Raw genomic sequence first — 144,179 nt, 5'->3', positions numbered from 1 at the left:
CAGCCCAGCAATGCCTACAAGTTTCATGCCTTAGTAACTTTCTGAGTCCTTGATACCCCCCCCTCCCCTACCTGCAGCTGTATACTTCTTGCAGTCTGAGAGCAAAGCTCTGCTTCAGTTTGAGATAATGCTTTGAGGCTTTTTTAAACAGTTCTCTTCAGTGCCTAATTCAGGAATATGTACCTGGACCAAAAAAAAGGGTTCTTAGCTGATGCTAATGTGCTGATGCTGCTGATGCTATTCTCTTATATGCCTGATCTTGTGCTTGCAGAGGGCTCAGGAATCTTTGTTTAGGTTTTCTGTATACCTGTATGCATAGCTGATCAATTTTCACACACTGCTGCTTTCAGTTCAGGTGTAGATGCAGAAATTCCTATTTTCTGACTTTTACCTGCAGATAACTTATGATCCACTCTTAATCTTGGCTGCTAACCAAGGTAGTAATTTTGGGCTCAGCAGTTACTATCCTTCCCTTACATTTCTGACCTGCAGGCTTGATTGTTTTTATTATGCTAGATGTAATTCTTTTGCTCACATTCTCTCTTAGAGCAGCTGTATCAGTTGTACAACTGTGTACCTGTTATTAATACTGGCTCTGAAGTGCCTGTAGATGTAAATCAGTGTCCCCTCCAGGGATTTCATATTATATTAAATGAACTGGATCACATTCCTCCTCCTTTATCCCTACTTTCTCTTTATCCTTTCTTCTCGTTCCTTCCTCCCTAGGCCAGGTGCCAAAAATGCTGGAGAGGCAGCATCTGAGCTATCAGCCTAAATTGTCAAACTGGCATCCACCTCTTTCATTTCAGGGAGCAATGTGATTGAAATTCCTTTTATTTAAGGCAATGGTAGTATTTTAAACTCACAACTAAGTAAAGAATTGGCTATAATGCTGCACTGCTTTGCTGTGAAGGGGTGGTTACAGACCAAGTGAGGAAATGTTTGCATAAATACTATGTAGGCAGATTCCCACCTAGAAAAAGCCGCTGTTTCTGCCAAAATATTCAGAATCTCTCTGGCATCCACCACAAGACAATTGTCAGACTTTATTGGTCTGATCAGTAAAGGCTTTTGCTTTCATTTGGTGCCAGCATTTTTCCCTGACAGCGATGTGAGAGGTGACCAGATGTGTTTGTTGACCTTGGAGATGCCTACGCAGGGAATCTCCTTCCTTCTTCTTCGGCAGAGGTGAGTGGAAGTCTGCAGTTGCTCCCAAGGAGGATGGGTTGATGCTTGGTTTTTATGATCTTTCCAGGCTGTATGGGCTGGCATGAATGCTTAATCATTGCAGGTGACAATGGATGAGTCTGGGCTTTGCTCTGGAGCCAGAGCTCTGAGATGAAAACCCCGTGTCCCAGCTGGGAAGGCTCAGCTTGAACTATACTTTGTGCCGCATTTCTCTCTTTTTATCAACAAGGCTAAAATTCAGGGATTTCAGGGACACAGGAGTCCCAAATTCCTTTTTAGCATTTCATTAACTAGGAGACAGGTAAACTCTGAATCTTCATTTATTAAACCAGAGAAACTTTATTTACTTGCTGCACACTTCTGTTTTGTCAGGCATTAGGGGATAATAGCAGGGGAGGGGAGATAATATAGATTCTAACATTTCTATTGGACCTGGCTGTGCTTGTTCATGGCTAACTTCCAGATGTGAATGTTCAAACTGTAGTTCTGCAGTGGGGGGATGTGCTTGGTTTTGTTCTAAAGATGGAGTGTTATAGAGAAAGTAGGACATGTGTGACACATGCTTCAGTCCTTAGAATGTTTTCCTTTTTCAATTGTTAGCAACTAATCAAGAATATTCAGAAGCCTAGGGATGAGGCTAAAAGCGGAATGCTGACTGGACACAAAGATGGGACTGGTTTGCCTCAGATGACCTAAGCAATGATTTGCAGCCTGAGTTGTTGGCAAGGAGAGCAATGAGGCACAGTGTTACCTGGGAGGGCTAAGGGGAGTGGTTTCTGAGGGCTGACTGTGGTGTTGCTGACCTTAACAAAGTTTTCTTATACTGTACTAAATGTGTTGGAGTTTATCAGACGACAAAAAGTGAAAGGTCATCTCTTTTGATTTGTTAGTAGGGAATTGCTGCATAGCATGTCTCATAAGCCGTATATCAAGTGACACAAAGCACTCTGAATGAGAGGGAAAGTAGAATTATCCTTTGGCAGATGGAGCTATTGGGCAACTGAGCAATTCTCATGTAGGAAATCCTTTGTACAAAGTCAACATTGATTGGTTTGTTTGGTTTCAGTGTGAAAAGTTTTTCTAAACATTCACATTTTTTGCAGAAGTGATACTTTTTCAACCAACTCATTAACTGCTGTGTTCTCTGCCTGAAAATATCTTTTTAAACTCTTTGTTGCACCCTCCCAGCAACCTGTTCTGATGCATAGCTCCCTCCCAGGTGATACCAGAGATGTGTTTGCCTTTTTCAGATTCTGGATTGAATTACAGAGTTCTTTTTGCCATTTCATCACTAATTCAGCTGCCAAGGCCAGCATCTTCATTACCCCACTTCTGCATGCATGAATGCTAAATCCATTATTTATAGGCAAATTTCTGATGATGACTATTTGTATGTCATTGGTGGAAATTCGCCTGTGTGCTCCCTCAGAAACAGATTGGCATTATATAACTTCACCTAAGCAGCTGTAATACTATCAGATCATGTGTGCAGTGCAACTCAAAAAGAAACAAAAACATTTTAATGGAACATTTATTTTCAGGTAGCAACACATGTTATCATTGTGAGTCTGAAAGTATTAACAGCTGACTTACGAGGTGATATGTTTTTATCACTTATGTTTGGGATCCAGTCTTAATTGTCTGTTAATGTCAAGAAGACAAGCCAGAAATGATGTGCCAGTAAAATAACACAAAGAAGTAATAACTGATTCCTTTAGGTGGTCATACATTAAAAAAACTAGAACAGCTTCTTCCAAAACAGAAAACTGTGTATGGAATGTGTAGACCTAGCCTTAGAAAACATACTCACAGGTCCTGATGTCTCATCTGCAAAGGATTTCTGTGGGATTGCCGCAGGGTTTGCGGCCCCGATTTGTTGTTAAAAGTCTCTGTTTCAGCCCGCGCATTCAAAGGATCAGTCAAAGCTCTTCAGTTTTTTGGTCTCAAGGTTGTTTATTGTATCTTATCTATAAAATTTTCCTCCTGCCCAGCCGAGGTCCACTCAGCAGGACAGCCAGAGGCACTCTGCCTGCCCCCAGGGCGGTGTTATCTTTATATACTAAATACTATGTATAACATGTTTACAGTTATTTTCCAATACCTATCACCTATGTTAGACAGTGAGCTTCTACTCTAAACCAATCTAAAAGTGCCAACATCACCAGTGAAGATGGAGGCAGAGAAGAAGAAGAAGAAGAAGAAAGGCTAGACACGCCCAAAACCCTCCATCTTGTCCCCAAAAACCCCTACAGGAAAAATCCTAAAACCTACATTTGCACCCTGTGAGTACTTTATTCTTGCACCATTTAAACTGCCGTGGCTTTTATCTCTTCATGTAAAGGTGGCAATTTGCTGCATGGTTTGTAATCGAACCCACTGGTGTTCTGGGCTGTGTGCCAGGGTCTCTGAGCCCCCTGGCAAGGGTACCGGCAACTCCCGACTCCCAGAGGGATGTCCTGAGTTCTGACAGATTTCTCACCTGGGGGAGCAGTGGCCCTGTCACTGAGGGCTGCTCATGAGGAAAGGGCTGAGTGATATCCAGTTGTCTATCTAAAACCCAATCAAGCAAATAAACAAGTTATTTGCATAGAAGACTGTTCTTAAAAAAACCAACTAAACAAACAAAAAAACCCATACACATATAAACATTATGAATTCTTTTAACCCTGTTGAACCCAAAAAGGTCAACCAAAAAAAAAAAAAAAACAACCAAAAAGCTTCTGATGTCTCTGAAAAAGGCTTTTGCAGACACTGACAGATTTTTCATTTCACTTGTCTACCTGGGTGAAACAGTCACTCAAAAATGGGATCAATGACTTTAATCAATACCTCACCCAATATTGTGAGAGGTCATCCATCATTGTCTCCCAGCACTAAGGTAATTTGCAAACAGACATTCCTTGTGCTGGAATCATGCCCAGAGGGGCTTTAGCAGGAAGGGAATACCTCTCTGTTGGTCAAGCACAAAATAAAAAAGTCCACACTTACTGCTGGTATAGGAAGGAGCTGTGACAGGAGTAAAACACAGGCACCAAGGGCTTGAGAGGGAAGGGGTGAGTGAACATAATGGCAGAAAAATGGCAGAGTAAGGCAGAGTCTCTGAGCTGCTGTTCCCTGGGGCTGAGAAATGGCTGTAAGGGGGGCGGCTCATTAGAAGGCCAAAGCTGTTTCCAGCACCTAAAGCAATTGGTAGATTTTTCAGAAGAGCTGGTGCCGGAATGTTTCTGAAAATCTCCTCATAACATGACTGTGGAAGCTGACTGCTACTGAAAACATGGCTTTTGCATAGCTGTTGACATGGAAGCTAAAGCCACCCTAAAGACTCTGTTTGGGTATGGCTCTTTGCAGTGTTTGTCAGCGCGTGTTCCTCCTCCGTGTCCAGTACCAGACCCTGTTGTGTCCTAAACATGGGAATTATTGATGTCATCAAAGGTTAATAGTTAAAGAAATAATTTCATCATTAAGTAAGTGCCCCCAGCTGAAAAGCTGTTAAATCATATCCCAGGAGAGCTTGCCAGTTTGCATTTTTGAGGATGCAAGGAAATGTTATTGCCTAGTTTTTGTTTTATGTCACCGTGTAATGAGAATGGGATGGGTGTCTTACTATTTATTATAGTGTTCAGATATGAAATATAGCCTTGCCTCTCTTGAAGTGTTACTCTGGTTTGATAAAAAGTTTTAAAAAATGGCATAAATTTTTTATAGTCCATATATACAGGAAATTCTGATCTTTGATCAGGTTATTAAATTGACTCATGTGCCAAGGGAACACAAAGTGTTTGCAAATGAAGATAAAAAATGAAATTAAATTGAGATTCACAGGATGGGATGGATTTCAAGGGTGGGAAATCAGAACTTAAAATTAAACATTACATCCTGAATATTATATTAATAATTATAATTGCTTTAAGTATAGCATAACATCTGGCATAGTGGTATTGTTGTTTTGCTTTAGGAATACATTTAATTTTTTAATTGTCTCTTGACCAAAATTTTCAGTGAAGTCAACATGAGAACATCATCAAAAAGGAATCTAAAATAGTACAACCCCCTTCATCCAATGCCATGAAATGTTTATTATCTATACTATGTGCAAGTACATCTGCAGACAGCACAGATCTGACTGTCACCAGGATGCAGATACACCACAGGATAGAAAATAAAATTGTTTGAGTTACCTTGTCTCCAAATTCCTCATCAAACATTTCTTCTTTTATGGAGAAATCTTCTGTAAAACTGCAGAAATCTTCTGTGATGCATCCTACGTGATGGTGTCATGATCCAAGTCCAGAATATATGGCAATGAATTATTGACCTTTCTGGATCATCCTGATTATTGAAATACAGCTCATAGGGCTTACATGTGCTCAAATTTCTTCAACCACTGTGAGATACTGCCAAAGCAGCACTAACTCCTCTGCACAGATTGCAAGAATTTTATCTTTCTTTACATTCATTGAGGGTAAATAAAGCTGTGATACATTACAAATAAAGAATTATTGTGGCAAATCCATCAGCTGAATCCTTGGCTCACAGGCATAACTATATTCCAACAATCATATAAGCTGAGCTGGACTTATTTCTATTGAAAAGTTACAAATGAAAAATATATGCAAAAGAAAGCAGATAAGAGAAAGATACTTTACACGTACTCTTTTAGGTCAGTGTAAATGTGAATATGTGATAGAGAACAGACAATGAATGTTTATCTCTTGGATTTTTAAATATATTACATTCATAAGTTATGCCTGTGAGTTATTGCTGAGCTAGTAAATTACAGATGCATCTTTTGTTAAATTGTTTAAATTAGTCTATCAGTTAAGTGCTGTTAAGTTTAGGTGCTGTTAAAACCTCCAAGCCTAAACTGTTGGTCAAGTCCTGGGCTAAGTTTGGCAAGGGAGTCCACTCCAAACCTTATGATACAACAGGGGAGTCTCCCTTATTCCTTTTTATCCTTACTCTTTCCCATTCTTACCCCTTTTTCTATCCTCAGACTCCACATATATAATTTTGAGTTGTTTTTTTGTTTAGATTGATTGGTTTTAGTCTGATTTTTCTCTATGTGCTTTAACCATGTATAAGTAATAGAGTGAACTTTGCCAATGAACTTTGTCATACTTTCCCTTTAATATTAATCCTGCTTTTGCTGATACCTTTGCTGGGGATTCTTTAAGCAACTTAAAATACTCATTCACAACAGTCTTAAAATCCCATATGGTTTTTCAAACTAGAAGCTCTTTACAATGCAGCTATTAAAGCCTTTTCAAGGTTAATGAATAGGAGACTGAATCTACATCCCAGTCCTGGTCCAAATGCCAACACAAGTTAACATTGTTAATCTCCTGTCAGTATGCATCTACTAAAACATGAGGGTCAGTTTTAAAAGTAAGAATCCAGTTGTCTCCAAAACCGAGTAAATAACCCCAAATTGATGTTTCAATAATTCAGCAACTTTAAAAAGAAACTTATTAAATACTTCCAGATATAGAAAATCCTTATGTACCATGAATTTAAATTGCCTAAGAAAATTTGCAACAGATATCATAAAACTCTTAAGAGAGTTCTTCACCATTGCACCAACATGTTGTTCAAGAGGATTTTGTTTGAGGAAGTTGGAGCTAAGAACTTTTTATTTAATCATGAAAAATTTATTGCAATGTTAACTACAAAGAGCCCACTCCTACTCCATAACCATTAAAATGCAGGAAGTCACCTATTCAATAATGCAGAATTGTTGTGTATTAAAAATTTAAATCTATAAATATTAATAGAACACAGGTCAGTCTCTTAACGAACAGAGGTAGCTGTACACACAGCTATTGTTGTAAGCCTTAAGGGGTGTACATTAGTTATTACATAGAGAAAAACAGACATGTTAAAAAGCAGTTGTCCAAAAAAAGGAAGTTTTGTTCCTTTTTTCAGATGAAAGACAAGGAGAGTAAATCCTATACTGATCCCAGTGTCTGTGCTTGTCCTTTGGGAAGGCAAAGTTCCCATTTCAATCTAACAAGTCAACGTGTTGGAGTCAGCTTTACAAGGGCATGGCATAAAGGTGTTTATAACTAACAGCAGCCAAAGTCACCTTCTGCAGCCTTGCTCCTTTACACCACTTTGGCTGTATCAAGAGGTCAGAAACACGATACTGCTTTTCCAGGGACTGAAAAGACCCGGACAATGTATGCTGAATGTATCCAACATCAACAGAGAAGTGACTACCATAAAGAAAACTCTCAGGTTATCACAGTCTGGATATTTTTAACCCCCAGGAAAGGGGAAGCTGAGTGGGTTTTGAGAGAGCTTTCAGTAACAGCATAAAGCAAACTTGAAGTACTGGAAAGCTACCACTGGCTCGTCAGCGGTGAATCCTGTTAGAAGTAGTCAGCTCTTCTAAGAGATATTTGTGGCCCTTCCCAGCCTAAAACAAGCTGACATCCCTCAAGCACTCTCTAGCTCAGCCAGGATAGCTAGTTAGCAACACAGGTGGAGTGGTGGACTGCATGAAAAGCAAGGATGTGACCTGACAGCAGAGCAGAGCTTGGACAGCATGCACAGCGCCGGTCTGTCCAGGCTGTGTCTGGAGAAACGTGTTTGCTTCTTTACTTGCAGCCCTCAGCCACTCTAGGAAACCACTGGAACATGGCCACGTTGTTTCACAGCCTTATCTGTGTTTGCCATACTGGTGACACTGTGTAATGCTGCAAATGCAGGAAGACAGATGTCTGCTGCCTGCAGCTGAAGGGTGAGCTGTGGGTGGCTGAGTGTCCTCCCCAGCTCCTAGGGACACGTCTGCTGTTTGAGAAATAGAGAAACAGGAGTAGACAGACCACTGGTCTGTCCAAGGAGGGCATCTTTCATGTTCCTATTTCCATCCCCTGCCTGATCCAAGATATCCCTCCCCAGCTTTGTGAGAATACAAATGCAAAAATGGAAGCATTTTTCTTTTTTCTTACAGGCTGTCTGTTCTTCCTCCGGTCTCCCTTAGGTAGAGCAGTAAGAAACTGCAGGCTAGAGCATAGGAATCATTCTCCAACACGCTACAGGGAAAACTGATCATCTCACATGCATTGTCATTTGGCACCACATCAGGAAAGCACATCTGTTTTCACCATTTCTCACAGTGGCAGTGTTGGACACTTCACACTGCTCTGCAGGATGCTCCTTCAGCCCTGCTCTCTGAGGGAGCACCTGAGGCCAGAGGACCCATGGCCTCTCTGCTTCAAAGCATGATTTAATATTAGGCTTAATTCAATTTTAGACTAATGACAGTCATAAATAGTGTCACAAGACCAGTGGAATGAGGAAAATACAAACTTGGCGACAACACTTCAGTTAATGAAATGTTTTGAATTAGAAATAGTGGCTTGAAATAGAATGTTTGTTAAGCAATCTGGGCCTGTTTAGAAATACTGTATTTAGTTGAGTCTGAAAGTGAAAAGCAATTTCCTAGCTGTGTGTTTGTCCTAAACTTCTTCATCTGCATTTCTAAGGGCTCTTGATATACTACTTTGTTGAATGCTCCCTGCTTTTAATGATGCGACAGCTCTGCAAAAGATTGATGGTTGCTATTAATATATAGGAGAACATACAGGTCCCATCTGTATATCTGAGTGTTTCAGAATAGGAATGGAATAGATTTGGCCACATAGAAACAGAATAGGCACTGCTGCAGCAAGTACCAGATCTCCATTCTCCTGAAATTTTGTCCCTCTTAGGATGACTATTTCTATCCCATTGTGACATTTATCCCATTTCTGATTCCAGTTTTTTGAACTCTGTAACGCCAATGCTAAACATGGCACATGAGCTGTTCTAACTTGGACCTTGGCAGGAGAAAGAATTCAGGATGTAGCAGTAGTTAATAATGTTGAAGTACAAGGTTAAGTAGTCTGAGGTTAGAGAGGAAGAGATCAGCAAAGCACTTCTTATTGATTTAATATGAACAAGCCAACTGTATTCATTTGTAACCAGCATCTGTGCAATAGAAGATATAAAAACAATATAAAAACCTGTTCTTTTGTATGTTTTACCCTGGATTGCTCCCCGGACTTCTCAGATTGTTCCACTTCACAATTCATTTTCACACACTCAGGTTCATACCATCTCATGTAACTGTGCTTGATTAACACCACTGCCATTCTTTATTTCATAATCTCTAATTTACTAGGCTTTTTGTTCTTTCATCAAGTAATTGGATCCTGTCTTTTTTTCTTGATTTACAGTATTATCTTCTAGAAACACTGAATTTGGTTGTTCCTTATGCCTAGTTTCTTGGCCTCGTTTTTTTTTTTATTTTTTTTCTTCCTTCTCCTCCTCTTCATGACAAATTGTGGGTTTTGGATATTAATATTTGTTATACGTCTATTGTTGGACAATTATAATTAATAAATCCAGCTTTATCATTCATCACACAGAGTGTGGGCATGTAAGCAAGGAGGATATGACTTTCCATTTATGGATAGTGCTTTATGGACAGAAATGCCCCTTTTTCTGAAAAGCAGACAGATATGTTTAGTGTTGGCTCCCTAGAGAGACTGAGAGTATTATCTGAAGAACCAAATTCCCTACTAGAAAAAACAGTGGGATTGCTCCAGGAAAAAATGCAACCTAGTGTCTGTGTGGTATTTCAAAAGTTCACATTTTTGCATTCTCAGCATTTGTCCTTTCAGAAGAGTACAGGGCATCTAATAAACACCAGTCTGTTGGGGCTAGTTGACGGCTTTGGTGGTGAAATTACAAAACTTGTGATGAATCTGAGGAGTTTAATTCTTTTGTCTCTTATGGGGGCTTTTGCCTAACTGAACTATATTGTCCTTTAGCTAAAGGCAATTTTCTTAGTGTATGCCCACATCCAAACACCACCTAACACAAAGGAGAGCACTGAGTAAAGAGTAGGCTCAGCCTCCAAATCTACATAGACTTGTTAGTGATGGCCACTCATTGTATTGAAAGTTTTGTGTGGCTTTTGCTTCTGACCCAGCATGGCATCTCCTCAGTATCTGCCCTGTCTTTGCAGGGTAACAGGGCATAGCTAAACAGTGCCTTGGCTTTAACATGCTCCAAGTTGTGCATTTTACTAGAAATCTTCATTAAAAAAAAATCTGGATTTACAATGACAAAAAGAAGCAAAACCAACAAATTATTACATATGGTTATAAATATCAGGACATTTCATTTGGAAGACAAGAGAAGCTGTGCTTACCTATGTGTCCTAGATACAGAGGCATAAATGCTGAAACTTTTGCATTTGAGCATGTATCAGAGCAACAAAGTGGAAATTCTGTGTGAGGAATATCAGTAGGTTTACTGTATAATAGTTTTTATTTAAAATATATCTGCAGTCCTCCATAGCACTCTCTGTGATTTACAGGATTCTATTTAAATGCTTTTTCACAAATTATACTATTTGTTGTAAGCATTGAAAGTTGACTGGAAACTATTAACACCTATCAGAGTATTACTCTGATAAACTATTATCAGAGTATTTTTTGCAGAAGTCAGATGGTAGCTAATGCTAATGCTTTTGGAAGAGATTTGTATCTATATACATAGTCATTCCTCAAGCAATATTCAGAGATGATTCAAAAGAAAAGAGAAAGAAGTGATTTCTTCTCTTTGTCATTTACCACGAACAAAAAAGTCAATTGCATAATATGCAGCTACCAAGGCTTATTTGACCAGCACTGGTGATAATAAATGAGAAGGGAAACAAAAAACTCAGGTTGCCCTCCATCTGCAAAGGCATTTTTTAAATGGTTAAATATAAAGCCATTTAAACAATTTTGGCATTAAAAAAAAAGTCCCAGGGAGACAAAAAAAAAAAAAAAAAAAAAAAAAAAAAAAAGCAAAAAAGCAATGTAAATGATAAAACCAGATTGTTCCTTCCCTTCAATATCTGAAAATAACATTCCAGCCGTAGATCTATACTGTCAGAGAGAGGCAAAACTTTAAAAAAAAAACTCATGCATATTCTCAAGTACATTCAAGTACATTCATTTTTTAATGCTTTTGACAGAGATAAAGTGGTATTAGATTTCAGTAAGACAAACATTAACTTTTTGTCATGTCATATATACGATATAGTATTTGAGTTTTTCTAAATAATACTATCAATTTACAATTAGAGAAACTTCTACAATTGACTTAGCCTATGAATATATACTCTTGCAACAATGGTGATGATCTTCAACTCAATAATTGGATAAATATTAGGTCAGCAAATAGGGATCCATGTCCATGGAACATGCTTTGTGTATGTGTGTGTGTGTGCCATGCATGCACATTTTATATAATTTAGTTTCTTCAAACTGAAAATTAGTTGCTGTTCTCAGAGGCATTATATCAGACTGCCTGATTAAGGATCCAAGAGGTTTTCCATTACAGAAATTATCTATATTCCTGCTTTCTCAGAGAGGAATCCAGACTGTGGTACATAATGGTACAAGCAACTACATTTTGTGCTGGCCTCTAGAACAGGCCGGGCCATACCTTTATTAAGCAGGCACTGCTTGTTCCAGAGTATAGCTGGAATATAGTCTGGTGTTTAGCTATGTGGGACTAACATCAAATTGTGCTTCCTGGGCTTACTGAAAACATACTTGACAGAAAGGTTAGTTCAGCCTGATGTGATACTGTTCTCATTGCCCTGCTCTTCTCTCAGCTCTACTACTCATATCACAGTATGACAACTGTTAGTGTTGTCTGACAGAATCTGTGCACTAATGTAAATGCTTTGTTTCTCTGTGTATTGCAAAATTGTGCATTGAGAAATTTAATGGATAATTGCATATTAGATTTTATGCCTGTTGATCATATATTTTTTTTAGCTTAGCTCAGCTACAAGTACAGTTAAGATTTTCTGCATTTTAACCATAGATTAAAATGTCACTGTGAACAATTCCACCATTGTCTTAATTAGGTGAACATATTCCTGTTATTCAGTTAAATAACTCTCTTATTGTGTAAATAACAATTGACATACATTAATTCAAATTTTAGGGAGGTATTACTATGAATAAAACCCCTTGGGAACACATCTCCCTGCTGTTGTGTTCACAATTCTTTAATTTCAATGACTTCTTATCTCAAAATTCAGGACAAAAGAACTTGACTGAAGACATTTTAAGCTTCTAGAAAATCTAACCAATTTCAAAATGCTTAGAACTGGCCTTGCTAGTCACCTCTAATATTGTCACAGATTCATAGAAAATCAGAGCAGGAAAGTCCTTCATGGGATCGTTTAGTCATTTAAAGAGAAGCAGGAGCTGTCACTGAGCTCAGTGACAGCAAATCACACATTAGGAAATATAGTTTCTGGTGCTGAAAAATTACTCATTATAAATAAGTTTTTAGAGGGGTTGTGTTTTTTTTCCACAGAAAGAGATAGTTCTCATTTTTCATTTTTTACACGTTCTGTACTACACAGTGGGTGCAGTGTTTTTCCAGATGCCAGGTGCTTCCAGTCAAAACTACTTTTCCCGTCTAGCCAGCTGTAATCTTTCAGGGTACCCCAGGGTCACAGCAGAGCTCTGCTTCTCAGAGCATTCTGTTAACCCACCCCAAGCATAGTCCAGTCTGTAAACATCCCATTTTGCTCATGTTTATGCCCGAGTGATGAGCCCATCCACTTAACAGATGTGCTAATGAGGGAAAAGAAAATGAAACAATATTGACCAGTTGTCATGGTTTGACACTGGCCAAATGCCAGGCACCCACAAAAGCCATTCACTCACCCTCCCCTGTTACAGCTGGGCAGAAAATTTAATGACAGGTTCATGAGTTGAGATGAGGACTGGGAGAAAACACTCCAAGGGGAAAACAGGCTCATCTTAGAGGTACAAAGTGAGTTTATTACTACAGAGTCAGAGGAGGAGAATGAGAATTAAAATAAGCCCTTAAAAACACCTTTTTTCCCCTCAATCCCTCCCTCCTTACTGCGATAGCGCAGGGAGACAGGGCATGGGGGTTTGGTCAAGGTTTTTTTCCACTGCTCTGGGAGAGGAGTCCCTCCCCTGTGAGTCCGTGGGGTCCCTCCTATGGGAGGCAGCTTTCCGGGAGCTTCTCTGGAGTGGGTCCAACCTCACAAGCAGGAGTCCTCCCAAAATGGGCTGCAGGTGGATCTCTGCATCCCCCATGGATCCCCAAGGGCTGCGGGGGAGCAGTTGCCTCACCACGGTCTCACCCTGGCCTGCAGAGGAATCTGGACTCTGGCAACTGGAGCACCTCCTCCCGTCCTTCTCCACTGACCTTGGTGTTGCCATGTCATTTCCCTCACAAGTTCTCACCTCCTCTTCTTCTCTGACTGGAATTAAAACTGTGCCATTACTTTTGTTTGGATTTCTGCTTAACTAGGTCATCACAGAGGCGTTACCAGCATCTCTAATTGGCCCAGCCTTGGCCAGCAGTATGTCCATCTTCTAAGCCATTAGGGATTGGCTCTGCTGGACTTGGTGGAAGCTCCTAGCAGCTTCTCACAGAAGCCACCTCTGTGCACCCCCCCCTCCAAAAATCAGGCTGTGCAAAACCAAGACACCAGTAAAAAAAATAATGGCAGCTTTGAGTGCTTAGTGATTCCTCTTGGGCTTTTTTCTGTGTAATTTCTTCAGAGAACAAAAATTTTGTTCTGTGCTGAATAATCTACCTTGGAGTTTAAACTTACCATAAAGCAGATTTGCTTTCAAGTGTATACTGTCACTCATTAAGGTCCCTCTTGCCATTCCACTAACATGTTCAACTGCCTCTGAAGTATCCTTGCAAACTCTCTTGAAGATTTTTGTCAAGCCTGTACTCTGCTTATTGCATTGTTATTCCTTGCTCTAGGGTGCACCTGGTGCTTGTTGCTTTGAACTTCTTTGGCTTTGTAAAATTCTACCTATCCTTTCAGGCTGGGATAGAATCAAGCACTGAGACCCTTCCATGGTGTGCTAGGACACCTTGTTCAGGCATGCAGAAGTCTGTGAAAATCCATATTAATACATAATTTAGAAACTTCTGGTTGCTGATCCTAAATCAAGGTGGTAAAGGGTTCCTTAATAGAACAGAAACCAGAAACGCCTCCATGGAAAAAGCTCAACTCAGAGCACAAAAGACATGATGTATGGCAGTGCTGCTCTCCTCTTATGAGTTTTTTTTTACCCAGCATAAGTGGCAGTTCCTCTGCTTGTTCTGGATTTATTGCTAGCTGTGACTCCATCAGAGCAGCTGTGCTGGTAGCTGCTAATTGTACACTGGCTTCATGTTGTCGGGGTTTGATGGACATTGTACACCAAAGCCTCTTACACCTCATTTTCCAGTCTGACTGAAGTCTCACAGCCAAGCCCAGATGGAATGGATTTTGTGTCCTCTGCATTAAATTTTAGAGTTTATCTGTAGAAACGTTGGATGATGTGTGATTAACTGCAGGGCTTTCATTTTTTTGCAAAGTTCACCTTGTATGTAAGAGCCCCTGCATTGCCAAGAGGGATGCTGACTACCATTTAGTTGCTATTTCTTCTAGCATCATTAGTTACACTTTCAGCTTACTCTTGTCATCAATCCCAACTAATTCAGGAGTTTATCAGTACATGACATCTGCCTTTAGGAAATGTACAGGAAACATTACTCTGTCTTTTTTATTATTATTATCACTATCTAAATGCTAAATATGTATTGTTTGTTGATACCTCAGAAAAGCCATATACAAATTTTGGCTACAGTAATGGTCAGAGGGCTGGAGCACCTCTCCTATGCCTGGAGGAGGGAGAGCTCTAGGGAGACCTCCCTGCAACCCTCCAGTACCTAAAGGGGAACTACAAAAAAAACTGGGAAGGGACTTTTCACAAGGGCATGGAGGTATAGAATGAGGAGGAATGGCTTTGAACTGAAAAGGGGCAAACTTAGATTAGCTATTAGAAAGAAATTTTTCTGTGAGGATGGTGAGGCAGTGGCACAGGTTGCCACTGAGAGAAATTGTAGTGGGTGCCCCCTCCCTGGATCTGTTCAAGGCAAGGTTGGATGGGGCTTTGAGAAACATGGTCTAGTGGAAGGCATCCCCTGCACATGGCAGGGAGTTTGGAAACGAGATGATTTCTAAGGTTCCTTCCACCCCAAACCATTTTATGATTCTATGATTCTAATTTACTGTTTCAGGCTTGTATAGCACTGAGGACAAAAATGTATCTTTGGCTTGTGATAAATCTTTTGGCATAGTCATCCAGAGCTCATAGATTTTTGACTCATGCTACATTTGTTGACATTGTTCCTGGCTTCTAAATAATTTACTTTAGTTCCCAAATAAAGCCTCATTTGAAGTATATAGTTGAATGAAGGTATAACTATGTGCAGTTAGAGCCTGTTAACTGATCACATTCCTTCGGAAAAGGATAACTAGCATTTTATCACTACAATTTTTAAGGAAATACCTGAGTAAGCATTTAGCAGTAGAAAAATACCACTTTCATTAGTGCATGGAATGAAAGGATTTGGGAGGTTTGGGTTATTTATAGAGAGGGGCAAGCCAGGTGCTGCTGCATATAATGGTTGCCTGGTAACACATCTAGGATTACAAGATAGCAGGGTCATTGATGTAGGCTTATTTCATCAGTAAAAGAGAAAAGAAAGGAAAAAACCCCAAACCCACACCAGCAAACTATTCCTTGGCAAGTAGTGTTTTTCAGGGCTTTGTGAGCAATTCAGTACTGCCAAGCCTTCAGAAATATATGCTCTAGAAATGAAAGACCAGAATAGAGGCTTGTTAGTCATTGCTTTTGTTGTATCAATAAGAAACCCAGTTTTGCCTTTGGGCTTGGATTAGGTTTATTTTCATTTTCCTTGCATGTCAGTTTACAAATACTCAAGAAGCTTTACATGATTCTCTGCATGCCGTTCTACTTTAATAAACATTTGCTGATATTTTGATTGTAATATCTTTGGAGCTGATCCTAAGAGGATAACTGGTACTGAAAGCAAAAATTATTTAATAAGATCACTTATGTATTCAGCTATTACCTCTCATCATTAAAAGTGGCAGATTAGGTTCTGCATAGCTGTAGACAGGTGAGCTTTTGTACACATGTGTATTTAAAGCTATATTTAGGTACTCAGTTGCTGAAAAAATACCCTAGCTTGCATAGTCATTGAGCACTTCCAAAGAACATTGTTTGTCATGGGCACTTTTGAGCCTCATAATGCCTTGGTTTGGGCAGCATTCAACAATTTTGGCATCAAAATATGCTTGAAATTGTTGATTAGCAAATATAGTTGTCAATGCCATATTTATTTTTCCACTTTTTTTTTTCTCTGTCCTACCTTTCTGCCAAAAACACTTCTCCAGCCAAGCTGGGAACAGCTACAGAAGTTGCTTTGCAAGTGGCTTCTCAGAGGCACAAACTCTTCCTTTGAAGTCTTTCAGCTTTCCCAAAATCTTTTATTCCAGTCAGGGCTGGGAACTCATCCTACATCATAATTTGTTTGTTGTTTCTTTAAAGCTTTGGTGTAAACAGAAATCAATAATGACTGATGATGAAACTCACTGGCTCTTGATTTTCTTGTGCAGTAATATTAATATTCCTGGGGTTTAGATATATGGACCCAGCCTGTGACCTGTGCTGAAGCACAGCACATGAATCATAAAAGGACTTTGTCATAGATTTGGCAGGGGGAGGGAGGGATTCTCTTTTGCTGCCTTCTGGATTCTTTTCATAAGGAGTTGAGGGACAGTCAAACTGGGCAGTATTATCCTCTAGAGCAACTTACTCAAATAGCAAGACAGCTCAGCCTGAAAAATAAGGATATTTTGTCCCAGGCACAGGCCCTGGAATTCTTCCAATTTCAGGAGGGTGTAGTAGTGTGTGTGAAGAGTCATATTTGTTTCCTGATCTATTCTCTTGTTCAATAAATGCTTGTGTATTCATAGAATCATTTAGGTTGGTAAAGACCTCCAAGAACACCATCATGTCAACGAAACCATAGCACCAAGTGTCATGTCCAGTCACTTCCTGAACACCTTCATGAATGGTGACTCCACCACTTCCCTGGGTAATCCATTCCATTGCTTGGCCACTGTTTCAGGCAAGAAATTCTTCCTGATGTCCAACCTGAACCTCCCCTGGCACAGCTTGAGGCCGTTTCCTCTTGTCCTGTCACTGGCTGCCTAGAGAAGAGACCAACCCCTACCTGGCTACAACCACCTTTCAGGTAGCTGGAGAGAGTGATAAGGTCTCTCCTGAGCCTCTTTTCTTCCAGGCTAAACAACCTCAGTTCCCTCAGCAGCTCCTCAAAGGATTTCTGTTCCAGACCTTCCACCAGCTCTATTGCCCTTCTCTGGACATGCTTCAGCATGTCAATGTCTTTCTTGAAGTGAGAGGCCCAAGTACAATCACTGCCCTGGTTCTGCTGGCCACCCTATTTTTTATACAATCCAGGATGCCATTGGCCTTCTTGGCCACACACACTGGCTCAAGTTCAGCCTCTGTCAACCAGCACCCAGGTCCTTTTCTGTCACAGTAGAGACAGCCACAATACACAGAGTAACACCATACAATTTCAGAAGGCCTCAAGCACATACCATACAGGGCACCACAATACCACATAGAGGGCTTCAAGGTTCTGCACATTATTGCTCTCCAGTGCACCCTTTCATACCCTTCATGGTCATGCATTACACCTGTGTGCCCTCTGTACCCTCTGGCTGTACGCCTCAGCACTGCATGTCTCATTGCCTTCAGTACTGTTCACCTGTCCTGCACAGTTGTAGCTCATTAGGGATGAGGCTCAATCACAGCCCCACTCCCAGTTACCACAGACCGTGTGCTTACCCTTTCCACCAGGCAGCTTTCAGGCACTGCCCTCTCTGTGGTGCTGCTGGGGATTGTTGTGACCCAAATGCAGGAACTGAAGGACTTCATCTTATACTACATCTCATACTGTTGGCCTCAGCCCATGGATCCGGCCTTTCCAGATCCCTCTGCAGAGCCTTCCTGCCCTCCAACAGATCAACACTCTCACCCAACTTGGTGTCATCTTCAAACTGACGGAGGGTGCAGTCAATCCCATCATCCAGGTCATTGATAAAGACATTAAACATGAATGGCCCCAATACTGAGCCTTTGGGAACCCCAATAGTGGCCAACCACCCACTGGATGAAGCTCCTTTCACCACCACTCTCTGGGCCCAGCCATCCAGGTAGCTTTTAGCCCATCAAAGAGTGCACCTGACCAAGCTGTGGGTTGCCAGGAGAATACTGAGGGACCCAGTATCAAAGGCTTTACTGAAGTCCAGGTAAACAACATCCACAGTCTTTCCCTCATCCACTAGGCAGGTCACCAGATGATAAAAGGATATCAGGTAGGTCAAATAGCACCTTCCTTTCCAGGGTTCCTTGAATCTACTGGAAGATTTTTATGTCAGTACTTTGCCATGTTTGCTAGGAACAATTTCAACATTGTATATAGAATCTGTAAATACAGATTCTTGTGAAAAGGAATAAAATAGTAGAATCACTGATTTTGATTTGAGCTATTTTCTAACATGCCATTCTTATTTCTCTTCTCTTTAAGTGGTGACCTGCATTCTCCCTGAGAAGCAGAACTGACTCTTACTCACCCATTCTTCACAAGACAAAACTTCATCCCTTCACACCACTCATGTTTGTGCCATGTTTTGATCAATATGAAATTGCAGGTTTTGACTGACAGTATTTTACCAGTATGAATAGGTAAATATGGAAATTCTACCTTCATTATAAAAATTGAGCAATTAAACCATTTCTTCATCCTGGTATTGTCATTCCATCAGTCCAGGTTTTCTCTATTGGAAACTTTGTAGTTTTGGTTTCTAAAAAAAGTCTTTACTTTTTAAATTTGCTTTGTTGCATTTTTTCTAACCAGCATTCTTTAAGGTCTTCTTCCAAATACATTTTCATAATTAAAATAAATAGGAGTATCTCTTCCCTGCTTTCCATCTCCACAGAAAATAAAAATAAAAAGAAAGATTTTCTCTTGAGTATTCCAATTCTTTTAATTACTGTCTCAAATTTGATGTAGGGGTTTTTTTTGTTGTTGTTTTTTTCGTTGTTCAAAGTAATTCTGCTTGCCGGCAATTAGAGATAGGTGTTGTGCAATAAACACAGGGAGAAACCTCAGCAAAATTGTTTCCATGGTGTTTAGTCACATCTGCAAAACTGTTGCTTAAGTGAGGAAAATAAGACAAGAGTACTCAAAAGCAGAAAAACAGGGGTCACTTGAAGTTCTGGGTTTCAAACTGGCCACACCTTCCATCCAGGCTGCTGGGGTGGTGTGCCACAGCATGGATGGGGTATTTTACCAAAGTGAATTTGTTCAAAATTCTCAGTCTGAATGACAGATTATTATATTATTCTGTTTCCTTTTTACTTTGTTATTTATGAAGAATAAAATATGCTGAAAGCATGATTTATGAAGAAGTAGATCTAAAGAACTCCCTCCTTCAAAGCACACCTTTCTTCTCTCAGCTCACTGTGGCATGCAGCAAAATTTCACGCCTGAAAAAGCATCCCTGAGCCTCTTTGGTACTGATCCAAAGCTGCAGAGTCACCCAGAAGCTGGAGGCTGAGTACTGCTTGTCCTGGAGCTGCAGCTCAGGGAGTCACAGTTGAAACTAGTGAAATGTGTTGCAATTCCTTAAAGCTAGAAATATTATTTCTTGCTTGTCCTACTCAAGGGAAGAAGGTAAGAGGGAAGTCTCTCTGCAGAGTAATCTGTATTATAAAACTATACAAGAATTAAAATTTTGGGGCTTTTTGGATGAATCTGCAACCTGGACATCAAGCTGTAGTTCTGTAAGGTAGTCTTGTATTTAGGAGTTCCCACAAAACCAAGTGGAACATCCTTCATAAGTTAAGCCAGAACTTTCCCTCTCAAAAAAAACCCAAACAAAAACAAAACAAACAAAAACCCCAAAAACAAACAAACCTCACAAAGATAAGAGAAAGTAAAATATGACAGATCAGAGGCTTTTTCCACATTTGTGTGGGGCCACACATCACTGATTCCATCTGGGAGCTTTCGAAGTTCATGGGTCACCCTTGTCAACATTTGCCTTGCAGCTCTTGCTCACAAAGAGACAAACGCCTGCACCACACCTATGGGGCAGTTGAATCAAAGGACAGGGGATGGATAGCTCCTTTCTCTCCTGTCCCATGCTCCAGTGGGAATAAGAGTCTGGTTTTGTGCCTTGCAGCAAAGGGCTGTTTATGGGCACGCTTGTCTCTGCCTGTTATTCACCGTGGCTAAGCAGAGCACCTCCAGCAGCACTGCCCAAAGTGTTACACAGTCCTGGACCTCCCCAGGCTTTTCCCCATGTAGCTGTGGTTTTATCCATTGCATTACACTTCACATTATCAGACCCTGTTAACTCCATCTTCTGTATATACAGTCTTTTGCTGTCAAGCTAGTAAAATCCATCTTTTATGTGTTAAGCCAACTTTTGTCCACAAAGCACTCCATTAAACCCATCAAATCTATTTTGGTCTTATTTCTGCCATCAGTTCTGCCACATTTTGTGCCAGCTCAGACCAATAACTAAATTATTAAAGCTTGGAGCCCTACTCAGATAATATGGGCACTTTCTGAGCAGCATAGGACAAAGGTTAACAGCAGAATGAGCAGTGGAAAATGAAGCACAGAAGGGATGCAGTACAAAGATGTTTTGTAGCCAGTCCTAGCATTATTGTACTTACTATATTTTCCATGTCATTTATACCCAGTTAATTTTGTAATCTAAATCTGAGGATTTAGGCTGGGGAGAAGAATCGCTCTTCTGGAAAAAGGGGAGGCTATTTTAAATATTTGAGAATTGAAGTAGAAAGAGGGAACATGCAGAGAGGGAAGGCTTGAAAATTAGGTCTGGGGAAAGGAATGTTTTTAATTTTTCTTTTCTTGCACTATTAAATGAGCATAAAATGAACAAGATTAAGCAGTATTAGTTTAGAATTATCCCAAAGTTCTACCAAAAATGCAGCTGAGTTTGGTTTTGGGAGAAGTTTTCTTTTCCATTCAAGAATTACATGATGCCAGAAAATAGGAACTAAAGCCTGGATTTGCTCCTCCTAAATTACAGAGTTAAGTGTAAAGATACCATACTAGAGCAAGAAGAGCTACTGGTGTGCCTTTCTAGCTCATGGCATCCAGAGTAGGGATCCTAACCCCCCATGCCTTCCCCAAGATCTCTTGTACTTGATTTATTCCCCCGGTGTGAGGAGTGTGACCATCTGTACAGAAAGAATTCACCTCGTCCTGACCTTTGTGCTAACTGGGGAAAGAACAAACAAGAATAAGTCGAGTGAAATGAACATTGAGGGGTTTCTTTAATGGACAAGTGTGAGGTTTTTTTAATGGGCAAGTGTGAGGGTAAAATGAAGTGGCTTGGAAGACATAAGCAGGTTTTAGAGAAAGATGTTAAAAAGGAAGTCAGGCCTGTGAGTTTCTTGGAGAGTTTGTCAGCTAGTCACTCTGTATGGAATGCTGGCAGAGACACAACCCAAGGGCAGGAAATAGTGTGTATGCCAGTATTGGAAAGCTCATGGAGGATGCATGAAATAGCTCAAATATAAAAGATCAGGTCTGTGTAAAAAAGTGGCAGAGTGCAGCCTTTCATAATTATCTGTCAGTTCTCTGCCATCATTGGTCTGCATGGTCCAAGCTTGGTTCCTTCACCCTCTTCACCTTCAGAGAATCTCCCAAATAGGCAGCTATTTCATAAGAAAATCCTAATGGGTACTTGATGTATTTCATACTTAATGCTGCTCTGCATGGTGCTTACTACTTTAGGGACAATGATTAAGTGTATACCAGAAGGCAAAATGCATTTTCTTTATCAAAAAATTCTGGTTTCCTTATGAGATTGTATTTAATATTTATAGATCGTCACATTGTTTTATTTGTTTACAAAACATTTTTCTCCTCCACAATCTGTCTGAGAAGCATGAAAAAGAGAAGCACACCTATTTGTAAGATTAATACAATTTATTCTCCTTCCTTCCTTCCTTCCTTCCTTCCTTCCTTCCTTCCTTCCTTCCTTCCTTCCTTCCTTCCTTCCTTCCTTCCTTCAAGACAATGTAGGTTAGAAAGTCTCTGTAAAACATAGACTTCCAGTTCTCAACTTTCTTAGTGCAGAATTCTGAGTCTCTAATCTTTCTTATTACTCCCATCTGTACCCTTAGAATAACTATATTTTGAGATAGGCTAACCTGGGGACAGTATTCCTAGCCCAGCAGACATAGCTTGATTTATAATGGGCTTGCAATCTGTTTTTTCTTCATACCAACCTTTTGTAGACTAATATTTACTTTCTGATTCTCATCTCTGTTATGCAGTGATCCTTAGAGAGCTGTGATTAGTAATTTACGACTGCATCCAGAGTTATTGTTGCATTGAATTTCCTATTGCCACCTCACTACACTGCCTATTTCCCCATATTAGTCCTAGCTGGGCCTGGGTTTTCTTGACCTATATAATTTTGCTATCTGGCTGTTTATCACCCTCCCCAGAACTGCTACACATAGACAACCATACAAACCTCATGAATATATTTGTTGTACCTCAGCAATCACCTTTTTTAGACAGTTTTCAGTCCATATCAACAAATTGCCTCTCACCTTGATCCTTCTGAATTTCATTATCAAGGTGAGGAATATTATGAAAGGCAGTTTCAAAATCTAAATAAATAACATAAATTAATTTTCCTTCCCTTATAAATATTTTCCTGGCTTTTTGAAAGACTGGTAAATACGTAAGAGGACATGATCTCCCTTCTAGCATATCTGCCCTTACTGAGCCATGTGGTCATGAAGCTTCAAAGGACATATGTTATCTCCAAAAGCAATTCACAAAGTACAAATTCATAGAATCATAGAAAGACTTCAGTTGGAAGGAACCTTAAAAATCTTGTAGTTCCAACCCCCCCACCATGGGCAGAGATGTCACCCACTAGATCAGGTGGAATTATTCTAATAGAAATATGCATTTATGAGGCACTAACATTGTATTTGAATAGGAATAAATGCTTTTGAAAATTTAATGCTTTTGATTTATTTCTCATTAGAAAGCAGCATAAAATATAGGCATTGTGGAAGCTTACTGCATTCAGAGGATAAGTTTCCCCTCTGCGAGTCATTTGTGCAGTCATTAAAAGGGATGCCACATGGTGTTGTGATGATCTTTTAGAACAAGACAGTCATAAGGGAGAACTCAGTACTACTAATTCTTTCAGTTACAGCAACCTTGTAAGAAAAACACTTTTAACATTTAGCAAAGATTTTCTTTGAGACCCCTCAGTTGTTACATGGGCCTTTTATTTTTCATCACTTACTGAAGAACATGTTAAAGCACAATGGCAAGTATAAAACGCCTGACTCTCTCTGCTTTAGTGTTGATTTAGAAAAAGTTTCATTAATGACTATAAACCATCAGTTTGAACAGTCTTAAAGACTGGCAGAATGGTATGTCAGACTAAACAAAAATCAAATTGCCAAGTAGGAAACTAAAACATTAGATCACACTTTGCCTAGAGTTTGCCTCTACAATACTAGGCCACTTTTGTAAGGGGAAACAAATGCCTGTATTCTTTGTTTAACTGGTCAAAACATGTCACCCCAGTATGCTGATTTCTACAGATCCCTGCTGCAGTCTTGTCCAATTAAAAATTTTCCACATTTTGAATTGCCAGAACATGTTATTACAAAGAACTCTATCTCATTCTAAGCAATGAATAATTTTTCTGCACATTGTTTGCTTTCAAATGGGACAGGCTTTCCTAAGCTTTGAAAAAGTCTTGGAGGACCCAGAGTGAAGCACAGTCTTTGCGAGGATGATTCAACCCATCTTGAGATAAGCATGAAGACAGATAGTGTGCATTGCCTTTGGGAAGCACCTCTCTCCTCACTGACTGTGGAGAGTAAAAACATCTACACTGTGCAGTGCTGCACAGATACCTGAGCTTGGTCTGAAAACCAGAAGCATAATGGCCATTCATTCCACCCTCATGGGACAGTCATTCTGAAAATGCACCAATGTGTCTGACCCCAGGATCTCAGTTTGCACCTTGCAAACACATTGCTATTCAGAACAGCCTGGAGAACTTTCTGTGGCAACACACTGCAAAGGCTCAGGGATGTGTCAGGTGCAGATGGCAAATCCAGGCTCAGAAGCAGGCAGGAATGTGACTGTATTTTGTCTTTGACACTACCCCAGAAACATGAGAGTGTCACATAAAGGCTGAGGTGATAAGGTAATGCTAGAAAGCCTAAAGAAAACCTTCTGACTTTATTAAAATGGAATCAAAGAGAGAATGAAATTTCTCTAGCAATTAAAGGATTTTGAGGTTTTAACTGATTATAATTACATTTTTTTAAATGTGTGGCTTTATTTCCCTCTTTTATTATTGAAATCCTTTCCATTACAATGTGTAGATTTTCTTTGTGTGTATAGAAAGACAATTTAAATCAACTTTCATTTTTCATTCTAACCGAGAAAACCAGATTTGCATGGTGGAATGACATAGAAGAAAAATCTAGTAAAGAATATGACTTTTACTGAGCTAAAACTGCTACTTAATTATTAATTCCATTGTCATAATTGATTTCTTGACAGAATTAGGTGCAACAAAAGTGGAAGCTTTTCTAATGTATCTCCATGTGCCATTTTACTCAATCACAACTCAATCCTTGCCTGGAGCACAGGTTAGCTGTTTGCTCAAGCTGATCATAGATACTGCATTTATTCTAAACATGACTAATTCTTTTAACCAGATGGCTGTACAGATAGCTCTTTTTCAATTTTTTTTTCAGTATTTGTTTCCTGGGTCTCTTGTTTATATTTATTATGGGATTTTATCACCATATGTCCATTTTTTATACCTTTTAATTACTTAGACTTGGTACACAACATTTTCTTTTTGAATGACTCCACAAAACAGTGAAATAACCAAATTGTTACAATTCATGGCCTTTTTCATACTCTAATGTCTTTTTTAAAATCTATTTAAAAGTAATTCTGGTACCTTATTCAACTAATGCTGCATCCTCTGAGAAATTCCAGAGATATTCTCAGAAAACACAAAAGGTTTGTCCATTCCTTAAGCAAAATATTAATTAGACTGAGTTCTCCATCTATCAAATTCCTGATTTTAGATAAGCAATTCTCATAATCAGTTAGCAAAAGTAAATGATCTTGTTGCAATACAGAAAATTCCATAATTCTCCTTTATAATGGAAATCTGTGTGAATGAACCCTAGATTTTGCAAATAATTTTGGTGACTGCATAATTATGTTCCCAGTTTGGGACTCTATTTTCAACTTGGATATTTAAATTTACTTATAATGTCACAGAAACTTTATTTTTTTTTTATTTAAACATACTGCATGTAGGATGTCTATACACAATTGTACTGGCTCTAGTCTGTGCTCTGAACAAGAGTTACAAATAATTGCTGAGTTAGTCTAGAATAGAAAGAAAATATTTTTGACATATGTAACCAGTTTCTTCAGGAAAAAAAAATGCAGCTTTTATTGTAATTGACTATTTGTAGCTAAGTAGCGTGAACTGAACCTAGATGTTATTGATCCAAGATATCTTCCTGGATGTTGCAAGTCTTCACTGCAGGAACACCTCTCTGTCTCTGAGTCTTTAGTTGAGTGTCTCCTTCCATTAACAGAATATTGCCACTCATCAGCCTCTCATCCCCTCCAAGCTGCCAATATGAACATCAGATACATCCACATTATTTTTCTTGGTTCAGGCAATTTTCTTCATGCTGTTTTGAAAAAAGCTGAAACTGCTTCCCCTTTGGAGTTTAAAGCTCTTAAACCTTTCCCTTAATTTTCAGCTATAAAAGTAGTACCCACCAAAAAGTCAAAATGTATTGCACTTATGTAAAAGCTGGTAAATATTAAACACAGCTTAAATAAAGTCTTCAGAATTCTAAAAGACTTTATCTGAAGGACTTCTTAGAGGAAAAAACACTTGTATGCACTGAAAACTAATTAATATTGGCAGTGGAGTCGCAAAGAGGAAACAAAATTTCTCTCTTATAGTCAAAAAAATGATACTTTTCTACTCATTAAATCAGAAAGCTGTCATCTTGCCAAGAAGTATAATTTTGTGGTCCAAATACCAGATTCTAAAACTAAATACAGATTGTGGGACACGCTCTGGACAGCTTGTTCTCAGGGAGCCTGTAATGTGATGTGCCTTTCAACTGAGTGGTAGACTCAGGCTGTCCCTCCTGAGGCTTGGGAGATTGTCACTGGCCCCAGGGCAAGAAATAGTGTCTCTGGGTGACAGAGACATGGCAAAAAGGGAGGAACTGTAGTCACAGAGATAGGACTGGGATAAGTAGAGAGACCTGCGTCACCCATAGCCCAAGCCCTGCTGTGGCAGACAGAAACTCTTTAAGGATGAGAATGAGTTGACTCAAACCATACTGGGATTGCAGCAGCCAAGCAGAGAAGCAAGAATTTGCCTGTGAGTATATGATAGATGGAACAGATTTGCTTATCCACAATTTTACTTCTGTTCTGTCTTATTAAGTTATTCTTAGTATTCTCTCTTTAAAAGGGTTCTTAATTTAGTTTCTATTTTAAAAAAATCTGGCTTTCAGTTGAAAGAGCTTTTTGGTCTTCTCGTCACCACCATAAGGCAAGGATCTCAGAGACATGCATCTCAGAGATTCGCCTGTCTCTCCTCTCACTCCATTGCACACACATCCTTTGCTTAACAGTGTGCAGCATTTGAATTTATCATAATTGACTGCAAATTGGTACTTAGATCCTGTGAAAATGCCAGGGTTTCAAAATTTGTGCTGTTAGGCAGAAGAAACATGGACACTTTTTTTACACAGCTTCCCATTCTTTTTGTATTGTCATTCTAAGGTAAACAACACTTCTTGACAGTTCATTTTAATGTACTGGGTTCACTGTGAGTTTAAGTGAAGCCTTTAGTTTCATCTTCCTCTAATTTACTCTGGATTTTGAGCTGCTGCACTGACTCCTGAAGAGCTGGTCTTTGTGCCTCCACTCTACTTTAACTCAACTGTAATATAAAGTTTTTTAAGTAGAACTTAACTGTCTTGGTCTTGTGTAAAGCAGCCTCATGGTAATTATTTAATCACCCAGTAATTATTTAATCAGTCAGTAAGCTGAAATATTTCAACATCTGCTTTTGGGTTTGAGTTTGTCATTTCATTGGGTTTTAGTTTTGAAAAACTCCTAATAAAGTCTATAAGTCATTATTGAATTTGTAAAGTATTTTGTTACAAACATGGGAATGTTTTTAGGTAACTTATGAAGTCCATGCATTTCAAAATCGGCAGTTTTAGTTTCAGTAGCCTTCTCAAACCAGAGATCTACTTCAATTTCTGGAAAAACTGTGCTGGTTTTGGACTCTGAGCCCCTGTTTCTCTGTTGGAGTTCTCCCACCTTATCTCCTCCTTCACAGCATTTCCTCTCTTCCCCTCTCGCTTTGTGTGGCTCTTTCTACTTACTCCACAAGTACCACAAACAGGAATTCTTGAGAAGTGGGCAGGGTCATCCAGAAAGTCTCCTTGATACTGTGGGAAAGGCACAAATAATTGTGGGTCATCACATTTTGTTACTTATTTATTTATTTGTAGGTTGAGCTCCTGATTATGTAGTTTGAATTGATTCAAAGTGAGCTAAAGGTCAAACTTATTTTGGCCAGGCAGCTGAGATGATTTGTAACTCATGTTTCTCCAGTTTTAGGCAGGGTCAAATACTTAGGGGAGATATGGCTGGGGTGTTAACAGGTTCTTAACCTAAGTTACATGGGAATATTTTTACTATCCCTTCCCTTCCCTTCCCTTCCCTTCCCTTCCCTTCCCTTCCCTTCCCTTCCCTTCCCTTCCCTTCCCTTCCCTTCCCTTCCCTTCCCTTCCCTTCCCTTCCCTTCCCTTCCCTTCCCTTCCCTTCCCTTCCCTTCCCTTCCCTTCCCTTCCCTTCCCTTCCCTTCCCTTCCCTTCCCTTCCCTTCCCTTCCCTTCCCTTCCCTTCCCTTCCCTTCCCTTCCCTTCCCTTCCCTTCCCTTCCCTTCCCTTCCCTTCCCTTCCCTTCCCTTCCCTTCCCTTCCCTTCCCTTCCCTTCCCTTCCCTTCCCTTCCCTTCCCTTCCCTTCCCTTCCCTTCCCTTCCCTTCCCTTCCCTTCCCTTCCCTTCCCTTCCCTTCCCTTCCCTTCCCTTCCCTTCCCTTCCCTTCCCTTCCCTTCCCTTCCCTTCCCTTCCCTTCCCTTCCCTTCCCTTCCCTTCCCAAAACCTTCCCTTCCCAAAACCTTCCCTTCCCGAAACCTTCCCAAAACCTTCCCTTCCCTTCCCGAAACCTTCCCTTCTCGAAACCTTCCCGAAACCTTCCCTTCCCGAAACCTTCCCGAAACCTTCCCTTCCCGAAACCTTCCCTTCCCTTCCCTTATTTTTTTAAAATGAAGAACATACAGTAAAGGTAAATGAGAACATCCTATTTCCTCATTCACACACAGAGAATCATAACTGTGTTATAACTTTGTGTGTGTACACAGACAGACATATCTATATTTACCCATCCTAAGCCTATTATGTATTATTAGCAGAGGATTTAAAAACTGTTCCATGAGTACAATTCTGAATATTCTGAAAACTATCAAATAATGCATTTTTACACTGATATTATGTCAAGCAGTCATAGTATTTGTAGCATTTTTTGTTTAAAGTGTCTATAAGCTATAATCACTATATAATGAAATTATTTGTGTATAAAATTTTGTGCATACTATGTTGCCTGCGATAACTGTGCTTAAATCTGAGGAAAGGCAAACAAATAATTTTTAAATATTTGTCTATAATGCTTCGTTTCAATTCATTGACACTTTGACTTCAGATTTTTGATGTTATCTTTTGTTTTCACAATACCAAGTCATGATCGACTCCAATTTATTGACTATAAAACTATTTTCTTGGAACCTCTGTTACCAAGGTCTCAGACTGAAAAAATTTCAATATTTCTATTGAGAAGAAATAATATTTTTCAGAGTGTGCCGGTCTGGAAACTATTCTAATACATAAAGTGCCTTTAAGTGGACAGGCACTTTAATTTAAATAATATCTATCTGCAATGTGACAGGCTTGAAAGAACTGGATTTCTTGTCTAGTAGTCTAATTTGAAACCCCAGAGGTAATCACTGAAATCCACAGGAAACAAAGCTTAATTTGACTATGTGACCTTGTGCGTTGATCTAGATTAGTTGTTTGATGGTTTCCAAAACCCTTATCAGTTTAACAGCCACCCTGTAATAAGCTCCCAGTAAACAAACTTTCCTCCTCCATCTACCTATTTTTTATTTTGAAGAAGGCAAAAATTGGTGACATACAGAATGAAAACTAAGAAACAGTGAAGCAAATACACAACTAGATAGAAAATAGCAAACTGTCACACTACCCAGACCCCTTATTCTGTTTTGATTGCAACTCCTAACTGCCAGATACATCTAATTTAAATGCAGAATAAAACTGCAGGGCTATACTATGTATTGCTACTTTACAACTGTTTTCATAGTTTTACATGAAGATTTTCTTCATATTTCTTATTTGAAAGAAACAGATCTGTTCTCTTGAAAACAAGTTTGGTTTCGTTGTTTTTATGTTCTTTGCCTGATCTAATGGTAAGAATTTTAATGTATTAACCTTCACTTGATTTATTCATCTGCTTGATTGATCAAACAGTGATCACACATGTAGATCTTCCTAGCATTGCTTTTTCTCCTTTTTTTATGAACTTGGTGTCCTGAACTTATCAGTAGTCATCCTGGTTAGGTCTGTAATCAATTACAGGACTTTGTGTTTCACTTCCCTGTTTGAGTTAGGTGATTCTATCCAGAAGGTTATTTAACTTGTCCATTATCATGCAAAATAGTGTTTCCAAGTAACTTTCTTCATTTCTTATCTATAATTTGCTTTCTCATGGCCCTTTCTGACTACTTCAAAATTTTCTTATTCCAATTCCCATGGTCTGACTCTTCCTTCAGCATAAAAACAGGACAACCTGGACAATATAACTAAGTATTTTGAAGTTCCTAGAATTGTAGATCCTGGTTTTCTTCCCCCCAAGTTTGACTTTCCTATACTCCCCCTGTGTCATTACTTCAGCAAATTTTCCTTTGGACATTTTTCAGAGCCAGCAGCCTGTGGGTAATGTGGGGTTTTTTGGTTCTTTAATGCCATTTCTCTTATCCTGTTTCTTATCCTATTTCTCCACCCTGGAAGACTTCCAGTACAGCTCTGCCTCTAGCAATGCAGTTGTCAAGGTGTTTAAAGAGTAGAGAAGTTACTTTTTAGCTCTTTACACTTTTAAATGAGGCTGTCTTTCTTGTACTTTTTTGTAGAATTTTCGAAATACAAGGAAACTTTTCCAGCACCTGGAAATCATTAAGCAAAGGGGTAAATGCTACAGCAGCCTCTGCACAATGCATAGGTTGTCTGTATGCCAGTGAAAGGTCTGGGGACACAAAAATGCTAACTGCTGGACATAAATCTCTGTGCTTCAGGAGCTATAATATTAGAAGTTCTTGAACTCCCAGAACTTCTGATAGCAGCAAATAAAGATTTTGGCACTCCTTCTAATATCCAACTGTGAGAAGGGGCAATTCTCAGGAGTACAAAGGAAAATATATGCATATGGGTGGGACCACTATGTTTCGTGGTGTAGAACCATCTTGTCTACTGAGCACCTGGGTATGCCTTACAGAACTGCAGTTGGACAAAATCCCCAGGGAGGACAGGACAGTGGTGTCTGGCCATCTCATCTGACAGCCTCAGCAACTGCAACCTAACCTTTTCATGGTAGAAGTCACCCTGAAATGGGCATGAGAGAGCAGAGCCTGAAATGCAGCCTTTTTTGCAATATGCAGGTAGGCACTAGGATTTGCGTGGAAGGGCAAGGAGGGGACTTCACAGAGAGACATTGTATTTGGGAAGTGAGCGTTAGGAACCTCTGGCACAAACCACCACAAATGGTCCAGAGAACATCTGCTGTTCTACCCAGAGAGGGAGCTCTTGGGGTTACTGCTGGCTGGTAATAGGGCTAGCACTGTAAATTTTCTTGCTCCATAAGATTTTTGCATTCTTTCAGAGGAAAAAAAGCATCTTTAGGCACCACTGTAAATATACACTTGATTCAACCAGATTTGCCTCTGAACAGAGAAAAGAAGACAGCAAAGACACCTAATAAGGTGTGGCATACTGAGTAACTATACAAACCAAAAGGGAAAGCACTATCTTTTATATGTTAGACCTTCTACATAGTTATTTCACATCTGCAACACATGGGACTGGTGCAGAACAGGATTTGCTTTCAGACCTCATGGCCATGATTATCTGCTGTCTTTCATTTCTTGTAACCTCCTGCATTCTTGGAAATACACCTAAAATGCTGCTGATCAGTCTGGATCTTTTTAAATCAACTGATTCTTTCCTGTACAACAACCAGAAGCATAATGAAAATGCGGTCATTAATGGGTAATAGGTTTGTACTCTCTAGGAAAGATGAACTTAAAGTGTGGGACTGAGAACCATTGTAGTAATGACCAAAAGTGAAATAAAGATTATATGGATGAAAACAGGAGGGATTTTGGTCAGTTGTATTGTGGAAAGCTTGCAAAAGAGATTTCACTGAGGCAATCTCTGAAATATTGCACAGGCAGGCGAACAGACATCTCTATATTTCCAGTAAATTCTTATCACCGTGATTACAATTTTTCCAGTTGTATGCTGGAGGACATGTATAAATATAAATGTTATTACAACATGGCCACATGTACAGGAATAAAAGACAATGCAATGCCAGCCATAGATGGGATAGAGGTTTTTGCACCCTGATGAGTTGAGTTGATGACTGAGTAAACAGAAATGGGACAACATTCAGTGGCATAAATCACAAGGCCAAAAATTAAGGAGTAGTGTCTACAGTTTCTGCATCAAATCAAGTCACCTTTCAGAACAATACCAAAAAAAAAAAAAAAAACCCAAAAACCAACCAAACAAACAAAAAACCAAAACAAAACAACAACAAAAACAAAACTAAACAAAAAAAAAGATATCTAGTAGAGATCCCATGATAGCCTGATGTGATGCAGCCAAATGAAAACATTTTCTTGTGAATAGAAATGTAATAAACAGTAATCTACCAAGAGTTTACCTGGAGTATAATGTACATTTACAGCTGCTCACACAAGAGAATTAAGCATGTTGAAAAGCAGAGAAAGGCATCTAAGATGCTTAGAGGGAAGAAAGTTTTCACATGATCAGAGGCTTGGAGTACCTTTCCTGTGAAGGCTGAGAAAGCTGGGGTTGTTCAGCCTGCAAAAAAGAAAGCTCTGGGAAAAGATTATTCCAGCCTTTCAGTACATAGAGGGGTGGATTATAAGAAAGAAGAGAGAGACTTTTAACCTGAGTGAATAGCAGTAGGACAAGAGAGAATGGGATTAATCTAGAAGAGAGATTTAGTTTAGATGTTAGGGAAGATGATCTTTACTGTGAGGGTGCAGAGGCACTGGCACAGGTTGCCCAGAGAAATTGTGGATGTGCCATCCATGGAAATGTTCAAGGCCAAGTTGGATGTGGCTCAAATCAATTTGATGTTGTGAAAGATGTCTCTGCCCATGACAAGGGGGTTGAACTAGATGACCTTTAAAGCTCCTTTTCAATACAAACTATTTTGTTGTTCCGTCTTCGAAAAGGAACTTGGCTTTCACAGCCTAACAAAATGTTGCATGTCCATAATATTGCATGTTAATACACCAGAGAAAAGCCATTTGAACTAATAGCCACTGCTGGCACACGAGCAAATGTGTATAAACTGGCTATTTATAAATTTGTCCTGAAAAGAAGGTTTCTAAGCATCAGAGAAACAACATTTTGGAACAGCTTTTCTAGTTGCAGCACAAAATTTATTTTCGTTAAACAGCACAGTCACAACCTGGATTAAATTATATGATTGACCAACTAAGCAGAACTCCTGTGCTTTCCTATGGCCTTTATTATTAGAGGGAAACATAATACAAGGTTTTGGGCAATAGAGGTATAGCTGCTCTATCCTAGATAAGGTTCTGAGTTCAGTGTGCACTGAAAAATGCATTTGGTGCTGCTGATTTTTTGTGCTTTACCTAATGCTTAGTTTAGTTTCTGTGTCTGTTGTTCATTGACAACACTTGTGATCTTGATAATGCTTTGGTTTTATTACCTGTTTAGGTACTTAATTACATTTCCATCATTAAATATGCACTAGATCTTTTAATTGAAACTTTTTTAAAAATATTTTTTCAGTAGATTATATCTCTCCAATATATTGTGAATCTGTTGTTATAGTATTACATTTCAGCTTGGCATGCTGATGTGTACTGTCCATTCCCCTCTTCTGTGAGGGTTTTATTGGTTGCTATAGTTACCGACCATTGCTCTGTTCATATCATTTATGTAGGCTAAATTCTTAGTGACCCTAAATCTGTTATCATGCACACCTTGTTGTTCCTATATTGTGAGATGTCAAGGCACCCAACATGTTATGAGGAAGACTTCCAAAGAAATTAGTAGAGCTTGTCTGCATGACAGTCTGGATTCGCCGGGCTGACTCCCTCCAAGCATTGCCATATTTTTCCATTCACCTTAAGAGTAAATCAGCCAGGTCTTGTACATGCTGTAACACAGTCTATCTTGATATTTATTATTTAATCTATTAAAACATTTGGCTGTCTCCACACACAGTTGGGGGACCAATTAAAAGTCCAGAAAAACTACACAAAGTTTCTCATGTAATTAGACGTTTCAGGGCATGCTATTAAGGGCCATCTGTTCTCCTGGATGACTGAGTATGACTGAGAAATGAGATGTTTCCTTCTGTGCTTGAGGTTCCGTCTGTCTTGATGCTATATTTGATTAACTCTGTATGCGGGTGGGGACTGAATTTTTTTTTAATGGTCTTAATCTGTATAGCAGGTTAAGTATGATTAGGGTAGGATATTGAACTGTTTAGCATTTGAGATACCCTTTATTGTTTCAGAGCAAATAACTTGAACATTTGAACATTTTTCTAGGAGAATCCCCACTGCTTTTCTGCTGTTTACATTTCCCTACCGCCTGTTTTTTCCCTTTGTTAACCGTGATCCAATTTTGCCATAGAATAAATGGTTACTACTAGAGAAAAATCACTGCCATTTTATGCATTTTGAATTTGGCTAGTAAAGCCAAGCAGATCTGAGCAGTGCAGCAAAACATATGCTGTAAACTTATGAGAACTGGCTTGCTTTCCCCTTGGTAACATCTGTGCAGGCTCACCAAAGGTAACGTAGGACATGCCAGACTGCTGCAAAACATGGAGATACCCAAATTAACTTTTAATTTAGGTATTTCTGCTGTTCTGCCAGCTGTGATGTGCCAATACCCTTAAGAGCAGATTTCAGTCGCTTTTTATCAGTGCAGCTGGCTGCCTCCACTTTTCCCTCTAAGTGCCTCTAAATCCTAACAGAGCAATGACATGCAGCAATACTTTTGTTTAACGTTTCTAACAACAACTGATGACTTTAGCTAGAGATTTGCATTATTGCACACACATTTAAAACTTAAATCTGGCTCTAAATAATTCTTCAGCTTCTTTGAATAAATTTTTGCAAATAAGATCAAAGGTCTCTTATGCTCTGCATATAGCAAAATATTTACAAATCTGTGCCAAGCCAAGACATCTGGTCATTGTGTTTTGGTTATAGTAATGTGGATTTTTCTATCTACTGTGTTTTCTTGGACATTTCACCCACTTTATGTACAGCAGCAAGTACAGTTATATCGATATTCAAACAACACATTCACTTATTCACTTAAATGCAATACTGTTCAAAAAATTAAACAGGAAATAAGAGTTTATGACACCCTCTTGCACACTTAGCACTGCTAATGTCACTGCCCTAGCATTACCTTTAGGCATGTGAACCTGGCACTCTCCCAGGCTTCCAGCTGATTTTAGGAATGGTTATCATAAACAGTTTAAAACTAGTATTTGATGATAATTGTAGGAACTTAGAATAGAAACATCTCACCAAAATTTAGATGCAGTTAGCTATCAAGGAGTTAGATAGCTGCCTTTCACTCCCTTTAGTGTCAGCAAATAATACCAAGGAATTTCCAATTTGAAGTAATTTTTCCTGACTTAGAGAAGATGTGCAATTGGGTACCTCACTTGGAGTGAGGTATATCACCTAGGAGTCAACATTCCTCACCCCTATGAAGAGCTCAATCTTAACTTCTCTTTTAATTCCTTGAAGTTACCTTCACCACTCTCATATGTTTCCTTGGCCTGCAATGTGATGAACTCAGTATTTTTCAGCAATTAGTATCTGACTCTAGAGATTACTTCCTTTTCTCTCTTGAGGAGAAGGTGCATGGATCTTTCTACAAAGAAAATATAAGTGCAGCTATCGTGACCGTGCAGCTACAGCTGTTAATGATGCACACAACAGTGAACATGATTCATACAGTCATCTGGAATTTATTATCTACTGTGAAGGAGATGTGGACTTTTTTGTGTAATCAGAAAGAGAATATAAATTCCATTTTAAAGAATTTTTCCTGAAATGAAAAGCCTAATTTCTCTTATTGTTATTCAAAGTGAGTAAAGTTGTTTAAAGAACACCACAAAAGCTATTAAAACTTTGACAGATGTTCTGGTGAAATGTGAAACTGGTTTGGTTTTTTTTTCTTCAGGAATAACATTATTTCATTATTGTGATAATTCTATGATCAGAAAACTGGAAAAATTTACTTTGATGGATTTTCTTTTTTCCTGGATGTTTCTTTCATAAGAGAACAGCACAAGAAATCTGGAAGCATCAAGATTTGGCAAGTAATTAAATCATTCAGAAAGTGGAATTTTAATCCTTATAGGAGCTCTACTTAAAGTGTCATCTCACAAATGTGTTTTCATCTTGGGAATGGTCATGTTGGCTGTCTGCTCCCTTGACAACAATAATGTACATCTGTTCTCACAGTTTTCATAAAATGGAGGATAGTAAAAATCACTGCAGATTATATAATTACTGCAGAGTAAAAACACAGGGTTTATAGATGTTTTTACATAATTTTCTATGTATTTTAATATGTGTATTGCTCATGTGCTACAATAGTGGCTTTGTTTTCTCAAAATTCAATAATAATCAGAAATCCTTAACACGTTCCTTATAATTTTTCTCCATTTTCATCATAAGAATGTATGTTATGTTACAGAGAACTAAAAAACAGGTGTGCACATGAAAGTCAAGGTTTGAAAAGTGTGTATATATATATATATATATATATATATATATATATATATATATATATATATATACATATATTTAATTTTTTTGCTACACTACGAGCAGGATGGAAAAAGGTGAGTTTTCTGGCCCTCTTAGCTTTTCTGGGCCCTGGTAAAAGGTATCTAGGGTTTTTTAGGCTCCTCCCCTGTCTCAGCTAGAAACATGGGACATGTTTTCTTATAATTGAGACAGTAAAACCTCTGCTATTCAGTGGTGTCATTTTCCATTACAATACTTCACCTATAGACACAGTAGATCCTTTTTCTCTCAGGATCTAAATTAATTACAGGTTTTTATCCTATGTAAAAATTCCTTTGTGATAATCTGTAGTTTTGCATGCTAGAGAGGAGGTCACAGGAGATCACTACAGCCCAATCTGGCTGCAAGAACCTGAGCAAAGTTCAGAGCTGTTACAGTGACAATCCTGTTCACGGGGGAATGGCCGGTGAAGTCATTTGTCCCCCAATGACCCTTGAAGCTTGTGTCCCATCTGCCTCAGCCTGTGGAGCCCCGAAGAGCTGGGGTGACTTGTGCCTGGTGCATTTCTCCACGAGGATGAAGCCCCAGTGGCACAAAAGGGCTGCTCCCGCTTTAATGAACAGTCGTCCAAAAGGTATTTGGGGAGCTTCTGTGTCAGTGGGGTTAGTAGCTTTTTTGGGGTTTAAAGCTTGTTTTTGTTGAGGAAAGAAATGAGAATGGATATGTGAAAGCTCTCCTGTTAGGCAGAATAATGTAGACTCTGTGTTCAAGCTGTATTTTATTTAAGGGTATCAAAAATAGAGTGTCATACAGACTGAATGCTAGGGATGATTTAACAGGCAAAAAGAATGATGAGTGAGAGCTTAGCAAACTAATATAAGGTTGGAAAACAAGATTTGATGACCTTTTTTTAATCACTGACTTTCTCTGTATGTAGAGGAAGATCATTTATTTTCCCAATGCTTCAGTTTTCTTCTGTACAGTGGGGACAATAAAACTGCTTGAAATAAGCCTTTTAGGGAGAAATGTTAAATATTGGCAATTGATTACAGCTCTGATCAAAGAATCACACTGGCTATTTACTTTGGGCAAGTAAATGCTGTGTGTTGATACAGAATTTCAAAGTATGATAGGTCATGAAACCATGGTATGGTAAGGCATTCCTCTCAGACTTGTGAACTAAAAAAGCCAACTGGACATGAAAGGGCCTTTGACAATCTTCAGAGGAAAGAACAAGTTAGCACCTTTAAATCTGAAATTATAGATAAATGTATTTTCCTTCCTTAAACCCCCTGTAGTTCCAATTAGGGATTCTACTTCTCACTTCCCTTCCAAAGTGTGGCACAATGCCGCTATGCATTATTGAACATGCTGCTGTGCCTTACTTGACCCCAGAGGTGAGTGCTTCTTAGCACTGGATGAAACGAGTCACACAGATTCCTTGAGTACTTCACTGAGAGATTGTGACTAGCTTAATTAGAGAATGCTCAAGAAGTGCTGTGAGATACTTGGATTACATCCATTATGTAAGGCCAAATTAATTATGAGCATTAATACAATCTTGATCTAAAGAGTAATTTGAAGAAGGGATGAAATAATAACAAGATCGTTTTGAGTCCCATACAGCACACTTTGTTTTCCCACATAAAATACCTCCCATATCATTTAAAATGTTTTTGTGGAGCAAAGCAAGGCAGTGCCACTCAGAAGTGCCAGGAAAATGCACTGCCAGATGTGAGTCATTGCTGAATTCCAGCATTCATTTTTTTTGTTCACTTTCAAGCACAAGACAACCTGTTCCCTACCGCAGAGTTGCCTGCAGATGCCTTGATGGAACATGCAGTGAGGAGCCTGCCAGACAAGGGGGGGGGATTGTTTGATTTTCTTCTGAAGTTTGGGGAATTATCTTCATTTCCTGTGAACACCTGAGGTGATGTGGCACAACCATCTTTGTCCTTGGGTTAAATCCTGGCATTTCTGAAGTCAAAGAAATCAAAGAAATCTTCCCTTTTATCTTTCAGTGGAACCAGGATTTCCACCACATACATGTTTCAGTGCCATGCTCTTTCAGGTAAGGAAACAGTGAACTGCTGGAAATGACATGAGTGGTCAATTTCCCTACAAAAGTAGAAGAATCAGACTGAGTGTTACTGACTGGTCACCAAATCTGTCTTGGAAGTTGGATGGCCAGAATGGGCTTCCACTGCGGCTTTTTGCACGGTAAGCTTTAAATATTTTGTGGATGCCTAGAAAGTTTGGTATCGGGTTTACTTTAATGAAATCTGAACACAAGGAGATCAGATTTCTAAATCTAAAGTTTGTATATTTCTAGGCTAGATTCTTTTGATTAAATACACATATCCACAGTGTATTTGAGACATCTATTCTTGGATGAATTTAGTAACTCCCTAGATCTGCATTGACTCTTAGGAGTAACTGGCTACAATTGGTCACATGAATTTCATATTTTTATACTTATTTTTTGTAAGTACTCAAGAGTTTTAATGAAATGGGGCTGGAATTCAAAATTATTTAGTGTTACTGAGCTAGTTACCACAGAAACATGAGCAGAGAATTGTATTTTAACTTTAAAAACAGGGTATCTCTGCAAAATTTTCCCCTTGATTACTACCAAATGAAATATTTCAGTTGAATAACCATTTTCTTTTCAGGTATTGAGCAAATATCTCTAACAAATACTTTTCACACAAGCTCCACTATAAGACCAGAATTCCACATGCAAATTTCCTTTGAATGTAAAACCTGGGGTGACTGTCTAAAGCCAAGCATACAAATGGCATTCTGAACATTTAGTTCTAGTCCATTTATTTTTGTTTACTTCTGTGCTTCATTATAATGAGATACACGTTTTTGTGTATCGAGGACTATAATTACTCGTGTCCATAGAGCAGCTCAGCAGAGCATATAATTATTGCTCACATGTCAGCTCAAGGCAAGAATTAGACTCAAAAGTCTGACTCGGTCATTACTCCTACATTTTAATTTGTTCACCTCCTGGTAGCACCTAACAGATCACCTATGCCTCTCCTAATTTTTCAATACAAAGAGATTAAACTCCTGCCTCTGTATCCTTTTTTTGTGAGGGAGATAGTCATACCTGAGAATGCAGCTGGTTCTTCATTCATGTCAGAAGGACACAGAGCTGGTTCTGGGACAGGACCACAGGGCAGCACAGGGCAGCCCAGGGCAGCTGGCCACGTGTGCACACAGCCAACATCACAGACAGGTCTGAGGCTGCAGAGACGTGACAGATGGTCCTGGGTGCTCAGGGGTGGAGGGTGTTCTATTTCTTTGGAAAAATCAAGCAAAGTCTTGGGGCAAGCTAGGCATTTGCCACAGCTGGAGAGATTTTTCAGTCTGGAAGTAACATAGCCATTGCCCATGAGCTACATGTAGATCAAAAACTGATTTGATGTGGCTGCCAAAGACCCATTCAAGACAGGGGCTGCAGCAGGGATGACCAGAGAGCCTGCATTGTATGCTCTCTGTAGATGCCCCTCATGCCCATCAAGCTCCAAGTACAACTTGCTCCAGAATTCAAAAGCACTTTTGAATTTGAAGACACTGGGCTGTTCCTTACTCAGCTGAAGAATGGGAGCAGACGAGAGCTGCTGCCCAGCACAGGTACCCATCCACTGCTGTTACACTGGTCTGTGCACTGCTGACACTTCTGGTTTCTTCTGTTTTCTGTCTGGGGCACCATTAAATTTCCTGAGAACTCTCACAGTTCAGTACAACAAAAAACCTTCAGGCTTTAACACAGTGTATTGGATTTGTGGTTTGTGCTATTAGGTTGGGCAAAACCAAACAAGTTATAAAGCCACAAAAAACTTCAAACATTCCTCCTTTGCCTATTAACAGTGAATCCTGGGTCTCTAAATAATTTAAAAATATCTGGTAGTAAGGCTTTTTTGGCTGGCTTTCTCTGAGTTTGTGTGAAGACTTTCCTCCACAACAGGAAGCCCTGACCATCTCAGTGCTATATTGCAGGGGATGTCTGCATACTTCCCATTATTTTGGGAATTACAGACAGAGATACAATGCTACAGTTGGCCAAGATTTCTCCTTAAGGCCCTGGTAAAGTACATGAGCCTACACAGAGATGACTACCCTGCTCTCCATCCTATGACTGAGTGAATAAAGAAACCGCTTTTTCCTCTATATTCATACAAATAATTTCAAAAGAGTATTTTTTCAGAAAATTGTGTCCATTACAGCAACGTTGGAAGTGGTAGAGTGAGAGTGAGTCAGTTGCAAAAATTAAAAATTCTATTTTAATATCTTTTAGTAATAAATGTTCAAAAAGAAGCACAAATTAAGTTTGTTCTCTATATTTTAAATTAATTTTTACTCTTCAGTTTATAAGACTCATGTCTCACTATATTATTTTAAGTGGTTTCACAAAATTGCTTCAAAAGAAATGATTCTGTAGAGTTTGCATATACTTGATATATATCTTTAGAATTATTTGTTCTTGTGCATGTTTTTAGTTACAGAATAAAGACTGCCTAAAGTTTTATTGAGAAAATTCAATTCCCTTATAACTAAATGAAAAGCACATCATTAAAAGAAGATTTAAAGGCAAGAAAAAATCCTTTTATGAGAACACAACTCTTGAATAATTACTTCAGCTCTGGCAGTGAATACTTTGTTATTTAATGAAATCTTAGTATGCAGTACTTTATCCCAAATGTGTCACGAATTTTCAGTGAGAGAAAATGAACTTTGGTCCTAATGTGTACTCTGGGAGTGAGAGGCACACGGCAAATATTATAGCAGTTCACTTTGAATGCTATTTGCTCAGGTATCTTTGCTCCGGTGGTATCTGGGGTGTCAATAACAGCAATTTCAGGTTCTCTGTCAGTCCGTGCAGGAAAAAAATGTGTCATAGTCTGTGGGGGGATAGAATGTAAGAAAATAAAGATAGTGCAGAAGGTTATCTCACCCCTGAGGAGTTGCAGCTGTATTAATTACCAAAGATTAGGAACAGGCCTGCCCTTAACAGGCCACAGCTGTGTCCAACAAGGATGAATGCTATAAAAGAGTGGGTTAGCTAGTTGAGAAGGGTGCTGGAGTTTGTTGGCTGTGCTGTGAAGAAGGAGTTGGTGCTGCAAGGAGCTGCCCATGAGAACAAGATGACAACAATAGTCTGCTTCCTCACCCACTGGCTATGAATCTCTCATACTGATACACAATCTGTGTCCCCAGGTCTCCCCCCAACACCAGCTGTGACTCAGTTGCAGCTCTTCCCCCACTGGTGGTGCTCACCTGAGCCCTTCTGTGCCCGTTCCGTGCGATGCTCGGAGGCACCCCCACACTGCTGGCCGTGCCTGAACCCCCGAGGGCAGCACAGTGTCTGCACTGGGGCTGCAGTGCCTCTCACCTAACCTCCGCTCTCCAAAGGTTAGAAATACAGATATTACTCTAGTCCCTTTCCAGCTAATAGAAGGAGACAGGAACAGCTGGCCAAGATTTCTCTGGGTGGACCTCACCGCTCTCCAAAGGTGTCAGTCCTGCACCCACAGGGACATCAGCTGGCTAATGCTAACTGAATGTGGCATTGCCAGGTCTCAAGAGTTTGCAGAGACAGAGCTTGACCTTAATATGCACCAAAATTATTTTAGCATTAACAGAACCATTTTTGGCAAGCACGTTGCTCTACATAAGGGAAGATCTGCACATGGTCCTCCCAGTGCTTGGGCCTGATATTTCAAATGCTGCTGATTATAAGATGCAAGAGCAATACAAACAAAAAGTTTTCTCAGTGATGAAGAAACATCATTAGAGGCTAGTGAAATACTTTTCTAAACCATTTAAAATCATTTTGCCAATAGGTCAGGCGCAAGCTAAGTTAACTCAAAAGGACTACAAATATTTATTTTTGAAAATTAATAAAATAAATAAAACAATACTAACATTACCTGAGCAAAATTAAAGTTGGAACCAAGAAAAGTAGAGGCAAATTATGTGTATTTCTCAAAGATAATTGCTGGAAGTATATTTATGTCTCTAAGTACAAAGAGGAAATTAAAAATAACATTATTTATATCTCAGCACTTTTAAAGTAATATTACATATATGATTCCAACTAGTATAAATTCAATTAAAAAGCCATACAGCATAGAAGAATGGTGCACTCATTATGTGAGGTGCTTCCTAATAAGTAAGTGAACCACTGAGCAAATTCTTCTTATTCATAACCTGCACAGAAGAAGACAGGGGTAATTAGTGGAACAAAAAAATCTGTCAGTGTCCAATATGGAGTTCTTGTTTAGTGCCAAATAAAACTCAGCTTTTGTCTGTCACTATTATTTGATTCTTTATGTTAAAGATATATTTTAACAGAAATCCATTTGTAAATACGAAATAATCTAAAATTTGAATAAATACATTTATCAGGATGTGATTTCAAAGACCTTGCAGTTTGTTAAATAGATTTTAAGCTCTTTTTGGAGAAAAAAAACTTGCTTTTTTTCTAGCACTACCAGTTACTTTTTTACAAATACACTTTCTGTACCTTATTTTTTCATGATGGAGATGTTTTGACTGATGTCACAGTTTTAAAAGTCAGTGAAAAATCTGTTTCACTGAAGTGGAAGCCCTGATCAGGCATTGCTTTTTCTTCTTAAACCTGAAACAAGTATAAAAGCATGTCTCTTAGAACATTTAGATCAACTTTTTTTCCTGCTCATGAGCAAAGAATTCAGGAGTGAAATAAAAAGACAAAGGATTTCTCTGTGACAAGCGACAAAGGCAGGAGAAAAAAAAAACAAGACAAAACAATAAAAAATCCCCACCATTTCTCTTTAAAATCCTTAGGAGACCAACTCTCCCCCTCACTTTGTGTTTTGTGGAGGGAGAGGTTTGAGCTGATGGATGACAGAGTTGGGTTAGCATAAGGACCATTTACTGAAGTGAGGAAAAGTAGCTCTTCAGTCAAATACTTCCATATCTTTTGCTTTTTCCAGTGGCTCCTCTGTACTGTTTTCTGAAACAACATGACTATGTTGATTACTGCTGCAAGAAGATTATTACTGCAAAAATGTTCAACTGACAAAGATTTCAGAGTGTGTATTATCAATTTGTATGAGTCAGACCTTTGTTGGCAAAATCTCAATGGAATTGCAAAATACAGTTTTCCAGCTCGGCAGACTTGTACCAGACATGTACAACTCTATGCAGAATGCCAGTTCCATGCATCAGAGGAAAGGTTTTCAGCATGTTGAAAAACAAACAAACAAACAAACAACAAAAACAAACCCAAAAAGTGTGTTCATCTCAGAAGATGCAAAACAACTGTGTGAATGTGAATGTGCTCTAACACATACAAGCAAAATCAGTCAGGCTTCTAATATCTACACCCAAAATTGCAAAGAGGAACTGTTTGGCATAAGACCATACTGACAAATGTCAATACTGAGCTGAAAGGAGGGGATATATTTTTTAAACTGTTCCTCATACTGTCACCACTGATATAACTAACAGAGCTATCCTATCTCTCATCAATTAATTTTTTAATTGCTGTAGGTGAAAGCTAGATTTAAACAAAAGCCTTGGAGGCATGAAATTTTATATAATATTTCAGTAAACAGCCAGTTTTATCAGTTTAGATTTCATTCACTTGTGGGGAAAGTATAAAAGAATCTGGACATTTTATTTGAGCTGTTTACAAGAATTTACAGAACAATGGTAAAAATCAAATTATAATAGTATTGCTGATTGATACAAAAAAAATTAGAATTAGTGACAAAATTTAAATTAAAATGTCCAAAATTTGCAAAATTTTTAGAAGACTGGATTTCTTCTAAAAGCCCTTTTTCTCAATTTAGTAGTGCTCAATAAAACTGAAAAACTATTAAGCTAAGTGAATTAACTATCAGAAGCTATTTACTTTTTGATGAGTCAACATACCCAGTTGTAACAACAGCCCTGGTGTCAGATTAGGAAAACTTACCTGTCTAGGTAGGATTTTATGGGAGAAATTTCAATGTCAAAATAACAAATAGTTTCCATGTAGCTTTAAATTTTTAGTTTGCTTCCTTAAACTATATAAAGAAATGAAATTTTATTCTCTCATATACCAAGGAGGGAGCTAGGCAAGTTTAGCAATATTCTGTATAGATGGTTACACATGATACACTGATTACTGCAATAGGATGTGACATGCTGCACATTGCAAATGACATAAATCATTACATGTTTTAATGTTGAAGGCCTTAAAGTAATTTATGCAATTTACTTGTTGGTCCACAACTCAGTGTTTCAAGATTAATCTTATACTGCTGTGGGTTGTTGAACAATGTAAGTGGTCAGTTCCCTTCTTTTCCCTCTGCCTTATTTTGTGGTTGTCATTAGCAATATTGCTTAATGCTTTATTGAAACCTCCATATGCCTGTTTTCTCACTATGAAGATATGTTTCTGCTCCCTGTAGCCAAGTACCCACAGAATGATATGAATACTATTATCTTTAGTGTCATTATGAATACTTGTTTAAGCACACAAAAATTGTTTGGGTTCAGAGGCCAGTAAATAAGGAGTCAAGCCAATCTCTGGTGCTATTGTCAAAGTCTTCTTATTTTTCTACTTAGATTTGTACATATACAGAATCATATGACTGCGTTGTTCAAAAGAACACTGGGATCACATTCATAATTTCTGTTGGTTTTGTAATAGTATACACTCCACTTTATCATCTTAGAAAATTAAGAAAAGAAAATTGTGGGTTTTGTTCATCACTTGTTCAGCATACAAAGTGTTACTCCACCCTATCTGAAGTTCTATCTGAAAATTTTAGCACTGTTTATTGAAATACAATCAGAACAGAAAGGAGAATCCTATAAACTCAATTAAAATGGAAACACAAATATCAAGCACAAAAAATCCCACAAATTGTCAATTATTCCTTAACATCATCCTGTTTTATAAGGTACCTGTGAAAGTAAATTACCTCCTTGTTGGAGGAAATATCAAGCCAAATGCTATTACTGTACCCTCTGATTTTAAAAGAAGATGCACAAAGTCAAAATGTTTTATTCCCAAAATGTACCTGACCTTTTATTTTTCATCATGCCAGTTTGTATGTGTTACAAGATTTATTTTGATGAAATGAATGAAAAAAAGAGGACAGTAGAAATAAAAATTGAAATCAAGGCAAAAATAAACTATCTATATTTTATTAGTTATTATGGTATATCAGCATCTCTCTGTAAAAATACCAAATATCCCTGGCACTGCGATAATTAGCTGCTTTTTGTGACAAAGGATATACAGGAGGCACTCCTTCACCACAAACTGTATGGGCTTTCATTGGTGGTATCCAGTCTTCTCAGGTCCACGTAGCCCAAAGTCCACCTGGAGAGAAGCTCCAGTTCCAGCCGCAGATCCACATCTCTGTGTCCCCTGACCTGGTCACTCTTGTCACATGAAACCTTCAAGGTCAGAAGTAACTTCTGCTTTTCCAGAGAGGTAGGACAGGAACAGTAAGTCCTGCCTGGAGCTTGTGCAACCAGTGGTTGTCTCATTTTTATATAATGATTTCCTTTTGTCACCTGCTGATGCAAAGAATGTAATTGGTCTAATACTAAATACAAAAGCACTTCATATCACATCCATAAGCAGTGTTATTGTAATGTAAATTCCTGACAGTGAATGGAGGATGGATAAACAGAGATATTTTTCTGTCAGAACCCAGGACATCCCTCTGGCTGTCCTGGACTGCCAAGACCCCTGCCAGGGGTCTCTGAGACCCTGGCACAGAGCCCAAGATGCCTGTGGTTTTGATTATGACCCATGGAGTAAATTACCAACCTGATATGAAGATCTGCAAGCCATGACAGTTTAAGTAGAATGACACTGAATTTATCACTGGGTGAAAAATAGATTTTTGAGGTTTTTAGAATGGGGGGTTCAGGAGGCAAGATGGAGGAATCTGGGCATGTCCAGCCTTTCTCCTTCTTCTTCTTCTTGGCCTCCATCTTCTGCTGAGATGTTGGCACTTTTAGATTGGTTTAGAGTAGAAACTCACTGTCTAACATAGGTGATAGGTATGGGAAAGTTATGGTAAATACTGTACACATAGTTTTTAGTATAAAAAGATAACACCACCCCGGGGCAGGCAGAGTGCCTCTGTCTGTCATGCTGAGTGGACCTCAGCTGGACAGAAGAAAAAATTTATAGATAAGAAACAGTAAACAACCTTGAGACTGAGAACTGAAGAGTTCTGACTCCTTCGAGTGCTGGGCTGGGAAAAGAGAATTTCTAACTTATCCCGGGGTCACTCTGGCCAGCAGAACTCCCAAGATTTTTCTTCTGTGCCTTTGTCTTATTAATATCAATAAGCAACATCAGTTGTCTTCTTAGGCAGGTTGGGGAACACAACTGTGGCTGTTCATTATCTCATTTACCCAAGTAGTCTTTGCTAAATATGCACATATTCTTGTATCCTCACTGCACAGACAAGACAAGATAAAAAAAAAACCAAAGATAAACTCCGAGGGACCACAGGTATTTTTTTAATGACAGGACCATTTACCTGATTTTCATAAGGTATTTGCTCACTTGAATTGAAACCATTCATAATAAAGAATGAGAAATTCACTGAAATTTGAGAATTAGACATCAAAACAAGTCTGTTTTATCTGCTGAAGTAAACTGAAAAGAAAATTTCACAGTGTCTGGCACAGTCAAAGGTAGAAATCCTTCCTCTTTGTTACCCTACCCCAAATGCTTACACTTTGTCTCCAGGAATACATCACATGAGAGACTTGTCAATTATCAAAACTTTTAACTCTAAGACTGTGATTAGACAGAAAATAGAAATATGTTTCAAAATTAATGCAGTAAAGAACTATGGCAGTAATAAAAGAAGCCTTATGCTTCATTTCAATATTTCCTCATTTTAGTTATTGGTTTGCAATACCAGCATCCCATTAGAGTCTAAGCTACAAAGACTTCAGGATAATAGATCTTCCTTTAGGCATCAGTGTTTGAAGGGAAAAGGACAATTTAATATTCTAAAATCAGTGGAACTGTGTGGGCAGTAAGGAAGAGGGGCTTATATGTAGATTTACTGTGAAACAATTACGCTCCTGCAAGCTCTAAATCCCTCTCCTACTCACAATTAAAGGCATAGATAACTTTCTAATGTACAGCAGCTGACAGATCAGATGATGGAAAGCCAATATCTATCACTCTCTGTTTACTTCTTACTTTGTATTGAGAAAATCAGCCATATGCAGAATTCATTTGGGATAAAAAGAGCTTGGGTAGCAGTGCATAGTAGGAAACAGTTTCATCCATCAACTCTCCCCAGAAAGACAGGACTGGATGTTTCATTTGTAGGGCAGAGGAGGAGATACCAAAGGAGGAAGCAATCAGTTCAATAACAAAGGGAAAACTCTCAAGCAGAATTTCAAGCTCCTAAATGACTTCCTGAAAGGCCCTTGCACAGCTCCTTATTGGTTCTTTTGTTTGTCCTCAGAAAGGCAATTGACAGAAATTTGATTTCAATTTGGAAGCTTTCATTTATAAAGAATGCAGTACCAAAGGAACAAGTGTGGCATATTAACTGATACAGTGAATCAAATCTTGAAGATTTTCTTCAGAGTTTGTGTTTTACAGCCTATAAAAAGCTCTCAACCAGACCTGTTAGAATCTTTAGCACATCAGGAACCCCAGAATTTGGCCTGCTGGGTTTACCTGTGAAGCTCTTACCTCCAAACTTTTAAACAGTTTGTACATCTAAATTCAGTTTAAGTCACTAGTAAAATTAATCCAATCCACCAACAAAGCTTGCATTTAATGCACATTACTGTTCTCTTTTGTCAGAGAAAGCTATGAAAGTGATCCTGCTGAATCCAAAGCATCCTATGACTTTCCTAAAGCTCTTTGGAGGCAGAGAGACTTGCCCACTGCAGGAGAAGGGATTTACTGCCTGCGAACTCAACATCTGTGATACTTAGATTGTCAGCTTAAATACTTTAAAACTTTCTTCTGTGTCCTTATTTTTCCCATTAATCTCTTATCTTATGCACTATAAAAAGAAGACTGACAAAATAAATTGTGCAAGTAGGAATCCAAATGAGTAGTTTGGCTTGCCTCCAAAATATCAGTAAAAAGATCCCCATTTTCACATTACTTTTCAAATTTCTGTATTCTTCCTTCTCCCCTTCTCTTAATTTCACAGGAGATTCCTAGCTGATCCTTACTTGTCATAAAGATTTTGCAAGGAATTTTTGAAGGGGGATTTAATTAAGATGGCCAGTAATAGCTCACTTTTGTTAACTCAAGCACAGCATCACTGGCTGGGCAAGGGAGGGGATTGTCCTGCTCTGCTCTGCTCTGGGACAGCCTCACCTCGAGTGCTGGGGGCAGTTCTGGGCACCACAGTGTAAGAAAGACATTAAACTGTTAGAGAGTGTCCAAAGGAGGGCAACAAAGATGGTGAAGGGCCTTGAGGGGAAGCTGTGTGAGGAGTGGCTGAGGGCACTGGGTCTGTTCAGCCTGGAGGAGACAGAGGGGAGACCTCACTGCAGTTACAGCTTCCTTGTGAGGGGAAGAGGAGTGGAAGAGGAGGGACAGGCACTGATCTCTTCTCGCTGGTGACCAGTGACAGGACCAAGGGAATGGCCTGAAGCTGTGTCAGGGGACATTTAGGTTGGATATCAGGAAAAAGTTTTTAACCCAGAGGGCGGCTAGGCACTGGAACAGGCTCCAAAGGAAGTGATCACAGCACCAGCCCTGATGGAGTTCAAGAAGTGTTTGGACAGTGCTCTCAGGCATAGGGTGTGACTCTTGGTAATGGTGCTGTGATTCTGTGACTGAGGAGACCTACACCTTCCTCCATCTGCCAACACTTCTGGGTCCAAACCCCAATGCCTGCTGTTTGAGATTTCATGTATCTGCAAAACTGCATGAAACAACTTGCACATGGAGTCTGCTTGCCGGGCCCAGCAACTACACAGAAGCCTGACAAATTCCAGCTAAGAGCTGGAAAGCAGCAGGTCCTCTGTTGACCTCAGAAGGAAACATAGCAGTTTCCTGGGTGCTAAGCCAAAGGCCCAGTGCTCTAAGGAATTTGTGAAAGGAGCTGGATCAAACCAATGAGAAATCTTTCTTGGAAGAAAGGTCTATTCTGCTCATCTTTTGATAACACATGCAACACCTTAACCTCCAAAACAATTCCTAAGGGGACAAATTATCTCAGTCTTCAGAAAATCTGGGCACCTTTTACAGTGTTATATCTCAATGACTGAAATGAAGTCAAAACTACTGTGTCAATTGAACTCATTGAGAATTACATTTCAGTTGCAGTGAGACTGGTGCAAACAAGTAATGACCATGGCAGATACTGGTCAGCAAGTAAGTTACTTCCTTTTTATTCACTGACCCATAGCTGAAGTAACTGGAAATCACCCTCCCAGAAAATGGTAACAAAAAAGAAGGTTCAGCTCTTTTTCATCCAACTGGCTGTTTATGTTTGTCTTTGCAGCAGAGTTTTTATTTTTTGAAAGAAAGGATGCTTGCTTTGATCTTACAAATGTGTATCATTATTTTTAAATCAGTTCAATTGTACGTGAGTAGCATGTTTTTGTGCTTAAACATATTGTGCATAGACTTGCATAAAGGAAAACAATAAAAGGAATTGTAATAATTATTGTTTCCAGTTTCTATAGAAGAAGTTTCTACAGTTACTTCTATCCAGTTTCAGAGTCTTGGTGTTCAGTTGTTATTATTAGTGGCTATTTAAACAAGAAAACACTTTTTTATGAGGCTTTGGGGGTTTATTTTAATGTTAGACATCAGAAGACAATGACCTGTTCCAACAGATTAAAAAACATACTTTAAAATGAGATGCTACTGTATTGGATGTGTCTGAGACAGGCTAGTTTTCCCCACTGCAGCCCTCATAGTGTTATGCATTGTAGGGGATCTAGGATCTAAAAAGGGGTTGATAACGCAGCATCAGTGCTGTCCCTCCAAGATTCCCCTTCTGCACCCTGTAGATTGGGAGGGACAAGGTCTTGGGAGGGGACATATCCAGGACAGCTGACCCAAAGTAACCAAAGGAATATCCGTACCACAGGACATCAGCTCAGCAGATGTCCTCAGCAGAATAGTACAGCATTTGTTTTCCAAAGCAACTGCTATTTGTACTAATGCCCTACCTGTGAAGTGGCTGGATATCACCTGCTGATGCGAAGTACAGAGGAAATCTTTTGGTCTTCCTTTGCCTCCATGTACAACCTTTGCTTTTGCTTAATTAAAGTGCCTTTACCTTGAATAATGAGTTTTCCTGTTTCTTATTTTCTCCACCTGCATCCTGCTAAGGAGGGAAGAAAATAGGGTGTCTTGGAAGGCACCTGGCACCCAGCCCAGGTTAATCATCACAACTATCAAATATTTTTAGCATCTTTTAGAATCAAAGATGCATTTACCCTTATGATTATTGTCACATGTTTTTTGGCAGTATTTACAACTAGGACATTAAAGAACTCAATACCAAGCATGACTGCTTACTTTTTTCTCTCTCTTTGAAATATTCAGCAGATTGTCCTATGTGCTAATCATCATGCAAGAAACTTTAGCTTCTAGGTGATCCCAGATATCAAGACTCAAACTAGGAGAAAATAATGAACAGGATGTGAAAATTTCCAATGCACAGAGCGACCCTGCAGGCTTTGTGGAGGCTCAAAATTATTTTATAATCTTATTGTTTCTTTATTTTAAATTGAAAATACAAATCCATGTTTACAATTTTTTCATTTTAGTTTGAACTGTTTTAGTCACCTAGCAATCAATCCAATGTTCATGATTTTCTGATATTAATAACTCAATATTTCCTTTAAATTCTTTCCTTTGAAATATCACTGTCTAAGCTCTTATAAAAGTCCAAATTGAGTGGCATTTATGATTTTATAGTGAAGGACCTGTCAGTTTTTTAATTATAAATTTTTCTTTTCAAGGAAATTTACATAATCTTTTAATTTGTTCAGAGAAAATTGAATGATTTTTTAAGAGTTTCCCATATTTGACAAGATTTTGCAAGGTTTCTGTGAGCTACTTAGATATGTCACAGGGGCTTTCTTAGCCTTGTGGTGCAAACTAACTGCATTAAAGTCATGCAAGTGTAATTTAAGCATAGAAAATCTGTATGGGATGACATCTGACACAGTACTCAATAGCAACTCTTTCAGTTACAAATGGTATAGTATCTTGTGAGTTCTGTCAGAAAAATATAAATCTCCTGGAAACATGCAAAGAATTTAGGTTGGAGGAATAGTGGTTTGGACACATGAAAAAAACCTACTCTATTTAATTTATAACCAATTTATCTAAGCACCCAGTTTTTCAAAACTGAATTAACATCTCTGATGCATAAATATATATATTTTTGGAAAATATAAACAGTGATGTTGTATATGGCTGCAGCCTGAGTTACAGCTGTCATTTCACCAAAAAAGGAGAAAAAAATTGCATAATTTCAACCCATCAAAATAAGTACTCTAGCAAAAAAAGTGAAGTAAGGCTCTGAAATATTTAGTTGATGAGCTTTGAGGGTAATATAAATGGAAAGCAGCCACTTTTGAGAAAGGCAAATTAACAGAAACTAACTGCTCTTTGATATCTCCAAATTCTTTGTTTCTTCAAGTTCTCTGTCAGCCTTATTGATCTCCCTTTTGCTTTACTGAAGACAGTTTCATCTTACTATCTTTCTTACTCTTACAATCTAAACTTAAAAGGGTTTGGTATTTTCTAGTAATAGTGTCCAATGGCTATCAGGTGACTTATCTCCTGTGGATAATTACCTGAAATCATCTGACTATGATCAATAACACTTGGAATAAGATATGGTTAAAAAACATTACTTATATCAGTAAAGACTATGTGTGTAAATTGCATTTTTTCTTTGAACATAACAGACAAGAAAACCTAGTGGATGATCTTGGAAACAAATATTACCACACTGAAGGAGGCTAAATAAATGAACATCTGTGAAAGCAACTAGGTTAAAAAAAGTTGGCAAAACTTAAGTCCAAGTTAGTTGCTAATCAGTATTTTTCTTAATCACATGGGTCAAATAGGGTCACTGACCTCATTAGATAGGGTGCTAGTAGAGAAGCTGGAGAAAAAAGTTTAGTTTCCTCACTCTGTGGCTGATCTGTCTCACTCTGTCCAATAAAATTGAAGCAATGGCACATTCTTACCAAAAAGATACAAGCAAAACAGAAGGATCATAGAATCATCAGATTATATAGTTAAGGTTGGAAAGAAACCTTAAAGATCATCCAGTTCCACCCCCCTGTCATGTGCTGGGACACACCTCACTAGACCAGGTTGCTCAGAGCTCCATCAACTTGACTTTGATGGGGCATCTTTAACTTCACCGGGCAACCTGTACCAGTGCCTCACCACCCTCACAGTAAAGAGCTTCCGCCTGATATCTAATCTAAACCTACTCTCTTGTAGTTTGAATCCATTCCCCCTTGTCCAATTAACACCAGCCCTTATAAAAAATCCCTTTCTGTCTTTCTTGTAGGCGGCCTTTGGGTACTGAAAGGCTGCAATTAGGTCACCTCAAAGTGTTCTCTTTTCCAGGCTGAATAAACTCAGTTCTTTCAGCCTTTCCTCATTGGAGAAGTGCTACATCCCTCTAATCATCTTTAGAGGTGGCCTCCTCTGGGCTTACTTCAATGGGTCCATGTATTTCTTATGCTGAGGACCCCAGAGCTGGGTCAGTACAGGAAAAAAATACTGACCAGGAATGAAGGACGATCATTTACAGCAGTAATGAAGAGCTCAACAGTGTCTACAAGCTGAAACAGCACACAATGGAGAAAATACATGCCAGCAAATAAACTCTAAAAAAACATTCTAACAGCCTTTCCCACTGCACTAGAGACAAAACTGGGCTAGGTAGACCCTTGGTCTCACTTACTGAGGTGTGCATTATGTTTCCAATCTGTGCTTCTCTCCTTGGTGTTACTTGCTACTTGACTTACTAGTTAGAGACCCAGGTGAAATTTATTGATTGACAGTCTACGGAATGATCTGTGGGACACTGGGACCATCTCTTTGGCTCAGTATTGACTTTAAACTGAACGAACTCCCAGAGCATTCAGGCAGTCTATCTGATCCATTTTCCACAAAAAAAATGTAAGCAGCAAGGACAAGCTCATCTTCATGAATATTGGCAGAACAACTTTTAGCCCTGAAAACAAGTGTAGAAGTAATTCCTTATGAGGAAGAGAGGGTTTCTTAGCATATGAAGAAATGCCAGCGGCAGCACAGGTTTCTTAACATTTTGACAGTACTTCAAAAATTCTGGACAGTCTGAAGAATTTAAGAGCTGAAGCATTCTAAATGTCTGAAGACATTTAATAGCGAGGAATAGTGTTCTGAGGGCTACATAGATGAATATTTCAAATGAGGAAACCAAGAGGAAAACATTTTTTTTTAAGAGAACCTCACTTGCAATGGCCACAGTTCTGGTTGAAAAGGTATTTAATTTCTATTATGACATACAGAGGTTTAAGAACATGATCTGTTGTGCTAATATTGTCCATGTTTGTTCATTACCCAACCATAAATTATTATCAAAGTATAGTAAAAATCTAGTCTGGCTAGTTCTGAGGTATAGAATACAAGCAAACAGATTTCTGAATACTTTGAAAAATGTTTAGGTTGCCCTTTTACACTCCAACTCATGTAGCTTTTATCCTGACATATGTCTGCCTTTGGTATGTTTGAAGAAATCTGGTTTTGAAATAATCAAGTCATGCATCTTAGAACTGCCTGCCCTGGTCACACGTGTGCCACATTGCATATTTATTGACAGACACATTTTCTCTTGAGAGAATTATATTTATATGTGCATGGCTCTCAATGTATTCCTGCAGATTATCTGTGTGTCAGATATGGGAATTAAGCATAAATAATATATTAGAGTTGAAGAAGAAATAAAAATTATGAAAGCAATTGGAAAACAACTTCTCTCCAAATGCAAGGTGAATGGGAATACAAGAGGATCATCATCTCCATAAATACATTTCTTCATCCAATTTCACCTTAGGTTCTCACAGATCAGTGCAGAGCAAAACTTCTGATTAAACTTCAATTTAATTTTCTTACAGACCTTAAGGAAATTATATATAAAGCACATATATCAAGTATCACACGCACTCCACAGAACTCGTATTTCTTTATTCTCAGATATGAATTATCCAAGTAACCTACATAAGAATTTCACTCTGCTGAGTTGCTGCTTTCATTGTTTCCCAAATCCTTGAGACAAGAAGTTATAGAGTCAATCAAGCTTGGAGAGCAAATGAATGTCACAGCTGAAATGAAGAACTGTGCATTTATTTTACATAACTGAAAGATCAAACAGTGAATTATTTCAACAAAAGTCTAGAATTTAGTTAGAATGAAACTCAATAGAACTTAGCTAGAAGTGAATTTAGTTGATTTTATGAACTACACTTATACAGTACTTTCTACGGATTTAAATGAAGTGTCCCTCCCTTTAATTGGGGTTTTATGTTGCTGTAAGTCATGACAGCTATGTCTAGTCCCAAAATTACACATGTAATAAAATTTACGTTCACTTTTATTGCAGCCAATTCCTTTTAATCACTTGTTTTCTTCATAATTACAGGGTTTAGCAATCAATCCTGGTTTTGGTTTCATTTTGTGCAGTTTTTTGGGGGGAGGGGGTTGTTGTTTTGGGGTTTTTTAATTTTTTTTTTTTTTTAATGTTTTCTACTCATTCAGAAGAAACATGATTAAAGACAACACAGATATTTCAGCAGATGGGTTAAAACCTCCTATGGAGTGGGTATTTGTAGCAACTTACGGGCACATGCAATTTTCTCCCCTTAAAAATATGCACAGCCCAATCTTTCTAGTTCTAATGTGCAACCTGAGTCCCACATATGGACTTTCAGATTTCTGGACAGCTGTATGAGGACATAACTTGTACAGACTGATTTGAATTTTAAATTGCATCATGCAACTTTTAAATGGCATCTTCATTTGTATCTACTGGTGCTCACATTTGTATGTCACCACCATTTTATACCGGGCGTGGGAACCACGGTAATGTGACCCTCTCATGATGCAAGCAGATGCTCTTCTTCTCTGAAGCAAAAGCCCAGCTGCTGGGAGAAAGGATTTATGTCAGTCCATGAACCTTCCCTGATGAGTGTCTGGAGCCACAGGAAGAACAGGTTAAGAGTTCCGAAGCAGATACAATATTAATTACAGCTACCTCAATCTGTTAAAATTTTCTACAGCCCTTCAGCTGTAAAGCTGAGCAACCACTGACCCAGGATATGAGATGGGATTTTTCTGAGGGAAGGAAAGTTTCATGCAAAGGAAATGTTAGGAAGCTTGTTGTTATAGTTGAAACATATTCATCAGATAAATAAAAATACTTTTTTTGCCTCTTTACCACAACCTGGTTATCTTGTCACTTCTGTACCTTTCTGTCCATCCATCTAAAAGCATATATATTTTTATATATTTGTATATGGATACCTCTATAAAAGACCTATTCTTTTTATACAGCATTTTCATTAGAAATTCCTTTTACTAGTCTAATATATTTAAGTTCTGAGGAGTGTTTTTTTTTTTTCTTCCCCAATCTTCTTTATACAGTTTCCAGATACAAGGAATTCTGGGCTTCAAGAATCAACATTTTTAATGTTAACCTGAAGCCTACATTTTGCGCTAGGAAAAATTAATGAATTAATGGTTTAAGCTTGTTAAATTCAGTTGGACATATTTACAATTAGAGCAAATTGACAAAACTCATTTTTAAGTGAATGAAATGGTGACAATTTGCATGGCTGAGCAGATGGCACTCCCTCTTCTCGCCTACAAGAGCAGTACAGCATGGTCGTTTTGAGGAAAGACATTAGCATAACTTTGAATACTAAACTGGACTGCAGAATCTATAAGAATAGATTTATTATGCCCTACTTATGTGTGCACTGTTGTGTTGCGCTAAGTTGTCCTGTTCCCCTTCAGTTTGTATGCGGATGGTTCTGTTTCCCCCTTTAGGTTGTATGGTTCAGGCTTGACTCACTCCGCCCCCCTCCTCCCTGCCCGTCACCCCCGCTGCTCCCATCTTACAATGTATCCTTTCTTTGACTCCTCCCTGGTGCCCTGCCTGTCACTCGGCGCTCCTTCCCTTCCCTCTAGAAGGTTCTAGCTGGAGCGTTGGGTGATTGGCTCAGGGACCAGGGCCCTGCCCCTTATGTATTCCTATTGATTTTCCCCCAATGTCACTCCCTCGAATACCGCTCCCCTCTTTCTCCCCATTGGTCCTAATATTGTCTCCACCCCTGTTCTCAGTGTCCTTTATAACCTGGTGCAAGCGCGGGGTTCTTGGATTCAGCTGTGGGATTTCGCCGGCCTTAAAGGCTGCTACAACCTTCAGCTGAAGTCCCTCTTTTATTCTCCTGGATTGCTGCCATGAGCCCCGTCTGCTACAGGGAGCTGTGCCCACTATAACGTGGGGTATTTCTCCCTAGGCGCCCTCCAGAGTAACCAAGCCCCAGAAAGTGCCCCTTGGCTGCAAGCAGTGCTGAAGGCTTGCCAGGCGACGGGAAGGTACGAGCCTTCCCATGGGACTTCTCGCTGCTTCAGTGCATGCACCTAGCCTGACATGCCAGCCCATGACCATGAGAGTGCCACAATATAGCATAGGTCCTTAAAACAGCTTCCATGCTTCTATGCAGTGCAAAGATTGTGGATTTTTTAGTAGGGGACTTCTCAGCACTACTGCCAAGGAACCTGGGAGGGGTGAAACCGGCAAATGCAGGTGCCATGGGGGAGATTCTTGCATTAATTAAAAGTCTTAGCTGTGTGTAAGACAGCCAGACCACATGCTATTTCCTCCAGTGTAGATCAGATATTTGTCCATATATAGCTAACAACCTCCAAAAACTCTCCTCTGATTTTACATCTGGCAGATGTAAATACAGATAATAACTATGCTATCCAATTTCTGTCCAATAACTCAGTAGTCAGAGAACTACTGACAGCGCTGGCACACATAAACTCCTTTCACTTCTGTGTCTGTGTTAAAGCCCACCTCTTTCACCTTGCAACCCAGCTGACCAGGTTACAGTGAATCTTCAGGTGGGTCAGGTAGAATGTCAGAGCAGAATACTGAGTTTGGTTTGGTTTAGTTTGGTTTGGCTCAGTTTGGTTTGGAAGAACTTCTAGAAGTTCTTACTTATAGAACTTCTTACTAGTCAAGTAAGACTGTCGCTAAGACAACACTGCTATTACAGCTCTTCCATCAAAGGAAGAGTCTTTGGATGAGACAGCACAGGATCACAGAATCATTTGGAATCATTGGAAAAGACTCTAACATCACTGAGTCCAACCATTCACCCAACACTGTCAAGTCCAACACTAAACCATTTCTTGAAGAATCACATTTGCATGTCATGTGACATCATACATAACCACTCACAGGAAGGTAATTTGATTTCTTATCTGAAAATAGAGCAAATTTCAGTTGTCTCTAATGAAAAATACACGCTATCTGGACCAGGGAATAGAAATCAGAGCCCTCACCTTCCTGCCTGTTAATTTCTCTTTCACCACATTAAAGCTCCCTGTAGCCTAAAGACTATTTAACTTCACCCAAAGCAGGGCATTTTTGGTAAAAGCTATTGAGACAAAACTCTTCCAGAACATCACTATGATTATTGGGTGCAATGCTCCTTTGGAAACAGGGTGCAAACTACCTGAAGAAAAAAAATTGCCCTGAATCCTTTAAGCTCTAAGCTGGTTAGACAGGTGAGGTGCTAGAAGCAATAGCACAACCACTGTGTCTCAAGTGGGCACCTGGCCTTTCCAGTGTGTGAAGTGTGATTAAGTCAGTATGTTTCAAGAAATGAAACTCACTTCATTGAAACTTATGCCTGATCCAGCTGGGTCAACAGAAAAAAATGGACAGTGTAACCCATGATTCAGATGACACCTCATGCTTGCACAGAGGAATGCTAATCAAAATGTCTCAAGAGTCAATCACAATCATGTGGATATTTTAATGCATTCAATTTTCTATATTATGAGACAGTTAACAAGGACTGCTCATATGTTGTTTGGCTAAAGTTCTGTGTATAGAAGTGTAACCTGTACTTTTTATATCCTAGACAGCTACATAATAGAAATTACCTGTTTACCTCTTTGCCTTTTTAAGAACTTCATAAAGAAAACCTTGTGGAACTACAATGAAAAGTACTAAATTAAATGATAACTCTTTATATGTTCTTTAATACTTCTTTCTTCTCAGACGTCTATTGCTGTATACAAGGAAAGTCTCGCAACACTGTTTTGTAACCCTTAGATAAATGATGAAATTTAAATGCAGAAAATTACCTGCTATAATGTCACATTAATTTTTAAGTATCATTCTGACTACTTGCTAACATGCTTTTATCATTTTTCTTACCTAGTGGAGTGAGACTCTTTCAGTACTGATTTCCAGACAGTGAAATTCTTTGAGGGAAATGTTTTATCTTTCCTTAGGACATACTGTGTAGAAAGGAATGGAATCTGTTCCCATTAATTTTATGTAAGTGATGACAAAGTACTAGGAAGTATCTATTCATAATTGATGGTATGATGCCTATAAACAGTAGCAAGTTTTTTAGTTTCCTTGTTCTCCTCATATCATGTCTAACTTTTTATATTGTTTTTATAGAACAAGGTTTTCGTTGCATCAGACCCTGAAATGTGATCCTTTTTTTCCTGATGATAATGCTTTGTATCTCAAGATAAAAAAAGATGTCATTGCATAACTCAGTGAACATCCTGGATCAGATTTGTTTAGAATTGCAGATCATACTCAAAGGGACTGCTTAAGCCATATTGGTTCTATCAGAATTACACAGAAAATAGAGCCATCAAAACCACATTATAATCTGTTTTGAAAACAGCATGATGCTGAATAATGAAGAATCATGATGCCATTTTTTTTATTTTTAATTAAATACAGCAATGAAACACATGAAAAAAGGGTCAAATGAGATTTTGATGCTCCTGCTCACGATTTTCACATGCTTTTAAAAACAATGTGTCTCTTGCCCCACCTCAGCTGAACAAAATTACAGCTATGATAGTTGAGACAGCGCATTTCATATGTGTTTTCAGACACTTCCCGTTCTCAGGCAAAAAGACATGCATTAAAATATAAAGATGTCATATAAATTCTAACAGCCTGTAGTTCTCCAAATGAAAATATATTCTTCCATGATCAAATTGTTGCTGATTCTGTAACCATCCACTAAGAGCAGGGCAGGCCTGTTTGACAGTAATGTAATCCACTTACTTTTAACAACTGATTGAAGCCTGTGGTTTTTGGGTTTGTTCTTGGTTCACCACTCGGTTGTTTGAAATCATTCAGAGTGTGGATTGGTTAAATACTGAGAACTCATGACCTCTAGTGTGATTAAACACCTCACTGCTTTTATGTTTAATTAATAACAAAAGTAGCTAATTATTATGTATGACCTTTTGCCACAAAGATATCGTTTGACTGTTCTTGAGATCAAAAGACTTATTCACAAAAAGATCAAAATAATTTATGTGCAACTAGTAGAATCAGCTTCCTTCACAAACTACAAACTGCTTATTTCAAAGCAAAGCTTCATTTCACTGTCGTCTCACTTGAGATTACATTCAGTACTAATGACTCCATGTTAGGGCATTAGATAGCTTATTTTTTATTTATCAGATATAATATTAATTTGCACCATACACCAATACATGTGCACATACACATTGTTCATTTATGAAAAAGTAATGTTAGATTATGCTGCTTGGAGGTCACAAAGAAACTCTGAAAAGTTGGTCAGGCATTGGAATGGGGTGCCTAGGGAGGGGGTGGAATCACTCTCCCTGGAGGTGTTCAAGAAATAGCTGGATGTGGCACTCAGTGCCATGGTCTAATTAACAGGGTCCCGATCGGTCAAAGATTGGACTTGATGATCTTGAAGGTCTTTTGCAGCCTTAATGATTCTATGATTCTATGTAATCAGTGGGAATACTCACTGAAAAAAGTTAATGCAAATTCTACACATTATTTTTGAAAAGTGTTCTTCAATAGAACAGAAACACACATTTCAGTGATTTGGCAGTTGATTTTGCCCAGATTTTGCTGCTTTCAGATGAATAAAGAAGTTGTTAGAGATGCTCTGTTGATGGTGGGGGTGCACCAGCATTTTTACACCTTGAAAATACTGGGATTCTTCAACTAATTTTAAAGCAAACCTAAGAACTGTAGTAAGTTGTACTTTGGTTGGTATTCTGAAAAGTGGTGCACAGTAACTTTGCAAGTTGCTTAAACTTGCAAATTTCAGAAACATTCCTTCTAACTACTACTAGCTCCTGCTACTATAATTGCAAGCAGAACTGGTACTCTCAGCAAAAGCAAAGCCACTTTCTTTTTTAGAACAGTAATAATGTTGCCCTTGCCTAATTCTACTTTTTAGATTCAGCTCTCTGCATACAGGTGACAGGTTTGCAGGTAAAAGCACTGCTGTCCCTGAATTTTTTATTTCAGTCTCAGCTGAAAAGATTTAATGAAAACATGGATGTTCCAATCTATATAATGAGTGTCCAGTTTGCAAAGCATCTGCATCACTTACATGCACAAAAGAGGAACAGAAAATGGTAGGGTAGCTGCTGATATGTCAATTATATAAGACTGGAGAATGTTTTGTTATTGTTTTCCCTTGAGTTTCACTGAGAAATAAGTAGTGCTGTCAGAAAGAAAATGCTCTCCAACTTACTCTATCTAATTCACTTCTATCATTTGAAGTCTAAAATGAAAGTTCCAGTGCATTAATAGTTTTCTGTAGTTCAGAAGGTAAATCTTTCAAAATAAAGAAAGAAAAAAGAAAATGTGTATTAGCTCAGAAATTTTCCACTTGGTATATTGATTTAAAAAAAAGTTTTTTGAAGAAAAGAGCATTCTAAAAATAATGTTGCTTAGATAATCCAAGAAATGGGGATGAGGATTATAAAAGTGTGTATTGCTTGTCACATCTGAATACTTCTGTGTTCAGAAAGATTGACCATCCTCTACTTAAAAACTTGATGTATTGTGATAAGCCTAACTGCACCTAATGCATCTGACTTCATTACTTATTTTTCATCTCTCCTGTCCTCCCTCCTCAGCCTCCTCCACCAAGTATTAGTAAAAATTTCTTCAGGCTGTCAAGCATTAGAACAGGCTGCCCAGGGAAGTGGTGGGAAAGTATCTCAGAAAGTATTTATAAGTCGTTTAGATGTGGCACTGAAGGACATGATTGAGCGGTGGACATGAAGTGCTGAGTTAATGGTAGGAAGCAATGATTCTAAAGATCTTTTCCAGCCAAAATTATTCTGATTCTATGCCTCTATATATTCCATTTCTGGCCAAGAAGGCTTATGACAGCCTTTTCAGCACCGTTTGTGTAGAGAACATAGTTTTTCATACAAAGATAATTTCTTAACTGGTGAGCTTGGCTCACAGAGTTTCCGCTATAAGGCAGCTTCTATTTCAATCCACTGTTAAAGCAGTTTCGTGATCCCATTTCCTCTTATGATATTGTGCTGGTTTTGGCTGGGATTGAGTTAATTTTCTGCACAGTGGCTAGTATGGGGCTGTTTTAGGTAAGAAAAGTTTAAAGAGGCATAAGTTAATCATCAAAACACTTTGCAAGACCTTCATAGAATTGACAGCAATCGGAAGTGTAAAAGCGTGGGGGTGGTTTCGGGTGACCCAGGCGATGGTGAGCTCTGCCACCCGGACCCTGAGCAGGCTAAGCGTGCCGCCGGACTCCAGGGCCGGGACAGGCAGGCCACGCTCCCTAAAAACCTGCCCACAGCTCCGCTCCCTTCCTTCCCTTGCACCAGGGGCCTTCAGATGTCTCCTGCGGGGTTCCATGGCTTCCCCCTTCGTGCACCTTCCCGACTGAGGCGGCCTTTGCAGCCAGCTGGCCTTCGCGCTTCCCTCTCATGCCAGCCCCGGCGGGGCGAAGCGAGGCCCGCGCGTCCGCGGGCTCTGCCGGCTCCCGCAGGGAACAGCCGCGTTCGGTCCAGATAAACGCGAGTGGGAGCGAAAGGTCCGCAGCGAGGAGCTGCCAGTCCTGCGCCGGGGGCCGGGGTTGTGCCTGACCGCAGCGGGGGCGGAGAGCTCGCGTTCCGGCCCCGGGCCATGGAGCTGGGGCCCGGCCCCCGCGGCGCCGCTGAAGGTGGGTCCGAGCGCGGGGCCCTCGGGGCTTCCGGGGAGGCTCTGAGGGAGGCTCCGAGCGGGGAGCACTGGCCCGGGAGATGCCCCCATCCCGCGGTGTCAGTGGTCTTTGGGGACATCCCTCCTGTGCAAAGGCTGCCTCGGACAGCCCCCTGGTTCTTCTGGTTCCCCTGGAACAACCAACTGGTTCCCCTGGGACACCCCCCGCGTCTCCGTGCGGGAGGCCTTACGTGGGCAGCCTCGGGTGATCAGAGTGGTTTCCTGAGGAAAGCCTCAGTTTCTTTGGGAGGAAATGGGAGCCTTCTCGTGAAAGTTACACTGCTTTGGTTCTTAATAACAAAGAATCAGCTATTAATTACTTGGCTCTATTAGTTACAAATCTGAAGTTGTCCTTTTCACCTGAGTCATAAGGAGAAATACTATTGTGAAGTTTGTTGGATGAATGCTGGGATTCAATTAATGTTGTTAGTACTTCTGTTAAAAAAAGGTGTGAATATGGAGATACAATAGAGTTTCAAAGAATTATCAAAGTTACCAATATTTTTACCTGATTATTTCCAATGTTAGTGAATTGAAACGACAGTTTCTGATCACTCTGAGCTTAGGAATTCAGAAATCATAGGGTTTTAACTTACATTTCTCTCATTGATTGACAGAAGAAAGTAATGATTAATTTTGTATTATCACAGAATGGCCTGGAGTTCTAGGTCCTTAAAGATCATCTAGTTCCAACCCTCCTGCCATGGGCAGGGACAGCTTCCAGTAGACCAGGTTGCTCAAAATCCCATTCATCCTGGTCTTGAATGGTTCCAGGGATGGAGTTTAACCCCATCTGGCAACTAAGTCCTACACAGCCTTTTGTTCAGTCCCCCACCCCAGCAGGGATAATCATAAAGAAAATGTAAATCTAATGGGTTGAGATAAGAATAATCTAATAATTGAAATAAAATATTATAATTGTGATACTAAATATGCTAATAATGTGATTAATAAGAATAATTGTCAAAAGGAAAGGAAAAGAGAGTAAAACAGCCCGAGAGAAACAAGTGATGAACATGGTTGCTCAGCTCTTGATAACCAATGCCCAGCCCATTTCTGAACGGAGATCCCAGTGTTCCTTTGGACAGTTTGGGTCACCTGTCCTGGCCTTGGTCACCTCTCAGCTTTCAGTGCAGCTCCTCAATAGTGGAGCATGAGACTCTATAAAGTCCTTGACTTAGGGTAAGCACTACATAGCATCAGCCAAAACATCAGGATGTTATCAAGATCATTCTCATACTAAATCCAAAACTCACAGCTTTCTACCAGCTACTAAGAAGAAAATGTCCCAGCTAAAACCAAGCTGCATTGACAGCTTCTCCAGGCAATCTGTTCTGTCTCACTGCCCTCAGAGTAAAGAATTTCTTCCTAATACCTAATCTAAATCTGCCCTCTTTCAGTTTAAACTCATTCCTTCTTGTCTTGCCCTTGTAAAAGTCCCTCTCAAGCTTTCTTGTAATACCCTTTGGGTGCTGAAAGGCACCCTGGAGCATTTTCCTCTCCAGCTTAACAACCTCAACTCTCTCAACCTGTGTTCAGAGGAGAGGTGCTCCAGCCTTCTGATCATCTTTGGGGCTTAGATGTTGCCTTAATTTGAATAAACTAGTAGTTGAGCCAAATTAATGTGTAAAAAAGTGCTTGTCTATGGACTTGGCTGTGAATCCTTGGCAAGTCTCTTCAGTGGTTCAGTGTCTTTTTACAACCTCCAGTGCTTCATAAGTTAATATTTAGACACTATATATTTAAATGTTGTTATAGTTATGTTAGTGTCTATAGTATATGTAAGATTCACTATATTTTGTGTGCTATATGCTTTTTAGAGTACTGGATTCCTAGCAGTATTCTCTCTTTTCCTTGTCCTCTGTTACAAACATTTCCTTTCTTCTGGACAATCTCATCTTTCTTTCTGCCTATATGAAATTTCTGTGAGAAACCCAAATTCAAGGTTTTTAAAATACAGTGGGTGCATTCTGGAAGGTTACCTGAATGAATCAGTATCACTGAAAGATACTGATCTTGTAGATTTAAAAACTTGTGGAAACTGAACTGTTCAGGTTAAGGCTGGAAGTGTGAAACTGAAAAGGAAATTATGGTGATATTTTAGTCACTATATTTTAACATGGGAAGAAGATATATGCAAAATAGTCTTGGTATAAAATTCCAAATTTTTGATTACTGTTTTTTTTTTTAACTCTGCCTTAAAATTCTGCATTCAGAAGCTAATACAGTCATTGCAATAGGTAAATCTGGGGAGATAAAGGCTGCTTTCTTGTTGCAACTTGGCAGTACGTAAACGCTGGGATTGTTTTCCACAGTTCCTAATGCCAACTGTAAATTTACTCTTTATGTAATTATAATTAGCATTTATGAAACTTTGTAAAGGAATAAAGGTCTGAATTTCATGGTTTCATAAATTTCATCGCATAAAACTATAATGAAAAGTACATCCTTAGTTCCCAAACCAAATGGATTTAAACCCAGCTGATGAAGTGAGCACAGTTCTGTTTTGGTAGTGGAAGAAATCTGTGCTGACATAAGAATAGATAAATTTACACCACTGAGTTATAGTTTAATTTCTGAACAGCAGATTTTATAGAATAAATTCCCTATTCTGGAAACATATTCGTGTTTTTAGTAGTCAGAATAGTAAAGAGAAAGATGGTAATGGTATGTGTGCCAGATTCACTGTATATTGTTGTGAGTGACGCATAAAAAATTATTTCTTCTCTTATTGGAGGAGAAAAAAGAGGTGCAAAAGGAAGAACTCTCAGCTTGTAGGGAGAATACATACACAATTTTAAAGTGCCATAAAACTCAGGCTTAAATTATTGTTTCCAAATGATCTTGTTGAAGAGTGAGGCCAAGAAACTTGGAGGAGCCAAACTGATTTTTTATGCTCCTATAATTCCAAACATACTTGAAGTTTCTCATGTCTTTAATTTGCACCTGTCTGCTATTTTGTGCATTGTAATATGTTCGCAAGTTTATTCTCACAAACTTTTTTCCATTACTTCTGGTTTTTTTTCTAGAAAGCTTTTTTTCCCCCCCCAGAGGTATCAAAAAGATCTGGAATTACAAACTTTTTTTAAGGGGTGATGCTCTCAGCCTTGCAAAATTTCTCTTGTTAGTTAGGTACCTTAAATAGGTCTTTGAAGGTCTCAGTTTTAGCTGCCTGTGGTGCACCAGCTCATCTCAGTGCAGTTGGCTGTCCACATTACATGTGTGTGCATCTGATGTAGTCATCTTAACACTCTTTGTAGTTCTTGGGGGGAAACAAATATTTCTGGGTCATGACTTTACCACAAAATGTACAAATGACTTGGCTTATTTTTAACATTAGAAATCTCTGTTTCTGCCCATTGATAATAAAAGAAGTCCAGTTGTAGCCATCTAAACTGTAGGTTTCTGTAGTTAAGAAGAGATAAATCCTACACCAGAAATGTTACTGAAATCCTGAGGGATTATGTTTGCCTATGTTCTTAAATTCTCTGAAATGGTTGTAATTGGGGAACATTAGTAAGTTCTAAAATGTTTTTTTCCACTCACTCATGTAACTTGGATTTGGAGAGTTCGTAAGATTTGATTTTAGAGGCTAAAATTATTTAACAGTTAGAGCTTGAAGAAATAAATCATGCTACATCTAAGTTTTCTTGTGCTTTTGACATAAAGTATTTTAAATATTTATCATTTACAGTATTGTTTTACCATTTTGAGTTTTTTGAAAAAGATATGCTGGAGTTATTGTTAGGCTTGCTGAAGGAAAAGCAAGTTCTTCTCTCACTATGTCCACATTACATATCTTTGTATATTTGAGCATAGGTTGTTTAAAGATGACACCATGGAGTAGCCTTGGTTTGATACACATTTTTACAATAAAAGCTGTGTAATTGGATGCATACTTCAGTTCATCTTGATTGTGTAGCTGTCCCATTATCATTGTTTATAATATACACAAATGTCATTGTGTTAGGCATACCAATTTAATCAAGTTTATTGTTGCTTAATGTTGCGGCTGTATGTCTCTGAGCTCAGCCCAGTTCCGCTACAGCAATTGCAGCATTTTGTGCTCCATCATAATGAGTCAATATCTTGGTTTCTATTGTATAAAGCAGATGAGGTTACAAAGATGTGGGTTATTTTTTCACCTTTTATTTGCACTGGTTAATTGACAGACTAGTTAAAGTAAAATCATGGCAACAGAACAGTTTTTCTTTGAATGTTTGTACCTTTAAGGACAGACCATACTCTTAAATTTAGAAGGAAAAGCATTTTTTTTTATTTTTAGGGCTGTCTGAAGATTCTTAGCTGTGTAGTAGTGGTGAACGGCAATTTGTTTCTGTCCTGAAAAATCCTCTTATTTTTAAATAAAAATTTCACATGTGGAGAAAACGGAGCTCTGGAATGTCCTGGAAGTTATATGAATTACAGTCTATTTTGTATCTTATACTATTACTTTTTGAAATTATTTTTTAAATTCATATGATAGCAGTCTGAATAACAAATGAGTGTCCTGACGTAATCAATAAGGTTTTGTCTATGACATTTGCAGCAGGTTCCTCCATTATTAGCCATAAATTTCATGGCCAAATTTGGAAATCACACCTAAGGTCTATAATTCTTTGACATTATTGAGTATTACTCCAGTGTTGAATTATTCCAAGTGAATTTAGTTTTGGGGTTTGGTTTGAGGTATCCTTTAATTTAAATCATAGCATAACTCACATACTTTACCCCCATTTCTCTGTGACTTACCCATTTTTAAGATCAGTGAGAACCTATCTACGTGCCACTCAGAAAAGTAAAGTATATAAAGTTCACCTCCTTTACCCATAGACATCCCTGAAAGACTTCTTAAAACCTCTACAGCTGAGGATTCACCTTCTTCTGCAAATGGCTGATTCTTTGAGTCATTAACCCTTAACATTTCAAACTCTCCATATGAGCTGCTGCATCAAAAGCACCTGCAAAAGTGCTCTGGCAGATTGGTGGATTAGGGTAGTGTTTATGAATTAGATTTATCCTGGTTCTTTCTGTTATCCTGTTTCCTGCTTATATCAAAGATCTTCAATAGATCTTGCACCACATGTCAGTTCCCCTTGGTTATCTTACACAGAGCTGTACAGGACAGTTCATCACTTCTTTTGTAATTATTTCAGCTGGTGGATAATTGCTCAGCAGCCTTCCATAGCTAGGATCTCAGCAGGTCTGTGGGTTTGCAGTACCCTCTCTCTGCATGAGAGCTGGAAGCATGGAATGTCATTCTTGTGTTGGAAATCTGTTCAACAGTGTTGTTAATCCATCGTGTCCTCTGAGTGGTCTTCCAGTATCAGTTTGTGGATTAAGGGGTTTGCATCGGGCACCTGTCACCAGGTGGTATCTCTTGTTAGGGTGCTGAGCCCTGCTTCCAGCAGAATTTGCAAGGGATTACTGGTTCTCTCCTTAACACTGAGTAGTCACAGGATTGGAGCCTCGGATAATTCTTGAACCTTTCTCTTACTCTTTATGTCAGGCATCTTTTGGCATTAGCACCTAGAATTGGATGGGGGACTCCTTTCTGCTCTTAGCTGGGTACTATTCTCAGTCAAGGAAACTCTTTGGTCTGGTTCTAAAACTTTTTTCTGTCTGACCAGTGGTGTAATTTCTGTGCTGACAGGAGCAAAAACATTATTGATAAAACTCTGTAGCTGCCAATATGCTTTCAGTGGAATATATTTGGTGGTTCAGCACTTCCTGAGAGCAACAGATTGCTATGCAATTTTTGCTAATGCACAGTTGGCCAGCATCCCCATATTTCTAATAGTATCATCCGGTGTGTTTTTTTCTAGAAGACTTACATAGTAATTTCTGAGAGACCAGTTGTCCTGTTAGGGGAATGGTGAAAAACCTCAATCAACTCTTAGAACTTCTGTTTTTTGATATACAAACTTCTCTTTTTCTAATCAGAAAAGGAACAAAGAGAGATGGTGATAGTGGCAGTAATAGAAAGCAAGTGAAAGCTGTTTATTCTCCATAAAATCTTTAAGATATCCATTCTTTCTCAAAATGCATCCAAGTAGATTGCTATTTGTCATTAATTATCTGTTTTTAAACAAGAGATTTTGTGATTCAACAGAATGACTTCTCCAAAAACTGCTCTGTGACTTGTTCCTAAGAACCAGCTGTGTTCTGTGATTTGTCCTGCTGGTGGGGTTTTTTTCTAACAGTATCTTTACATGTAATTTTTTCCAGAAAAGCAGTTTTTGGGTTTTTTTTCTCCAGGGTAAGAATATCTCTCTAAACTCGTTCAGTATAAGGCACTCCTACTGTAGAAGTAAGTCTGTATATAATGTTAAAGAGGAAAAGGCTTCCCTCAAGCTCCAAATTGCATTATTTCATTAATTAAATGTATGTTTTAATTGTTAAAGTGGAATGCTGTTTAAGATTCTCAAAGCAAAATTAATTAATGGTTTATGTGGTTTATCTTACTTACTAAGGATACATCTACTTTAGAAAATAGCATTTTGGAATGTTGCCGTTAAAAGATCCTTTTACTTGTCTCCATTGAACTGTTACCTTATGCACTAAGGTTTTTGTTATGCTTAAAACAGAGTGGTCATTTTCCAGATAAAATGAAAAAGTGACTCTTTATTTTGGTAATGGGTGGTCAAAAACTCAAAGTAGCATTTCATACTGGTAGCATAGTGGTAATATGTCAGTGGTCAGACAGCAAACTTGGTATTTTCTTTGTATTTTCTTCGTAATAGTATGTCCTGTAAGGAGAAATGGAATGCAATTAATAATGTATTGGTGGTGACTCTGATGATAAAAGTTACCTGAGCATTCATGAAATGCTGGCATAAAAACATTTTTCCAGCCCATACTGGAATGTTGCTCATTTTGCAATTTCTGCGAAAGTAATTTAAAGGAAAAAAACTAATACTGGCAAAGCGAGTTATGAAGCAAAAAGTAAATATGTGTTTGTTCTTAAAAGAAAGATGAATCAGAAAGCTTTGGCAGAGTGGTCTCTGGAGGTACCAAAATGTTAAACGAGCAGTGTAAGACATTTTTCTGCCTGCCCTAATTTATTGTTCTGCTCTGCACAGGGACTTTATAAGATATAGAGTTTGACAGACCCCGTTTGAGTAACATCTGGGTGAAATTTCTGTTGATGAGATAATCTGGGAAGCACCTTTCAGATTCAAAGCCAAATATTTTTAATTCCTTACGGTTACTGTTTAACCTTCTTTTAGTGTGGTTTTTATTACATTTTATTACATTTTTCATTTTATTCACAGCTTTGAAGGCAGTTCACTTGCATGCTTTTGTTTTTGTAAACATTTCCTTTGATGTATAAGGCAAGCAAGAGTTTTACACCATTTAGCTGTCCCAGAGAGGTGGTAATCCTTTGAGATTGAGAGAACCATCTTTGCTTTTCACTGTAATTCTAGATATGAATTGAAAAGTTGTATGAAATAGATTTTCTTTATCAGAAATTTTGTAAAAGTACCATTTAATGTAGAACTGCTTTTAAGAAAGGGATATATATAGTATAGTTCAGTTTCTAAAGGCTTACTATTTAGTTTAAGAATGCACTGGTGTCTTAGATTAGGTGATTTTGCCCTGACACATGACAGAAATTGAGTGTTTCAAGTGAAGAAGAGTAGCTTAAAATATAGCTTTAGGTAAATCGATCCAAAGGAAATTTTGCACTCTTGTCCTTTGTGCTCTGTAGTATGTGAAGTGTTAACTGGCTGTTGTGTCTGAATGGACAGAGTGCAAGGAGTGCACAGGGATTGTTTGTGTATTTCAGAAGTATTTGAAAGGTGAAAGAAATACATAAAAAACAGCACCTTCTGTAAATATCCCTGATGGATAAATGAATATATGATGATTTATGACTTACTATCTAAAATCAAGTACAACCAGAGGAAGAAATTAGCTTAGTGATAGCAGATGATCTGGTGAAAGGATGACCTAAAATACCTTTTTCAAACCTGTGCTGTGACTATTTCAGAGCTGTTCAACACAACTTATTATTGCTTAACCTGTAGCTTTGATGTATAACAAGAAAAAAAAAAGCTTTGTGAAAAAATTGTAGATGTCAAGGTCAGGGCAAAAGTGTAGGAAGTGATTTTTTTTTTTCCTTAAATTATTATTTTGGGAGTGATTTTTTTTGAGGAAAAGAATACATCAAACAACTGAATGAAAATGGCGTGGAATTAGGAAAAAAGTAACTTTGCTTATTAAAAAGTCTGGTTAATATTAGTTGGTTTTAATTTAATTTTTTCCTTCTCTGCTCCTAGGCCCTGTGCTGTTGCACATGATGTAATCATCTATTTAAATATTTTATTTCTCTGACTCTTTTATAGCCTTTTGCCCCATTCTCACTGTTTATAACAAAGCTTATGAAACTGTCTTCTTCACTTACCTTACTAGCCACTTGCATGCCTTTGATGTTGTCTGCTTAGATTTCTGCAGGCTTGAAGCTTAATATAGACTTAAAACTACGAGGGCACCAATACCAGGTGTCCAAAACCGGACACAACCTCAAAGTTTTATCTTTTGAGCACTGACACCTTCTGGTACACTTTAAAGAAATTATATGTATTGCATTTAAGTATAAGTAACCCCAAATGAATTCTTCTGCCAGGGTTCTTCTGTCATGTCAGAATTCTTTTGAAGGGGAAGGAGTGTCAGGGTGGGTTTTTTGAGGTTAGCATTTTCACTTTCTTCATCCTTGCTTCAGAGGAGATAACATTTGCATTAAAAATTTTGCTAGGATAAGCCTATTTGAAGTGCTTACTATTTCCACAGTTATTCTCAGACACTGGCTGAATTTTATTTTTATAGCTGAGTGCAGCTCATGTATGTTCTGTTCTCACATTGTGCACATATGCTTGTATTTCTGCTCTTGATGATTTAGGAATGCACTAGAAATTAAAGAATTGATCTCACTGTTGAAGAGTCTTCAAAGCCAAGAAAATATTTTGTGTCATTTCCTTGATGGAGTCATAGTGAAGTAACCTTTTTGTTTTCTGTTTTTCTAATGCAATAGAAATCAAAGGCGGAAGAGAAAATCAAATTTCGTATTTGAAAATATCAAAACTAGCATTGGCTTTTGCAATTATCCACTCAAAACCACCAGGGAAGAGTTCCAGAGAATACACAGAGTACCTTGCCAGAACTGTATCGGAACAAGATTTTGGATGGAAATGGAAAGTGGAAGTGCTGGAAGCTGAAGTTCTTCGATTACGACAGGAACTTCTTTTGAACAGGATCTCTCCAAGATTCTGCTTGGAAAACAGTAAGTTCCTCAAATAATTTCTGGCTATGTTGCAATAGCAAGGAACCGAACAGCTTTCATCTTGCCTGTACTATTTCTTGTACCTAGATATGAGAGTCTTCAGTGTACAGTTTTTTATTTTTCCCAAAGTTTTGAGTGGAACACTTAATTCATTTTTAATGGGATTGTGCTTGAGAATTTGATGCTTATGCAGAATTTATATATTTAAACTTCAGAATCAATGCATATTATACAAAATAATTGCAGACAAAAATTGTCAATATACAATGTTACTCTATAACCTTGGAAATACTAGTTTGTAAGAACTGGTTTGTATTTACATTTGGAACATGTCTTAAAGACATATTGCATATATTTTAACCACCCTACAGATTATAAAATCAGAATTTAAGCCTAAAATGTTGGAAGCAATGTGTAACAGGAAAGTAGGGCAGGCCAAGGGACTGCATGTCTGTTTTTTCTGAAAGCATATTGAGACTGTGGATATTGTGAATGTTCTCTATGGCATATGATAAAATATTGTGAGTCTGATATTATTGGATTCAGGAAAGCTTTCAGTCAAAGAAGAGTAAAAAAAAAAAGATAGTCTCATACAGCACTGTTTCTCTGACTTGTGATGTGTAGTAAGTCATGCTCAATTCAAGATATCGGTGGCCCTATGTGAGCTTGGAAATCTGGCAGTGGAAGATTTCTGCAGGCTCTGGGAAGATACTTTCCTGGGAGATGAGGTCAAAACGCTGTGGGCTAAAGGAGAGAGAAAGTTCACTGCTGAGTGCATCTGTAAAATCAAGATGTATGGCTAATTGCTTTATGACTTGGGATTTTTGAAAGGTTCCCTGGTGGAAAACTTGATGAGGCTTTACCATACTGCTTTTGTACTGAAACCGTGGCATCTTTATTGCCATGCCTAAAGATTTCTAATTTGTAATGTTGACTGATGGGGAGATCATTAGACTTCAGCTAGAAGCTCTAATGGTTTATGTATTTAATTAGTATAATAGACCTTTCTCTACAGAGAAGTGATTTAATGACTATTCTTACTTTTTTATTGTCTGTGTGTCTATTTTATGCGACCTATTGCAAACATGACATTTAAGACTAAAAGTAACTTTTAAGATTCAGTTTCCAACAGGTGTTTTGAAGAACTGGCTGCATATTATTGGGAGAAATTTATAAACTTCTAATGTCTGGAGAGGATATTCTAATTTTAGATTAAGCAGAACACAGAAAACACTACCAATTTGCAAAACATAGCAAACAAGATTAATTCACTTGCAACTTCTGTGTTCTAAGTCTAATTTTTGAAAGATTCTCTAAACTCTAAATTTTAATTGTGAGATAGGCAGAGAAAACTGTCCCTGGCAGATAACACCCCTTGCAAAGGATGTTAATTTTCATTACCCTAGTCACACTGAAGTTTGTTCACGGACTTAAAATGTGATAATCTGTTCTGATTTTAGATGTCTTACACTTGCACTGTTTCTGCTGAGTGTGCATTCAGGATTACAGTTCCACTGGAGACAAATGCTCTGTCTTGCTTTTGAGTAAAGAAAGATTGTTACTGGTTCCTGATGGAATATCTGTTGGTGAGATCTATGCACTCCTTGGGATAACAAGTTGATGATGTATGTTAGTAGTCGAGCATCTGTGGTTGATATGTATGGGAAGATGGTTGTAGAAGCAAGGCCTACCTGACATAGGGGCCACTACATCACTGACATCTTTTGCCCCAAGTTAAAAAAATACACCTTTCTTGTGTGTTGTGCTTCAGTTTTGAGATTTTTCGAGCCTGTGGAGAATAGAAGCTAAAGGGTGGCTACTGCTGAGATACAAAGGCACAAAAAGCTTGAATCTAAGTAAGGAGAAAAAGTGGTAATAAGTGGTATTTCATCCTTTCAAGTGCAACTACTATAGATCCATCAAGCCATCTTTATGGTTTCCCAGGTTCACCACCTAATATCACACCAGAGGTATGCTCTTTAGGGCTGAGGATGATTACTAGGACTGCTCTTTTCCTCCTCCACTCATTTCTCCAGCCTCATTTCTGGAGTTGGTGTTCTGCTTAAAATAATGCAGCCTCATGAAAATATTTCAAACCCCCAGCCTTTCTGTGGCTTTCTTCTGTTTCGATTAACAACTTCAGATACAGGAATATTTGTGTTTCATAAAATCCTCCACCAGAAGATCTCATGCAGTAAGGAAAAGACTGCATTTGATCCTGCTGGTGTCTCTTGAGAACTGAAGAGTTTGCGTCCTTCAGCCAAGGTTTACTTTGCAGCTGTATATTCTCTGCTTTGCATCCCGAATGTGAGAGCTTTCCTCTCCCGTCTGCTATTTGTAATAATAGTAGTAGGTCTTTCAGAGACTTCAGGAATGATTAGAAACTGCCCATGGAGTTTTATTTTCCTGACGTGAGAAATTTGTGAGCTCTTTGAAGCTGTGGTACCTGATTCCCCCTCCACATACAGTTGAACAGAGTATGGATGTGCAAATACATGAAGGATAAAGAACAGAGAATCCATTTTTTAAAGAAATTATGCCTAAATTTCTTTGTTCCACCTGAGTAGTTCTTTGTCCTCAGAGACACTAAAAAAGTTGTGGGTTCCTAACTTAGGGGGAGAAGCATGCTTTGCTGCCAGTAAACTACTTGGTGATATGAGTTCTTACAGATTAATGTGTTTTTTATGAAAGTGCAGTGGTGAGTATTCACTGACTGTGCTGTATCTGGAAGGTCCTTATTTGACTTACTGTTGAGTTGTCTTTCTGAATACAAGGACACTGTTCCTTGGTGGTGCTTTTGGCTGTATGTCAATCATCTGTGGAGGAGGAGAAGCAAATCTTTTTGCAATTATCTGTTATTTTTCACCTTGACAGTATTGTCCTGACAACTAAGTCCATGGGTAGAAAAAAAGTCAAATCTCATGTTAAATCAAAGTTTCATGCCTTTCTTTGATTCAGATTAAAATTTCATAGAGAGGAGGATAGAAACTTCTTGATGTAATTTCAAGAATAAGCATATGAAGTATTTGAGCATTCGGTTGTCACTTTGCTTTGTAGCAAAAAGAAAAGATAAAGGTTCTTACAAAGCATTGATGAATTGATAGGTTCATGGATTGAAGCACCTGTCCTCTAAGACAAATTCCTTCACTCTTACCAGTTCATAAAATCAATGATCATATTGTTTCTTGGCAGGCTGTGTTAAAGAGCTCTGAAGAGCCTGTGGCTGTTACTCCAGCCCAAGAAGGCATAAATGCAGTGTTCTACCCTTTTTTTGCCAAGCGTGTATTTTAGGAATGACAATTTAGAGGATAGATGTTTATTACCTTGGTTGTATCCAGCTGATACTCTTGAAGGTTCCAAATCAATTATCCATGGTTTATGTTTAGTAAAACTTATCCCAAGTATTTGTTCCCTCTTCCTTAGCTTCACCTTCAAACTCGGTTCAAGTTAGTCCCTTCTAATGCAGTGGGTGGGAGTTTACTGAACTGCTTGGTCCTCTAACTAAAATTGAAACCAGATTCTCTCCACCCTGTAGCTTTTTAGAATTAGATTATTCTTCCTTTTATAGGTCATTTACATTGGAGCATCTTCTGCTATGCCTTGGAATTCCCTCCCATATTTAGCCTCCACAGTAGCACATGAACCAGCCACCCTTACCACAGTGTGTCTGTGTGTTTAGGGAAATGCTGACCTCTGAGTCACACTGTGATTAACCTGAATGTCTGATTTTTGACTGTATCCTGGGGCTGTGTTTCACCTTTCAGGATACTGTCCTCTAAATTCTCTTCCGTGTCAAAGAAGCAACTTGTATCTTTTTTGGGAATAATACCTAGAGAAAACAAGAATTTTTTATCTCCTGCTTCACTTGGTGTGTCTCTTGAGGCATTTAGTTGTACATGTGGAGAAAGGGAGCAACTTCCTTTGTAGATTACTATGAATGAAGACCCTTCAGTCTTATTTCTTCTCACTGTGAGCTTTATAGAACTGGAGCTAGCCAGTTCGACAGCTGAAGTAAAACTGATTATAAGCATTACATAGCTACAGTTTACCTGCAGCCTTGCTTTGGGCCACAGAATTCAGCCTTCTCTTTTCTTTTCACTTCCCTGTAAGCCATGGCTTGGGAATTTCTTGCTCAAAAGAGAGAGGCAGAAACTCTGGGTGTTCATCTTACACCCCAGGATTTCCCAGGGAGGCAAAGACAGAATCAGCCATGTCCTGCTTTGGTGATGGCAGGAAAAATGATGGCCAGTCAAAATATTTTCTGAATAATTGGATTTCAAACTTCTGAAAGGGCAAAGCTCTCCATCATGACTTAAGTAATATAGCTTGTGATCTTTCCTCTGCCTCCTTACATTAAAAGGAATGGTGAGAGAACATAATTGATAATAGATTTTTTAAGCTCATTTTCAAAGAGAAACCAATCAGATGAATTCAGAAAGGTCAGACCAAAACCTGAAGATTTCCTCAGTGGGTATGTTACCTGCAGCCTCATAAAGTCTTGCTTGTTAGTGGGGTTAACAGCAGTCCGCATCTGACTGAATAGTAATGATACAAACACATTAGTCTATTAGGGGAAATTGTTTCCCTCCCCAGAAGGTAGATTAAATAGTGTGAAATGTTTATGTATGTTGTAAATAGCATTTAGCAACCATTTTCATTCCTATGACATGGTACTAAGGTAGAGGACTACAAACTAGAATTTCCGAGTTACCATGGTATGTGTAAGGAAAAGCTATTTTTTCAGGTTGGCATGTTTAAATGAGCTGCTGTTACAGATTGCCGTGTCCTGTCATCACTTTCCTCTGCTGGTATTTGGAAGGAGTACAAAAGCATGACAATTGCAGAAGAGCTGTCAGCCTCTGAGGGGTATCTTCTAGTTCTTGTTTTTTCTGTCTTCCTTTTTCTAAGGTCAGGGTATTCTCCATTGGGCAGCAGTCAACTCTTAATTTGATGTTGCCATGGAAAACAGTTCTGATTATTTTTTCAGGTGCTTAGGGATGTGATGTTTCTGCATAAAGACATTCTACCTCCCTACTTCTTGCTTCCCCATCCCCCCAGATAAAAATAGGTGTCTTTCTCTCCATTCAGATCCATAAGGGCAGCCCAGTGTGTCATCTGAACATTTTTTCTCTAAGGCTTAGAGATGTCAGACAAACAGTACTTCAGAAATGTAATTTGACATCTTAAGTGTGCTGGTGTACTTCCATGCATATACCAGTGGTAATAATGCAAGTAGGCAGCATGGCAAGGAATGTCTCACAACCTAAGAAGTATTTTATGTTTTTATGAGGAGAACCAAGAAATGAAAGCAGATCTGTGAGATGGCAAAAATGAAGTTAAATTGTGTTTAGCACAGATTTATAGGAATATGGCTTTTGGAATATGATGATGAGATAAATCTGTTCTCCATAATTGTATTGACACAATGGGGAACTTTATGAAAGCTGAGGCCTTTTCAGAATAATTAAATAAGTTAATTTGCAATCTGTAAAAAGCACCAGCTGGAGTGTAATGATTCATTGAAATCTCAGAGTACTGCTCCTCCCATGGATAACAGGTCTGTCTTGGTTGTGGAAACTTTCTCCCTTTGAAAGCAGGTGCTGCCCGTCTTATCTGATGGCATTGCTACAGCTGTTCTAAGCACATACTTGGGGCAAAAGGACCCAAGAAACATCCTTTTCTTTCCAGATTTCTGTGTAAAGGACCCATTCAGAGGCAAAACCAACCCAATTTTTCCACCAAGAGAAAGGATTTGTTATTATTTTATTAATTCATTATAAGGTAGTTTTGGGGAAAACTGAACGTATATGGTAAAAAAAAGGTTAAGAAGTGACAATTAGGATCCTTTTGCCTTTAAGTCTACAGTGGGAAGCTAAGAATCAGTCAATTTTTTTCCTGGAAATACAGAATCACAGTATGTTGGAGGCTGGAAGGGGCTACTGAAGATCATCTTGTCCAAGCCTCTTGTCAAGCATGGTCATCTACAGCCAGTTGCGCAGGACCGTGTCCAGACGTTTTCTAAGTATTTCTGAGAGTGGAGATTTCACAAGCCTTTTGGACAACCTTAACCCAACTGAAACTTGGAATCTAGTTCCTCAAGCAGACCTTTGTTTGTGTTCTTCTGGAAAAGCCAAGCATTTATACCATGTTGTATTCAAGAAAAGCAATGTTTTTTGGAAGGCATACTTACACTGACCTCTTAAGGAGTTCACCTCATTTTAGCCTTCATCTCACTAAGTTGCATCCAGATCATTGCAGTCTTCATTGGCTGCTGTTTCCTGTCTCTTAGCAATGCTCAGTTTGTTTCATAATGCAAAGCATTTTTTAATAAGACACAGCGCTTACAGTTTAGTACTACCAGTTCAGTCAGGTAGTCTATTTAGAGATAACATTAATTTATTTAGTATTTTGAAATATCCCCTATCCGGCTTAGAACTCACATTTCAGTCACATCAGTGAGATGATCAATATTGTAAAGCTTGTCAGATCTTTTGTTGTTGAAGCTGCTTGGTGAGCATTAACTGACCCAAATCTGTATGTTTGTCACCTGATTATTTACCCTTTCATATCTTTACTGCAAGTTTGCTTTGTTTGACTTGAACTACAGAAGATTTGTGCTGTCATCTACAGAGATCCCTTAAAAATGAATGTTTATAGCCTCAAAATCCTGCTCAGTTCTTACTGAATTCTAAACATTTAGGTGCTTTATGTGAGCAAAATCCCTAACAAATTGAAGTATATGCTTCTAAGCCTTTAGAGAAGCCCTTAAATCTTAGCATTGAGCAATCTGAGAATTTTAGATACTCAGTCCTATATTAGTTTCTGTGAAATTATCCCTAAATGGGATAAAATATGTCAGCATGCACCTTTAGCATTAAAAAGCATAAGAAAGCACCTTGCATTCAAACAAAAGACCTTTCTTTTCCAAGCCAGTTACAAAAAAAACCCCATGGAGATGCAGAAGCAAAGTGTGGGATACAAGGCTTCTAAGGCTTCTTATTTGGGAAATTCTAATAATATCTTATAATAATATTTTTGAATCATTATTATGGAATAATGAAAATAGAAGTTTGGCTTGGTTACAACGGGTGCTAAACACATGAGAGTTCATGAGGAAGGGAGAGTTGTTTTCTCCTCAGCCAGTCAGCTTAGTTAGTAATGAAAACAGCAGAATAGAGGCAGAGTTACGCATGAAAGAAAGGCAAAGAAAATGTATGGGTGTTTAAATAAGAGAATAAACTTGATTTATTGTTCACAGAAAGTGCACTTCAAACAAACCAATCAATGAAAATTAAATGAAGAATAACAGAGCTCTGTAAAATGTAGATGTGGACATAATTTCACTTACATTTTCATTTCCTTATATAGAGGTTATTGACTGAACACCTTGGAAAGCAGAATGCTATGAATGTCTCATTTTTTAGTTGTCTCTTGTTTTTTCTTTTAGAAGTGGAACTGAGAGTATCAACTGTAACTGAGTTTTAAGAGAACTTTACATGTCTGATGTCAGTGGTTTTGATTTTCAAGTGATAATCCGTGTGTCTGCTCATGAAATGAGGGAATATAAACAACATCTAATGCTTGAAACTGAAGTAATTTTTTCTTTTCAGAATTTAGATCATATCTTCACTTTGCTTCTCACCTCTACCACTTTCAAGCCACTTTTCTGTTCTGCAGTCCGTGTTGGTGGTGAAACCACAGGTAGATTAAGTTTTTCAGAAGACTTGAAGATCATTTTACCATTTCACAGCCATTTCATCAGTTGAGGACCCTTCTTCCAGGTTTTAAATGTAGAACTACTTGTAGCATTTGGCCTTTCTCTTTCAAATGTTCTCCAGTCTGAGGTAGCCATCAGCAGAGTGTCTTAAGAAAGCATCTTCCACCACCCCATCTCCTATTACATTGATCTTATACTAGCTGCCTCTTCTACTACTCCACAGTGGGTAGTGAGAGAATGAATGTTGGAGATGGGATTGACTTTGGTGTTTTCTAGAGCTTTGCTTCCTTAGGACTAGCTGAAGGCTCCCTGTTCTCTTATCATGGGGCTGGTTGGCATCTCACTGCCCTGATGAAAGCCTCTGTTTTGTGGTCCCACTACAATATGTAAGTTCTGAGTTCTAGTGCCTGCACCTTGCTGACATGCTGCACAGTATGTAAGTCACTCCCTCATCCCTCGAGTGGCTTCTGATTTTCAGGTCATACTTTTTCTGCAGCAGTGGATTTGTGTAGAGGGGTATGAGTTCTCCAGCCTTTGCACCCCAAGGCTCTTTGTGGGACCACATCTTGCTTCGTTTGGAGCTCAGGAGCTTGCTTTCTTTTTTAGCTCAGGATCTTAGTTTAGTAAGGATCTAAAGTACTTAATAGGAATTAAGAACTCAAATCTTTCCTGAATTTGATGTGACAAATTTAAGGAGACTGTAAAATTGTTCACAACCAGATATTTCATTACTTATGGTGTTGCAAAGTTTGTGGTCACTTTATCACACATACAAAATTTTCATATTTCTTGTTCCAATACACTTATAGTCAGATGTTCTTGAAATTAGTATTTAAAGATTCTTGTTAGTCTGAAGCAGACTTAATGCCATTTCTATTATTTTATTTTTTATTTTTTACTTCATAACCACATGGTGTGAACATCAAGACTGCTTTCTCATTTGAATAGTAGGTAAGTACAAAGTAATAAGTTTAGCTTCTTTCAAGAAAAAAAAATACAAGCTATTTCTAGACATTTAGAGGGAAGTAATTAGTATTTCCTGGCACATTGTTATTATTTTTTTACAACATAACTGCCACCTCCTCTCCAAATGACTGGAACATGTAAATGGCTTAACAATTTTAAGCATTTTGTATTATTCATTTAGCTGGAAATATGCTGATATTGGGGACTTACTGTAACAGGGTTTTCTGGAAGCTTGTCATGGAACAGGAGTTTGATATTGCACTAGCTAGGAACCTAACCATAAATGCAATATTGTCTCCTGGTAGGAGTGTTTCATTGAATACCTTACCTCTTTTATTTAGGAACATCTTAAGTTTGGTTTCTATGGATATTGCTGTACTATTCTTCCCTTTTTCTTCTCATTATTTCACCTTTCTTTCACCTCTTCAGTGTTTGGTTGTTTTTTTTCATCTTTTACACTTCCACAAGAGAATCGGAAAACATACATATGGGGTTTTTGCACATAGTTCTTGCTTTGCAACTTCTGACATTAAATCCTCATGAGCAATTTTCATGTTGTCCCATGGGATTGAGAACAGGAACAAAATAACCACATAGTGGAACTCACAGTAGATTAATTCCCTGGAAGGGCTTGTTTTCGTTAAATGGCACCAAAAACTACTTTTCAATTTTTTTTCTTCTGAAATGTGTTTTTCTCAAAAGCCTAGGAAGAGAAGACATGAAAGATGGATTCCTGTTCTTGTTAGTCCGACCATGGGAAGTGTGCTTTACTTCTTTGCTTTCCAAGTTTAAAATGCTAGGCTGGCCTTAAATGTCCAGCCTTTTCTACTTCCTGGAAATGGCAGTTGATTTCCCCAACATTAACCCTTTCATTTGGAGTCAGTTGGTGCCAATACTGTGCAATTTCAAATATGTCTGAATGCTAAAGATGTCAAACTCAACAATAAATAAATAAACCATGTTTCCGGTTTTGATCTCAATAGTAGTACTTTCATAGGTACTGGTATGTTTTCAGAGACTGAATTGATGGTCAGAATTTAGTTTGAAATTGTGAATTTAATGAAGTCTGTATTAAAATTTTTGAGCAGTTTTTTATTAACTTACAGAATACTGTAGGTTGCTGCCTAGGCATATTTTCTGTGTTAAAAATGCTTTTTTTAACTTGCTATGAAATATGACATCTATTTCCTGGGCAGCCAAACCATCTATAATATGTTTTAATTAATTTAAGAGGAGTATAGTACTGCATGGGATCCTTGTAGAAAATGAACAGTATAGTCAAGTTTTCCAAGACTGAGAGGGGAAGCAGGGCTGAGCCAGGAATTGGTCAGATGGGGTTCAAGCTTTGCCTGTTAGCACTGAGATGTTTATGGGTGTTGGTCTTACACTTCACTTCTCTGGCTTGTTTTGACTGTAATCTTTTGGCATAGGTAGCATGTAGAACAGGTGTCTTTTGTCACCTAAATCTGAGTTTATGTCGAGAGGCATTGCCTTAAATGTATTTAATGTGTGAAATGGAACGAAAGAGATTCTACAGTGGCACACAAAGTAATTTATTGGTGTGAATGTACTGTATAGTCTTGTAATGTAGTTTGTGTGTCTTTGAAGGAGATGGTATGAGATAGGTGATGACTGAAGAAGCTTTTGATTCTGAATGTTCCTCTTTGTTAAATAATGGAAAAATCAAACCTAATGTTCTGTTCAGCTTTGACTGTTAGAATTTCCTACCTGACTGGGGAGAGAGAGTATACATAAAGAAGAATATTTTATTTGATGCAGTTATAGTAACAGACTTTTACTGCCTTTTAAAAGCAGTCTGAGTTTTTGAGAATGAAAGCAGTGAAAATGTTTGGAGGACCAGAAATTTACATGCATTTTCTTCCCTGGAAATTAATGGGAGTTTATGTATTCACTATATTCACTTAAATTGTTTGGTTTATGTCTACTTAAATTATATATGGGAAAACTTAAAATTTCTGACAGTTTTAAACTCAAAATTACTGTTCATATTACTATGAGCACAAAACATCTTGTTCACATATAGACATTAACCTCTGAAATTTTTGACTTTAATTTAAAAAGATCTTCCACAGCTAAATACTAGTCGTGGGAAGTTCTTGGGGAGCCAACATACACATGTATTACATGGTTTTTGCATGGAAGCAAAAAGGAGAAAGTATATATGGCACTTTCAAAAAGAATGTATTTAAGCATTGTACAAATGTAATGTTCATGTTTGCATTTCAGGAAAACAGGATGCCTCTGCTGAAACTCATTTGGTTCGGGAATCTATAAACCCTACAAGTTACTCAAGCCAGCTAGAAGACTCTGGATGTGATGTCTGTAATGACTCTGCCTTTGATTCTTTAGGCATAGCTTCAGATTTTCACCAATCTGAGTATAACATCAACCCTTCTAAACATTGGTTGGAAAGAGTTCCCCCACTGAATCTTTGCCATCCTAGCAAGGAGCAATCTCTGACTGCTCCAGTGCATTTTTTGCAATGTTTGCTTGAAATAAGAAAACTGTCAGAAGGAGGAATTCTTCAAGCAGACTTCTCAGAGCTTGAGAATGATTCTTTCACCATATGCAATTCAGTGTCTCAGTTGCTTGATGGACTGACTTTTTTTTACAACAGTCCTAAATTCCCGGCTCCAAGTTTCCTTACTGAAGGAGTTTGTGTTTTGCTCAGTTTAATAACTGATACTAAATTATCGTATTATGTTTTGAAGAAGTGTTTCAAGAAGCTAGAAGAATTTAAGAAAAATCTAATTCAAATTATTTTAAGAAATACGAGTGTCAATAGGGTAAGTTTAAAGCTTTCCTTCTTTTATATCGCACTTCCATATACTGTAATATTCTCCTGGTTTTATGCACTTTTAAAATAACAGTTTGTCTTATATTTTGAAGAGCAACAGAGATTTTTGTGATTGTTTTTTTCGGCAATATGGATAATAAATGATCTGAAGCACTTGAAAAAGTTCTTGCTCATGCATGCAAGAACTTCTAGCCTATTCCCAAGTACAAGACTTCTAAATAACTGATAAAAATGCAGTTTAAAGCAACTTTATAGACAGTATGCAGGAAAAACACTTTGTTTCTCTTGCTATATGGAGATATACTGTAGATATTAATTCATATGTAATGAACTTCTTTCTTGAGCATCTAAATAAAATAGTTTGTTTGGTTCAGATATCCATCATTCTCTAGCTACTTGCAAATTTTAAAATATGTTTTTAAAAGTATATAAGCAAATGAGTGAAGAGCTAAAGAATAATGTCCCCATCACAAACAACAAGTAGGACTGAATTGCATTTTGTTTGTATTCATCAGTGTGTGTTGTTCCATGTATCATTTTGTTAAATTTCCTCATTCAACTAAAATATCCCTGGTCTTTCTTCACAAGATGCCCTACAGGTAGTGAATTTCTTTGCCTGTCTTGGGATTTTTTGTTTTTATTCTGGATTTTAAAATATCTTTGAACAGACACGATGGTGATATTTTTTGACACTTAGATGTACCAGTTTAGTGTCCCCATGTAGGTAACTGTGCTACCATAAGAGTAAATGATCTTATCCCTGTAATTCTTGGAGCCTAAAGAATGTTTAATAGGTGCTAGGTCCCTATTTTAGGATAAATTCTAAAGTTGCCTCTCTCAAAATGAGAGCCTGGACATTTGGTATGCCCATGGATGGATGTACCCATTTGTCTTAATTTAAAGTGAATACAACTCACTGTGTATTGAGTGTTTACCCCAGAACATGAATATCAAATAAATATTGTCACCAAATTAAGAGGGCATTGGGTGAAAAGGATGTACCTGTATTTTGGTTAGGAAGCATTCAGACTAAAATCTTTCCAGGACTAGAGCCTCGTGTTTCTAGTACCAGAAACATTTGCACTTTAATGTCAGCATGGTGCAAGACTCGGTTTTTAATTAGAGGTGTCCCTGGTCAGTGTTTTGAAAGGATGTGACCATACATTCATTTTTATGACATCAGGAATGGAGTTATACAGGTGTGACTTAGGTGTGTGGGTGTGGGTGTGGGTGTGGGTGTGTGTGTGTGTGATCACTGGATACAAAGGAAAAGTTCAAACAGTCCTTCATTAAGGACTTGTTTATAATTGATGATGTCCACTGTTTCCACCATTTCCTATCCTCTTCCTGAATGTGAAGTCAGTAAATAATTGAAATAAGTTTAAGTGCGGAAGAGCAATCCAGAAATTATCCAGAGACAGATTTTCTGTTAATTGGAGGAATCTGGCAAAGTCTAAGTGAGAGGTGTCACATCATAAATGGGAGAAAATACTCTGATAGATCAGGGGTGTTTCAGGCCTGCAAAGTATTTTTATGAATCATTCAGGAGAGATGGAGTACGTCCACATAATTTGAAAGTGTCATATTTTCTCTGAATAACTTCACTAAAACAGATGGCTTTTAATGAGATTTGTTGTATCTTGCTTCCACCAAAATATTGCCATACGAGTCATTACTACTGGCAGCCATTACTTCAGTCAAACAGATCCAAAAAGTTTAAAAATTGTATAAACTAGTTACTAAGGGATAATCTTGGAGGTTTCCAGATTAGAGGTTTGGTTTTTTTTAAACTGAATTGAGAATGGAAATAAATGTGTAGCATTCAGAATTAGTAGTGTAAATTGTGCAACTAATTCTTCATGTCCTGTGTACCAGATATCTCCTAGGGACACTTTTTACAGGTGGTGATTGAAATATCACAATTATAGGTTTTAAAAAAATTTACCATTTCTTACAAGGCTATCTTCTGGAAAGACTCGCAAACTGTATGAAATTCAGTTCCAGGAAAATACTTAAATCCCTCCAGCATAAAAATATTAAGAATTTTGTTGCATCTAACCTTACTGTCAGAAGCATTTGTATAGACAGCAATGTAGTATTTGACACAGCTTTCCCTTTATCATCCTCATCATTAAAACTGTCAGGATCTTGCAAGAAGGACAAAGGTCTGTGAGAAATACCTTCAAAAACCTCACTGAGAGAAGTGGCTGTGGATTACACTTAATTAATTACAACTTCAAAAGCAATCTCAGATTTTTTCAGAGCAAGTTAAATAACTTTAAAAAATCTTTGAGTACTGGGAAAGGAATCATTATCTCTACCTTAGATGTAAAGGAATAAAAACAGCAGCAGAATTACTTTCTGTAACTGTGGAGTCCTATTGTTTGAAATGTTTCTAATTATAAAGCATTGAAGCTGTAAGAACCAGCAAAGATGTGTATTCAGAAATTTTTTACTGGATTCAACTGCCTAAAACTGCCTAAACTCTTGGATAGAGTCTGACCTGAAACTCCAAACTGACATAGGTATCAAAAGGAAAAAAAAAAAAAAATTGGTCAATTAAGGTATGTGGCAGAAAATAAAAGGTAATTTTATGTAAAATATTAAATTATTTATATAAAAAAATTAAAAATAACATCTTGAATTTTTCTTTTTTAAATTTTCTCTTTTCCCACCATGTTTGGAGAGCAGCTCAGAAATATGCACACAGTTGTTAGACACATAATCTTTTGGAATAAACCTTCTGGAAATATCTCAAAAAGGGAGCCTCAAGTCACAGCTGCTCAGGGTGAAGCATGAATTTTCAGAGGTTCAACCATCTATGCAAGGCCTAACTCTGCACCTTCTGCTGGCTTGGTTTTCCATCCCTGTATGGCTGCCACAGAAAAGTTTTTTGGGATCGTGTGTCTAACTCTAGTATAGATGAGCTGTTGCTTTCATGCAGTCAAATGTGTGACAATCACTTCTGATCTGTGGTGCAAGTGCTTTGTTCATCACCAAATTTTAAGTCCTCAGCACTGAGACCTTGGGGATTTGTAGAGGTGTGTATTGCCTTGCAGTTTGCAAGTTGTTCATTTGTGTTGAGTCACTCCACTGACACACTCTGCTATGTCAGTGTATTATGTAGGTTTTTATTTTTATTTATGTAGGTTCCTTGCAAGTCCTGCTTTCAAGCAGACCAAAGTGTACTATAAAACTCAGTGAGATTGTGTTCAGTTGGCAGAGCCACTGGCTCTAGCTTTCAAATGGACTCTACAACCTGACAAAACATGGGAAAGCAATTTGCATGGAAAACTCTGGTAGGAGCTATGGTACTTAATTACAGCCCCAGTGGAGTAGAAACTTCAGAAAGGAAGTACTGGAACATTGTTTTGTGCTTAATCTACCTGCTTGGGATTTGACAATGTCTGTCTTTGTCTACCTCCACAGAGACAGCAAAATGTACATTTCTCCTGCTCCTGGTTGCATCGCGCACTCACTGGCACTGCAATGTGCCTGTTGTGTTGATGTTTGTATCTGTTGTCCAGAATGTGTTTGAACAGGGGATCATTTGTCCTAAATCAGAAGAATACAACAGTTAGAGGCACTGGTGATTCCCAACTCCCTGTGCTGTTTAGGGTAGCATATGTGTTTTGTATTTCTGGTGGAGGTTTTGGACAGCTCATGGCAAAAGAGCACTTCAGAGATGACATCCTGGAGCTTGTCTGGAAGCCTCCTATGGTGAATCTGGGCTTGCTGTAGGTTCATAATATATGGAATTAGCTTTAAAAGTCAAATCTGCCTAACAGAAATAAGGATGCTTTATATGTGTCATATTTACATCTCTTTTCTGTACAGCTGTGTGAAACTTCAAAACAGTTATTATGAGGGAATCCAGAGTCTCATTTATTACTTTGGAGACAGAATAAAAATAGGTTTATCCTTAACCTCTTTCAGTGCCATTCAGTTGTGTTCAAAGCTGTCATGGCCAAGTAAATCACAGCATGCTGCATTATGTAGGATTTCTGTGGTGTGATCCTGGTGTCACACCAGTCAGCGCTATAGACAATTCAGTTCCCTGGTTGTACTTCTTTTAGTTGATGCTGTAATTCAGAGCCTGGCTAATCCATCTGTTGCAGGCGAAAAGATCCTGGCCTTCACCCTGGGTTTTTTACAGAGATCTCTGTGTGTTTCTTGGACCTCATGTTTTAAGGAGTTAACCAAAACACAAAGACACTACTTTTGGGATTTTAATGTTGAGCTGTGTTGGGCTCCTGTTCAACAAATACCTCATCTCTCTGACTCATCTCGTTCATAATCTCTTTCAAGCAAGACCTGGAAAGAGGAGAGATGTGTTTCAGTGGTCTGTTGTTGTTTGCTTCCTCTCATGCTATGTTTAAAACATCAGTACTGACTTTGAAGATGATGTTAAGTCATGAATTGCTGCTCCAGTCAAACAGCACACACACAAAAAAAGGTTACGTGATATTTCCTTCCTTTTTTTTTTAACCTTTTTCTTTTTCAGAAATTGGCTGCCTTTAGGGTAGTTGTTTTGAAGTTACTAGCATTAACAGCATCTGGAGGCACTGAGACATCAACATAGTTTTAGGAACTTCTCTTATCCTGTTTGGGACTTTACTACCCATTTTAATTTTTCTCTCATGTTTCATCTAAAAGCCTTTATGTAAATTTTTGCCACTGCTCAAAATACTACAATTGATAACATTTAACAGAAAAGCAAATGCGGGAGTTCTAGTATTTTGCTGCCTTTACTGGGTATTTGTGTGAGGAAGAATTCACAATTCTTCGTGAAAATAACAAGTTGAAAAGTAATACATACAGTTGAAAAGCAGAAAGAGAAATGTTTAAATCTCAGTGGCAATTATATAATGAAATGTATATGTGTGGTTGTGCAGTTTAAACAGCACACATTCATCAGAACAATGGTTTTGAATCTTTTCTTATCTAGGATACAATTTGTATGATTCATTAATGACTGAATTTTCCTGGAAGAGAGTCGTCATAATCTTACTCTGATGCTTGAATACATACAACAGTATGCATTTAATACATGCTGCAGCTAGTTGTGGTTGACAATAAATTTCCCCAACTGTCTATAGGTTTGCAGTATCTTTTGTCAACCACAACCAAGACAGGACTTAATTCATTGGTTTGCAAGTCTTTCCTGCTTAGAGACAAATAAGATTTAGAAATAGTTATTCATATCACTGGTGATTTTCAAGTGTAAAATGAGCAGGCTTCAGTTTTCCTAATTAATTGAGTCCCAAGGGGAATACTATGGCTGCATTTTCATATGCCAAAAGATTTTGCTTTTATAGGGGAAGAGCACTTCATTTGTATAAATATTAAAACATGTTGCCTGAATTCTGAGGTTTAGTAAGAGTCAATGCTTGAATCTCTTGATTATTGAATTAAATTTTCTCAGCAATCTGTTGTCCTTATCTAGAAAGTCAAATGATAATCAGAATCCATTGTCTTGAAAATTGCTGCTGTCTAAAGCAATCACCAAACTGACTGACCCTCATTAACTTCAGTAAAGTGGATCATAGAAGTAACTTAGACAAGAATGAATGAAAGAAAATGTTGTCCATCTTCCCCTTTCAGTCAGCTTCAGCGGATGCAGATCATACACTAAAGCTACAATTATGGAAGAAATAAAGGACAAAGTTAGCTTGTCCAGCAGATGCTGAGTGGGCTGAAGCTCCCCATCAGGACAAGAGCCTGTGAGCTTAATGCCTCTTGCAAAAAGACTTATTCAATAGGCTCCCCTTGATCAGGGGCATGTAGTAAACCCCAGTCACAAGGTTCCCTTTGTTGCCTCAGTCTCTGATTCCTGCCTGCAGGCTTTCAAGCTGCTCATGGTTCTTCTTCTAAGAAAACTCTCCTCACTCAATCCAGCTCTTGAGGCAGAGAGCAATCTCTCCACTTCTCCTTCCTCCCCTGTCTAATTAGCCTTCAATAATCATGCTCCAGTCATGGGATTTTTCACACTGAGCTTCAGTAATGGCAACAAGGTTGTAGCTTTTTAGCAGCACAGTGGCTTCCAGCTCCTCCAGTTTTTGCCAATGCTGTGTGCATTGGTGTAAAGGCACCTCAGCTGAGTTGTCAGCCGTGTCACCTTCCTTGAGGAACACCCATGAATTCCTTTAAGACATTTGCCTCCCTGGTGTTTTCCTGTTGGCTTCTGTTCCTCAGGAGTCCCTGGCTCATCTCCCTAAGGCTGCAAGTGTGCTTCAGTGCAGCTAGCACATTTCCGCATCAGCAGCAGAGGATCCTCACCAGCACCCCATGACTCTAATCTTTGCTTATCACCCCACAGCATGCCAGGGACAAGCCTGACACTGACAGCCCACAGCAGTGGAGCCAACTGATGGTTCTACTGGAGAACATTAGGTTAAGAAGAGTGGAGAAAAGCATGAACAAGATTATGAAAGAGGGGAAGTTTAGCCCAGGTATTAAGAAGAAATTCTCTACTGTGAGGGCGGTAAGATGCTGAAATAGGTTGCCCTTAAAAGTTGTGGATGTGCCAGGCCTGCCACTGTTCAAGGTCAGGCTGGATAAGGCCTTGAGCAGCCTGGTCTAGTGGGGGATGTCTCTGCCTATGGCAGAGAGGGTTGGGAGTAAATGATCTTTAAGGTCCCTTCCAACCTTTTCATTCCATGATTGTATGATTCTGTCAAGGGGTGAGGGCAAAGTAAGGGCTGGAGATGTGGTCTACAGAGCAAAGGGTTGAAATAATATGTATCAATTTTTCAAGACTGATAGAAGAAATATTGGCAAGTAAACAGGAAGAGCCCTCTTCATGATACGTGAGAAGCATCATGATACGTGAGAAGCATCAACTAACAAAGGAAGCAATGTCAAGATAAGAAAAGGGGTGCTAATGTTCTCGTATAAAAATACGGTTTTCAACTGGCATTGATGATTAGGAGTGGAAGTCATGTTGGACTAAATGGGCAAGGGTAATGTGAAATCAAAGATGAAAATAGTTTTGTTTGTAAGACTTCACAATTTGAGGATTCCTGCAATAATTATTTTCCTGTCCTGTATTGCCAAATATGTCAGTTTATTAGGAAAGAGAGCTGTTACTTGAGACAAAAACTGTAAATTAGCAAAACAGAAAGTAAGGTACAGTTGTCACAGCCACATGGTGTAGTGAGTCATGCAACTCATGAAGGAATTAAACTCAGAAAATTTAGATATCCACTATTAAATAAAACATAATATGCTGAAAAATGAGTTTTAAAAAACTAATTCCTTAAGTTTTTTATGCTGTTTCCTGGGAAGCAGGGCTTACGGTATTTGTGCTGTCTGCTTTGGTTATCAGTCATTTGCTCTGCAAGTAAATTTTGATAGCCAGCTTGGAATCACTTGGAAAGAAGTGAAAGGTCAATAATACCTTCAAGTAGGCTTTAAAATCTGTAGAAGAGTGAAGGAGAGTCCAAGTTAGTATGCCTGAGATAAGCTGAATGTTGACATTATATATTCATTTTGGCAAATGCCAGGTTGACAATGCACACATCCTTCCCAGCTGCTGGCACAGCATTGCCCTCTCTTGCTCTGCATCTTGCATAACATGGGAAGACATTGGAACCTGGGGTGTGGGAGGAGGGCTGAACAGTGACCTCTATTACTTCCTGTTTCTAATGGTATATTTTTTACAATCCAGATTTCTGACTGCTTTTACCTGAGGATTCCTGAAAGGCATTGGTTTTATTCATCCACAACATTAAACAAGCCCAAGGGATTAAAAGATTTCTGTTCCTTTTTAACATTGGATAGATTAGAGAGTTGAACAAATGCTTTTATCTTTAATGAAACTATATACTATTAGATTTTTTTTTTGTTTGAATGTTTCTAGAGTATAATTAGCAGTACATGAGCATTGCTCTACAACAAGGTCTTACTTCTGTTTGCTATTTGCAGATTCATTGCTTACATGCTTATTTGTTCTGCATGCATTTAATGCATACAAGCTATGAGCATTATTTTAACCTTCTTTGTTGTCTCTTATTTTCTTAAAATATTCTTATAGGATCATAAGAGATCCACCAAGATACAATGTAAAACCTATGCTCTTTAATAAATCAGCGGGATTTTAAAAATCAGTATTAATATTTATTAACTCTAATTACAATATATTTTCTATAATATGTTACTGGGAAATATTTTAGTATAAGGATACATTTAATAATGATATTTTTTAAATATTAATAAATTCACCAGTGGCATTTTTCGGTGCCATTGATACTCATATCTCAAGTACCCTAAGTAGCATCATTACAAAATGCAAAATACCTACTTACTTCTCTTAGTAGAGGCTGAGTCTTTAAATTTCAAGGTTCCTTGTTATCTAGTCTTCAAAAATTCCAAATAGAAAGTGGCAAGTCTTGCCAAACCATAAAAGATACGGAAACTTTTTGAAAGATTCTATTTTAGTTAAATCTCATCTGCTAGCATTAATAATTGCACCAAAAAATTGCCTAATTATCTATCAAAAATTATGTAAGCAAATAGAAGAGAGCTTAAACAAGAACAACAATATTTGTGTTTTACTGTGATCTTCGGGAGAGGTTACCTTGAAAAACTGCTCTGGATTGCCTAGTTTCCTTGCTCACCAAAGGCAAAATTACCAAGTATACTCAATGTTATGCTCTGAAAATATAGAACAGTAAAATTTGTATCCTTCCTTAATTTATTAAAAGAAATAAAAATGAATGGTAATTTTACCAAAAAAATGTGCTATTTTTAAAGTATTTTTTAAACCTTGAGTTGAAGCAGTTGTACCCTTGGGAACATGGGTGCTGTCAAGGCAGAACTATCCAGGTGTTGCAAATTTGTTTCTAGTAGATACTGTGGAATACGCTGTCAAAATGGTAATTTCTACCTTATTTTTAGAAAGAGGAGTCATTGTTTTGTTTGGAAGGGTACATATTTCCGGTATATGAAAGTCTCATTTTAATTCATGTAGCCTCAAAGTATAGGTAGGTGCATGCATTACATTATCCCTTCATATAATTTTCATTATTCAGAAGCCTATTTTTATCACATCTCATTCACATCTCATATTTATAGACTCTTTAGTGTAAATGTTGATGAATTATTTTAATTACACAGGTTTTCAAAGCTGTATATGTACAATTTATGAATTCTTTTTAATAGGAGGAGTTCACTTTGTATCTCTGCATGAAGATTCTGAACTTGAGACTTGTATGTCTTTTGTAGATTTGTTTTGATACTTGTTTTGGGATTACACGCAGAAGTGACATGATTGAGGGCAAAGTTTTATTAAAGTTGAATTGTTCTGACTGTGCACAGGAGTCTCATGTTGGGCAGATGATAACCAAGCTGATCCAACTCTTTACCAGATGGAAGAGGCTGGTAAATAGACATTGCATCACCTGCTGATCAGGCAGTCAAGGAAGAACTGTAAATGCAAAGCTGCCTAATTAACGGGTTTTACATCAAAAGATTTCTGTCACCTTGCTGTCCACTTACCTAGCCCAAAATTTGGTCAGTGACAATTTTACAGGAGATAGTGATGAAAACCGTGGTAAAGTTGAGGTAAATGTTTCCCCTAAATAAAATCAGGCTGACTGCTCCTGGAACACCTTCCTGTCTTTTGTGTGTTTGGAAAAGTTTTCCAGCAGGATTCATCCAATGCAAACTTGTAAATGGCAGGCAAGAATTTTTATTTATATATATGTGTGTATATATCTGTATATGTATAGATATAGATATATATTTGTCTGCATGTGAATACACATGTGAGTTGGCTGGAGGTACAATCTAGATTGTTAATAGGATGCAGTAATCTGTTTTGAGTGGTTCAGATATAGTTATTCTTAGGCATACAGATTTGTGTAAGAATATCCTTTGGTCAGTCAAAAATACTCATTTACAAAGAGTTACAAAGAGTCAAAAATACTCAGTTACAAAGAGTTACTGAACATTAATGTTATAGGGGATATGCATTTATATAAAAACACAAATTATAATAATTTTAATTAATGTGTCTTACTTCTTTTTCCTCTGAAATAACTCCAGTATATTTACATATAGAAAAATCTTGTATACTTTTAGAGAAGTATTTTTCGTTACATAATAGCTATTTATTTCAATTTCAGGAAGCAAAGAAAACAGTTTGGGTTTTTTTTAGTAGAAAAAACTGTGGCAAAAAATTACTAACTTAATTCTCAGCTAAGTCTGCATCACTCCTCTTGGGGTTCAGGAGAAATGCATCGTTAAAGAACAATATGAAGGTGAATTGTTTGAATTTGAAAATACATACAGATACATAGTGTGTCTTCTAGCAGTTAGCATTTAGTCAGGTTTTTTCCTGATAACTATATTGACAACACCCTAGTACAGCTCTCAGCTTACATGTTTGAATTTCAAAGAATTTGTTCATTTATTTGTCTGGCTATGAAAAGCAGAAGAACTGTATGTGCAGAGTAGTCACCAGTTTGCTTTGCGAGTAGATGGGTATGATGACATCTAATCCTGAAAAGTGGTGTCCTGGGGAGTTCACACTTTTGGACGAGTTTGTTCCTGTGACAGTTTCCTGTAGTGTTAATCTTGTGAGAATGCATGTTGATTTCTCATAGATCTCATGTGTCTATAATCAGTAGAATTTTAAACACTAAAATTTTGAATTGGACTTTTTCTTTCAACATTTTCATATGTAAATCCCATTTCTACTTAAAGTAATCGTTTACGATAAAATAAGACTGAGATGCATTTTGAAAGATTAAATTTACTGTTATTTCTCTTTAGTTTCAGGCACTGCATTCTGTATCAGAAACGCTGGGTTTGCTAGGAAGGAACAACATACTAAGAAATTCTTTAATATCCCTTCTCTTATCCAGAATCCGTCAGTTTGCTGAGCAGTTGTTGCAGGCTCACCAGGTACTGTCATCTTTTCTTTTCGAGAAAGCCCAAAGAGTGGTGTTGGGCAGTGTTTTGGCTGTATTTATTTGTTTTTTAAAATGTAAAGAAAATCATCATTCTATAGAATATTCTGATTTATAAACTGAGAACATGCTAGGAGCTACCTTAAACAGCAAATTCAAAAAGAGAGGCATAAAGTAAGAGAAAATTCCATACAGAAAGGTAAAATTATCAGACTGGATAATAAATAGACTGCATAGGTTTTTAGATCATACTATATAATTTGCAAAATACTTTAAATAATAAGTTAGAAGACAGTGCAATGTATAAAATGTTGACTGTGCAGGCAATACAACTTTGGCATTCAGCTAAACAGAAAATATAACTTTGGTATTCTCTCTCTAGCTTATGTAAAACTGGAAAGTCAGCTGCTTTATTTTGTTTCATGTTTCACATTATTATTATTTCAAATTATTAATTTTCCTGATGCAAAAGTTGTCCAGCACACAGTATCATATTTAGTTTGTTACAATGAGTAGGAGCTAAAGAGCAGAATAGCACTTTCGCTAAAATTTATTCTTAAATTAAATTATTTCCAGTAAACTATAGAGGAAGGAGAGAGAGAACAGATGTTCCTTTAACATTTGAAAAAGAGATATATGAACTAAATAGGGGTTTCATAGATTTTTCATACATTTGTATGTTTTGGTATGTATTTTATACGAAATGTTCAGCTTCACTTGGGATTGCAACTTAATTTTACACTATCCTTAAAACTTTTTATTGGTGGAAAATAAATTTATTGCTACATATCAAAAACATTCACCATAGATTTATTTTGCAGTGGTGTAATTTAACAAAAGGCTTAAGTGTTGCTCAAGCAGTCTTAACTTTTTCTCTCTAGGATATGGTGCAGTAGTAAGTTTTGACTGTTGGAGAAGGAGTATGTGATTGCCAACCCAAATTTCCAGTGTTTGAATCATATTCTGAAAATGCCAGTTTTGAAAGAATCAGACAATGAGCTGTGCCTTATTTTAGGTTACTGTTAGCAAACAAGATTTATTGATGGCAACCAAAAGTCAACAGACTTTTGACAATTGTAAGGATAGGGAAGAGTGTAATTAAAAACAATAATTGTTTTTTTAAGTTTAAAGCAGCTGTTCATTTAAACATTATTAAATCTCACCTGTTTAACAGAATTAGTCATCTTTCTTTTCAGAGTTTTGCCTGTGGCAATGCAGAACCTTTCAGTTCTCCACAGTGATGTCAAGCTCATACTGAGCACTGTGCTTTGCTGAGTTAGTTACTATGTAACTGCTTAACCTTGCCATACTGTAATTATTTTTATTGCTTTCATATTTGGTGAAGCCTCAGGAGCTGGGCATCTGTCAATCTGTAGCTGACACTCTGTAGGACTTTGAAAAGCTGCAGTACATGTAGGGAAAGTAACTCAAGTTCTGGTTTGCTTAGCTTGTGGTGAAATCAGTGGTTTTAAAGTTCATGCATTCTTGCATTTAGTCCTAATAGATGTATCATGTTCATTTACAAACCCTCATATATTCTGCATGTGATAATATTCTGGAAATAGATCACAATAGGACTCAATTGTGATGGCCTGAGTTATATACCTGCTTCCAAATGTTTCTGAATTTGTCTAGCATGACTTCTGGTAGATATGATTCTAAAAAGGACTGAAGTATTTTTTTTTTGTTTGTTTTATAATCAAATCTAATGATACAATATCAGCTTGAAAAACTGATATAAAAATATATAAAAACCACCAGCTTAAAAATAAAACCTCCTCATAAATACTTAAATTAGAGTTTGGAGAAAGATAATACTTCATATAATCAAACTTCATTAGCTGACAAGTATTCTAATTGTGTTCTGTTACTTAAGCAAAACCACTGTTAATTGCAAAGAGTATCTCCCATTTAAAACAATCAAATTAGAGATTCTTAATTTTAGCTATGATTAGAGGTGTGGAAATACATGAGGTTAGTTTTGCTTCATTGTTAGTTAGTTTTATTGTTGTTGTCACACAGGAGAAATAAAGAATTATCTAAGGCATGTATCCAGGTTAGGTTGCAATTAACTTTTGAACATTGATGGAAAACAGAAATTGAAAAAAATAGCTTAGTCATCCAAGCAAATATCTGTTTTATTTTTTTCTAGTATTTTTTTTTTTTTAATTGAAGATGGTTTTCAACACTGACTTGGAATAAAAACAACATTCCTTTTAATTTTTCTAAGTGAATCATCTAGATAGCTCAACATTTCTATTTTAATTTTCTCATTAAGACTTGACCTAACTTCCAAGTAGTTTGCCATATGCATGAATTCAAGAATATGCAACTTTATATTCCATCGTATCTTCAGTAGGAAGTGTGCTCAGCTCAGCCCCTTGCAGGTTTGTGTATACATCTTTGATAAAAATTGAAAATATTTTACTTTTGAATTCTGACTGATTTTAGAGAGTTTGTAACTGTGTCCTCTTGGAACAAGCTCATCATTCTATGACCCACAGTTCCAAAGTGCTATCTGTGCCCCATGCTTTACAAATTAAAAAATTAGGTTGTCTATTGGAGAGTGTTTCTAATAAAATACAAGAGAAAAGTACAGAGATTACTCTGAATATTTTTAAATTGTTGTCTAATTGGTTAAATCCTTTAATCTTACAATAGGCACATTAATGTCAAATACATGAATCATAACATTTTGTATACAGTATTTCCACATATTAATATGGAAATTAAAAGTAATTATGGAGCGTGTAAAACAGTATAGTTATCCTGATTTTCCACACAGTTAAGATGATTTTTATGTTACTAAACTCTTAAGCAAGTTAGTAGTTTGCTTTAATTCATTTAAGTACTTCATCGTGGGCTCAAAGTAAAGCTCATACTTAAGTGCTTTGCTGACACCAGCGTGCTGAATTCTAGGCAAAAGCATATTAATATAAACTCACTTGGATCTCTTTATTTTTACAGATGTTATATATGGTCTTTTGAATTTTATGTATAATAGGAAGTTTTCATGCGTCATAAATAAAATTTATGAGAATACTGTAATTGAACCTTAAGTTATTATGAAATAGAAATTTTTTGATCCCCAATTGGATTTCTGCTGCAGAACAGATAGAACTGTAAGAAACTAAGATTTCAGAATCTAAGATTTCAGATATTGTGGAAGATGGATTAATTTTCAAATGTTGAGCTCCTCTCATGATAGCAGATTTTCCTTTATGATAACTTTCAAAGACAAAAGGCCAGAAATGGAAAGCACATAGTGGTTTACTGGGTTTACTGCTCATTTCTGACCTCCTCAGTATTAATTCCAAGAATTCTGAAAAAGAAAATTAGAAACCAGAAAACAGACTTGGAAATAGGAAAGAAAGATACACTATGAGATTTTGGAAAACTCTGTTATTCAGTATTTGCTGATGCATAGCTTGGGTAGCATAACCCTAAGTTTATATCACAGTACTTTCTGTATAAAGTTTTTACTTTTTTGAAACTTTAAAAATAGTTTTATCACAAAAGCTCTACACTGTATAGCTGTTTGTTTGGGGTTTTGTAATCAAAGCACCAAATTATATGTAAATCTCAATATTATATGTAAGCATTAAGTCCAAATTCAGATGTGGGTGCTGACTTCTCACCTGGAGTGAATGACAGAGGGTATAAAGGGTGAGATTAATCCTCTTTAGTTTAGGTGTATGTAGTAGACCTTGCTGTCTGCTTCTTGCAAAAGTCAAACAAGCAGCTAAGATTAGCTAAAAATTTGCCAACATGATGATAGATAGTCATGCAAGGTTTTGTTGTATGTTACATAAATTCTTGAGAATCGGGCTCATTACAACAAAACATCTTTGACTCAAAAGAGCCAAAGGAGTTAGACATAAGGTGATATTTGTCTCACTTGAATTCAGATTTCTATGATATTTCCATCTGACTTTCTTACTTTAACTTTCCATTGTAGTCAATGGAGGGGAAAAGTAATTTCTTGTCCAACCTATGTCCTCTTACATAATTATGATAATTGGTCGCAGAGTTGTTTTCGTCTTTCTTCTGGCTATGAGAAAGGACATCTAGGTTGATAACCTGAAATGCAGATATTTATGTTAAATAGTCCAAAGTTAAGGGACAAAAATCCCATAATATCTCTACAAAAATGTCTTTTTGGGTGATCTGGGCAAGAGATGTTATTTGAGTGAAGACCTGATCCTGCAGAACATTTAAACAGGTAGTCATGCAAAGCATACTTCTGTCTGTACACTGACAAACTTATGTAAATAACGTTATTAGATGTTTGGAGCAAGTTATATTTTAGTTACTGTAACTAATAAGTTAAGTTAACTTAGTTATCATATATTTGAATTCTATTAGTGGCCACAAGAGGCTGGTGATTGATGATGATGGATTGTAGAGGATATGTAGATTGGAGCTTCTTGTAAGATGTATTCAGCCATGGTGTGTCTGATGCATGTACCTCTGAGCAGGAAGACTGTAAAACCAGCAGTCTATGCAGGCAGTGTATTGAGGCAGAAAAAGAACCAAGGGGAGCACAGAAGCACTATGGTTTTGAGTATTTCCTGAGATTTTCATTGCTATTCAGCACTGTGTAGCTAACAGGCATGTCACTGGAATGTCAAACTGCACAGGAACAGCTCTATATGGAAGCAAATTAAGGGCTGAAATATTCCTGTGGCTGGAGAGCCTTTTTTTTTTCCCTAGCTGGCTTGCAAATTAGAGGCTTTGTGAATGTCAAGTTGGACTAGCTCAGGTGGTAATCAGTTCATCAGGGAAAATGGAGTTTTCCTGTAGCTGGGTTCAGCTAGATGATCAAAAGGCTTAAAGTGCTGAGAACTGAGCTATTAATGCCAGAGCTTGTCTTCGTAAGCCTTTCTCCTTGCATCCATTCTGTATCCAATGGTTGCTCTGGGCAGGTGTGATACACACCACATGCTTTATTCCAAAGGCAAGTGTGTCTGATGTGATGTGGAGAATTCTTCAGACAAGTTCCTCTTTTCAGGAAGTTTACTTCATTTATGCAGTATGTCTAATCTCTTCAAACATACATTTATACACATTGCAATAAAGGTTTCCTATGGGTTAGAAAAAAAGCTATACTATTTTTTCTCAACTATGATAGAAAATGGCTAAAATAGTTAATTAGAAAAAAACTACTGAGACTATTATGCAGATAGAGAAGCTAAATACCTTTTGCAGTCTGCTGTTGTTTGAGGTACTAAAATGGCTAACAAGTATATTTGGCTTTTTATAATTTCTACTGTTGACTTTTGCTGATGCATCAGATTAATAATACTTCACCTAGCTAAAAAAAAGAGATTGGTGTTATGTAGACCTTATGAAAATAATTTAACTTGCATCTGGACATCTGTTCATCCTTTCTGAGATGTAATTTCTTTCTTGTTATGCTTGTAAGCAGAGATTTTAGTATATTTCAAATTGTGAATTCTTAAAGATGCTGCAAAATAGTGCTCTGAGTAAATGTAATGTAATTTTTATTCCATGCAACTGCTGGTGCTACTTATAACTAAGGAAATAATGCATGGATAAAATAAGTAGTGGATCTTCATTTTTTTCTTATAAACCTAGTGTGGAGATACGGTTTTGGGAATATGTAAATCTCTTCCCTGAAAGGCAGGAATGAGAGAATCAGTCAAGACTTGGTATATGCCAAAAGAGTGCCATACAACTTTGAAGTGTATACCTGCTTTTGTTACATATGTCATCCGCTATTACAGATTAGATTTTAAGATGCTTATATGTCAGACAGAACTGGAAAATGACAAATGGTTCATGCAGTGTTCTCTTCCCTCTCATATTATCTTGAAATGATACCATTAAGTAGAAAGGAGTTTAGAAGTGTTCCTACAGAACTAAAAGGTAGCAAGGCTTTGACTACAGTTAGGTGCTTGGCAAAATTGAGGATGACATGTAATCAGAAAACCTCAGATGTGTTTGGGAACAGAAGCAGCAAATATCGATTACATGAGGAGAACTGTCGACTAGGGTATTATTACTCTTAATATTGGTGAATCATGTCATTCATGGAAACATAGTACTGGAAAAGGAAAAATGTTTAATTAAACATACCAAAATATAGCTCAAAAAGTTACTAAGTATTATTTCTGGAAATCTTGTTTCAAACTGTGCACAAAATTCAGGCTTAAAAAAAAACCCAAAAAACTAAAACTAAAAAAATCCCATAAGCCAAAACACAACAAAAGAAAAAAAAAACAAACAAAACAAAACAAAAAAAAAACCCCACATGATTATAAATTAAATTAAATTGCCTATTTGAATTTCTGGTGCAGTTAAGCTTTCATTACACCTTTTTTAAAATGTGGGTTGATGCTGCTTTTGCTTCCTTATTCTCAGTGTTCATACTGTCCTTTTTCTATTGCTTTCTTTACAGCTCATTTAGTTCTTTTACATGCCTGAAAGCAGAACATGAATAAGGACAAAATTTCAGATTTTTGTGGCATGTGCTGTATACCTGCTAGTCTGGAAGACCATTTGATTTTTACTTAAACCTGTGTCTTCAAGTAGATAGCTTTTCTGTTCCTCTTAGGCTCCCTTCTTCATTGAGCATTCCTGCTTACAGAAAATGATTTGCAAAATGGAATGACGTTACAGAAAATTGAGCACTGCTTCCTTAATGCTTTTTGGGTATTGCAGTTGTCTATGTCAATAGCATATATATACCATATGTGCTCTTAAGAGTTCAATTTCCGGGATAGGTGACAGATTTTTTACAGATTTACCTTTGGCTTTTGATTTTAGAGAATTGTTTAACGTCCTCATTATGCATGCTTTTAACACAGTTTCACTAAATGCTTTTCTGGGATATATTATAAATGCACAGTTCCTGTGTCAGTGGCTTTGCAGTCTGTTTGCTGCTTTAGTATTCCACATCTTCATAAAATGGAAAAATAAAGAGTTGTAGTCCAAGAATTTCTAACTGGGAATCACTGATAAAATGATTTTTTTGTTTTAAGAGTAACTACAGCTTATAATTAAACTCTTTTTAAGACCTTAAATGAATGAAGTAAAATGTAAGTGGAAATTATGGAATTGTAGAGATATTAGTGTAAACTCATGACTCCATCTTTCTTTCAAAACATTCTTTTCATTTTACAGGACACATCAGTATCTTGGATGTCTCAGCTTTGCGCACACTTATCTTTCTAAACATGTGTGAAAGATCTGTATATAATGACTTATAACGTCAGCTTGGCCCCTTGGAACCTCCTTTGTTGGTTTCATTTGGTTTTGCTAAAAATACATTTAAAGCAGTGTTTGTCTACCTATAGAGCTTATGCACAGCCATCACTTTTTTAAAGACCAAGAAGATTAACTGATGTTTGTTTGGTGCTCTCTAAAATGTTTAAGTGCTGCTGCCACAGTCAGAAGGAGCTGCTGTCCCAAGTTTGGCTCTGAAACAAGCAGAATTTGTCTTTCATGGATTTAACTGATGAAGAAGTTACAGAGCAGGTTTATATCGGGGTGAAAGGTATCAGCTGCATAGAGTTTGCTTCGTAGCTAAGATTGAAATTATGGTTTGCATGGCTGAGACGTGGAAGATGAAATCTGGTTCCATAGCATATTTTAAAATTAGTATATATATTGGGTGACAGCACTCTCCCTGGCTGATTGAGGCTTGATCTGGCAAGACAGCCAACCATAACTAATTCTGTGCCCAGAGGGAAAAGTGGGTTCCACAACTGGTGTCATCAGCAACTCCTATTCATTGCTACATTGACAATATTTCTGGTGTAGATTTAATTTAGGGAGATAGGTTGGGATGAGATAAAGCTGAACATCTTTATAGAAGATATCAGAGATAGATTTAAAGTTGTTGTGCTGAGGACTTAGGGATCTGAGAGTTCCATTTTAGGTAGGCACTGATGATGTAGCCCCAGTCCACAACTGAATCAGTGCAGCTAATTTATTGGTGGACCTAAGTGTCAGAGTGAGTTTACTGGGACTCATAGGGACTTTGGAGATCTGGGAATGGGATACTGGACTAGGTTTGTGGTGAGGCAGAAGGACAGCAGCAGCTAAGTGTGTTTAGATCTGTGTGTTAATTGTATTAGTTGCTGGATTCGTGTAAGGCTTGGATGTCCAAGATTTGCGCAGCAGAGGACGTTTTGCTGAAGCTGGAGGTGTTCCTGAAAGAGAAGCTGAAGTGTTCTCAGGCAGAATATATGATTTATATGGCTTGATTACATTGAGGATTAAGACATTGCTGGTTGCAGTCTTGAACTTGTATGAAAGGCAGGTGACCAGATACCTCTGCTGAGTTGAACCGCAATTGTCAATGCACACTTGCACTCATATACTATTACAGAAGAATTTATGGCAGCACAATTTGTGTTGCATGTCCTGTAGAATTATTTCTTTTCTGCTAAAGTATACATTTGAAATGCATGTAGCACCAACCTTCTTGAATCCACTCCAGTTTAGCTTCCTTTTATTTAAGAAAGGATTCTTTTCACTCGATTGCAATAGCAATTCACATAGGGAAAAGTCAAATGCATAGAGCAGAAAAATGAGAAAAATAGAAGAAAAATATATGTTTATTTCTTCTTTCTCACAGATAATGACACATCAGGTTGCATGAATATAGTGCAGACTTTGAAGATGTAGCTTGTACGTTTTGAATTTCTTGGCATCTGTCATTCCTGGAATTGAGTTGGCAAAGACCAATTAAACCTCTGGGTGTATTGTCTTGAAACAAGATCATTTGGGCTCTGTTTCATCTTTGTAATTAATTCTTTCATTAAAAGTTAGTACTAGTGCCTCTTGAGTTTTCAGATTATTAAACTTCTGGCTGAACTTGCAGTTTTCAAGAATGCTTTATGGAGCCTTATCATTTAATCAAAGATCTTTTACTAAGCCTAGCTGCAACATTTTATACAGAATATTATGGCGAATTGTGTATGATAAATATGAGAGAGTGGAGTAATAGAGTTAAAAATTTAAGTAGCATTTCTGCCTATTGGCATAATTTATAAAAAAAGCATAGTTTAGAGTAACTGAATAAGTTAACCATTTTGAGTTCTTCCTACACAATTTGATTATTTTACCTATGATTCAGTCCTGTTGATTAACTTAAACAGAGTAAATTCGTTGAATGATCATCGAAGTAGGGAATGGAAAAGGTTGGAAACAACATCTGGAAATTATCTAGTATAACAACCTGCTCAAAGCATTTTTTGCACTTCTATTTGTAGCAACTCAGGATTTCTTTTGGCCAGTTTCTCCAGCCTTTTGAGAGCATTCTGAATGGTAGCACAATGCTCTGGTGTTTCCTCTGTGTGTCCATCACTTCTGCTGTTGTGTCATCTCTAAACCTACTGTGTTTGATAAATTTTCTAAAAGCAAGATTATAGTTGCAAATTAGTTGAGTTCCTAAAAGAAAAGATGTTAAGTCATGTAGGGACAAGTCATTTTTCTACCTATGAAGGAGTAATACTGTTCAGGAAAGCTTATAGGAGCTTCAGTAACACTCTAGGAGTTACAAACTAGTGAAGGTGTAATTATCAGTTTATGGAAACATAAGGTGAATATTGAGACATGCTCTGAAACTCCTAATTTTTCTCAAACATCCTGTAGAAAAGCCTTCATTCACCTAAGAATCTTGGAGGATAGCACATAACCCACTTAATTAGCCCTTCGCCTTCCAGGGCTGAAAGATATTTCAGAGGGACCTTGAATAACAGCTAGAACTAATTATATTTAAGTACATTCCATATCTTTTCTCTTATTATTTTTAAATTGTTTTAACAAAGGAAGAAGTTTCAAGGAAAGCAACACATTAGCTTCTCTCTCTGTTTAATTTAGAACTTGCCTGATTTTAAGAAGGGTCTTGAATAACTTGAGCAAGCTAGCAAAATTATTTTTCTAGAAACTGGAGTACTCGGATCTTTTAGGAGCTGTTTTGTTTTTCACCTGGATGTGTAGTTTAGTTAGGAAGCATGCAGCTTATATGATAAGCTTGATGAACCTTTCTTTGTGTCCACTTATGTCAGAGAACATACATTTTTTTTTGTTTCAGAAGGAGGTCCCTCTGCATGACCCTGCTGTTTAGGTCATGCAGAGGGACCAGGTAAATGACCAAGTATTACTGAGAACTCAAATTACATCTAGAGCTTGCCAGGAGCAGGAGTCATCAACATGGTGATCCTTCTCTGTGTTTAACGTCCCTTCTGTATCCATCTAGATATTCTCATTGTCTGCTACTATTGTGCTACTGCTAGGTCTTTGATGTTACCACACCTCCCTTCCAGCCACCTAAACCCCATTACAATTACCTTCCTTTTACTTCTCAAACCTGATTACATACCAAACCTTGTATGTCTTTCACAGACTCTTAGCTCCAGAGTAGCCAGGAGAGGGTAATACCAGAAGTTTGGGGCTGAAGAGGGCAAGGCACTTTTAAGCTTGAAAACTCTTTCTCACTGAAAATAAGAAGTAATTCTAGATAATAGATATGTTTTTCTCAAAAGTAAATGGTGTATAATTCCAGTTAGTATTTCCAATATTGATAGCAAAATTAGACTAGTGGGTTGTGCTTCTGTCAGATAAATGCTGTATTGTTGAAAGACATTATTGTACCATCTGCTGAAAACAGAATAAATTTTCAGGTATAATGTGAAAAGAATACTTTTCTCTCTCAGAAGCAAGACAAAATAATCAATTCTCACACAGTAAAATTCACCCACATTGCAGATCAGGTAAATGATAGCGTTTTCTATCATTAGAGGGTTTTTTCAGTTTGTAAATTTGGAAAATGTTTACCATTTAGACTGAAACTTTGTTTTCTTTCTCAGACCATTTTTCTCTGTGAAGAGGAAGACATAAGTGTCCACAGTTTTCACAGAAGCCAGCATGGGCTTTGCTTTGAATGCGTGCATTTCTGTGTAATAGCAGGCATTGTAAACTCATGTCCTGGACAGCCATGAATACATTAGCAGCTACATTGGAAAGATTCTTTCTTAAAAGTAGAAAATCACTACGTCACTCTAAAAGCATTTATGAAGTTAAAGTAATATTTGTGGTATGTGTGGGATTATAGCAATGATTGTCATAAGAGAAAAAAAAGTATTAATTCTGTCTTCAGAGCAGAGACAGAATACTACATGTTTCATGCCCATGCATATAACAAGAACAGAAAAAATACTGAATAATATTTCTTCTAATTGAGCATCATCCATTCTCTATAGTAACAGAAGCAAGAACCCTTTTCAAAAAGAAAAACAAACCAAAAAAACCAAATCACAGCCAAACACCTGTAGGCATAAAAGAAACAAATTAGGATTGTAGTGCCATTATATGGATTTAAAACTGCCATTCCTAGTAAAAGCAGGGAGCTAGTAGTACATTAGGAAACTCTAAAAAATAAATAATATCATTATTTGCAGTATTAAAGAACATTGTCTGAACCATAGACCTTAATTTCCTCTATGTTTCATGATTCTGCTAGTGAATGCTTTGGCCAACCTTTGGAATGTGTCCCACTACTTTATTCTGCATGGCGGTTGCTCAAGAACTTCTCAACTCTGCTTAGCTGGGAAGAAGAATCTACTTAAATTTGAGTGTCTGAATTTAATTATTTGGAAGTTCTTACCTATGTTTTTGTAGTGTAGGAGCCAATTTCAGTCTGTGGGTTTTTCAAGATACAGTCTTCCATGGTCACGGGTTCTTAAAAATTAATTATCATGCAAAAGACGGCTCTTTCTAAACCCGTCTGTTTCTCTAGAGTGTAGATACCACTGTAGAAAAAGTAGAGGAAGTTAACTTTCGGGGAAAGCATAAAGCTGCTGAAATTCTCCTTGTACATGATTTAAGATTACCAAAAAGGAAGACAGTTTCTGCTCCCCTAATGACTTTAGAGAGTCAGGTGGGAATTAAACTGCTTACAGATTTATCTTTTTATGGAATAATATTTTGTAATTTGCTATACAGCATAACTAATCAGTAAGTGTAATTTACTTTAAAGTTAACTTGTGAAATAATGGAAAAGTGTAACTTGGGAAATAATGGAAAATGTAACTTATGAAATAATGGAAAAATTATTATTATATTTCTCAAAATTCATCTGTTTTCTACAGCTAGTGTTGCTAAATAGGCCAAGCAGTAAAAGGTGTTTTGTGATGAGGACTAATAGTCATTATAATTTTAATGTAGTATTCATTATTATTGTGTTAGTATATAACTAGGCAACATATGATATATGAGAAAGAGTTGATCAAAATGCAAAAAATAAATTATAATCACTAAAAATAATTATTATTGGTTAGTTTGTGGTTTGGGTTTGTTTTTAAAGTTTTTCATCTATTTAAAAATAAATAAATCATAGACAAGGGCATTTCCATCTTTTATAAGTAATCTTCAGGGGATTCTTTGTGTGCATATTTGATGTGTTCAGAGATATTGTTGACAAAATGTTAGTTTCCATAAAATAATCTGGAAAAAGAGAGGACTGAGGGGGAAGAGAAGGTGTAATTGCCTCCCAGAAAATGAAAAGTTGTTACACAAGGAGTAATCCTTTTGTGTACTGGTATGAACGAGAAGAAATGTACTTGGTGATTAAGGTTACATGTCAAACTTACTGAAGTACTGAAATACATTCATGATGAGCATCTTTTGGAGTGCCATAAGTATACAGGAATCTGTCTCAGGGTGAGGGGTGGGATTAAACACTTCAGCCCCCTTTCAGCCATATATCTGAGCTCTTAACTGCCTATTTATATATTATATTAACATTAGTAATTATGGGCAAAATCTTCACAAAGGGGGAAAAGGAGGCAGAACTACACAGCAGATTTCCCCTGCCTCTGAATTTTAGAAGAAATTGAAATACTGTTCTAACTATGAGTGTGAATGCTAGTTTTGGGGAGATTGGTATAATAAGGATGTAATAATTAATGCTAGTAGGTCAGGAAATTTTTTTTACAGAAAATTTACAATATTTGACTCATATTAGAATACTACTAACACATCCCATGGTCGGGATTTCAAATTGCAGGAGGTTAAAACTTTCTTCTTCAGGCAGTAATAAAAATTCAGGATGTAGATTAGATGTGTCCTGGCAGGCATGTTAAACAGGTATTGTGCACAAAAGTGACTGGTTTGCATCAGAGGAAGCCTTTTGGGGATTTCATATTTGGAGTCCTGTGAATTCTGTTTTTCTCAGACAGATTACTTCTGATGTCCCTGCTAATATTCAGTATTCACTGTAACACCTGTGTATAATATAATTTATCTCTAAAGATGGAGGAAGTAGTAATCTTAAGAGAGGGCTTTGAAACTGGGGGAAAAAAAAGTAGCTGAAGACTGGCCTGCATCACTGATCAAGACCATAGAGAGTTGTGCACAGTTACACGTAAGGATCTGAGTAATGAGTAGATTACAGCTGTGTTCACTTGAATAGCATTTCAAAGAATTTCAGCTGTTCTGGATTGCTTTATGCTAATGACAAAATAATACTCAAGAACCTTTTTCTCATGTTCGAATATGTCTATATCATAAGAGCTGTTCTTCAAAATGTATTTTAGCATACATTTCAATTTCAGGACCTACTTTTTAACTTCCTTGTAAAATATTTTAAATTCATTTGAAAGTTAAATTATATTATTGATTCATGGATTCTGAGGTCAGAAGAAGTCATTTAGTCCAAACACCTTTCTACACAGATTTTTCCAGATGCTGAATTTAAGAATGTGTTAATACATCAAATCTGAAAGCTGTTATTTATTCTGTTTATCATTTACAATTATTATTTGCCTCATTCTTTAATACTAGCTTATGAGTTTTGTCTTTCTCTATCTGAATTTTATTGCCTAAAATTAAGTAACAGCTAATTAAAAAAAAAAAAAAAGCAAAACCCAAGAAAAATCCCTAAGCAAGATTGATAGAATATTTTTAAATAGTATTACAGCTGCATAAAGTTATATAGGGCAATATATAAAATATAATTGTATAGTAAGTTAGAGAAATTATGAATGAACTGTAAGCAATTTTCCAATCAGGTTTATGTTTAATCAACTCAAATCAGTAGTACTGACTAAATATTGGTTTGTTTGCTGTGTATTATCTATTTATTAAAATATTTGTTTGAGGAAGAAATCTGTCTAAGGGAAACTAAATCTTTCCTAGAACTCATGGTCCAATAGTAATTCTGAATACTACTGAATTCAAAATTTAAAGACCAGATCCAGAATCTGTTGCAATCACTAGAAGACTCCATTTTACAGTCAAATTACATTAAATTTTTGCATTTATACTGTGCTAACATTATGTACTTCCTGAGTTTGGGTACTCTTGAAATAATAGAATTAACTTAGAAATTATAATATTTAAGACAAGAATTGAAAATTTTTTCATGTAAGAATAATGGAGTTTCCTTTTCTTCTATTTAGAATCTATATAGAATCCTTCTATATAGAAGGATTTTATAAATCCTTCTTAGTGATTTATAATTCTTGCTTTTTCTTCTTCACATAGCCCTTAATTTGTATCACAAATTTTTATGGCTCTGTGTAAGGCATGGCTTCATCATTTTCTGTTGTTTGTGGAACAGACTCTTACCTAATGCTACCTGTACTTGTCAGTGATGTCTGCCCTGGTTGTCTCTTCTACCTGATGCTCTGAAACACAATTCTCTCCTCTGTCTCCTCATCCACATAGTGTACCACATTTAGCAAACCTGAAGTAGTCTAACTGCATTTTCAAACTGTGTATCCTCCTGTAAGAAAGCATCAATTACAGTAATATGTATTCAGTATCAAGCACAAATGTCTGGTTTAAAGAGGAAAGAAATCTTAGTAGTGCAAGATATCTGTACCACTTTATTATTGTTTTCATGCCATCCACATTTTTCTTCTCTTACTGCTCTTGTTTGAACAGTTTTAAACTGCAGTGTAAGATATTCAAAGAAGAAATTAAGCAGAGATTTTGGGGGGCTACCAGGATACAAAGATAAGAGTATTTGAGATTGCTCCAGCAATGCAGTCTTATTGATTCCTAACACTGTTGGAATGGGGAAGAAATTTTTTGGTTGTAACCCAACCCCCAGAAAGATATATCCAAAATAAGATGTACTAAACATAGAAGAGTTCATAGCACAGTTGCCATGGCAAAGCTGTTCTTTCTGTGTCAGGGGAAGTAACTGGGAGGGCTCCTGCTTTTCCATGTGCCCCTGGTAGCCCATCAGTCTCCGATCCTGAGACAGCACCCTGGAGAGCTGCTACCAAGCCAGAGAGCAGCAGTTCTGCCTATTGAGCCAAAGGATCATTTGCTGACTTGGCACCCTGGCACATCTTTCGTCATCTCAAGCTGCTTCCTGATTGATTCTTCTGCCTGAAAAGTAAAGGCAGAGAAGCCAGTGCAGGGCATTTTAAATATCTCTGCTGGCAGTTTTAGACACTTTACTGTGACTGCTGCAATGATGAGAAATTCTGTCAGAATAGCAGCATGCAACATTGCTTTTAACTCTACATGTAGCACCACCACCTCTCCAGCCAAAAGATCTCAATTTTTTGCTGGTTGTATTGTCTTTAAAGATGCATTCTTCATGACTGCTATTTCTTCGAATAAGCAGTTCAGTGTTAGGAAAGAGTGTGACTTTATTCTTCCACCTTAATCAGTATCCATTTGCAGATTTCAGTTCTCTGTGAGCAACTGAGTGCAGTTCATGTGTGCAGAAGTGATGGCTCCCAATGAATTTCTGCACATAGGGGAATTGGAATGAAACAAACATGGCAAATTTTGTTGTAATCTGTGCACAAGGTACCAATTTTTTTTTTAATTGACTCAGCAGAAGATAGACTTCTGGAATTTCACTGACAAAGATAACATGCCTGTAGCCATTTTATCAGTAATATCTTACTTTTAAATTACCTCCCTATGCTAAGTTCCAAATTCCAAAGAAGGCTTTAAAAAAGTAATAAAAAATTCTAAAGCCAAGAGTCTAAAATACCAATTTATTCCTAACGAACTTGTTTCTCCAGTAGAAATTTCAGGATTTTTAGTCAAATGCATAATGGGAAATACAAAGAATTTCAGAAGTTTTGAAGCTATCGGTATAGTTATGAAAATAAGTTGACAGCGCAGAGTGTGGATTTTTTTATGGATTTAATTATGTTGAAATTGAGGCATATTGATTTACTTGCCCTTACGGTATATTGAAGGTCGGCAGGAGCAGCTATGGACAATTCTCTTATCCAATCATAATTGTTTCTATCATTGGCAAAAGATTTTTTTCCCCCCAAGGTCTGAATATTTAAGTGTAAAAGCATTTGCATGTAAAAAGCAAACTCAGAAACAGACCTCCACTTTTCGTTGACATATTTCTAACAAGGCCTTCAGGGCTTTGTTGCTATAGGGAAATATTAGCAATTAGTATGAAATTCAGTAAGTGCACATCTGTCTGCTAAGCTAATAAATAAAACATAGATGGGTTATATTAGTTGCCAATTGTATCCAGGAGCATAAGCAGTGAACTGTGATACTTAAAATAAATTGGCATCTTACAAATACTGTTTGAGAAATAATTATGGTCCCTGAAATGATTAGCCATAATAATAAATTTTATTTTTCCATTTCTTCATGCTATTCTAAAATTAATTAACTTTGTAGAAGTAAAAATATGTTTTTGTAATTAAATCAAATATCTGTTAGTGCCAAGAACTTTCTGGGGTTGAAGAAAGGTCTGCTTCCTTTGATATTCTTTATTTGCAGTCCAAACCATGAAATGTTATGTTTGTATTGAACATAACACTTTTTACACTAGAAAATTTGTATTTTCATAACATTCAATGTGAACATGGAGCCACAACTGTGTTCCAGTCAATTCAAAACTGTACTAGAATAAAGGAAATTCCCTAGCAAATAGGCTCCACTGCCTTTTTGGCAAATGCATTATTCTGTTGAAACAGATCTTCCAAGCAGTTAATCTAGAATTAATATACAAAGTTGATGTTCTAATATGGGTTTTGACATATATTCATTGTGAGAAATACTGCAGAGGTGCTCTGGGAGGAATTTGAGAGCATCTCCTAATGAAGTCTTGGATTGTTGCAGATGATTTTTTATATCTGCAGTTTTTTAGTTCCATCCGCACGATCATATGGAATAGCAATATCTTTTTTTTTCTTCCCCCTCAGGATTGGAGAGCGGAAACCATTCTAGACTATTTCTGGTTTGGATTTTTTTCATAACTACTTACTTTCCTACTTACCTTTAGTAGGGTATCTTTCTTTTTATCTGTGGCTTTACTTTTTCTCCTGATATCTTTTAAAGTTCTTTCTTTTGGGTATTTTTTTGTGGGGGTGTTTGTTTTGGGGCTTTTTTTGTTTGGTTTGGTTTTTCTATTTTGTGATTGTTTTATTTGTTTGGTTGTTCAGTGGGACAGGGTTTTTTACTCTAGCACTTAATGATATTCTGTGAGCCTTTTAGCTTCTCTCATCAATTACATGCATGACAATATTTACCTTACCTTCAGTTCCATTCATTGCCACCTGTTCTACTTCCTACATATAGTCTATTTAATATTTTATCAGTGCTTTCACATTTTCTTTTAATAAGTCACTTTTATATGAGCACACTTTTTCATTTCCAGTGTTGGTACTTGGAAAATTCAGCTGTTGTACCAGCAACTTACATGGAAAAACAGTGACTTCTGTAGTTTGCCATCTTTAAGGTAAAGTTATGTGTATTTCTGAAAGACAATTAAATTCACTTTCTGGGAACTTTCAGATCAAGCAGTGTGGTGTGTTTGGTCCTTTCTTGACTTAAAAGTCAGGCTTTCAGATACTTTATGATTCTTTCTTTCATTAAGAACTTGGAATTCTTTTTTAATAGAGGCAGAAGTACTTCTCTGGGGTTTTTTGTGTTTCTTTGCTGTAAGAACTTTACGTAAAAATATTTGTTCAGAAAATCTGACTTCGTTCATTTAGTTTGGTTTTACCTATTCTTTCCAACCCTTCAAGGGCAGTTGTGCTGTAGAAATACCAATGAATGGATATTCATTTCAAATTTGGAAGGCTATGTCTTATGACATAAAATATGAGTACAGCAAAAGGAAAGCCTTTGAAAATTGATTTCTAAGTAAGAAAGGTTTTTTTTTTTACTTTTTTTTTTTATTCTATGGACTGTGTAAAATTTCAACTTTCTGCAGTCTGATACACACAAAAAAAATGGAAAAAATAACGTGTGTCACAAACTTAAGGAGATGCTACACATAATACACAACCAAGCTCTGTTGTAAATTCTAAAAGTAACTCATTTCTTACCACCTAACTGTTTGTGGTGCTTAGTTTGTGGGCCTGCTTGTACATAATATTTGAGACTGAGCAGTAGATGTGTTTTCCTAGTTAGGGTGCACTGCTCAAAGTGGGCATGTGAGTCACTGTCATTGCTTGGCTTTTTGCTGTCAGCGAGTTTTTGCTGTCTTTCTCAAATCTTTTTGCAACTCTGTCAGCTTTGGATTATTAATAATTTTTCCCTACTATTTCACTATACAGTTTACTTTAAGACTGTTGATTTTTCTAGTTTTAGAACTTCATACTTTTGATTGACTAATTTTGGAAGCTAAACTGCATTTAATTTTTAGTAAATATTCATATTTGTGTCTTGATTTCAAAACCCCAACAGGTATTCTTTGTACTGTTAGTTAAAGAAAAGGGCACATCTTAGATTTGGGTTTTTTGTGCATCTCACCTGCAGTATTGCAGTTTGCAAACCCTAACTGGTTTCCATAGTGAAGCACCTAAAGCTTTTATTTCAAGTTGAAAATGGGAAGGAGATTTTTATATGTCCTTTTAAATGAAATCAGTACATAAAGTGCTTCTGATGTCTCATTTTCTTACAAAGAATTACTTTTTTTTTGCAAAGAGATAGATTTGTACAGCCTACTTGCTGACTTAGACTAACAGATTGTGCTGTTCTTCACAGCTTGCTATATTCTTTACCATACCACTTACATAACATACACATTTGATAAATAAGAACAGTAAAACCAGTCTGGGAATAAACAGGAAAAACACTTGTGTCATTGCATTGCCTTCCTGTTAGACACATTACATTTTCTCAGTGTCCTGATCCCAGCCATGACAGGATTAATTTTTACAGTAGCCAGGAGGGGGCACAGCCAGGAGTAGGAGGTTATTCTATACCGCCTCATGTCATTGCCAGGGGCAAGAGGAAGGGCATTTCTTCTGAGGAGAAAGGGGTTTCTTCCTATAGCCATGGTGTGGGGAGGGAGCAGTTATGTAGTGGTTTGTGTGAATCATTCCCCTCTCTTCTGTCCACTCTGTCATTAGTATTGTTGCTGTTACTGTTCATTTTCTTATCTCCTTGCTATTTCCAGTGAGTTGCTCTTCCCTTGAACCATGATCTCTAGTGTTTGTGCCTCCAGTTCCCCTCTCCAGCCCTCCAAAGGGGAGGGGTAGAGGGGGAGCAAGTCGCAGCGTGGTTTCAGTGGGAACACTAAATTGGAGAATACCATTCTAAACCAGGACACCCAATCTGACTATCTCACAGTTTCTCACCAAAACTATCCTTAAGTATTGTGCTATGCTAATTTTCTTACAGATCATTTGTATTGCATTTTCCCCTCTTTAATTTGCCTTCAAACCATGTTAACGTCCAGAGTTCATTCTTAGAACAGATTATGAATTTGCATAAGTCTCTTAATCATCTGTGTCAGTATGCTCTAATCATGTTGCTATCATGCTATGTCTTTCTAAAACAGTGTTGAGCTTGATTGTCTCTGCAGTGGATACTGCAGTTACTGGAGTAATCACTGTACATGAAATAGTTAACTTCTTTCTAAAAACAAATAGCAAAGAAATACTTTCAGACATGCACAAAGTCAAAATAAATCTAAAAAATGTTCCTGTGTTCCTACAAAATTATTCCCACCACTCAATGACTGTCTTTTCAAATGCTTTTAATATAAATGCAAGGAGAGCGTTTCAAAACATGAGTATTATAAAAGCAGTAGAAGGGCAATTAGAGTCTGTGTAGAATACTAATGTGCTACTCAGTGTGAAGTAGGCCTGTGTTGCAAGTTCAATTTATAGGTGAGCCAATGTAGATTGTTTTCAATATGAAGTATGACAGGCAGTGATATTAATAAAAACTTGTTGCACATATTGCTGTCACTTATTATGCAATTAAGCACAGTTTTAAATCCTATGATAAATCATACTGCATGCTAGAGCAGCAAAACCACACCAAGTATTTTGTCATTATTCTTAAATCAATTAAGGTAGCAAGGTGGTGCTAGCTATTGTAAATTTAAATTTTGAGGATTGTGGTTACTGTAATTTTTATTCATTAATGTAATGAATTATTATTTTGTTTAACCCTCAAGAGCTGGTTCTTTAATGTCATTAACTGAGTGCAGAAAATAGGGTTATAGATATTGTTCCAATGCAGAGCAACTGTTCTGAAACATTTATTAAGGTTTTAAGAGAAACAAGTAAAGATATAAAGGCTGAGTGGCAGCAAAATTGGTCATGTGATAATGTCCTCTCAGAAACTACATAACAGACTAGAGTTTTGGATAAACACAACATATTTAGAGACTTGTAAAATCCTTGATTCTGAGAGAACCAAAGATTATGACTTAAAGAGCAAGCAAGTGAGAGTAACAGAAGTATATAAACCAGTGTATGATACAAAGAAGAGAAACTGAGTATCTTTCCCTGCCCTTTATCATTGTGCAAGAACTAAATTGAAATTTGAAGGTAAGAAAAATCCCTGCATCTGAGAAAGACACCTTTGTTAAATATCTAGTATATTTTCTTTCCTGATCTTCAGATCTTCCTGCACAAGAACATTCTAGCTACATTATTTGTGTGAATATTCCATAAAAATTCTTGTCATATGAACTACTTCTCTGTAATCTTTCTTCCTTATTCACCTCTTATCTGTTGATAACAGCCACCTTTTGGCTGTTGATATCACTGCAGATGTGCTTCTCTCTAAGGCAGAATTTTCAGCCAATACTTTGTGATCTAATTCAGCCAATACTTTGTGATCCTCCTTCTCTGAGAATCCACATCTAATGGATCCTAAGGGCTGAATTTGAAGAGTAAATTCTGAAAGCACTGAGATTCTAACATATATCTTGTTCTCAGAAACTGTTAGAGGATGCTACAATTTAAAAAAAGGAGTCCTAAATGTACTAAAGAATTTAAAAAATGGAAATTTTTTTTGAAAAAAAAAAAGTGTTTCTGGGTGTTTCCAAGACTGTTGTGGTTTTTCAGAAGGAGAAGGGGATACCCGTTGGCAAGGATGGGATGATCAGATCATTTCCATCATCACAGTAGTCTCCCACCTTTGAAAGAAGCAATGCATGTGGATTACCCACCTGATCTGTTAAGCTTTTTTTTCCTTTTTTTGATACAAATGCGATGAGAAAACATTGGTTTAAAAGAATGTTCTTTTGACTGTCTGAATTTCCTAATTCTTACAGTCCTGCTAATCGCCAAATATAGTTCACCTTTTTTGCTATTGTGCACTTTTGCTTGACAAAAAGGCAGTGTCTTAAGTCAGGCAGTATGAACTTAATGTTCAAAAAGAGCTGTGAAATGAAAGATGTTTGTGCCAAACAATGATGATTCCCAACTGAGGAGTGAAGGCAGAAAGCTGACTTTTCAGGATCTACTGCCTATTTTCAGTGTTAAGGAAAAGAATTCGTGAAGCTTTGCACAATTTCTGCTGTTAGTAGCAACTCTGTCATTCACCTCCAATGAAACCAAAGAAAGGCAGCAAAAGGCACTGACTTTATCCAGAAAAAAGTCTTTAATTTCATGTTTCAGCAAGAGATGCGTGTACTGTGTCTGGCATTACTTCATTATTACTATTTCAAGATTGTGGTATATCAGAAGAGCTACCTTTGGAATTGCTTGAATTCTTTCAGACAACCCCAGGCTAGACCAGCTGGCTTGGGGATTTGGTAGTATTTCAAAGCTCCCATGTCTTCAGACTTGTTATGCTCCTCTTGATGACACAACTGACTTCCTTTTGTAAGCTCTGACTTCCCACAAGCATGGGATTCTGCCTCCTTCCTTTTTTCAGTCACTTACTAAGTGAGAGCATAGGAAAAGCAACACAAATCCTTTTAGAAAATTAGTTGTCATCCTCATGAAAGTCGTGAGGTGGTATTGTACTGTTCAGCATGTGTATACTCTGTATGCTTCTGGGAGGAGCTTACGTGTTATTTCCCAGGTTGATCCCTGAGGCCTTTCAGCCTGCCATTCATTCTGATTTGATCATAAGATCGCTGTACATCCATGTCTAGAATGCTTCCTTTGTCACCAGATATTGGCCAGAATATCTTCCTGTTTACATGACTATTTTAAATTTGGCAATGTCATAAAAATCTCCAGTTTCAACCTATGTAATTAATAGATAAATTAAACAAAAACAAAGCAAAACCAACAAAAAACCCCAAACCAACCAACCAGCCAAAATCAAAAAAAAAAAAAAATCAACATAGGTTGATTTACTTTTCATTTCATTTGGGTGAAGGAATGATTTACTTTTCATTTCATTTGTTGATATTTCTGTGTCTGCTTGGAAACAAGTGGAATATAAATGTGAATAAAAGTTAAGTTCTAGGCATAAGACCAGAAGCATGACATTGAAATTGGGAAGAAGTTGCCCTGATTTACACCATCACTTTCTCTAGATAGTTATTAAGGTACTTATGCAAATTTAAAGTTCTGCCTAAACTCCCTCAATGGGCAGACCAATGTTTGTGTAATGCCTTCATGAGTTTTTCGTCCAAGGTTTATTCATTCATCATATGGATGTTATAGACAGCAGTGGTTGGGTTGATATTCCCTGTCAAGCAAGGTGTTGTACAGTTTTCATAAGGAGTAGCTTCAAGTTCAAGTCTCCATACTTACCTAGAAAAATGCCTTTCTCTATGGTCATCTACCTTTAGCTAATTCATTCTTTCAAATGATAGAGTAGATGAGATATTTCTTTTCACTAAAGATTTTAGAACCATATTAAGATCCCTTGCCCTAATGACAGTTACTTTTCAGAGGAATCCACTTCTGTGCATCATAGTTAGTGGGGCTATCCTTCTTCACTGTCCCACACGTACAGCCAGAGTTGGGTCCCGTTAAATAATGGTGTTACCATCACCCACATGACAGCCTAACTCAAGAAAAGTTACCAAACTCAAGAAAAGATACCTACTCTCAGATTGCAGTAGACCCAAGAGGCCTAATATATTCCTCTTATTATTTATTCCTTTTTCCAATTTTGACTATAATCCCTTATTTTAAGAATTGCATTTACTCTATATCTTTGTGTGTACATTTGTATTATCACAGCCAGAAGTGGTTCCATTTCATTTTTCATATTGTCACCTGGACCTGCTGTTAACTTTGCCCCTTTCAAGAAATGATGCTCATTAAGATCTTTCACAACAGGTTAAGTTCTCTTCTGATCCTAAAAACAAGTGCAAGTTCCTATAAATGTAAAGAAGGTTCTTCAGCTAAGATTTTTGCCTTTTCTTTTTCTTTTCTAAAAGACAGTGGAATTAAAATTAAGATACTAAGTTCCTTCATCTGCACATGAGTATTTGAGTTGATAACTCTGATAGAATCTTAGACATTCAAATACTGGGTTGGGAAAAAAAATACCAAAATGTATTTCCTTCTTGTTGCTAAATCCTGTGTCACTTGGGGGCAGAAGTGTTTGGAACAAATCATAGGTCATATTTTATACTAGAAAGAGAATATAGCAGTTGACAAGGTTTCATGGAAAAGTTAAGTAACAGACAGAGTAGTAATGGTTCAATGTTGACCTTGCTGAACACTAGACTAAGATCCCACTGAGGGAACAGTAGGTGGAAGGAGACTAATTAACCATTTTGGGTGAAGAAAGTCAAAGTGTTTAAATTCGTATTGTCTAGAGGATTGAGAACCAAAAAGAACATTTAATGAGCTATAGTTCTATATGGTGATAATCCTATCTCCTCCCTCTCCAATAGGGAATATAAAATACAGAGTATTAAGAAAGAGAGATGGAACTGGGACAAAACCAAATGAGAAATTTTTACATTTCAGACTGGAAAGCTTAAAAGCTTTACTAAATAAATGACTATGTGTCCATATGGCGTAGAAGAACCTTAATTCAATTTGAATGAGTTAAATTCAGTAGCAGAAACAGTCGAAGCATGAGTTCCCTATTGGCTAATTCACTGTCATCAGGGAATCTTGAAGGAATTAATTGCATGGCTACCTTAGAGCTATAAAAATGTAACAGTATTCTCTTTCTTATTTGTTCACTCTGCAAGTTGCTGTATTATCCCAGAAGTTTTCCCTGTGCATATATATTCTCCACAAAAGCACAAGAATAGTGACTTTTTTTTTAATAAAAGAAGTTTGAAGTTTGAAACCCTCCTTTAAAATAGGAGGGTTTCTTTATACTGCAGCTGATGTCTTTCACTCATTTGTAATGCTACAATTGCTATGCCAGATAGTCCAGACCTTCTAAAAACTAGAAATTTGGTAGTTAGTTACAGCATACCAAAGATAATACTGTACCTCAATTCAGACAGGATTTGATTTTGTTTCTTCTCTCCTCTTTAAATGAGTCAGTCTCTAATGATTTTCTGTCATGTTTGTGTTAATGTATTCCTGCAGTCATCTGAAATACTTTTGAAGAGCTAGGTGGCCTGTGTGATTAGTATGACTTGTTAATATGATCTTTTAATATCTTTCACATGATTTAAGTCTTGTTTGATAAATGAAGCAATTATGTTAAATTGCATTAAATTTACAGCAAAGAGGAAAGAATTGTATTCCTAAAGGCTCTTAAAAAGCTTTGCTAAATTCTTGTATGTATTGCCTACTGGTAATTATTACCTGATTGTAAATAATGTGGTATGTAAAATAACTAGAGGTATTTTGAATTCTTCCGTCTGATCCATAGTTAGGAACATGCTTTATTTCTTGTTCCAGATCATTTAATTAAAAAACCCCAAACCTCTCCCAAACTGAAGCTGAGTTATCTTTTTGAAAGGCTAGTCATCCTCTGAAATGTTAAAATTTTTCTAATCTTTTCAGGCCAATTTTTTAATAAATACTATGTTGTAGCTAACATTGCATTCTGATGCACAGTAAACCTGACAAGGGTGCTGGCAATTGCAGAAAGACCAGAGTTCTCTCTGAGAATATTTACTGAATGTGGATTATCTTTATTGTGGTAGACTGATGCTATTTTTTGTTTTACACAAAAGGTCATATGCTGTCTTAATGGTGGTGAGTATTAGGGACTGTTTTCTGTAACCTTCTTGAAACTCTATTAAGCCTTGAAATTGTTCAGGTAAATATCATATCCTAATTTCATTTTTAAAACTCAGCTTTCCATGGAAGCAGCTTGCAGAATTTTACATAGTGCTAATTATTTTGCTAGTCCAGTCCCTTTCAAAACATCCATGGTTTTGTAGTGAATGTGAAGACATTTGTATCTTTTTCTTCAGGTTGATGATTTGCTTATTTTCCACTTTTCCATTTTTCCCCCCAAATCATGTTTTTGTGGGAAGTTCAAATTTAAAAAAAGTTGTATTTTGTCCAGATTTTTTCAGAGACATGGCCCAGATTCATGGCCATGCCAGTGGGACATTTGTCTTCAATTTTCTAGAGATAGAGGATGGAAAAAATAGAGAAAAGCCGAAAGGATGTTGATGGGAGTGAAGCATGGAAAGGAATGGCAGAGCAGTTTGTAGCTGCTAAGGAAGACAGGGGAGGTTTTCATATGCAGTCCATGTAATATTATCATTGGTTCAGGCCGTCAGAGGAAATCACAGCCTTAGCTGAAAGGTGAATTTCAACTCCTTTTTTTTAATAAATAACTAGAACTAGGTTTTCTTTAAGGTCCCTTCCAACCCAAGTCATTCTAAAATTCAGTTCCAACAGGTGCAAGTATGTTCTTGACTTCCAGTGGCATCCCTGACATGCTGTTCTTTTGCTGCCATTGTTTATGTTACTCTCTAGTGTTATTCTGGTTTTCTTCAGTACTATGACATTTCTTTTATGAAGTTGTCATACCATATTCACATGAATGACGATGTGTTTCTGGAAACTTTAGCTTACTCACTGTTATCACGGTCCCATAAGGGCTCCTACCGGTAAAGTTATGTCAGCTTTCTGTAACAAATCCACCAGACACCTCAGTCACTTACCTAAAACACTGTCTTCTAGATTTCTCAAGTCAGGTGTTGTTTCAGTGGGCTTCGTTCAGATCCTTTTTGACTTTGAATGTACTTTGAGCTCCAGTTGAGTTGGTTTTCCTCTGGTTGTGATTTTTTCCAGAATTAATGCTCCTGATTCAAATTTAATTGCTTTAAACTTCTATAATATTTCTGTAGTTTGGTTGTAATAGACTTCTTTTGGGTGACTCAGTGCAAAAGAGTGCTCTTCTGCTCATTTTTAGCTTTTTTCCCCTTAAATATTTGTCTTAGCAGAGTCATTTGATAAAATCATCTGTATTTTTGCTAGGGTATTCAGCTCTAATGTATCCAGTTGAATCTCAGAACATTATCCTTACAACAGGTTCTGTGAAGAATAAAAAAATCTGCAGTTCCCCACTACTTTTCAATTCTAGTTAGTTTTACTGTGTTGAAGCTTTGGCATAAGAAATTACACCAGAGCAAGAAATCACATGCTTCTCTTGCTATGTAAATCTTCCTGAATTTTCTTTTGCTTTCCTCTAGGTCATTTCAAGCCCTTCCATTCCCAGTTTCCTTTCTTGATAATATCTTTCCTAGTACAAGGAATGAGGCCTGCTATAAACAACTCTGTGCTCACTGAAAATAGTGGTGTTGGCTTGACTCTGCACTCTTTAAGACATTTTCCTTTAGTCAAGCCCAGTTGTACCTTTGTCAGCCTACATATCTGAGATTTACAGAATCATCCAGGTGACAGGTTGGCCATGTAGAAACTCTTACTTGCATAGCAGACAACTTTCCCCAGACTACTTCGAATGAAAGTCAAACTATTCCAGTTTTATGAAAAGGAAGCCCTTGGACTTGGTATAACCTAGCAAATTTTACTATATAGTGGAACTCAGAGCATGGAACTTTCTTCAATAATTCTTTCATTATTTGTTTCACCTGATATCATAAATTTTAGAATTATAAGCATTTTCCTTTAGATAATCATTCCTGTGTATTTCTTATATTTTCTTCTTCAAAGCTAGAAAAACTAGTTGGCTTCTGATGGTCAATTTAGAATTTAATCCGTTTCACGTTTACTCTGCTTTTTTTGTGTTCTGTCAGGGTGCTGCAATTTTCACACAAGTTACAGATTTTCAGTTTCAAAAGGATCTTTCTAAGTGTAACTGTCTTTAGACTTACTGCTGGCATGCTGAACTTTAGAAGGCTAATCTTGCACTGCATATCACTGCTTTCCAGCATCATGACACTCACATGTTCTAAACTGCTGCTCTGGAGCTCTTAAAAACTTGTCTTTTTACGCTACTGTGATGCTAAGCAGCTAAAATAAACAAACAAACAAATTTTAAAAAGTAAAGTTGTCTAGACAACTTCTCTGTTTGGATCTTTCCAGAAGAGTCTACTCCAGAAGAGTCTACCAGATAATTAAAGGGAAAGTAAAATGTGAAAGCAAAACCATATTTGCTTACAGTCATACCCATCTGGTTTCTGTAAAGCCTAAAAAAAATGTAGATAGCAATCTGTTCCATTTTCCGTTTTATGTTTTTCATCAAAAGGTCTAATTCCTTCCAAAATTAAGTTTTGATGCATGTATGCAAACTTTTAGATACAGTGTGGTGTTCTCATGATTTCATGACATTTTATATTTTATTTGATTTTCAATTAAATAAATGTTGAATCTCTAATTTCTCACATCTTTAAGCTGTATAAGCAATATTTTCATGTTGTTAAATTTGATTAACCCACTCAAGATTTATTCTACAGACATCTTCCACATAGTTTAAAATACAATAAAGAAGAAAGATAACACTTCTTGTCAACCCTGTCAAATGTATATGAAATGATGTTGCGAGTCTTCCATATCTCCTACGTCTCTTGAGTTTTACCCTTAAAGTTTGGAAGACTCTCGTGATATTCTTTGAAAATTCAGAGATTGTTATGGGATTTGTTGACATAATTGTAGTGGAATATGGGTGTTTAAGACAGATGATAGAATCACTGAAAAACCATTGTTGTCTTGTTTCAGTTATGTCTATATTTTAGTATATATCTATTATATCTATTAACCCATTTGAGGAGAATAGTTTGAGGAAACATATATATGTGTAATATAAACACTTTCCTGAAGATTTTTTATCTATACAATAAATACAAGATTTTTTCTTAAACAAGAGGAAAGATAAATACATAGCTTAAACACTTTTTCCTAAATCAAAGTTTGGTTTAAGTTAAATATTGCCTTGAACAGTTATAGAATATTAAGCCTCTAATTATGGAAGATGAAGAATAACTGCATAATGAGAAGGAAACCTGTCCTCTTTAGCAGTATCATTTTTTATCTATTCAAATTATACAGAGGCTTAGATTCCTTGTATGAAAGGGATTCAGAAAGCAGATGTCAACTTCTTTTTCTTACAAACATTATTCTTATGTTCCAGCCAGGCTTATCTTTTTCCTCGCACAGGGCAATGCCTAGAATGACTCCTCTTGCTCCTTAAGAGTTTTGTTTTGTCTTGTTTTTTTTCCTGGATTTTCTGTTCTGCAGCGGATAAATATAAGCATCAAACACACATTTGTTCTCAGGTAGTCCAAAACCACCTAGGTTTGCTTATGTTTGGGCTGTTTTTCTTTATGATTTTGAACCTGGAATGGTGGATTCTGTCTCTGGCTTTGGACCAAGGACTGATCTCATTGAAAATGAAGGGGGATGCAGGTAGAGCCACCGATTGTAAGCTTTTAGAGCTGCAAACTAGAAAAGAGAAGATTTTCTTCTCTGAAGTAACTTACTTCAGGGTAAGTTAATGTAAGTTACTAGAGGGTGGGGCAGACAATTAAACTGAGAGATAGAAAAACATGGGAATGGCCATTCTGCCTCTCACTGTGCTTACAGTACATGTTGAGAAGAATTTGGAGATGTTTTCAAAAATTCTCTCCCAGTATCCATCTATTTGTGCTATTCCAGGTGAAGAGTGATTGATTGATTGACGGATCTATTATGCGTATCTGTGGATTTCACTGTCATACAACTGTTTACTTTTCTTTCACCCCATACAAGCTTTCAGCTTTCACAGTGTGCTGTGGCAAGTACTTCAAGGGCACGTTCTGAGACAGCCTTCTGCCTCAGTTTGTCCTTGCACCAACCATCTGCCACTTGCTAGGTTCAGTTGATTCTTTCCATCCCTAGCATTGGAAGAGATAATTTTAGGAAGTCAAGCTCTATGTGAGGCAATATTATCATGCTTTTAGGGGAAAAAAGCCTTATGAGATGAAAAACAGGTTGAAAAAAATCTTTTCAAAAATTAATTAATTATAATTCAGTACAAATAAATTTATCTCTTGCATTATTGTCAGGGTTGCCTGCCCAGTGCTAGAGTCACTAAAGCAAAGTGATTTTATTTTCAGAGCATTTTCTAAAAGAGGTAAACTATCAAATCTTTTGAAACTAATGCAGCTGTATTTTTCAGCAATCCATTGCTTCCTAATGTGATTTTAATTAATGGAGGAATTTTTATTATTGCTTTATTCAAAACTTAATCTTATTACCTTAATGTTCTATTACCTTTAAAAATTTCATATATATGTTTCTTTTCCAGACCTGCTTAGAGCACTGGCCTTGCTGTACTTACAACACTTCTTGCAGGATGAGAACTTAATTTCTTATGTCAACAAACAGTGTCTGTTATTTCAAATATGGTTATTTCATATAGTACTCTTACACTTGTAAGTAGGCAAGTCCTCCAAAAACACAAACCACAGAAAAGCCCTTTCTCTATTACTGAAGTTAATAACTGAAAAATTTCATTAGATTGTTTAGTTGATTGCTTTCTCCTAATAGGGACTTTGTATCCTATAATTTCATTTCCAAGTTAGAAATATTCTTAAGTAGGCATTTAATTTGGAAGGACCCACACAATAACAAGATATATTCACAATCTTTATTTCAGTTTCTTTTATGAAAAAAAAAATACAAAACCAAAATCAAACCAATATATTTCACATGCTGCAATTTGTGAAGAATTAATTTTTATAGTTTTAGAATAAATTTCAAAAATAACATATGTGATAAGCCAGATTTGAAGTATATGCCTTGTAGATTACAATAAAATGTGTTTATAAGTTCCCATTATCCTAAGAAGGTTCACAGATTCATACTTTTTCATAGAAATGAGATAACTTTGACTTATATTTTAGGTTTCTTTAATTGAATAAAGGGGATTAAAATTTGGTTTTTAAAGCTTTCTGTGTTTTATGTTACTTGCAAGGCAGTTGTGATTCTTACGCCAAAATGGAAACGTCAGTGCTCTGCTGCTGACATATTTAATTTTTTACACTATGTTGTGGAAATTGTATTACTAGATAAGAATTCTATAGCTTAAGATGTCTTGGGAATTTCTTGTAATTCAGTGTGTCGCACTAAGAGTTAGTAACAGATGACCCTGCTAAGTGATGCGTGCAAGAGGCACAATGCATAGATGCCTCAGGGATATAAGTATCTACCCCTTGGGAGATAGCAGAGAATAAACACTTTAAATTCTATCAAAAGTATTTTCCAGGGTATGCCTAACAATTATGTCTGGACAGATACTATTTTTGCAAGATTCTTACTGTTGCTTCTGAAAGCTCTCTAGCATGAGGCTGGCCGGGATTCTAAAGTGTTGTCGGCAGTGTCTTACTCAGGACTCGTGACTGCACATGCTGTAGATAAAATTGTTCTAAGAGTTTAGCTGATGGTCTCTCCTCTGGAATTTAACTGTTGGTAGTTCCTTGACCCTTTCTGCAGTCACATTTGATCTTGATCTGCAAGCAGAATAGTTGAAACTGAGGAATCTACTTGAGAATAAAGTGATATTCAGCATGAGTAAAGACAGAAATAGAACTTCAGAACCGATGGAATAAAAGATGAATAATATTTTGAAGATTTGGGCTGTGAGAGCATGAATTTAAATAAGGAATTTCACATTATATTAATTTTGCTTGAGATACTGAAAGAGTTCCTATATTGGTTTGAATTTACTTGGCATGTGAAAAATTGACATGGTTATGAGGATTATGATTATTGGGAGGGTTGTTCAAGAAATAGGCATTTCAAATCATGAAACAAAAAGCTCCTAAAGAGACAAGCTAATCAGCTAAAAACTGAACCCTACATCATGACAATTTGGTATTACCCTTTATCTTAACACAGTAGTACTTGAAACAGAACAAAAATATTTTTAGTAAAGACTTTCATGCGTGCCTGCCTTAAATATTTTAAAGATGCATATCTGCATGTTATTTAAACATTAAACAACAATTATATATAATCTCTTTTATCCTACTGTGATTTCCTATAGTGTGGATATTGTTGGGTTTGTAAGTTTTAATGATCAGAGATTATTTACAGACCATCCACTTAAGATAATTTCTGACTTGTTTTGAAATAAAATGCCTACTATCCAAATGGTCTTAACTGTACTCTGAAAAATGTTTCTCTTGTATTTAGCATTTGAACACAGCAATAAGTAACCTGGAGAGGGATTTCTCAAAGAAAACTGAAGGGTCAAGAACAGAATTCCCTGTGAGAATTAATCTTTTTTATTCATAAAATGAGAATGTATTGACTTGAGGAAACAATTCAGTGATTCTTGAAACATATTTCCATTAACCTCTGACCTAGACTGAATGAGTAGAGTAAAACAGTGTTGATTCTACTGAAAACTTAGGTTTTCAGTATTCCCTTCATAAACACAAAATTTACCAAATGGTGACCATTTGTTGATAGAGTTTCCACTCAGTCACTTTTTTCTTGTTTTTCATTATGCTGATTTAGAAACATTTTTCTCAGAAGGTGATGCTGTCAAAAATTGCTCCATTTAGGAACTTGTAATTATAATTGTATACTCATTAGAACTGTAGTGTTAAAATACAGAAAACCATTTTGGTCTCCCTCCTATATGCAGGCATAGTGAGCACAGAAATAAGTTTTTAATTTAGGTGAGCATCAGTGACTGCATTTAGTATGTCACTTTCTTTTTGTTTAGTTTCAGTCTCTCCTGTTAGTTCTACATGGAGCATTCCCTCTTACCAGAAGGACAAGGCAGCAAATAAAATGAAACAACAAAAAGAGTTGGGATAATCGTCTACTAAACAGCACACCCTGAACTGAATGTCTCTAGAAACATGTAAATCAAGCTCAGGGATTTTCTCTCAGGCTTGCTCCTCTTCAGACATTTCAAGTGTTTTTGGTAACTCCCATGTTCATGTGAGACATGAGCTTCCACTTGCTCTGTGGCTTCCTGGCCCATGAATTTTAATTTTCTTGCCCAGAATCCAGTCTACATGTGTACTTGCCTTCAGTAACCACCTGCAAGGAAGTAAGGGGCACTGGGGCTGTTTGCTGAGATGCTGTTCATTGGTATAAGCTGTGTCAAGAGAAATGTATGCCCTTTGTTTCTACCTTCTCTGGAAAAGTTCTAGGAGCTTTGGCTATATTTCCTTGCCAGAGGAGGGGACAGACAGGCCATGGGGGATTTTTCCTGGAAATGGCTTGGTGGCAGATTTGGTTCTTTTCTATCCTTCATGCTCCTTAACTAAGTAGTCACAGCCCAGGAGCTGGTGCTACTACAATTCCTGCTGCCTGTGCTTCCATTGGAAGGCAAAACTAGCCAAGCTGTAGCAATTCTTATTGTGTATTTTGGTCTACCCTTTATGCTTCTCTGAAAAATATGCATGTAAAAGAGGAGAAATACTACCTTTTACCATTTGATGTTCCAGTGAAATTTTACTTAGAATTTCTTGAAACATAAAAAGACACTTTGCTAGCATGAAAAGTTATATCCCTGGTTAATAGTAGAGATTTGCCAAGAAATGGAAGAGGCAAAACTTGCTCGGTAAAAATTACAAGAAGCAAAACTGTAACGATATGATGGGCTGGGGAGATCTGGGCAGAATACTTTTCTGCTAAAATAACTATATAGAAGTGTCATTTTTATGACTTTCTAACTTTTCTTTCCAGTTTGAATAAAGTTTACATTGGTATGTCAGTGTTTCATATAGGATTTTGTTGTGTAGAACTATTGGTTGAAACATATATTTAAACTTGGTATTGCCATGGGACTTAAAAAGCCTAAATAGATGTTTGTTAATTATAGAGATAGAAAAGAAGGGAAGATTTTTGTCTCTAATCAAACATAATGGTGCTTCAAAATTAGTTTTAATTGTTTTCATTTTGTCAGAATTTTCAGCATTCAAATCTTCTGTTCTAAACCAAAAAAAAAAGAAGTCTTCCCAAATTAGTACCATTCCTCCTATATTCCAGAGAGCATGCAGGTGTTGCTGACACTTCTCCATAAGCATCTGAGCTGCATGGAAGCAGTTGCCATGAGCATACTCTCTTTCATCTAATTTCTTTTTGCACTGGTAAAATATTGTCTCTGTTCTGTACATACTTTGAGATGTAAAAGGAATAAAACTTACTTGCCTCTACTCAGAAAGTGTCATCAGCCTTCTGCATGGGAAAATCCCTGGCCCAACAGACTGCATCATTGGAAATATGACTTGTGGCTGGTGATATGGCTTAAGAATTGTAGAGAATTCCTTCCATTTATTTTCTTGCTTTATATTGCTGTTACTAATGGCGTTTGAATAAATTAAATAAATGCGCATAAACCATTAAGACAAGAAAACAAAAATAATCTAAGTACAATTAGGAAACTGTTTCCAAATTTATTTACCAAGACTCCAAATCTGTCCAGTAAGACAGCAGCAGCTTGGAATTTGATCGGGGCCCCTGATCTGTTGTTTTGCAAAGAGGAACTATAATAAAGGGCCAGGGACCTGGTAAACAGCAGTTTCTTTTAACATATTAGTACTGACTGTGATAGGATTATAATGAAGACAGGTAAGAGAACTTCTCCCCTGCTTTCAAATTATGTAGTAAATAGGTGTCCATTTCCAGGTGGCCACCGTGTAATGTAGAAGAAGCTTGGAGAATTAATTTCAACCAAACATTTTGATACTTCTTGCATACTGAACTTGGTGGTGTGAATACAATTAATTTTGGTAAGCAGATCATCAGATCCAGCTAGGAGATCCTTGTAACCCTTGTTTTAATCTTACGTAAAACTCAATTTTATATAATATTCTTTTTTAATTATTTCACCCTAAAATGTTTGTTTATATATATTGATGAGGACTGATCTCATAAAGTGTAGTGTCCAAAATCCATATTGCTTACCTGTCTGATTATCTTAAAATTGATTCTGAAAAACAGAGCTAGTGTTGTAGTTACTTAAAACTAGAATTAATATATTCTGGAATAGCAGCATATATATATATATATGTGTGCATGTACATATATATATATAGATACACATATATATATACACACACATATATCACATATATATACATATATATATACACGTGTACATATATACACATATACATACATATATATACACACACATATATATATGTGTGTGTATATATATATATATATGAGACTTGCTTTTTAGATGAACCAACCCTCTGAAGTTTCTGGTGTGTACACATGCGTGCACAGCTACCCACTCATGCACATTGGTGGGCAAGATTAATAGGCCTATTATCTGACTCTGCACCATTAGGGAACAATAAAGGCATCCCATTATCAATTATGCAGCATAAATTTGTACTGGTAGTAGTTGCATCAATCAGTGCTACAGAAGACATCTAACAAAACAAATAGAGACACATTTTGTTCAGATTAATAAGTGGATTGGAAAAGTTAATAATAAGCCTTAAGCCAGAAAATGCTGCAGACTGATTTTTCCCCCCTCAGTTATATAATGTAATATTTCAAAGTGCATTTGTCTCCAGAAAAATAATTATCTCAAAAAATACTTTCTCCTTGCTATCATACTTACCCTTTCTCTTCAATGTCAGTTCTGTGTGATTAAAGCAATTTTCCTTTAATGCAGTAGTATTTGTAGTGGAAGCTAATTAGTTAACTTGTGGATTCTATTATCTATAATCAGATAGTTTACTAAGCTGCAATTAGTTGCACCTTTTAAGACCCACTGAAAATAACACAACTGCTTAACTGCTTGGAAGAGCCTGAGGTTATGGGAGTAAGTAAAGTAGCATAATTTGCCTTTCTAAAACATTTTATATTGATTACTCACGTAAAAAGAATGAATTTTCAAGTCCAGCACTTGAGAGTCAAACAAAGAAATTTTGTTTGTAATGTTGTACATCTAATTTCCAAATTACAGGAACTAAGAGCATAGAACTTCCATTTATGTTTCTACATAGTCATTTTTTTCTGGGTATGGTCACACTTTATCATTGTAAAGACTTTTAGGATGTGGTATATCTGCGGTTCTAGTTTGGAGTGGGATGAATTACATGCTGAAGGAACCTGGGAGCTACTCAGTTGCAAAAACTCAGGTATCTAATAGCACACGTAAGGTACTCCTTCTGGCTTACAGCTGCTACCCTGGGGCATATAGGGCAATAAACAACTGTGGGCCACCCCTTGCTTCCCTGCATCTGATGAAACAGGAACAAGGGATAACTGTCTCAGCTTGTTGGTGCCTGTGTTTGGTCAGAGGACCCCTACAGTGAAGTCTTAGCAGACTTTGTAGGGCTTTAGAATAATCTATTTTTCAGAAATTCAGTAAATCACTAATAACACCTACTCTCTCAACTTTGAAAGCGGTAGTTAAGTCTAATAAGCAAAGTAAATATATTTAGCTCCTCACTATTAGTTAACAGTCAAAGCAATCAGTGTAAAGTCATGATTGTCCTAGTGTTGGATGTTCAATATTTGAAGAAACAGGCTGTCATATTACCTTTGATTTGGCAGGAGGTTTTCCCAATTTAGGCAGTTTGATAGGCAGAACTGAACTTTAAAAATATGCAAATACTTAATATGCTTTTATTAAATAATGTAATACTTTTTCATTTTTTGCTGTCTGTTCTAAGAAGAATGTCAATACTGAATTCTTAGCAGCAGCTTCTGAACTGTACATGTTTCTTACCAGTGTCCAGAGAGACAGGAGTATGTAAGGCTAGGGATATGTTTTGGTAATGAACCTATATTTCAAGATTTCTGGAAAACTCAGCAACATTATTTTGCTAGATTGAGGCTTTGCAACGGGATGACAGTGGTGTCTTCATTTTGTCTCTGAGGTGGGAGGCTATCTGAAAGCCATTACCCCAGAGTTCTTTAAGACAGATTTTAGGCTTAATTACTGCTATGTCAGAAAACAAAATGAGCAATCTCTGAGCCAACATCTTCCTCAGTTTTAGCTGGAGAAGATAAAATGCTGTCTTTTTCTTACATTCCAGAATCAAATTCTTGGAATCAAAAAAAACTTATATTTTTTTTTGTGAAACCAATGACTGTATAATAGATTTCACACTTTGGAAAGTCTTACAGTATGTAATCTAGACTGAGGAAAATGATTTGATGTGTTTTCATAGACCCATGTTGAAGCCATGACTGATCTGGCTTTGTACCTCAGGTCTAAACAGTTCTTTAGATTTGCTAGAGCTATTGGTCCATTTTCTAAAATATATAATTAATTTTCTAGCAGCTATGATTTTACCTTTCAGTTCTGATCATCTACCTAGTGTAATTGCAGCCTTTTTCAGAGCAAGGTCACCTCATATTATTAGTAGATTTTGCTGTTAAGGACACAGAATTTCATTCCAGAGAGACAATTCTTCAAGGCTTAAGTTTGTGTCTTACCAGATATTTCCTATGTACAGAAAGTTTCTGTGTAAATTTGCAGTTTCTAGATATAGGACAAGTAAATTTATATTGGATAAAGTTGTAAGAGTTTTAAAAAATTTTTAGTTTGGTCAGTGTCCTTGTTCTAGCTTATTTGGCAAACTGAATATTCTACTTTAAGTGGCTTAGAACTGGCTTGTGCATTTTCTATTGAGATTGAGATTTTGGACTTTTAATTTGCTTTTTGGAGGTGTCACTTGAATAGATGAGTGTCTATATTTAGGAGTAAGAAATTCTTTTTTGCTTTTTATTCTATTTCTCAGAAATCCACCAATTCTAATTCTATGCCCAAAACAAACAAAGCTGTTATTGTAGCTGTTTTTCTTTACATCAGTATGGTATGTCAGAGCCTGTGGATATTAGGTAAAGCAAGCTCTCTCATGAAGAGGAGATTATGTTGACTTTTTGTTCGTTAGTGTGATGCAGTCTTAATTGTTTGACTATTACCAGAAAAAGGAAAACATTTTTTAGAACTAATTATACTGAATGTATAGGTGTACTGATTATATAAATAATACTGCAGATTTTGACAGTATTCCTTAAACTGTCATCTGAGATGTTAAGCTGCAGAAATGTTTTCACACTCTACTTATGTACTGATTTTTCTTTATTCCCAGGCCCAGTCTGTGTATGACATCACCCAGTATGAGAATATCTTTCTTTTGTGCATGATTCTGGAACAACTTCTTCAAAATGAGACAGAAGAAGGTAACATTTCAAGCTTAGACTATGGAGAAGAAAAAATCAAATTCTTGAAGAACCTTGATCAAGTTATTCTTCATCTCTCAGATGAATTCCCTTTGTTTTCTTTATATTTGTGGAGACTGAGTATTCTTTTGAACTCAGGTCAAATGCAAATTAATTAAAACAAGCAGCCTACTTTTTAACTATGCATTTCTTGTGGGATTGCATTGGAAAATTTTCGAGCTAGACAGTGATATTGTCCTTATTGAAAAACATTTACTTTAAACAACTATTCTCTACAGCAGTTTCAGAGATAATGCAAGTTATTTCCAATTCTGAATATAGAAAAAGTGTAATAATCCAGGTGCCATTTTCAATAAATGCTGTTTCTTGTAATAGAAAACAGTCTGTTGGTGTTTGTCCACACAGTGAAAATGGAACAAAGAAAGTTGTTTCAGGTGCTGTTTAAAATAAACACTTTGAATTTTAAAGTACAGTCAAAATATGTGTGTAGAGCTTCCAAGCTAGGAGACTAATGCCTCTCCTTTAAGAGTTGTGTAGCCTCTCTGTGTTTTAAAGCCAGTGTCTGGTTGGTTGAAATAAAAATGTTAATTTTAAACTTGGTAACTTCTCAGTAAAAAATTGTACAGGACAGACTTCGTTACTGATAATCAAATGAGTCATTACCTGAACAAAATAAAATCTGGTGCTCAGTTTCACAAATTTCTTACATTCATTGTATACTGCTTGGCTTTACTTGTGTATGCACAAATTTAGGTACAATAGGCCTAATTCACTCTGAGTTATGATATCAGAGATCTAATCTGAAAAGCTGTAACTCATTTAATAGTTATTTTAAACCTTTCTGTTCAAAATTAATGAATATTGCTAAAATTCCCCTTGGTATATTTACATATTATCTGATATTAAATGGGGTTTTTATGGTATTATATTCATAGTAATAATTAAAGTAACATATTTTAACATAAATTGTCTTAAAGGGTCTTTAAAGTATGAGCTCAACAATATCTTAACTGAACCACAGTCTTTGATAAATCTAAAGGATAGCAATTATAATGAATTGCTCTGTTTTTCTGTTAGATAAACAAGATTTTAGTTTTATTATGTCTCCTAGAAGTGTATATTCATTATAAATGCAAAACATTTTGAACAGTAGTCCTCGTTCTTCCCCTTGAACTTGTCAATAAATTTTTGTGTCAGGAAAATTCTCTGAAACACCAATATCTTGTTAATTTGAATACATGTATTTTATAATAAACCTCTGCTTTATATGTATGTAAAATACATTGATATTTAAAATCTTTGATGCTGAATTGGCTCCCCAGAGAGTGTTTCTTAGTTAAGACACTGGCCCCCGTTCTCTTTCTTAAGCTTCCTGTTTGATATGTCCTATGGTAACCTTTGTTTAATGCTTTCTTCTGGCTAACTTTCTTCCAACAGAAATGCTTGATTTGCATTTCTGACTAGTCACATCAGAAAAATCAGATAAGTTTAGCCAAACCAAAGAAAATAAGTCTGTGTTTAAGTTTAGTAGCCGCTCAGGAACTGTACCCTTTTTGTTGCTGCTTTCCTTGTTTGTTTCATTCTGGTGGAGGATGAGTTCTTCCGTCTCCCTCCACAGCACTGAAAGCATGATTGCAAAAACAGAAAGGAAAGGAATAAACAAAATGAACAATTATCTAATTCATATAATAATTTTTATTTTATTTTTTTCAAAAAAGCTTCATTCAAATATAAGTATGCAACCAAAAGACACAAAATGCAGAAGGATACTGACATCTCTATAATGGCAAAATGTGTATTGTTTCAAGCCTGTTATTTGAAAGAAAAGTTTCAACCCTAGATTGCATACCATATTTGCTCATTGATTGGCAAAACGAATTTTTGATGTTAGTAAAGCAATTCAGGCAAAAAGGGACACATATTTTCTTCTTTGCAGATCGTAGTGCTTTCTCACCAGTAAGCGCTCTGGGCCACTGAAAAAGCGGTGGATATTTTGGGAAATATGTTCATCCTTGGTGAATTTTGAAGTAACTGCTCACTTGAGACATGATTTTTGAAATGTGTTTTTTCACAGCATACAGAAAGACAGGGTTTTGTATCCAGAGATGACACAACTACATGGCACTCACGCTCTGACAGGGATTTGGAGCAGTGGCACCACTTTGAAAGTGTTGAGGCAGAGTGAGAGTTCTCCTTGCGATGCCATTGCCGCAATCTAGGCACACACTTACCTCTCTGCAAAAGTGCTGTTAACTGGTCAGCTGGGCTCTCCTTATCTGCTTAGTGCAGAATTAAATAGGGCAGTGAACCACATTAATGAACACCTCAGCTTTGGTGTGGGCAATAACCCCTGTGATCAGAATACTTGCTAGATTGTTTTCTCTTGTTTCTTGGAGATTTTTCACTAAGAGGGGACTTGCCTCAAGATAAATATGTACAAAGATGCAAAATGCATTTAGATATCAACATGTGGTTAAGATATCTAATCTATGAAACAAAGTGTTTTGGTCTGGGTATCTAGCTGCTACCCCAAAGGACTGCAGATCTTCTCTAAGTCATGTGTCACATTTCATCTCTTCATGTAGATGCCTCTGATACCCTGAAGCATCTTTAGTGGCACTGTCACTTGAAAGTGTCTGCTTAGACAACTGAACAGTGATGATAGCATGAGCTTAGGTATGGAACTCACCACTACAAACATGCATTTAGGTGTCTTAATCTGAAAACTAAACCCCACATTTGTGATACCTTATGTGTTTTAGAGTTAAACTTAGGAAATCCTAAGTTTAAATCCCTTCCCTTCAGACAATTTCTGCTCTTATCTGATGACTGTTAGATGTAATTTGAGTAAACACCACTGTCTTTAGTTTTGAAGTTACCAGGATGACTGAGATAGTCCCTGGAGGATTTGCAACCAGGTTACAAGAAACCTGCCTGCAAAGTAGGTTTGACCATACCCAAGTTTTACCCTTCAGGCCTCCAGAGATTAGTAGCAAATCTGGAGAAAGTGTCTTTGCTGAGTGTAGACTATTGCATGTCTCAAAAGAACGATCTCAAGGTCCAATGTGCTGAGCATAACATCTCATGGACTTAAAGAGGGAACACTGAAAATAATTTGGTCTGACCTGTCATTGTTCTCTGGAGTGTTTTACATGATTTACCCTTGGAGTTTTAAAATGAACAGTCCAAGGATATTTCTTTTGTCTTGCACATCTCTTTGTCTGTAAATACATGTACTTTAGATGTTGGCAAAATGCTATTGTTCTGCAAATGCAAATTGTTCAGCCTTATAAAAACAAATGTATATATAAGCACATACAGTTAAATTATATATTTATATGGTTGAATTACCAATGCTTATTTATTAGTAGCCTAAAACCAGTTTATGATTTTATAATTAGATATTCTGCCACATTTGTAGCTTTCTGGGTGACTTTCATGCCTGTCTCTATCTGTTTTAAAAAGAATTTTGTGGTAGAGTGTCTTGTTTTACAAAAATAGAAAAATTATGAGACAAAGAAAATAAATTTTTATTCTACTGCTGCTTCATTGACTGTTCTATTCCCTGAAGAGTTTTTCTTGCCTACTAAATGGCAGCAGTGGGTGGGATTTTGAAGTAGACTGTCTCAGAATGTTTTTGTAAACTTGGTTGGGAATTTTTTTGTAATCTGTTTATACTTTATTGATTTTAGAAGTTATTGCTTATATATGTTGGTAACAGTGAAAATGAAGTTGTAGCTTATTTTAATCCTGTAATAATATGTTTTTCATTCAATTATCTATGCATTACTTTCTGATACAGTTTGTAGTTTACTGTGGTGCAACATTAGTTGATGTTCAAAGGATCATAGGAAAATTTGGGTTGGAGGAGACTTCAAGGTCTCCAGTTCAACTTCCTGCTTCAATCAACATTAGCTGTGGGATCAAATCAATGTTGGTTAAATCAATGTTGTCTGTTGCTATTTCAGTGTTCAGTCAGGTATTGAAAACTCTCCACTAGGAGACGGAGCCTTCATCTGCTCTTTTGCTTGGCTGTCTTCACATTGAAAAAATGTTCCTTTGTCTGCAGTCTGAACCGGTATAGAGTTACTTCATTTATGATCAGTGTCTTAGGTCCTTTCACCACCCAGAGCTTGGATCTGTCCCCTTTCAGGGTCCCCCTGCAACCATCTCCTTCCCAGCTGATCAGGCCCAGCTCCCTTAACCCCCCCTGACAGCACAGATGCTCAAGCCCTAGGCGTTTCAGTAGCCTTGTGCTGAATACACTTCAGTTTATCCACATCTTTTTACTGGTGGCCCAAAATGGGCAGCAGTGTAGCTGCAGATTACCAGGTGCTGGTAAGAGGGAGCTAATCCCTTCCCTTAAACTGTGCTCCTGCTGGCACAGCCCAGGATGCCCTTGGCTCTCATCACTGCTACAGGCACTGCAGGCTCACGGTCAGGTCACTGCCCACCAAGGCCCCCAAGAGCTTTGCCTGCACAAATGCTGTCCAGCCAGGAACTCCCAGCCTGTATCACTGAAAAGGAGACTTCCTTCCCAGGCTGGGCACTTTGCATTGGTCCTTCCTGAAGTGCTAGTCTCAGTGATCAGCTTGAGAGACAAGTAGTTAAAAACTACAGTCAGATAAAATCAGAGGACTACATTAACATTAGCATCGTACTCTATTTCAGTTTAATAATAAAAAGAAGGGTGAGTTTTAAAGTATTTTTAATTATTCATAATGCTAAGCACAAATACAGGAAAAGCAAAGGATGTTTGTTGTGCTTGTTTTCATTCCCTGAGCAGCTGTCCATATATGTATGCCTCCCTTTAGAACTCAAAGTTTTATTGATTTTTTGCTTCTATATACTTCTAGCTTTCCTGGATTGTGGCTTTTTAGTCTGTCACATGCCAGTAAGGGTTTTTTTCTGTTCTGCAGTTCTTAATTGCCTTGATTTGCAACAGTTTCTGCAACTTCATCCAGATGGTCTGTTTCACTAAGGCCTTTATTAAATCAGCTCCCCATTACGTAAATTTTTTCACCTTCTTTATCTTTTAGTTTTTCCTGTTTTGCATATAAGTAAATTTACTTAGTCTGCACCTGCTTCTTTAATTGAACAAAGAAAGTTAGTTTACAGCTTTGCTTTAATTAAGCCATTCTTTCAGTATGGTTTCTTCTAAACTTGCTGATTTCAAATTCATCTTGAATTCTTAGGGGTTATGCCATCCTTAAAATAGTTATACTGAAGAGAGGCTCATCCTTGAGAAGAACACTGTTTTTATATCACCTGCTTACGAGGCTTGAGTTCATCTTTGAGACAGTCTTTCAAATTTTACTTAAGGAAACATTCCCTGCAAACCAGTAACATCCCCTAGTGAACAGAAATAATTTCAAGACAAGATCTTTGTTTGGGGTTTTTTAAAAGGGAACAAACTTTTTTCTTTGCTTATTCTCATAAATCCTAGTGATTCATGTGACTTAGGCCAATTCTGGCACCTTACAGAATTCAGCTGTTCTGTAGGTGTAGCTTAAAAAGCAGCACCCAGGCATTCATTAACAATTTCTCTGGCACACACAGGAGAAACTGCGCACTACAGATTTTAGCAGTGATGCTGGTTACTCCTCTAAGATGTCCCAGCAATTTCTTGCTTTCTTCTGTTAGCTGCTGTTTCTGGTTTTCTTCTGTCAGAGTGTAGGGATTTTTTTTTTTTTTGCAGTTATAATTACTGAATTTACTTATCTTCTTTGAAGACTTTCTTTCCAGCCTGTGGAGACTGAAATTCGTTTCTGTCCTCCAGAGTAGCTGACCTCCCCTGACCCCAGCATGATGACACCTATGAATTTCATAAGTGTACTCTCTGATGTATTCAGCTGAGCTTGTACAGTCAGAGGAATATTATGAAGTAAAATCTCTGGAGAAAACAACAGAAGCTTAAACTCCTGTAAATGACTACTGTGTTCTGAAAGAAGATAAAACATTAAAAGCAAAGGTACCATTACAAGGCAAATACAGAGCCTAATCTCTTTTCTTGCAACATAAATGTGCTTCATTGCTTTAGTGAAGCATTTACTTTATGTTTCTGCTGAATGCAAGAAAAAATTGTGTCAGCCTAATCTGTATTTTCTTTGTGACATAAGGAATTGACAAGGAGAGCTGTAAACAACCGTAGATGTCTGTGAACACACTTCTATACTACACCTTTTTTTACCTGATGAGGATACCGGGTCATTTCTGACCTTTACAGCTTTTCATTCTGCCTTCTGCAAAGTTGTTACTTTTGGCCATGGTGTATTCTGAGCTTTTTCTTTTGAACCAGAGATCGGGAAATACATCTTGAGCCAGAAAAAGAAAGAATGGAAGATTAATCTTGTCGCTTACTATTTTTCTCAGAGACTGACTCCTTTCAACTTTTTTTCTTTTGGAGGGGTAGGATGAGGGTGGAAAGAAGACAGCACATGGGAATTCTTAATACGTGTTTTCAGGACTTTTACAGGATATCAAGATGCCTCACTGGTACCTCAGTGATACCTCACTGGTACTCCTTAGTCATGTGGTAATGAGTCCTATCAAGATCAAGGCTCTTCAGGCCTTAAAAACAACTGTTTATCAGATGATCTTTCAATTTATTTTAGTAGCCATCCACAAAAACAATTCTAAGGGCAGAGATAATCCCATATTAATTTTACTCTGAGTCTGTCTTATACTCACAATACATGAAAATGAGATGAGAAAAAGAAACAGAAAGATAAACTTCGATGAGACCTCCCAGAAAGTGCAAGCTCCAGTGAAATTTTCTAAAATCCTTCAGCAGTGTCCCATCCTTCTATGGGTCCAGGCAGCATGAACAAATCATGCCTTTCAGGATCCTTGCTAGTAGACTGGAGGGAGCACGGTCAGTAAGAAAAATGTTTCCCCCAGTGGGTTTGGATCACTAGGGCAGGCACCTGGACACTTACCAGGTAATTCACTACAGGCCTTCTTTATAAAATTAAGCATAGTCTGCTTCCTAAATAAAGAATCAGTTGCAAGTTTTCATGTGTGTTTTGTAAAAAAAAAAAGTAAAATTCAAGGAACTCCTCATAACTAGGCAATGTAAATTGTTAATGCCCCGTTTGATTTTTTTTCTTGTTAGCACTTTTTTAAGGCAAACATGCCAGCTATTTCAAAGAAGTCTTTGTTTTCCTCTTTTTATTTTTATATAAAATGCTCTTGTGACTAGAGAGAATTTATGAGAAACTATGCAACACTTTAAATGTTAGGCCACCACCATTAGAATGTAATAGATTTTTTGGTAGGTTTTTAGTGCAGCAATTTATTCTACTTTTCAGAAAACAGATTGTACTCTCTGAGCTGTCAAAAGTCTACTCATATATTAGAAACTAATAGAAGCACAAAGGAAGCCTGTTCCACATGGATACTACTACAAATTCCTTGTTGGACTAAGGTATGATTGCAAACACCAGTGTGTGACATTAATGTATACTCTTGAGCAGCATATTCAGCTTCACTTTTTTCTTCCTAGTCATTATATAAACCAAAACTGACATCCCAAACTGTAAGAAGTAAACAGACTAAAACTTTAGGCTTCTGTTTGGCATTTCTAGTTTTTTCTCCAAATGAGAAAGAAAATCTACTTACATTGTAGCTGTAGTATTAAAATCACTTAAGGCAGTAACTGAAACAAATAAGTTAAAGAAATATGTGCCAGTTGTGTATCTCACCAGAATTATTTTTGACACTTTCTGGTTTTTCCACTCATTAGTTTTTAGTAAAGTTGAAAAAGGTACTGGAGGCAGGTTGTACTCAAATCATTTCACTGCTAAGTTAATGATCCCCTTCCACACAAAGTTCCCTTATGGCTATTTTGAAATAAACTAAGGGTTTTCATTTTTAACAAGGGACAATATTGATGGCTGAAAGGCTTTGTTGTGTTCTGTGTCTAGACTGCACATCAATACCACATCTACCCTTACTGTTAACACCTTCCCTCATGTCTTCAGCCTTGCTTAGGTAGCCCATACAGTGACAGCTAACTGTACTTGTTTGGCAGTAAATGAGAAGGAAGAAATTCTGAAATTGTGTGATCACCTTTAAAATGAAACAATTCCAAGGTCTTCTTACCTGTTTTATTTTTGCATGATCCTTCACCTCTGTTTTGGTGGCTGCAGGCACATGGACCTAACTAAGGGTTAGATTCTACATTCTTTACTCAGAAACTTAGAGTGGGGCTTTTTGTTCCTGTTCCTGGTTAATTAATTTTAACTTCAGGATGCACCTATGATGCAAGAATTAATAGAAAAGCAGAAACATGAATCCTAAGCTCTCATACCACTCCACTCCAAGCTCAGAAAAGACAAAAGCCTTGTATATTACACTGAAGAAGGCTGTATAGTTTTTAGGGGGGCTTTATGTAGCTCTTCTGGATGGATTATTTTCAAAAACATTTTGAAGAAAAGGGCTTATCATAACCAAACTATCAAATCCATTTTCAAGCTCCGTGACTGAATTCATATCAGCAGCACTTTAAAGGAAGATGAGAAATTATAAATGAAAAAATATCTTACTGATTTCCAGACTGATAAATATATCAGAACATTTTACATGTTGTCTTGGCAATGTGCTACGAAGGGTTGATAAACAGGAATACATCCATTTAATATTCCTTGTCCCTGACAGATCTTATATTCTTCACTGGCTTTCATTTAACTCTCTATGCTCTACTCTATGATTCAGTTTTTCCAGGCCTCATTATTTGTGTTGATATCCTGAGCTGATTTGATAATAACTTTCTGATAACATTATTCTGCTTGGAGAGTGGTAAGAGCTGAGACTGTACCTGGTCTGCCTGGTGTAATTGCAATCTTCCTTGAGCATGTGACGGCTGTTTGTACAAAAACACCATACATTGTGCTAGATACATTAACACGTAAGGGCACTAACGCTACTGGACAGGTTTGTGCATTAAGATTTACACATGGAGGTTTTGGGGTTTTTTTTCAGTGGAAGAAGTGGTCAAACTCTTCTAACCAGTCTCTGATCACACTGGTATAGGTGTTTGGTTAGGATGGCTGAGTCTGGCACAAATGTGTTCTTCATTTCAACTGAGATGGTTTTGATGTATGAAGAAGGGCAGTTCTGTAGGCTGTCCTGATCCCAGGCAACTGCAGTCTAGAAGTAATTTTGGGAAGTGACCTTTTCAGTAAGTTCAGATGCAGTCAGGAAAATGTTTGTCTGCAGCCTTACCGATTCCTGGGCTCGCCTTTTCTCTTTGCACACTTAACAGTTTTCTCTTTCCCTCTTCCTCTTTTTAATTTTCTTCTTGTGGTAGATCCTGTACAATTTGCATCACACAGCACACAGATTTATCAAAGAATTATGTTAGCCAATATGACTGGTAGGGCTTCTCACAAATGCATTTGCAGTCTCGTAGTTCAAAAGGTGGCCCCAGAAAGCAGTAGTCAGGATATTCGTTTGTTCTTCTTATGTGGTATCTAGGTGGGTCATCCATCCAGCTGTGGAAAATCAGTGATCCCTGTTCAGTCTGACATTTCAGCAATAGGTGATTTAACCTCTCTGTCCTGACACTCTCTAATTCACCAGTAAAGACAAAGTCCTCAGGTTTCAAAGGTCATGCAGAGACTGAAACATGTTTTTTGCACAGGTGTGACTGTTGCCAGAAATTTGTGTAGATGTGTTATGCTTTGCCTAATATTTACTTATGTGTGTTTACCAATTCTACTGCAGGGTTTGTGCCCTTTGCTTTAAATTTCACCTTACCCCAAAGGAAATGTCACCAGAGGTTCTCAGCCCTGCAGAAGGTGTCAGGAAAAGTCCTAGAGGAAGCAGGGGAGCAGAGCATTAGATGGGTAACAAGCCATGGGGTCTGAACTTCCAGGAAGGAAAACAAAGGGAAGTCAGAGTAAAATGATTCCTGAAAAGTAGAGCTAGTGCCTGTGCTTCTGAAGCAGGTGGCATGTGACATCTAGATCATAAATCAGCAGCTGGAGACAAGATACTGTCATGGGCTGAAATCACTAGTATAAACGAGATTGTTTTCTTCCTAGGGACATTATTTTTTTCTGTTAATTGAAATTTTCTGTGTTTTATTTATTCCTCTGATTAATTTTGCCTGTTGATTTCTGCCACATTTGTGATTTGCAAGGTCTCTCCTTATGCCCTCCCTATGGATGAGAGTGTCACTACTACAATCTCTGTTCTTTTTTGCAGATCACTTCTGACAGTATCAAACACTGTCAGTCCTGTCACCATCCTCCACAATACACTCCAGGATAGCTCTCTGCAGTCATTCACCAACATTTAGCATTACCTTTTGCTAATGCTGCTTCTGTCAGGGTTTTTTTGCTCAAGTAGTAGTGTGTCTGAGCCATGGGCAGACTTCCAAGAGGAAAGTTAAATGACAATCCACATAAGGTCCCCAAGGCAGAGGAGAACAAGCCAGGCTTAAAGCGGGGATCATCAACACTAAGGTCCTGTTGTATATTCAGATTCCATCTCCAGCAGCTGTTTGAATCTTTGATAATACCACTGATCTTACCCATTTATCAGCTCCAGTGTTTATCATCCTGAAGGAAATAGCAACTGTAAGGGGAAGCAGCTGACAGTAAAGAAATTAAGACTCAGGGGAGGGTAAATCACTCAGAAAATAAAAGTATCTTGGTTTGACCTTCAAAAAGACAGCTTTAGTGGGAATAGAGCCTCAAAGCATATGATGGAAAAAAGAAACTTTTATAAAAATCTGTAACCATTCAAAAAGTAACAATAGGAGGTAGCTGTTTTTCAATAAAGGCTGTCTCCTGAAATAGCTGCAGCTGAATTCTTACAGAAGAGAGAAGCTGAAGTGCAGATGGATTCAATAGTTTACAAGAAATTAAGAAGGTAAATAACAAAAAATAAAAAGTATATTAGTGCAAGTAATATTGACTTCTTCAGCTTCAATAAGTTCTTTGGGGATTATGAGAAAATTTTGCTTGTGATTGTGATTGTTGTGAATTTATGTTAGTGTAGATTTCTCTTCACAGCACTTTCAAGATTAACCTTTACAGTGCTGGTATCATCGTGAAATCAGGAGGGGCAAGTTTTCATTTGTAGATGTTGAGATTAAGGAGATACTTTAGAGTTAGTAGTGTATTTCTTGTAATGAAACTAATGTATTCTGGACTTCTATTAGAATTATCAAGCATTCTGTTCTATTTTTATCTGGTTTTATAGAATTTGTTTTCAAAACCCATTAGCTTCATAAGATTAATACATGGAAGTAAGCAGATTTTGAAAATTCCATTTTAAGTTCTAAAAATTGAGGCCAGCTATACCCAGTAACAACTCTGACATATTGAAGTCTTCAGATTGCCCAAAATTTTAAAGATAATCCTCCTCTAGCACAGAAACTCTGTAATTTACAAAGACAAAAATTGTGAACACACTAACTTGACTTGGGAATTATTTCAAAGAAAAAAGTTAAGCGTAAGATGGATATGGAATGAATTGAAAGTGCTGATATAAATTTTGCTTTAGAGTTGCAAACTTGAGTGCTGTTTTTAATTCTGTGCCCCTCAGTTCGGGAAGGACATTGAGATGCGCATCCAGAGGAGGGCAACGAGGGGCTTGGAAGACAAACCCTGTGAGGAACGGCTGAGGGAGCTGGGGGTGTTTAGCTGGAGAAAAAGAGACTCAGGAGTGACCTTATCACTCTCTACAACTCCCTGAAAGGTGGCTGTAGTCAGCTGGGGGTTGGCCTCTTTCTCCAGGCAGCAACCAACAGAATGAGAGGGCACAGTCTCAAGCAGTGCCAGGGGAAATATAGGTTGGATATTAGGAAAAAGTTTTTTATAGAAAGAGTGATAAAGTACTGGAATGGTCTGCCCAGGGAGTGGTGGAGTCACCATCCCTGGATGTGTTTAAAAGAAGATTGGCTGTGGCACTCAGTGCTGTGGTTTAGTTGAGGTGTTGGGGTATGGGTTGGACTTGATGATCTTGAAGGTCTCT

The 144,179-nt window shown here is 37.2% G+C and overlaps 1 protein-coding gene and 1 pseudogene across 1 annotated transcript; one reads left to right on the top strand and one right to left on the bottom strand.

The window, feature by feature from the left end:
* Nucleotides 1-17,113: 17,113 nt before the first annotated feature.
* Nucleotides 17,114-18,247, bottom strand: LOC132325726 (uncharacterized; annotated as a pseudogene).
* A 44,165-nt stretch (nucleotides 18,248-62,412) lies between these two features.
* On the top strand, nucleotides 62,413-132,822 carry MEI4 (meiotic double-stranded break formation protein 4). Its single transcript, XM_059843391.1, has 6 exons — nucleotides 62,413-62,777; nucleotides 63,015-63,020; nucleotides 71,850-72,098; nucleotides 83,029-83,588; nucleotides 94,376-94,507; nucleotides 132,104-132,822. The coding sequence occupies exons 1-6, from the start codon at nucleotides 62,741-62,743 to the stop codon at nucleotides 132,350-132,352; spliced, it is 1,233 nt and encodes a 410-aa protein (XP_059699374.1). The 5' UTR covers nucleotides 62,413-62,740; the 3' UTR covers nucleotides 132,353-132,822.
* Nucleotides 132,823-144,179: the final 11,357 nt, after the last annotated feature.

Source organism: Haemorhous mexicanus, chromosome 3, assembly GCF_027477595.1.
Source record: "Haemorhous mexicanus isolate bHaeMex1 chromosome 3, bHaeMex1.pri, whole genome shotgun sequence".
NCBI classification, from domain to species: domain Eukaryota; kingdom Metazoa; phylum Chordata; class Aves; order Passeriformes; family Fringillidae; genus Haemorhous; species Haemorhous mexicanus.
The sequence above is the reverse complement of the archived record's forward strand: the minus strand, read 5'-3'. Positions and strand labels throughout refer to the sequence as shown.

What these genes read in the sequence shown, in the direction of transcription:
- MEI4 (XM_059843391.1), top strand. Translation starts at nt 62,741, where the DNA reads ATGGAGCTGGGGCCCGGCCCCCGCGGCGCCGCTGAAG. An exon ending in AAGATTCTGCTTGGAAAACA is followed by an intron (nt 72,099 to 83,028) that starts GTAAGTTCCTCA and finishes TTTGCATTTCAG; the next exon opens with GAAAACAGGATGCCTCTGCT. An exon ending in GAAATACGAGTGTCAATAGG is followed by an intron (nt 83,589 to 94,375) that starts GTAAGTTTAAAG and finishes ATTTCTCTTTAG; the next exon opens with TTTCAGGCACTGCATTCTGT.